This window comes from Perca flavescens, chromosome 1 (genome assembly GCF_004354835.1).
Source record: "Perca flavescens isolate YP-PL-M2 chromosome 1, PFLA_1.0, whole genome shotgun sequence".
Lineage (NCBI taxonomy): Eukaryota > Metazoa > Chordata > Actinopteri > Perciformes > Percidae > Perca > Perca flavescens.
The window spans coordinates 8,327,530-8,471,708 of record NC_041331.1 but is presented as its reverse complement, the minus strand read 5'-3'; the positions used below and the strand labels follow the sequence as shown (position 1 = coordinate 8,471,708).

Genomic DNA, 144,179 nt, shown 5'->3' with positions numbered 1-144,179 from the left:
TGGGGTTACGTTACCTTATGGGAGGTGATCCACAAAAGCTTATATGGTCGGAAAACAATGGGATATCGAACCAGAGGGTTTATTTTTTTAAACAAAGGGACGTCGGACTAGGGGGCTGTAGGATCAGGGAATTTTTCGGATTATTGAGAGGTCTGAACAATGGAGCGTCAGAGAAATGACATGGCACCTGAATGTAAACGAGCCTTTGAATTTACAGTCACATCAAATGTATCAGCAGTGTGAATGGTAAAGGGAGAGCTCAGTGTTTTTGGAGAGGATTGTAGCATGAAATGTCATGTGTGACATGTGTTATGTTGTTATAACGTGTACAACATTTGTATAGATGTTTATACATTTCTATAGATTTTTCTTTAATTAAAAAAAAAATAGTTTGGGATTTATGAACTCTTGTCCTATTTTCACTACATGGGAGAGATTTTTTTTATGTAACTAAGTAACTTTTACTTATAGTACATTTTAAATGAACTACTTATTACTTGAGTAATTTTCCAGATAGGTAATTTGTAACGTAAAAAATACTAATGCAATCAAATTAATTTAGTTGCTAATCTTTGACATATCCAAGACTCTAATCCCCACCTCCATATTATTCATTATGGGGAAAAAAAATATTTTTTTGTGTTTTTTGTAATAAATAATGAAATACTTCCAATAAATAAACTGGCATTTAAAGGGTTAAAATTCAGAAAATGATTGAACGTTTGGTAGTTTTGAGCAAGTTACAAGTTGTTTAAGAGATTTATGAAAAAAAAACAGAAAAAGATATTGATATATGATGATTTAATAGCAGTGTTTGTGTGCTGTGTACATTTTTGCCACCAATGTGTCCAATGTTTGTAAATTTGAGGAAGGCATGAGGGTTAAGATAATTTTTTTGACACTTTAGGAACCCACTTGAGATGGGAGCTGAAAAAAGGAAAAAGGAGAGAGAGGGTGAATGACCCCCGAGGGGCAGGAAGGACTAAGCCTACATCGGGCGCACACTCAACCAGGTGCGCCACCAGGGTGCCCCCAATGCCTTAAGTTATAAGCATAGTAGTAATACAACATATTCTTTCAGATTTTTAATAGTTGCAAATCTTTACAGTGATTTCGTTTGGGCAACAATATGAACATTTTCTTGAAGAGTGAATTCTGAAAGGGAGGTTCTTAGATGTTTTGCTGCAGAAATACAATGAGTAGTTTGTGCCTATAAAACCCAGAAATGATCCATCTTAGTTTGAAACCATATCTGCACTAATACTGCTGCATCATGATGACTATAAATCTTTTAGCGGAACATTTTGTCATCATCCTCAATGCCTCATCTTCATCAGGTCAGTTTACAGTAAAAAAGTCTCTTACTTTGTGTCTGAGGGTCCAGGTTCATTACTGAAGGATGGAGGTTCGTATTTGACATCATTGACAGACAGTCAGATACTACAGACTCTGCTCCATCCTCCTCTTCCTCCAAATCACTCATCTTCTGATCTAAAGTCAGTCTGACAGGTAAAACAGGGACACTCACTGTGAGCTCACAACATTTAAAGGAAACAAGTTTGTACAAGAGTCACATGCAAGATTAAGAAAAAAGGAAGTAACACACACACACACACACACACACACACACACACACACACACACACACACACACACACACACCAGCCAGCACTCCAGCTGGTCAGTTGTCATTACATAAACCTGTGTTTTCTTAGGTTACAGTACATTTAATGTGTATTATTCAGCAAATAACCACTTTGTGTCCAGATGAACCAAAATGTTGAGATGACTTTTCTCTGAAGTGCACAGGAAGAAAACTGATTTAGGCCAGTTACACACTGGATGCGTCGTGCGAGCGTGTCAGCTGCATGGCGTGTCCGTTTATATTTCGGCTTCCATGTTAACAGGTCAGAGCTTACACACTGCCTGCGTGACACGTGTCTCAGGCGCACGCCTAAAACGTGTGGATGCAAGAAATAGAACCGATGCCTATTTTTCACATGACACAAGGTGTTGGAAGCGTTTCCAGGCAAAATAGAATACGATGTTTATATGTCGTTTAGACACGAATACATTTAATAAATGACATGTTGATGTTTGAAAGTCTCTAGGTTTTGATATAAATGCAGATATAAATGTAATTAAAAATAAATAAATACTGCCGTCAATACTGCAGACGTCAAAACGAAACTGTATATATTTATGTTTAACATGGTATTTCATTTTATCAATGGGAAACATACATGTGTACAGACAAGGCTAGCAGCAGGAGCGCCGTGTCAGTGTGTAACCGAGACAATAAAATAAAATGTTGGATTAAAACTCACCCTGCTTCAGCCTTCAGTTTTCATCCTCCTGGTCTGGTTCTGTCGGCTTAAAATGGAGTCTGAACTGACTGAACTCCTATGTCATGTACCTGGATTACCTTTGTTGCTCCTCCCCTCCCCATTTACAGGAAACCAGATGAGTAAAAAAAACAAAACATCTGCAGCAATAACACTGTTAACCACCTTTGCTCTTTTTCATCTCTTCAATCCCACACTTTATCCCCTTTTTTCCATACAGCATATAGAAAACTGGACTTTAAAATGTAGTCATTCTTTTTTTTAACGGTGCATTTCATATTCAATCTAATGTTCAAATGGTTCAATAAAAAATTGTTGGAAATTATTTCCTTTCATTTGTTTTTAAATTCAACAAGCAGTTTTTTATATTTTAGCAGAATACTGAAAGCAGCAGAAATGCAGAACTGAGTACACTTCAATATATGTTCATTTATGTTAAGTAATATCGTCAACATCAACAATATCAACATTATCACATATTTTCCTCATATTGTGCAGTCCTAGTGTGTGTGTGTGTTACTTCCTTTTTTCTTAACCTTGCCTGTGACTCTTGTACAAACTTGTTTCCTTTAAATGTTGTGAGCTCACAGCAGAGGCATTGTTAGGATTTTGAAACATTGGGGGCTCAGCCCAGGCCAGGAAAGTCATCCAGAGGGGGTCCAGGGTTTGCCCCCACGGGGAGAACATTTTTTATTTCTGGTGCAGAACAAAAGTTATAGTACGTATTTCAGTCCTCAAAACGCCTGCTGATTTGATGCAGACCGTTTGGTGTGTGTGTTTATTTTGTATTGTTGAATTATATGAAATATTAGAGGCTATTTGGAATGTATACATTAATAAAAGTGATAATAATAAAAAATTGGAAAACTAACCATCAATTCCTAATATATCAACAACTTTTGTAAATGACCCCGTTACACAGTATTTTTCTATGTAAAGTTTGTATTGTAATTTTTATAGTGCGTTTCCTGTTCTGCCGGAAGTTAGCAGAGACGCTAAGCCCATCATTAGTAAATTGACCGCGAAAAGGAAGCTACAAAGACGTAAAAGGAAAGTAGGGTTAGTAAGACCATTAGTCCTGGCTTTTCTTTTCGACTGGACTGCTACAACTTACCTGGCTGGGGTTGATGGCATCAATGTATATGACCGATTTTGCTTTGATTTCTCCGAAAACTACACCCTTCACAGCTTTCTTAGATACGGTTGCTAGAACTGCTCGGGGTACTGCGCCAGTCGGTGACACAGTATGGCAACACCACTCATTCCAACTACATTGCGTCTGATTACAGATGTAGGTATCAGGGGCCTGTACCATGATGGTAGTTGAACAAACTCAGGGTTGCAGGATTGGTTTAGAGTTGACAAAACCAAACCGATGCAATCAGGCTTTATTGGTACCATGACGCAGCTCATCAACTTTCTCTGTAAACCCAGGATTTGATCCTTAAACTCTGATTACTCCGCGCGCGCGTGCACATAAAAGAGTGACGTCGGCACTGAACAACCAATCACGTTCGATATGGATAGAGCGAGAGCAATATATTTTGCAAGAAATTATTCTTTAGAAATATGAAGAATATAAAAATGTCTTTAAAGCACGCAGTAATACTGTCTCTGCTGCCAAAGCAAGAGAACAATCTTGGAGGAAGATTGCTGATTGCGTTAATGCGTAAGTTAAAGAAATACGTTCTATAGGCCATTAATGTAAAATTATGAATATAGGCTAAAAAATGTATTAAATAAATTGAAAATGTGTGTATTCATATATATGTGTATGTATATATATATATATGCATATATATTAAAAACCATTCTTAACATGTAGCTACTGTAGACTATTGTATAATACTTAAGTGCTCTAAGTGCAAGCTGCTTTTTGAAGGAGAAAAAATTTGTTCATGTCACCCTATCAATATATCTTACCGGCAATTTTATAAAATCCGTCTTTTATGGACATGGTCGATAAATGTCCAGGGAACACAATGAAGCTATTTATGTACCCCTGCAGTGCGAGGACCACCTTGCGAATGGTTCTCCGCATCACCGACCGCATACAAGTAAAACGCAATACATACCATTTACGGTACAGTAAGTGCATGGCTTTGACGAATCACATTTGTTATGTGTGGCTCAAGAAGATCGCAAAGATAAGTTATTCCTTCCGCGGAAAATCTGTATCTTTCATACAAGTAAGTATCAGGAAAGTCAAGGGGATTTTGTCTGTCCCTAAAAACTCTTTCTCTACGAAGTGCTCGTCAAACAATTTGCGCTGAGATGTCCACAGATGATTGCAACAGAGAACAGAAGCTGGGAATTAATTACGTCACCTATATGTTTCTTTGCTCACCGCTGATTGGTTAAACTTCAGACTGAGATCTCGAATCCAGAACATAACCTGCCCCGGAGCAGGTTAGCCGTGCAGCGTAAGATACCATGGCAACGAACACCGATTAAAGCCTAGCTACTTTCATAGTACCTAAAACCCAGGGTTGGTGGAAACTAAACTGAAACATAGCTGGCTAGCCACCTAAACCAACTTCATGGTATAGGCCCCTGATGTGCTCAGGGTCTCTATTTACATTTGCTTTGGCCATATAAACTTCTCTATCCCATGCTAATAAAGCCCTTATCTTTATTTATGTTGTGCATAAATATCTTGCTGCAGTCTGGGACTATTATTTATTAGAACAAATATCAATCTAAAATTACATCTTCCTTAAAAGACATGGATGCAACATAGTGGTGGGCAACACACACACACACACACACACACACACACACACACACGTTAGCTTGATTTGATCGGCAGCTGACATTAGCATTGTAACGTTAATTCACACTGTGACTTACTTTTAATCGTGTAGTTCTTTGGCGCTTTTCTAATCGTGGCCTTTCGGTTTGTTGTCAGGCTGTGGTAAGTACCATTTTAATACATAGTGCTCTAATTATTTGTAAAAGTTCTCCATAGTTCTTCTTCTTGGTTATATTTGACCCAATCCGAAGATCTGCGAAGACTACGCCCGCCTTAAACTTGACGTACAGTCATTCACAAACACGACATACAGCCTTTTACAATCTGCTACGACATCACTCCAACGTACAGCCAATCATGTAGTGTGCCGTCACCAACAGGTGTAAGACCGCAAGCAACGATCGCGTGAGGCAGAAAGCTGCGGTAGTGCCGAATATTGTCGTACTCAAATCTCTATTTCTTTTACTATTAAAATATTCAAATTTAAAATATTCACTGACAGCGCTAATGTCGTTATCATGTTGTAGTTAATATAAAATACAATACTATTGTATAACATAGCAAATTACATGTCTTTATCTGTCAAATTCATGTGATGCTTCAGAGAAAAGGACGTCCCATCCCTCTAAAAAAACATTTGCCCATTGCCTCAGGAGGGAGGCAAGCGGAGGCAAGTGGAGGCTTGGAGGAGGCAATTTAAGGGCTTTGGAACGTACCCCTAGTCTCCTTGGGTCAGCTGGCCTTTGGGTTCTTCTTCTTGGGAGTCCCGTCGATGACCTTGACCGCTTCCAGACAATACGTTTCTGCAGTTCAGGGATGTACTAGCTGTAGTCTTTGGTGGTCTTCACTGTGTAGACACTCCATGTTTTAATTATTGAATTGTCTTTTGTTCCTGTGACAATAGGGAATATGGCATTTCATTTTTATATAAATAAATGATAAATAAGTAATAATTCAATATTAGTAGCTGTTTCACAAAATCATACCTGGAATGTGTCCTCTGTTGTAGCCTTTTTACAGCAGTACCAGAAATGGTTTACAATATGTCTCATCCACTGAAGGATTTCAGACTGTTGTTTGATGAATCCAGGGTTGAGACAGTGAATGCAAAAGTATAAATACAGCCATTATTTAAAAAGATTTGAAGTAGCTAGATATACTTTATTGTATCTTATTATCTGACTGTGTAATAAGAATGCAATGTTTTATAAACAGCAATAAAGCATGCAATTTGTTGGCCAGTGTTTTTGCTGTGTGCCTTACTTGTTGTGTGCTTACTGCCTAACTTCATGATTTGTAAAGTGTAATTCTACTAAACTCTGGGTCAGGCATCTTTGTTTTCATTCATCCTGGGTAACAGTAGAAGACAGTAGAATTTATGTGACAGAATCTTATTTATGTGTATTATTTATTTATCAATCATATTTATTAAATGACATACCCCTTTGGGCACTACATAAGTGTATACATACCGAATAGCAGGCAGCAGTTTTGGGACCTTTAGTCAAAATAGACATGACCCTCCCCTCATTAGTAATAATTTTTCTAAGACCTTCTAAATCAATTTTGAAAAAAAGGCATGACTCTCCCCCAACAATTTATCGATACCTTCTGCACTGGTTTGTGATTAACAAAAATATACAGATTACCATTGTTTTTTTTACAGCAATGACATATGTGATTTAACCTCTGCATTCTCATCTGACGCATCACACTCCTCTGTTATGGTGTGGTGGCCATTTCAGTAGATTTACTTACTAACGTTGTTGTGGAAATACAATAAGCATGGAAACTAAATGCACACTTCCTGCATTACTGCATTCATTCAAATACTAAGTTACTTCTCTAGTAAACTAGTATTCACATAAAATAAAACATTGAGACAATTCAGCAAAGTACTCTGGGTAACATTCAACACACAAACTGGTTGCTATGGACTCGTCACTAGGCTTCCTCCACTTCGCCGTTTAAACAAAGTGGAATAAACGTAAGTCCAAATCTACACAAAACCCGCAATCAATTAGTAAGCTGACATCAAATGTGGCATTAGGAAACCTTTATTGCAACCTTGGCACGGTAAGATGTCCAGACTAGCAACATTCATTTTCGTTTTTTATGTCCTGCTGCTCGCATTGTCAGCCAGGAAATATTTTTTTTACTAAAGCAGTAAATGAAATCAGATGTATTACCTACCACCATTTAGTTGTTTTGTGTTACAGTATTTAGCCGAGATATTTATAAAATATATCATGCCAGACGTAATTATTCCACTCATTTTTTAAACAATGGAATTATCCGTTTCAGCCACCAGAGGGACAGTGCTCCCCGTGCCCCACAGCCAAACTCATAGGTCAGACCCATCTGGTAGCGAAAGAGAGCCGAGACTAAGCACTACATGGGAAAATATGCACCAAACAAGCCACTTTGAAATTTTGCTGTTTCTATGAATACAAAAGTTGGGTAAACCCCCCCCTCCTCCCCTCCCTCTAGACAAAAACATTTTGGATGACCCTCCCCTCAACAAAGAATACAAGACTTGACTCTATGACTATTTTCCTCCGGTGGTCCATTCCATAAATACCGAACGGTCCCTAACTGAAAATCATCCTGGTAATCGGTGGGGTTCTCTGCTTCTTCAGTAGCCTATATACTTAGCCCCCCCGTTTGCGCAGGCTCTAAGCTAATGGCTGCTGTTAGCTGCTTTTGTTCCTCTTCCAAGAGGAGCCTTTTCCTCACTGGTTTTTAGAAGCCGCTAGCTTTGGCAAAAGATGCGTAGGCTTTCGGCCCAGCCTGATGTCAATGGGGAGCTCATTCCACCATTTAGGAGCCAGGACAGCAAACAGTCGGAACTACCTTACATTATTGTACTTGTCCATATTGGCATTTTTTAATGCTTCCCAGCATTGCATGTTAGTGGGCTTGCAACTAGCAGTTATCAGTGTCTCTTCAAAGACTATGTTGACATGCACACCAATATTCCACTATTATCAGAATATGACAATTTTCCGAATTTAATAAGGGCCATGTAAACAGCTTATTCCGTTTGGATTTTCTGCAAAAGGCTTTTTTCCAAATTTAACATTTTCCAATTAAGACATGATATGCCGGTATTCAGGTTTTACAGTGCATACAGCGCATTCAGAACATGCGTCATTTGCATTTTACACAAACAAATGTATGCTCAAAAGAAAAGCCCCAGTGTTCCCTCCTTATCAAGAATACCACCCAGTTCCTCAGAACCTCCACATGCACGCTCCTGTTGTGAACAATTCCACTTATAATCAAGTGCCATGGCAAAAAAGAGAATACTACGGAGGCCCGGAAGGATCACTGATAGAAAAAAATATATAAAAAATTATATTGAAGCCGCAAAATGCTATTGTGTATAAACTTAAAACAAAAAGTAAGGAAATTTGTGTTTGGTAGATTATTTCTCTGTGTTAACAATGCTTTTTGGCAATAAATCTTATACCATTGGAAAGCCTGTTTAGTTCCCTTTCAAATGGTGCCCCATTTGTAAGGAACATACATTTGTGGGATGACAAACAGAGCTGAGTATGTGGGTTGCGCCCATGAAAAATTTGCCAAATCTTCTTTGCCATTGCCAAATTATTGCCATATTCTGTCATTGACTCATTTGGTGTTTGGTGGATTGGATGATTGAAGTTTGAAGAAACAAGACATATTGGCAATTTAACAATTTATTAATTTAACAAACAGGAGCCTCAGTAGCGTGTGGAAGAACCACACACAGCCACAACAGTCTGGCATCTCCTCCTCATGCTGGTCACCAGCCACACTGCTGTGGGATGGCATCTCATTGTTCAACCAGCATTTGTTGCAAGTCAGCCAACGTGGTTGTGGCTGACTTGCAACAAATGGTGGTTGGTCACTCTGGCACGAACAGCACGCCCAAGCTGTTCCCACAAGTGTTCAATGGGGTTGAGGTCAGTACTGCTGGCAGGCCATTCCATCCTCTCCACTTCCACATTTTGGAAGTAGTCTCTGATAAACCCCGCTCTGTGGGGACGAGCATTGTCATCTTGGAGGATAGAGTTTGGTTCCAGACTGTGGAGATGTGGGTTGGCCACTGGTTGCAGAATCAGGCACATGATTGTTAGCACCTGGGGGTACCAGAAGCTCAAAACAAGAGTCAATAGCAACAGCAAAGAAAAGCTGTTTGGCATTGTCAGAAACGATTTGGCATATTCTTCATGGGCGCAACCCACATACTGAGCTCTGCTGCTCATCCCACAAATGCATGTTCCTTTGTGGGAACAGCTTGGGCGTGCTGTTCGTGCCAGAGTGACCAACCACCATTTGTTGCAAGTCAGCCACAACCACGTTGGCTGTCCCACAGCAGTGTGTAACCAGGCTGGTGACCAGCATGAGGAGGAGATGCCAGACTGTTGTGGCTGTGTGTGGTTCTTCCACACGCTACTGAGGCTCCTGTTTGTTAAATGAATAAATTGTTAAATTGCCAATATGTCTTGTTTCTTCAAACTTCAATCATCCAATCCACCACACACCAAACGAGTCAATGGCAGAATAAGCTCTTTGGCAATGGCAGAGAAGATTCGGCAAATTTTTCATGGGCGCAACCCACATACTCAGTTCTGTTTGTCATCCCACAAATGTATGTTCCTTGCAAATGGGGCACCATTTGAAAGGGAACTAAACAGGCTTTCCAACGGTATAAGATTTATTGCCAAAAAGCATTGTTACCACAGAAAAATAATCCACCAAACACAAATGTCCTTACTTTTTGTTTTAAGTTTATATATGTAGATATATATGTAGATATGCACTGTACAGGCCAAAAGTTTGGACACACCTTCTCATTCAATGTGTTTCTTTATTTTCATGACTATGTACATTGTAGATTTTCACTGAAGGCATCAAAACTATGAATGAACACATGGAATTATGTACTTAACAAAAAAGTGTGAAATAACTGAACACATGTCTTATATTTTAGATTCTTCAAAGTAGCCACCCTTGACCTAGTTGAATTTCAAAAAGCTGTAATCCTGTTCAAAGCGAGAAACAATGTATTGCCTGGCAACATACAGAAAATATTTTCTGAAAGAGAGGGGGGCTACAACTTAAGGGAAAATTCAAATTTTAAGACTCCCAGTTTTCGCACTACAAGGAAAAGTTTCTGTCTATCTGTCAGCGGCACTAAATTGTGGAATACACTAAGTAATGAATTAAAGCAATGTCCAAACATATTCCAATTTAAAAAGATGTTCAAAGAAACTATATTCCAGAGGTACAGATAAATACAGCGCAATTAATTAATAAATTAATTAAAAACTTACATTGAACATGTTTAGTATGTGTATAATTATTGTTTATAGGTAAATATATGAATTTCCATTGATTACACATTTTTTTATCTCTGTTGACTTATTATTTTGTAGCAAACACATTTAATAGGAAATAAAGGGTATAAAGGGGTAGGAGTACATAAGTTTTACTTCTTCCTACTCCTTTTTGAATGTGTAAATAGAGGTCTTTAAGTTGGAAATTATGGAGTTTTATTTTTTTTAACTGTTTCTTTTTACATTACTATTTTCTTTGGATGTTGTATTGTATTTACATGTTCAAAATAAAATATTAATTGACTGATGAACGGAGACCTGTGATCGGTTCCTGGCCCTGTCTGTTTGAATGTTCTAGCCTATGTGTAATCCTGACAAACAATGTTACATGTTTAACTTATTTATAGAGCAAATATCATTATTTTAAGTTAATTGTAGGTTATTGTAGATTTTAAGTAGCATGAGTACAAGTGTAACTCGTGCATATGTTATTATGCCTAAGGTGGTTAATAATGTATCCAGCGGTGTACTCTTTCTCCTTAGGAAGCATTAACAAACAATTAATCATATAGCTTGCACCCGTGGCTGTAATGTATTATGGTTAACACTCAGTCTTTACTGATGCTAAATAACCGTTAATGATAGACGTTACGTTTTTATTTATTTGTTTATGCGAACGTTAATGGCTAATGATTCCAGCACATAGTTACCCTCTTACTATCTTATCTCCAGGGAGCTTATTCCACGGAGTCATTGTGTTTTCTCCCCTTGCAGTTTTCCTTGGATTAGGGTGGCACCTAAATCATGGTTGCTTGCTATGCTTGCTAAACCTTGCTATGCCCCGCCCTGAACTGCTACAACTATTATTTCTAGTCGTAGTTCAAATATCTTTATTTTCATTATGCCACTGTTCATCATTCCAACCACTATAATTATTAATCATATTTCTCCATAAAAGGAAATGTTTCCTTGCCACTGTTGCACTAAATGCTTGCTCGTGGGAAAATTGTTGGGTCTCTGTAAATTATAGAGACCTACTATATCTGTAAAGTGTCTTGAGATAACTCTTATGATTTGATACTATAAATAAAATGTAATTTAATTGAACTAGTTAGCATGGATACAATCTTCTCTTACATTCAAAACTGCCAATTGTGTTTCATTTTCCCTTTTTTTTCGAAAGACATCAAGACTTAATAAACTATGTCTTCACACTCCGCTACGCTAATGTAAAGTTAATGTTTTATGACAAAAGCACTGTGCAATTAGACGGTTTCCCATACATTACGTAAACATTACATGTTACTGGTAACTCATACTGTATGTGGGCCCAGTGCCAATGCTCTTTCCAAGAAGAGTTACATTTAGATTATTTACCAATTTGTGTATCATGTAGGCCTATTTAATTAAGTAGTATCTTGTGGCCACACAATAGCATTTTGTGGCCTCGATATAATTTTTTTTTCTATTAGTGATCCTTCTGGTGCTCCATAGAATACACTCGACTGTAGTTGGTAGTTTTTATTTTTGTATAAAGTTAATTTATTGAATGCTTTATGCAGGGCTTGACATTAACTTTTTGAGGCACTTGTCCTTCGGACAAGTACATTTACGTTTCACTTGTCCATGAACAAAAGTCACTTGTCCGGGTAAAGATTCATCATTTTATAATTTTTTTTGTGTTTTGCTAATGCAGAATTTGAAGAAACCATTGAAAGCATCCAAACACTATCAACATTAATACAATTCAGTTTAAACAGTAGAAACAAATGTGTCCCAAGAATAGATTTCCCCTTCAACAAGAAAAAAGGATCTCCAGACTCATATACAAAGTTATACTTTGCCCGCCGTTGTGCAGAAGTTAATATATTGAGATTCTAAGTGAATATTTTAAAGTTTCTCATTACTTTCAGATTCCTAGTCAATATTCTAAGTTACTATGTCAATATATTGAGATATTCTGAGTTACTAAGTCAATATATTGAGATACTGAACAAATATGTTGAGTTACTAAGTCAATATATTACGATACTAAGCCAATATATTGAGATTAAGTCAATATTTTATAGTTTCTCATTACTTTGATATTCTTTGTTTATATTCTGAGATACTGAGTCAATATATTGAGATACTAATTCAATATTTTGACCAGAGGTAGTGGTGACTTGAACTTATACTATATCTAAAATAATTTTGTAGACATAACAATGGATTTTGCCACTAAATGTTGGTGTCAGCGCGTTCTTTCTACAATTTCACTTACCAAGGGGTCCTTTAAAAAGGTGTAGCTACTTTACAGTTGATTATTACTTGATATTTAATCCGCTACAAACAAGTAGCGGAGCAGCTAGTAACGTTACGAGGCAGAGAGCCAAACGTCAAGAGTCAAATTAACTTCATGCTTCATCCGCACAAAGCACACTTCTATCACCACGAGTGACCGCTTTATTCGGCTCGTTTTCTGTGAACGATGTGGGGACGGGGTAACGTTAAAGCGTAGTTAGCATGCTAACGTTAGCTAACTAACACCGGCTGCCTGGCTTGCTGGTTCCGCGGTGCTTTCATGATGTATCGCTTACAGAGAAGGAGCTGAACAGTGGGCTGGGTCTAACGTCAGCGGTCCGCTCTCCCGCTGCTGCTGGGTCTAACGTTAGTTAATGTATTTGTTTCAAATCGGTAAAGTAAAATCTGTAACATAAACGGAATGAGTGGCACATAATAACGTATGTAATGCTTCATCCACACAAAGCACATTGCTATCGCCACAAGTGACTTCTGTTTTCCCGCTGCCCGGGATTGTGGGGTAAAATATGTATGTTTTTCAATTCTGTAACATTGACGAAATGAGTGGCATTTTGATTTGTTTGAGTTTTAACTTGTCCAGTGGGGCAAGTAAATTTCTCTTCCACTTGTCCTACAAAAAATCCACTTGTCCCGGATAAGCGGACAAGCCTTAATGTCGAGCCCTGCTTTATGCATAACAGCCTGTTTAAAGATGCATGTTCTAACTAGGTTTAGTTTGATTCTGTTGATTCAGAATTTATTTTGTGGCATTTTAGGACTTTATTAGATAGGACAGCTTAGATATATTAGAGGAGAGAGAAGGGTAACAACATGCAGCAAAGGGTCGGACCCGTACCCGCAACCAGTGGCGCAAAAAGTGAGTATGCGCTAAATGCGGGGCATAGGGGCGCAGCACCGTGGGGGCGCCAAAGCGATGGTAGAAAAAAAAAAAAAAAAAGTTAAAAATATTTGTTTTGGTGTTTTCTATATGTAGCTGCTTTTGTGCGTTTCTAAATCATTTCTGCATTTCCTCAATGCATTTCCCCTTATTATATAACATTGCAGAGGACAAACAGGCTTGAGTAGGCGCCCTGTCTCCATCATAGATGAGAAAAGGGAGCGGTGGGCGCTCCCGTTTATATAGCTAGGTCAATGGGCGCTCCCTACTATGGCCACGTCAAGACCCGGGCTGTTGAAGGGCGGGTCCGGTCTTGGAGTGGCCATAGTAGGATTCGTAATATCGCGAGTGGGGGCGCCGTGAGCGCTGAGCGAACAGGTACAGTAGTGAATTGTTGTCTGTGGAAAAAGATGGATAAAGCAAAAAAGCTGTTGGGGGCTAAAAATAAAAAAGAAAGAGGGAAAAGGAGATAGCATGTCAAGGGATGCAACAGCAGTTAAATACGTGGATGGTGAAAGGCAACAGGTAGGATTTAAAGTGTGACGTCTGTGCTTGGAGGCTTGCAAATATTCATGTCAACAGACTAGCTAGAGTTTGCTAACAGTGGGAATGTAGAAGCCAAATATTCATGTTAACAGACTAGCTAGCATTAGCTAACACTGGGAATGTAGCAGCCAAATGGGAGTTTACAGCTAGCTTAGAATATGCAGAACTGAGGTTGCTGAGCTGAAAACTGGAAAATATAAGGTAGCATGTACAATAAATGACAAGAATCTGGAAAACAACTAATGCTATAACTTTGGTACCATGGAATCATTAATAGATTTTGTGTTACCATTAGCTGTCAGACATACAGGCTATGCCTATAGTTACATCTGTTGGGTGACATGGAAGCTGTAATTACAGGGTCACATAGCTCTCTCTCTCTCTCTCTCTCTCTCTCTCTCTCTCTCTCTCTCTTATTTAAAGGTCTCTGTGCTAAGTGGCTCTCCATATTTGTACTTTTTAAAATCCCAAAAAACAGCAGTACAACCTTACTGCAAAATATTTGTCTTATCTGATGCCATCACTAAGCTGATTTAAGAATTGAATTGAGGCTGCTACATTTAACAGTGAGTTCATTTCATTCAGGTGTGAGGACGGTGAGCCACTTGATACCAACACATTAATTTCTTAATATTATGGAAAAACTAATATGGAAAATCTATTACATAATATTTGTTTGACAATATGTCTTAGTGGAGAAGAACACAGGCAAGGAGTGAATGAGACAGACATGAGGTCGGCGATGGCATCACGTAGAGATGAGACCAGTGGAGTTCTATTAGTTAGACCACACAAAACTAAAGGTCCAGTATGGTTTGAAGTTCTGTTGACCAACCTATTCACTGTGTCCTTTTTGGGGAAAAAATAGTGCAGACAGAGATGGAAAATATAACAATTAGCCTATGTCTGACAGCGGGGACATAGTAAACATATCAGAATGGGTGCACACTTATTTATTTATTTATATGTTTTTTGTGGGGGGTGGGCGCCAAAATTGTTGCTGCATACCCCTCTGACACTGGGTAGTTGCGCCCCTGCCCGCAACCAATGCGTCACAACCAAGCCCCTACACACGGGCCACCCGGGCACCCCTGTTCATTTTCAACATAAGCTATTTTGATTTTACAGTTGGCTTAACAGCCGTCACTTGTGTTTACAGAAGCCTACAGCCTAACCTTGATATTTTTGTATGGTAGGCTAAAATGTTTACATTTATTGTGTATCTGATGTTTAAGCTTGTAATTATTTCTTCTGAACATAATAACAAGCTTCCAAATTAGCTACACAATAACTGTAAACATTTTACCCAACTAAAATAAGGTAAGCTACTACTGAGGATAGCGTAGTTTTATTTAAAAACAGTTGCCATAATCTTTTTTTGTGCAGTTCAGTACAATAGTGGAATAATTCAGTACACTGTGTACAACAGAATACAGTGCATTATATAGAATAAAAAAAAGAATTTTATGACTATATATAACTTCTGTTTCCCTGAAGGAGAATAACAAGGTTCAACACATACAGTATGGGATATCACGCCCCTGCGTGACCTGACTGAAGACACCTCTATTCACGCCTCTAAGGCAGATGACCTGTCCCCGCCTGCACATATAAACACCGTCACCACAGTCATCGTTCATTTCGATGGCTGATCTTCACCGAGCCCATTTGTGCAGCGTGGCAACTTAAAGGGAAATTTCACCACTGGAAAGCTGAATATATCTTTAAATTGGGTCACTTATGTAGTAGAAATGTGAAAAGAAAATTTAAATTGGTGCCTTCTAGGCCGAGATAAGCCAGAAAATGTGTTTTTGGCTCATATGGATGAAAGACACCAAATCCCAGAATGCACTTGCTTTGCTGCTGTATGAGGCCACTCCCAAGCCACGCCTACCCTTTACAGACAGACAGTGAGACGATCAACTCAACAAGTGTGTTTTATTGTCATTTCAACCATATACACGAAAAAATGTTTCACCGTGGCTCAAGTGGTGTTACACATTTAAAACATGCTTTTTTTTTGCCACAGCTGATACATTATCCGCACTTCTTTCAGCGGATTGATTGATAGCTCCAGAGTAAACAGAACTGTGTCCATGGCAACTTTCTGCTATGCATGGCAACGGTGTGTTATCCTTAGCAGCGGTCTGTTATCAAGAAATAACAGACTGCATTCTACTTTAGAATTCAACCAAGCCATGTAATAAAAGAAGGCTAACACATAGCTACTAGCATTAGCTCTTGGTGGGCTGTGGTATAAACATTGAGTTTAAACACAGCCGTACATTTGCGTGTGATGTAGCTAGAATTGTCGGCATTTTACAGTCACAGACTCCACCAGCAGTTAGCAGTTAGTTGGATACAAATCACCCCATTTCTGCAACAGGCAGTCCAGGGTGACACAGCCCACCTCCACTAGTAGTCTTACCCGGTGACAGCAGGCTGGATTGTCCACAGCAATATTTCCACAGCAACAAAAACACAGCACAGCAGTCTCTGAACTCACGTTGGGAGTTTCATTGAAGTTGGATGTAGTCCAGTTTGTTTAATGAGCGGACACTTGCAAGCAGGATTGGTGAACAGGTGGCCGGCTAGCGTTAGCTTTCCACCGGCACACTCGTTCAACGCTCCCTGCTGATGAGGTCACTTTACCGGCCAGAGGCATCGAGGCACCACCGCTGGTCTCCGTGCAGGCGAAGCTCGCGTAGTGTGTTGAGTATTGCGTCCGTAATAAAGTGTCCTGCATACTCTCCGATGTGTACCAATGTATCCCGGTGGTACACGTGTGTGGTAGTTTGAATGCACATAATTGTTCTAAAATTTCCGTCGGGATGTTTCTGCTCCTGCTGAGAAGCTAAGCGAGGATTCAAGATGGCTGACACTCGTTTTTTCCTCGGCAATCTCCGGAAAAAGACGACAGTCCAACCCCCTTTGGGCTATGCGGAAGTGGCTCCTAATACAGGCTGTAGTCTTTTGCCTCTGGGCAAAAAAGTCTCAGATGACGCAAAAATCGTCATTTTGCTTCATCTGAGGTTTTTTTCCAGACCCACAATACAGAGATCTCCCCTCTCAGGGGGACATGAGGGAGGGAAGCATGGTCATTCAAAAATACTACCAGGTTTCTACTGAAACAAAGCTTAATGCTAATCGGTGAAGTTTCCCTTTAATTTTGTTCTTCGTTCCTCTGCTTCAGGGAACAGAAGTTATAGTCATAACATTTTGTTAACTTTCAGTCAATTCACTTGTGCAACACATATAGTATGGGACATGTATTCACGCCATGCAGAGCAGCCATCAAACCGGAGTCAAACCTCCAGCAATTTAGTGCATCGTAGACCCAGCAGAAAGAACAGAGTGAGCCACCAAAGGGGCTGTCACATCCAAAAGATAAAACCGAACAAAAGTGTGCAGTGATGACCAACTAGCTGCAGCACAGATGTCACTCAAAGATACCCCTTTAAACAAAGCCCATGACGTTGCTATACTGCTGGTCGAATGTGCCCTCACACTGTGAGGCAACTAAAGATCACTGCTGTTGTGAGTTAGAAAGCTGCTGTTTTAGACAGGGCTCTCCCCCTGGCCAGATTAGCAAAACAGACAAACAATTAGGGATAACTTTATGCAAATATGCCACATTCGGTCCTAATGTAACTTTGTAACCATCCAAAGTGAACTGGGTACAAGAGGGATGCACAGATAAAGCATGAAGGTCGCCTAGCGCTTTGCAGAGGTCAAAGCGAGAAGCAAGGCAGTTTTGTACGAAAGAAATTTCATATCTGTAGACTCAGTAGGCTCAAATGGAGGTCTTCAAAGAGCCTCAAGCACCAAAGCCAAATCCCATGAGGGGAAGCTGGACTTAAAAGACCTCAGCTGGCGCTTTCCCTTTAAGAAAGAGAGGGTAGGCGCCCGGCATCACTCCCTCACACACTTTCCGGTCTTTTTGCTGTACTTTCCGTTTCCGTTCATCACCAAATGTAAGTAGAATTGATGTATACCCATCTAACAATCTAGAGAAAGGGAATATTGTGTTGAAAGCCAGTATAGTGGCTCTTGCTATTGATAAATAAACTTAACTTAAAACCCCTGAAAAACCAGCAGCGCCCCGTGTTTACAGCGAGGAGATAGGGGTATCCAGTTATGGCTAAGGATAGCACATGGCTAATACACGTTTGCGTACTTTAGCCAGCTCTTTTAAGTAAAAGCTAAAGTAAATAGTTAAAACGATATACCGTTAGAAAGGTAAGAAGTTACACTTTAGTATTACACCATTAAATGAACTAACAACATAACAAGATCATTTATATTCGTATTAGAACAGATACTTTGATAGAACGTTAGAGTGTGGACACAGTTCCACTTCGGACTCACAAAAGTCCCTTAGCATACGTAAGCTAACGTTCATGTCGGAGAGACATGGCTATGAAAACTTGTTGCTCAAATTTCAGTTTGTTAGTTACTGTTTTCTTACTTTCTTTAGGAAGAAGAAAACACTTTTGCCTTAACGTTTCATGGTTTGTGTCTGATCACTACCATGATCTTTCACTCTGAACTTGCGCCTTACGAGGGAAGTGGAGCTGGACCTTCTCGGAAAAAGTCCCTACTCTCTGCTGCATTGCAGAATAGTCTTGTTCTGGCTGACCCTGGACACTTCACCTCAATCATGCAGTCGCCAGTCGCCAGTCCCCTCTCTTGCATAAAACGACGCCGGTGCGCTCCGAGTACTGCTGCTTTGCCCTTGGCTCATGTAGGATTCTCCAATCACATGCCTTAGAGAAAAAGAAAACAAACAAACATACCAATTAGTCTTTAGTGTATTCTTATAAACACAGCCTTCAGTCAGGGATTAAAGTGAAAAAAAATCTTTTGACTGAACCAAGTCATAAGCTGTTCACATCTACCTATACAGATAGCCCCCCTTTGGCAATCGCGCCCTACTGGTTTTTTAATGTACGACAAGATGCAAACGGCAAAGCAAAGGGAGTATTGTTGGGGAGTTTTCTCTTTTCCTGATGAACAAAACAATATTTCAGTACCATCCCACGAGTAACCATTGCTGTTCTTTTCTACTGCAGCAATCATATTGTAGAAAGGCTTTACCTTACACTCTATTTAATTACTTCAGGCCAAAAGTGTTTAAAGGGAGATTTTTTTTAGTGTTAATATGCAATTCAACACCAAGTCAAATCTATAAAATCAAGTTTGCAAGACTTCACTGTTTTTATTCAAGGGCTACTAATAATGAAACATATATAACTTTTCAGTGAAAGCTTTTTTTTTATTATTATTAACAATAATAAATAAACACTGTTTTATCTATCTCAGACACGTCTGTGCCTTCCGTTAGCAACAACGCATCCATGATGGCTAGTGGCCTTGCCAAATAGTGGTTACCATTATAGACGTACACAAATCATGACACTAATATGCAAGGAAACTGGTTCCGGGTTTTTTGCTATAAACTAATAATATTTTATAGCAAAGTTATAAGTTGACTATTTTAATTGCATGATTACTTTTTTGTCAACATACAGTCATAACCTACTGTCGTTAAAAGTAAAACCAAAAAATAGGCTATAAGGAGCACAAACACGATTGACCCTAATGACAATAGTCTATTGCATGATTGTATTATTATTATTATTATTATTATTATTTTATGTTAACATAAAAAAACACTGATGTAAATAGTACCTGTACTGTCGTATTACATCCCAGTCACACAGAGTAAATTGTAAAGTAACACACAAACACAAACAAAAACATTTAGGACATTACGGTAATTATTTCATCCTACTATAGGACAAAGAAAATACATAATTTAAGACCTTTGTAAACAAAATGTACAACTTTGTGAACATTATTCAAGACTTTTAAGGCCTTATTTTTAGAATATTGAATTCAAGACTTTTTTTAAGACTTAAGACCCCGCAGGATCCCTGTTATAGTGCATCTTTACACATAACGTTAGTTGCATTGATTAAAGGCGCACATTTTCAACGGAATCCAACATTAGGCTGCATGCTAGCAGCAAACTACATACAACTAACAGCACAACTGTACAGACCAACACTTTGGTCTCATCGTTCTTTAAGCGGGAGGATGACTCCATGTATAATCTACTGTTATCTCAATTTACTTGCATTATGTTACCTAATACAATCAAACATCGTTAGTTTAGCAAGTACAGTCAATTAAAGTACTCAAACACCCCTTCGCTACATGAAACATGGCATTAAAATGGGGCTCAATACGCCGGGGACTCATTTAGCCTGAACACTCTCGAGAGGAGACACAACAGAGGTGAGTTACTTGAACACAAACTTTACTATTGTACAAACTGCAACTGTTAACCTGCATTCAATTAATCAGGCAAAGACTATACCATACTGCACGTTTAGGTAACCAAACTAGCAAACTGAGTACATGTGTTTCTCTTGACAGGGCTGGCCTCCAATCAACACCAGCTGCAACCTTCACAAAACAGATTGTTAATATTTTCCAATAAAGATTCAAAACTTGTGCCTCATTTTATTTACCCGTAACATAATGAGCTACAGTGTACTAATGCGGAAAAATATTAGTGATGAAGAGGACCTTATATAACACTGTAAACAGCTAAACACATCTGCTGCGGTCGCACAAAAGCAAAAGCACTTGTCACAAACATAATGGGACCTCTCGCGTCTGACTTCTCCCAGAGCCTTGAGTCAAAAGACATGTATTTTTCCATTGCAACTGATGCCTCTAACAAAAGCAATGTGAAAACATTCCCCATCTCTGTAAGATTCTGGACCCCAGAGCAAGGCATCCAAAACAGGGTTCTGGATTTCTTTGAACAGGCAGCCGACTCCACATTCATAGTGTTTTAACAAGAAAACAAACTATAAACAAAAAGAAGCACAAAGCAAAAAAAATTAATAACAAAGAAAAAAAGAATTAACATAAATCAATCCTCTAATTCAAGTAAACAAACATTCCATTTCTTTTCATGCTCAGTTATTATGTTGTTATTTGTTGCTATAATTGTTTCTATAATTGTTTCCAGCATATGCTGATGATAAACTCTATTCTTAAAGTGTTTTATACATAAATTTGATATAGTTTTAGCTTTAAAAATAAACATTTTACCTATCAAAATAATCATATTCAAAAAGTGTTTGCATTTACCCTCAAATACACATAACAAAATACACTCTTTTCTTCTTGCAAAATATTATAAAGATTTTCTCTGGTGCTGTGCTGAGTCTTGAGAGTGACAGTTTCACCTCAGTTGAAGTGCATGTGCTGATGAACGGCCTCCGAACCCAACTCGCAGGGCAAAAAAGATGCTTTCTTCGGAGCAAAAGTTGACCGTGTCTTCGCCTCCTCTGTTACTCTGAGGGTTGACAGGCTCTGTGGAGAATTCATCAGCTTCTATGATACCGCGGAGCAATACCTTGAGAAATGGTTCAGCTTCTCCGAAACTGGGCACCTGTTCAACATCCAGTGTTTCAACCTCAAGGAAAAACACAAGACATCAGCTACCGGCAATTGACCACAGCTGTATCTGCCCTTCAGATGGATGAGGATCTCAATATGGATTACAACAAGAATTGGGCTCTGAAAGATGTCTTGCCAAATCTGGTGACAGACAGTCACCCTGTAGGTGAGCTTTGGGCCCAAGCGATGAAGAGCAGGTCTGCGTTCCCTCAGTATGCCAAACTGCTGTCATTCGTCCTGAGTATCCCCGTGAGCAGCCCTTACTGCGAGAAGTTTTGCTGTCTCAGGAACATTGCATTGGCTTTGCTGACAGTCTTCAGATCAACATATCTCTGTGAGCAGATATTCTCACATATGAAGAGCGTGCTCAGCAATTTAAAGTGACTAAATACGAACCCCAGATTATGGAGCTCAGCCAAAGAAAAGCAGGGCCAGGGATCACATTGACTGGTAGGCATCTGTTTAATGTAGCACATATGACTTTACACAAGGGCTCTGTCCCAGTCTCTTTTTTCATCTCAGATATGGATGTTTTCATGGCAGCATTCTTGTATAGTGTTTGTTACACTTAATTCTCCCTTTGTGACATTTGCTGCCATTGCAACCTTTTTTTAAATGAGGGTAAAGCATTGAAAGCAGTATGTGAAATGGGAACTGTACAAATACAAGTATTAAGTGTATTGCTGACAAGATCAATGATTTCAACTCAGATGTGGATGTTTCATAAGCATGGCAGCATTATTGTATAGTTGTCATATTTCTGATTGTTACTCTTGATTCTCCTGTTTTGACATTTACTGCCATTATAATTGAGTGAAGTTTAAGATGATCAACAAGATTGGTGTAATGTTGGTAAGGTTAATGATTTCAACTCAGATGTCACATTGTCTCAAACCATAGCTTAAAACACACCGACAAGTCTGATCTCCGCTTACATGATTTGTTCACCGCAGCGTGACGTGGGGTAGCGTTCCTCCAAAAGTTTAGTGTTGAGTCGTTTTTTTTAGTGTCCCCCCTGCGGCAACCTCCGCTTGGCCCCCATTCAATATGAATGAAAGGACCTAGGTTTATGCCAGACCGTGGGTCAGCCGACACAGGCTATCTTCAACGTGGCGTTAGGGGGCTAACTGTGATCGCTCTCAGTTGTCTGTAATACTATAATCTACTGTGCTGTTGCCAAGAGGAGAGCTGTGTGTGTAGTTACCTAGTCTCGCTTTGCCAGACCCTCCTCCAAAGCGCGCTGGAGGAGAGGCTGGCCAAGGGGGTAATTGTGCGTTCTTTGTGTCCACCGAAGTCGATTTACGAGTCGTTTTTCGGAGTTCCGAACCGGAAGTTGCAAAAAGGAACGCCCCCGAGGTCGTATATACGACTAGTCAAGTCGTCTGAACTCAGAGGACCCCGAGATCACTTTCAAAGATGGCTACGTCGTGCATCACACGTAGTAAACATTGTGGTTTTCTACAATTTTAAGCACTTTTGTCTTTGTTGTAACCAAATGAAGAAGTCGTACACATAGCGCTGTATACTGCTACCTATAGGCATGTCGCTAAAGTCTTATTAGGAGTTAAATACCGCCTGATTAGTTATTTTGTAGCTTGTGCAGCTGAAATTGGCTAGAGATGCTCGGTTGCTATATGACAACAACGGCTTTAAGCCGAGTCTTGAGCAGAAAGCAGAGCAGTAGCCTAACGTTAACGTTAATCAAAACGTAATTTTCATGTATCAAACTGTGAAATATATTTGTTTAATATGTCAATAACTGGGTGAATAGAATCCTAAATGTTACTAAAAATGTAAAAAAAATCCATTGTTTCTCCGACTCGTAGTATTGTGTGACAAAAAGAGCGCAACAACCCGCGGTTATTCGTTTTCCGACATGGATGTGACGTCACACTCGAGTTACTAGTCGCGATTACAAGACAAAAAGAACGCACCATAAGCTTCGCTTCAGAACTCGAACCTCCTATGGCGCCATTTTGACGCTACAAAGAGATCACCTCCCGTTAGCATTTCACTGACTAGCATACATTTTGGCACCACTTTGACAGCGAATAACTTTACATCTTAAGTGTTTAAAGACTCTATTTGTCCATTGTTTATTTCTAAAGAAACATGACAATGTGTAAAAGGCTCCATTACCTCACGTTACAGCTCTGTAGCAGACGTTTTTGTAAAAATAGGCTAAAGATTGTCTCATAACCAAGTGACTTACTGTCGCACAGTAGAGGAATTACCGTATAGTACAGGAGAAGCTCGCAGGCAGTTTCGACTTACATTAGCAGTTTAGGTTTAATTACTAATGTTAACTAGCATGTTAGTTAGCAATAATTAGCCTGTGCTTATGTTATCTCCCTACATATACCTACACTCTCCGTCTCTGTAAGATTGGGAATGATTGAGATTTCTCTTGGCACAGCTACCAGAAGACTTACAACTTTCAGACACGTTGCTCACATCACATTTACGTTGTCTCTCTCAGTTGGAGGCTGCGCAGTAAAGCAATAGATCACCGGAAAAGTGCTTCTAATAGCCTTCCCTGGTCTCCGTCCAGAGCAACGGGGTCTATTGGTCCATTATATATATGTCAATGAGTCTGACTAGTATTCGGGATGGGAGGAAAATGTGCACTGGTTTATTGCTATTTCTTTAAACCAATCAGAATCGTCTTGGCGGTGCTAAGCACCGGAGAAAAGCTGCGGTGCTGCTGCAAAATAGGCTCAGAAGGAACTTGTTTTGGTGGAACATGTGTACGTTTAAAAGTTGTTTTAGTCTTGCAACAGAAAACTCAGATTGGGCAGATAGTCTAGCTAGCTGTCTGGATTAACCTTGCAGAAAAAAGGTTAACCATAGTCCTCAGAGTTTTATTTCAGTTAGCCTAATAGCTGGTTTGATTTGCATCGAGAGATGATTTTATAGAAAGTACCCCATGCCAATCTCTAGGTATGGTGAACGGTATGTGATGATGTGGGGCTATTTTAATTCCAAAGGCCAAGGGAACTTTATCAGGATGCATAGTATCCTGGCTCCATGAAATAACTGGCCTTTAAAAATAAAAATCTGCCTGCTTCTATGGGAATTTAACATAGGGGTGGAGAGGATTTTTTTATTCCTCTTTTTAGTCAACTTTAGCATGGGTGTCCTAATTTTTTCACATGATTCAGTTAAAATGAGACAAACTCCTGAATCTCTGTTTGGTAATAAAGATGTTTTAGTGTCCGGGTGAAAATGGGCACTACGTTTTTAAACAGATGGATATGGTCGTATAGACAGTTGATATCGGGTGGGGTGGTGGGCCAGATGGACATTGGGCCTCAGGATACAGTCTCTGGACATGCTGCTGTTGATCCTGTGGATGGTGTCAGGATGGATGTCTTTCCTTGGTAGCAGGGTTGACATGAACACTTTGCAGTTGGGGAAGGCAATTTATTTCAGTGAAACAAATTATAAATCCTTTTTCAGGTTACAATGTCTCTCTGATGTCACTCACTTGAGTATTTGGCTCTATTCCTCCTCTTAGCTTGGTGTCAACTGGACAGTTAAGCTAACTGCCAGTTTGGGGAGGTAATTCCTCTTAACAATTGTTTCTTCTTCTAATAATTTCTTCTTCAAAGGCAGAGGCCATTTTTGAAACTGCATACTTTATTTGCAGAATTTAAGCATCCCCTCATTGAATATCTTGTTTGTCTTGTGTCACCATGAGCTGTTAGAATAGTTTAAGGGGGAGCTAAACCATGCAGCATCTTATAAAGGAAAAAATTCAATAAGTTATATTTTTTCTTTTTATTGTCAATATAAAATCAAAGCAGTAAAAACGTAACAACAAACCTACAAAGTACAATATATACAATAAAAGAATAGCATTCTTATATACTCTGGTCCTGCACTGAATGTTTAAACAGGCAGTTTTCCATCTCGTTCATATATATGGCAGCTGATATGGTAACAACTTCCGCGTGCGGGTTTCTATGTTTTTACAGTAATTGGTTATTACATCGTCTGTGGGTTGTGAGGCTATACTCTCCAGGGTCTTTGTGAGGGTGCACATGAGGTTGGTTAAATCCTCACTCGCAGACATATCCACCATCCTCCTGCTTCTTTTCACCAAAGGCCCTGCAGTGCTCACTTGGCTGGAGTTGTTTTGGGAGTCCTCACCACAGATTGTGGACTCTGCCAGGGGTTTGCATCCAGTTGCCGTAGCCTCCAAGAAACTGGGTTCCTCCAGAGGGGTGGTCCCGGTATAACTGTCGCTGCCATCAGAGAATGAATCATAAATCAGTCGTTGAAGGTTCCTTTGTTTAAAAAAAGAAAAAGCACAATGAGGGGAATTAAGTACCATGGAATCGTAAAACTGCACCAATCATTCATAACAAGAACAGGGGAATGTTATTGTTAGTTTAAAGAACACCCCGACAGTTTTGGCCAGGGTGTGGACAGGTGTGAAATGCCCAATCTTCCATCACCATGTAGACACATTTTGATTATAAGGCTATGGCTGTATTCAAATGTAAAAAGGCAGATTGTGGAACACAGGGAGAGAGGCAGAGGCAAGCTTCTTGCAAATCCAGATTTAAATTTGTGTCATGTAGTAGATGCTTTTACCCAAAACAACTTTCAAAAAGGGATTGAAAGAAGCAAGGAACAATGTTTTATTTTTACCCAATGATAAATAAATTTAATTTACTTTGTTGATATAATTCGAGGTCGTCTCTTTCTTTTTGGTATGGGGCTCCAAAAACTGCAGCCGTTTCAGGATCCAGCGCTGCCTGCCAGTCTTTCGGGCTCATGCACACCCTGATGGAGCAAGGCGCTTGTAGCGGGTGTACTGGGTTCTCAGAGAATCCCACCTCTTCTTCAGCTCCTTCTCTGAATGACAAAGCCACATACAATTTTTTTTTTTTTAAACAGCATACAAAACTTACAATTTACAACATGAACATTCCCCTCCCCACTGAACGAAAATTGAAAAGAGATGCATATTAACCACACTATTCAAGACAATACAATAAAATAACAACAAAATAGACAAACTGTAAACCACATGAACATATATATATATATATATATATATATATATGAAATGAAATCCCTCATTGGATCCTTGGATGGGGGTTGTGGGGGCATAGAACATCTGCATCCTCTTGGTGGCCAAGGAAAAAGACTAGGAATGTCATCGAGGGGGTAGCGGTGGTCCGACGGAACAATATCTTCCAGAAAGAGGGTGGTTGGGTTGATCTCCTTGTAACGAAGGAGTAAAAGTGACCGAAGACCAAATTCTGGTCTGGCCCAAATTGCCAGAAAAACTATCTGACTCAAAATTTTAGGTCACAATAACCCACGCCTTAAAGTGTTTGTTATCTGGTAGATCAATAAAACTCAGGATTTGTTCAGTTATAAGTATAATAAGTTTTAGTGAATGATAATAGCAAAATACAATAACTTGTGCACAAGGATCAGATTACTTCAAGACAAAACAGCCTATCGCTAAAACCTAGCAAACAGACAGAGTGTCTCCCAGCATCTAATTCCAGCTAACCCAGAACCCCCACTTTTTATCCACTTTCTCTGCTTCATCCGTGGTGCTATTATCAGTTGGATGGAATCCAGATCTGCTACTCTCCTGTCCAGTCCTCTTCGACCTTTTGCAACAAGTGTCAGAAAACCCCTTGGCTTCTTCAATCCACGGTCATTTGCACAGCTTGTTAACATTAAGGTACTTTGTGATGCATTCCATTTTTCAAATGTATACATTGGTTACAGATTTTACGATGTTCTCACCCAACTGGGAGCCTGTGTATTTTTCTCTGCCGGGAGTAAAAAAGCCAAGGACATTTACGACTTCACCACATTTTCTCAGCGCTTGTGAACACAGTCCCATTGTTCTTTCACCCTGTTCATCTGGGAAAGGAATCCTCCTTTTGGTTCAAGTTTTAATTATCTTTTTCGAGCAACTGCTGCATCTTCAATTTTAATAATGTCTTATCACTTCCCAAGACCAGATGGCTTCCTCATGGCCCAGAAGAACAGAGAGAGAGAGAGAATGTCAGGTCATGAAATCTGAGGCCTTACACTATACTCTTAACAAAATAATCCTACAGTAACAACGCCTGTCCTCCTCATCGTAATCCGCCCAGGCCTTGGGCCGAGCCACTTTGTCCTCCTTCGCTAGCTCGGGGGGGACGGACGGTCCTGGCAAAATTGCTCCATCGCAAGAGGGACAGGCATCTGCCTCCAGTTGATGCCGCTGCCCGAGGCATAAAAAACAATCCTTGTGGAGGTCGAGCGAAATCAGAGCAGAAGAGCAAGAAACACAATTCTTAGACGAAGCCATAACTATGCGACACCCAACGGTGACATAAAATAATCGCAGATATAACTCAATGTGGCTGAGTAAAAAAGTGAGACGAGCTATGCATGTACTGAAGTGCCGGGTGCCTAAGGGTGCTACCCCCTGATTGGGCGGTGAGTGCAGAAATCTTTTTCAGGGTGCCGAGGCAGAGCCTCGAGAGGGTAAACCAATAGCGAAGCCCGTTATAGGGCGGAGCACATACAAAATAGAACCACTCTAGCAGAGTTGGAGCATGCACATACGCTAAACCCGATTACACTCCGGTTAATGTGTATACATGCAGGAATACCCCGGTTACTGAAGTAGTTCTCTAGGTCTGTTAAGCAGGTTATGAGAACTCCGGGGTAAGGTCGGGGGATGGCCTTAACCTGAATATAATCCGTTTTTTAAACTGCATGTAAACGCACTGAGTGTGTCCTATACCCCACCTCCTGTTGTTCATAGAATACCCACAAGGTTCCATTCTCTTCCTGCTTTACCAATCTTTTGAGCTAATCTCGTCCTCCCTTCCCTATACTTTCCACAGTGCGTGGGCATATGTTCCGCATTCTCTGTAATTTTACATTCAGAGCATTCATCTGATAAACTTTTCCCTGACCAAAACAACGTTTTATTTAATCCCGTATGGTTGAACTGTAGTCTAGTTAAAACTGTCTCCTCCCTTCTGTTTCCTCTAAACACACCCTGTGTATTACTGGTTTTCTGCATGCTTTAATATTTTCTTCTACTGTTATCCCTGTCCCATCTGTCCTGCCATTTCTTCATTATTTCTTACTTGAGCATCGCCTTAGCTTCTCCTTTACCAATGAACTATGAAATCAGGAGGGAACTATAGCTTTGTCTTCTTCTTCTTCCTCTTTGTGGTTTATTGGTGGTTGGCAAACCAACTTATAGATGCATTATCGCCACCAACTGGACTGGAGTATAAACGTGAAACAAATGCAGAAAAGATATTCCTTGCAATGTATAGTATGTGTTCTGGCTGATGATATATATATATATATATATATATATATCCAAGTCATCAAGTCTCAAGTCCACATCTTACAGTGTGTACATTTTCCAGTATTTTATGTAATAAATAAGTGAGACCTGTATGACAAATTCTGAGACGAGTGATGGTATTTTCTTCCCTACATTTGAAGCCCACCTTCCTCCCATCACCAACATGTCTTTGTGTATTATGATGCCTTCACGTTTTACTAATGCCACAATACGCCATGTCGTTTGTACATGTGTCCTGATGGATGTTTTGACTTCAGCTTTGCTTAGTGAAATCTGTGTAATCTTGAGTGCTTGTTTGGCCAGAATATCCACCTGCTCATTTCCCTCCACACCAACATGAGCAGGAACCCAGATGCAACTTGTGAATATGCCCTTAATTTGCAATCTGTACATTATGTTTTGTTGATAATATCTGTTCTTAATGATCTACCTGCTATCTACCTATCTATCTATCTATGATCTACTTGCTATCTACTGCTGGATAGTGCTGAAAAACTGTCATATCTTGGCTTCTTCTTAGAAGAAAATTTGTCCTTCAAGCATCATTTAGAGTGTCTAACAAAAAAACTAAGAGTGAAGTTGGGTTTCTATTATAGAAACAAAGGTTGTTTCTCTTTTAGTGTGAGAAAAACACTTATACAAGCAACATTTCTGTCAATGCTGGATTATGGTGATATTTTATACATGCATGCAAATCAATCTTCTCTGAAAATGCTGGACTCTGTATACCATGCAGCACTAAGATTTGTAACTAATTCTAGTTTTCGTACTCATCACTGTAGCTTGTATGAGAGTGTTAGTTGGCCTTCTTTGCACAATCGCAGGTTGGAGCATTGGTACATTTTTCTTTTTAAGGCCATATTGTGTAAACTGCCTCCTTACCTATGTTCTCTCCTGACTTCTAGTCACCACTGGGAAATGTAATCTTCGATCATATGGGCAAATCATGTATGACATTCCCCGAACACGAACTGTTTTCGGTGAAAGTGCTTTTACATTTTTTGCACCCTCATCCTGGTATAAACTGCAGAAGCATCTTAAATTAGTCTGCCTACCAACATTGATACAGTTTAAAATTAGGATAAAGGACTTTTTGACTACTAAATGCACATGTGCTGTTACTGAGCGCTGCTGGTGATTATGTGGAGATGATGTTAATTTGCCGACTGTTTTCTTTTTCTGTTCTCTGTTGTATGTTTTTGTTGTATATTTTAAATATGGAACTTATGTACTGCTGTCTTGGCCAGGACTGCCTTGAAAAAGAGATTCTGAATCTCAATGGGATTTCTCCTGGTTAAATAAAGGTTAAATAAAAAAGTATTGTGTATTTCCTTCTCCTCTATCTACTGTAATGCCAATAACACTGCCAACAACTCTGTGGTGTATACTGATAAATGGTCTGATACCCTTTTTTTTAATTGATGAATCACTCAACGGGATATATACTGCTGCACCTGCACACCCTTTGTCTGGATCTTTGGAGCCATCTGTAAAAACAAAAACTGGGTCTGAGCAATGATTCTTAAAATAATTCTGGACTATGCGCCATACTGGAAGTTTTGATTCTTTCCTTAATTCCTGATGTATATTGAGGTCTACACTTGGCGTCGGGAGTAACCAGGGAGGAATGGAGAAGATTGAAACTGAATGGTATAGTTGACCTAAACCAATGCTTGCTGCTTTAGCATCATCAATCCATCCAAAATTCATGAAATGTGACTCGTTGTGTTCCCAGCAGGCTGTTAAAATGCTCTTAGCAGGATGAATATCACAATGCCCCTGAAGATTAACCCAGTATGCCAGCATTAACTTGACCCTAACAGCTAGTTGTGAGTTACTGTTCATATTAGGGTTTTACATTCAAAACACACGATCCACACAGTTATGGATTAAACCGCCGAAAATTAAAAAATTAGCCGACAGCAGTGAAATAAAAAACAAGGGCCATTCTGCATAATGATTCATTTGCCCTATCAATATCTTTGTTGACATTTTCAATGTACAACAATTGTGTCACCCAGCAGGAAAACTATCAAAAGATATGTAGATTATTGTCCAGCACTGAAATAAGTAATGTTATGATGAAAAAATATACTTAAAGCACCAAAAGTAAAAGTACTCATTATGTAAAATGGCCCATTTCAGAAAAAAATATATTATATTACTGGATTATAATCATTGATATATTTAATATGTATTGCTTTAATGTTGCAGCTGTTAAAAATGAATGTTGAAGCTCATTTTATTATTATATAATTTATAATAATATAATGAATTTGTTGATAATAACTTTTACTAATAATCTGACTGGTAACTGAATCTATTGAATAAATATATTGTAATAAAAAGTACATTAAGTCCCTCTGAATTGTAGTGGAGTAAAGTAAAGTAAATTGGCCATACTTTAGTTTAAACCATGGCTTTGAAGAACATTATACCAAAAGGCTGGGGTATTCTCAAATGAACTCATGTTTGTGACTTTTGCTGGGCTGGTTTACACCATAGACTGTGGTTTACACCGATCATGATGTTGAGTAATGAGCCAATCCGACCTGCGCAGCCGCGCTAGCATCGTACTACTCGTGGTAAAGACAACTGCAGCTTTTGACATTTGGGAGAGCTCCGTGTAGTGGACAATAGAGGCTACACAGAGTGAAAATATCTTAACACACAAACAACTGTGTAACAACTGTGTGTAACACAATGTAGCATTACATTCAACACACCATGATACGTCTTTACCATGGTATTTGGATTGCAATCATCACTGCAGCAGTCACAGTGTATAACATTAATTTATTCAAGCAACCCTAAAATCTCGCGGTGCTACCATTCAGACATTTTGCATTTCACTAAATCTGGTCTTGGGGAACATTTCCATTAAAAATACACTATATATATACCGCACAGAAACAGGCTGTTTTAGTCGTTTGAACGAGGATTAGTTTTTCTCCGGATGTGAGGCGGTTGGACCGAGCCTCGCGTGCTAATCCCGCGGAGTTTAGACGGTCTCTCACGGGGGCTCTCTAGCCGTATTGTGCGTCATCTCCATCGCTCGCTGCCGTTTTGTTATTTTTCTCCATTGAGGAAACATGGCAACTCCCGCCGCTGTCAACCCGTCCGGTAAGTCAGTATCCCAGTTTGTTGGTGGAGACGAAACGGAATGTTTACTTATGTTATCTGGACATAGAAAAAGAAGCTGGCTTTTCGGAACACTGTGGCTGAAGAGGGCTGAAGCGCCTACAGGCCGCCGAAGCCTGGCTTCAGCATCCATCCCCCTTCCCCCACTGAACCGCCGTTCACAACACTGCTATTCTTCACAGCTTTGCCACCAATTTAGGTGTCAAAACGACTTGGTTGTTATGTATTTATATGCATTTATTCCCATACAGTATCGCATCTTTGCTCCTGTTTTTCTCCGTAAAGCTAGCCAAATGCATTCATTTTGCTTTCCTCATTCTGTGATACAAAAGGTTACTTTGCATATCGTTGCTCTACATCACTGCCCTTCCTATGTTATGTTAGCCTACATCGGAGACATTTTAACATTTGTTGTCGTAAATAGGAGACAGGCTGACACTTTCTCTGTTGCTCGCCTGTTGATTCATTATTGCATTGAAAGGGTTTAGATATTCCCTGGTAGGCTATGTAATGTTACCGCTTTCATAGACAGAGCGAAATGGTAAACCCAATATAAAAATCTGCTAATGCAATAACGTTATGGCATTTGGCCTGAGGTACGTAGGCTACGAGAGACAGCATTAACATTTCACAATTCCTTTAAAATGATTCTGCAATCCGGCATCTAGCCACCAGACACCATGTACCGCGTATTTGAAAATGTTAACTTTCAGAATCCGTGCCCCTGTTTCCGTGTCCCTGCTTTCTCTCGGTCGGCAGCAGGGAATTGTGTGAACCAGTAACTTTGCCTAATAAAAGTTACAATTTTATTGAAATACGTGATCCTTGGTTGTTCACACGTTTGCCGATTTATTGGAATTCGATGTTAATATATAACACATCTTAATGTGAATGTCTGAGTGCTATGTTTGTTTCCGGATAAACAAAGAAGGTGTAAATTGATAAATGTTTAAATAGAGTCTGGCGTGATGTTCTCCCAGTGCCGAGTTGCTGTTATTAGTACAGGTACAGCGAAAAGCTCAGTCTCAGTTAAATTTGAATATATGTATCTTAATAGATTTTTTTTTATATGTCTCACCCCATATTAGACAGTAGTAGTAGTAGTACAATTAAAAAATATATACTGTAACATCTTGCTCTCATTACTTTGTTTCTAGTGAGCTTGATAATTACAAAGTGTTCAAATAAGGCAGATAATCACTTTAATATGGTCTGAGACAACTGCCATGGCAATACATTAACATAATTACAATTGAATGAAGTAGGCTAATTGTACAAATTGTACTGTAGCAATTACATGTTATTGTCTGTGTGGATTTGCCTTGAAGTTATTATTATTCAGCATAATTAGAAAAGAAATGTGGTATAATGATTCCACATAGCATCTTTTGCTTTTAGCCTCCTCAAATAGGATATAAATAAGTATTCAAGTATAAGAAAATAACACGAAAGGATCTGTCCAAATCATGAAAGAGTGACAATAAGTAATTAATCTTGTGTAAAGGACAGACTCTCTGAGCTTCTGAGACCTCCATATGAAAACATGTCAACCATACTCTACCTCACGCTCTATCCCACTTCATTGGCAATGCAAATGAAAAGGGAATATAAATAAAGAATTGTCTGGTTATTAGCACCTTGGATGCATACAGAGTGTTGGGAGGTGCTGTTAGAATGAACAATGAACAGATGAGAAAATAACCCTGTCAGATAAAAGAAGGGCACTGTGAAAAGACAAAGCAAAATTCCTCTTCTTTCTCTTGTTTAAAAAGATGGGTCTGTCACGACAAATAAGAGAAATTTATCTTTTATGAAAGCAGTACAAACCCTCTAGGCCAGGGACAAACCTATTGCTTTAATTATTGTCCCCTGCATGTTGTGTTTGTTGTAATGTTATGATCCACTCAAATGTTCGAGGGAAGCATTTAGTGAGAGCTACGTGCAGCTTCTCTATCCGCTGATGAGCCCCTAGCAAGAATAAGTCATGCTTAACTCTGCAGCTGTTGCTGCTGTAGCCAGAGGAGGGCAAAGTTAGCCTGCTGATCTGTGATCAGCCTTCTTGTGTCCCCTGGCGTGGCAGCACGGTCCGGTGTGTTGACCTCAGACCAGATGCCCAGGGATGTGGGAATGCTGTGTCACTGCAGGATTACCTCCAGCTGGCCGTCCGCCAGATCCAATTGGTGTAAGAGCATGTGAGACATAACAAGTGAATTTACCTAATGAGGGCTGTGTGTTTGGAGAGGACAACGGTGATTTCAGGACCATAAAATATACAGATCAAACTGCAGAATGTATAGAAAACAGTTGAGTACTGCATGTACTATATTTTCCATGAAAGGTCAATTTTCCGTGTTTTCTGTCATATCTACAATGTCATAATGTTGGATCTTTTCAGATGTCTTTTCAAATAATGAGGTAGATGTATTTTAGACAAATCCCTGTGAGCTAAAACGTTAAGATTTCCAACTATTCTGAACACTCCGGTTTCAACAGTTTGTTCTAGTCTCGGCTAAGTCTTGCGCAACTCTAAATCGGCTTTCTATGATTGGTCATCTGCTCCAAGTAGGCAGGACTGGAGTGGTTTTTTTACGCCACTGCGCTGTTAACATTGTCCCATGTAACTACATGCTAACGGCAGTAAACAATGTCACCTTGGCTGCCAGTGTCGTTAAATACTCCCGAAACATTTTCTGTTAGTAGTATTGGGTTTAAAATCCTTTATTTGCAACTTTTGACTGTAGAAATTGCTGCTATATTCTATAAGTGTCTACTGCTAACTAAAGTTGCTCCATGACTAACGGCAGTAAACAATGTCATCTGGGCTGCCAATGTCTCTCCCAAAAAATTCTCCCAAATTCCGGGTCGCATTACTGCTGAAACATGTCCGATTGGGTAGTGTTTGGTCCAGAAGCCTTTATCTGCGATTTCTGATGGTAGCAAATTGCAAACACAAAATGCAAGTATAATCCTGAAAATGCTATATAGTTGCCCTTTAATTGATTTGTCAATCAACAAAAAATGTATCCACAACTATTTGGATAATCATTCAGTTTTTCAAGTCATTTATCAGACAAAATGCCTGACACTCAATGCTTTACTGAATATCTTTGAGTTGAGGACTGTTGATTGGGCAAAGCAAGACATATAAACACGTGGGCATTTTTCCCTATTTTCTGACATTTTACCGACTTAACAATTGATCAGTTGGAGAAATAATCAACAGATTTATCCCTAAATTCATTGTGGCTTGAAGCACCAATTTTGTCAATTTCGTATTGTATTTCTTTTAGGCAAAGCTCTGGTACGTGCATTTTAGGAGTTTGGCTTATTTATCTAAATTACAAAAAGGATTTTGTATAACAAAGGCATTTACACTGAGGAATGTTTGGAATAAAAAAAAAGATTTGATAAAGTACAGAAAGACAGGTATCCAGCAATTTCAAAAGAATTTTCAATTTCTTGTTACTTTATCTGCCAACATCTCTCTGTTTCTGTTTTGCCTCATATTGTGGTTGGATTTGCTTTCTACACTAACTATAGAAAGCACTGTGTTTTGTTGAAGTGGTTTTTATGAAGCAGGTCCCTCTCGCCGGAGTGCTTTACCTTTCTGCCCATTTTACGTTAATGAGAAACACAGCGGTGTCTGGTGAGTGCTCTTTGCTGGATTATGTGTTTGCTGAATAACAGGACATGCTTGAACAAACTCAGAAAAGTTTGGTACGTAATTAGAGCCGGGTTGGTATTTTCCTTTTTGTCTTTAACAAAGTTCTGCTGATAGGGGGACTGTGCTGCCGGTAGTCTACATCGACGACGTTCCCTTTCTGGGATTGTTCAGATGCCGCTGGATATTCCGCTGGATGTCCGTTACCTTCCGCTTTCTTTGTGTTGGCGTTCTAAAGTCCAGTGGATTTATGAGGACTGTGGTTAACTGCTCCTCAGATCTCTGCAGGGTAAATCCAGACAGCTAGCTAGACTATCTGTTAGAGGTGTGACGAAACATGACGAGATATCTCCCCAAGGTAAAAAGTGTTTCACGATATCAGTACACAAGTGCAGAGCAGCAGCCTTGAAAATGGCATAGAAAATCCCCCGCCCGTTCTCCAAAGTTGACTCTGAGTTAAAGGAATACGCCACCATTTGTTGAAATAGGGCTTATCACCCTCTACCCTGGCTGTAGATATGTAGGCCAACGCATTTTTTGTTGGCTCACGTTACTCACAACATGCTAACCGGCAACATAGGATTCCATTCACTACGCTAAGCTAACTAGCGGCAGCACTGTCGGTGTTGCTCAATGCATGCACAAAAAATGCATAGGCCCACCTATCTACAGCTAGGGGAGACCGTGATAAGCCCTATTTCAACAAACGGTGGCGTATCCCTTTAACTTTTGCAGAGCAATAGCGGAAGAAAAAAGCTGCCTGTAAAACCCAGCGTTATAACGTTAGAGAGTACCACCTTTTCTCTCTCTCTCTCTCTCTCTCTCTCTCTCTCTCTCTCTCTCTCTCTCTCTCTCTCTCTTGGCTGAGACACACATGCGTCCACAGCGTGCAGTTCACTGTGGCGCTGTCTCATGCAAATCACTCTCTTTCTCTGTTAAAATGAGTCGGGAAGCGGACAGCAAAACCTAACTTTACTTTTAATGATATTAAACAAAGAGAAATGTTCTCCCTTCATCCTATAAGGTCATACATTGATACTAGAGTAGCCTAGTTTCTTGTTTACTGCTGCAATGAATAAAATGCAGAGGAGAAAAGAGCATCTGTATTCACAAAAAACATCCGTTAAGTGTTTGATGGTAATTTATTTGTGCTTTAGAATAAGGCTTATTTTACTATTGTTTCACATTGATTACGTTCTCATTTTTCTCTGTCCACTGTACAATGACAAATTCAAGTACAAAACATCAACGGTCTCAACTACCGCCAGAAAACGCTTGGTTACGTTGTAACCTGTTCTCTAGGTGAAGAGACTATCTCTCCAACATACATATGGAATAAGTAACAGTGTAATTGTCAGTTATACAGGAGAGAAGCCAGTCATTTGAGTTTGTTGTTAAACCTTTCAGTGCTCGTTTTTCATTTTGTGACTTTCGATTGAATAAAAAAGGACTATTTTCCAGTCGTATTTCCCACAGGTGTTGAAATTAATCAAATAATTGATGCATTGAATTGTGGACGTGGATGATGCTGCATCGATATTCGGCAGGCTCAAAATCGATTATTTCTGTTTACAATTTAATGTAGGCCTAACAACATTTCTGTTTACATATTCTGTTATGTTTTGCGCATTCAGGAAGTGCCATGTGCTCCGTGCTGTAGTTTTATGTATCCAATTTATTTAGTATTAGAGCACTGCAGAATGTTTTGTTTTTGAAGCTTGAAAAGCTATGAATTAAATATCCTACATGGCTTTAGTAGAGGGGCGATCAGTGAAGATTCACACCTCTAGTATTTCCACAGCACTGTTGAGAAAGGGTGGCAATGCGAGACTATGCAGCTGGTAAATTGAATCTTCTTTTCAACTTTAGTTGTTGACCTCATGCTTTATGGTTACTGCTATCTAAATCCTCGGACCTGCAGTTTATTTATTGACCTCAGCAAATTTAAACCTGCCTGCTCCCCAAATCTAGTCCTTTAAAGCAGAGCGCTGCTCACAAACACTGTCCTGCTGTCACACATCAATGCAACTCATGGCTCTCATTAAAACTACAGATGTTCCTATAAAAAAATTTTCTTCCCGATACCAATACCGATGTCTGAACTTGTGTATCGGCCGATACCAGTGCATTAAAAAATATATTTGTTTAACAGCTGTATAGAGACAGAGCGCTTCATGCATACCCTAAAAGCCACACCCACTGGAGGGGAAAACAAAAAGTGCCTGTAGGTAGCTAAAGACATCAGATTAAAGCATGTTAAAGGATTACCAAAGAGTAGGCTACACGTTAGCTGTAAGTAAGCTAATGTTAGCTATGTGTTAGCAAGCTAAGGCACTTCCAAACATAATGCTGCATAGCTTTCTGATTTATCCACATTCCACTAACAACACAAGCTGCATACTCTCATTGTTTGACTATATTACAAATATATAGGGGTGGGAATCACCAGAGGTACCACGATACGATATTATCACGATACTTAGGTCACGATACGATATTATTGCGATTTTAAACATATTGCGATATTCTGCAATATATTGCAATTTATTACCTTTTTTCCCAACTTCATTATTATGTCCCCAAAGGAAAACTTTGTCAACATCTGTTTGTTCATCTCACATGAATTTTATTGCTGTAAAATGTGACTGTCAAGCTAACTAACTAACCAGCACTTTAATGAATATGTTATAAATGTTGTATACACCTGGCAAACTGACCTGTTTGCATTTTTAATTAAGGTGGACTAGACTGTAATACCAACAGGTATGCACTGCTGTGCTACTACAGGTATTTTTTACAATTAAAATGAGTACAAAAGGGCGCGACGGAGTCACGTACCTTGGTTCCGGTGTTTTTAGCAAGTGACAAAATCCTTCATTTTCCACAACGTTGTATGGACGCAAGTCTTTGCACATGAAGTAGGCGATGGCTTGAGTTATTTTCTTAGCTCGCTCTGAATTGGGAGGTAGCTTTGTCAAGCTAAGTGTGTCCAGTGTTGGTTGGTTTTTTCGGCGGAGCTGGTTTAGCATTAGCTTTACCGTCCTCGGCTAACGCTAACTCTGGAGGGTGGCGTGTGAGATGAGCCCTCATGTTTGTGGTATTCCCTGAGTATTTTATTTGCATACGACACTCCTTGCAAATCCCATGTCTCATGTCCATCTCAGTTGTCCCCTCCTTGTTAAAAAATCCGAAAAAAGTCCAAACACTTGATTTAAACGCAGATGGTGCATTTCTGATTTCTTTCTCTGACGCTGCCATGTTTATTTTATCTACATCCTCCTGCACGCTGACAGTCACCCCGCTGACCTCACCAGAAAACAAACAGCGCCATCTGGTGGACTGAATAAGCAATTGATTTTATTATTATTATACTACCAAAAAGTTAAATTCTGATGTGCAATTTAAATAATAAAAGATCGATACTTGGCGCCTGTGTATCGATACAGTATTGCCACGAGAAATATCGCGATACTATGCTGTATCGATTTTTTCCCCCACCCCTACAAATATAGTTAGCCTAATACTGACATTTGACTTGGTAACACAATGTTAGTGTCAGGATCACACAGTCTTCCCATTCCCCCTGCTGATTCCTCATGTCTCTATCCACTTTTGTCTTCATAAAAGCTAAATTTTTTTGTTTGGCAGCTTATAAAAACTGAGTTACAGGTTCTTTACATTTGTGGTAGTTCATGCATCCCACCACACACCAGTTTTAGGCATTTTTTTGTTTGCTATCAGATGGAATTCAAACTGAGGCTCCTTCACGTAAACAAGTCAATGGAGAGCAAAGAGTTGTTTTCCCCTCCGGTGAGGGACTTAGATGTCCTCTTTCTCTATGGATGTGATATAATTGCTATCATTGTATGGTCTGGCTCATCGAACAGATCCTGAGTCTGTGTGTGTGTGTGTATTCCCTTTTGGAGTATTAATTGTCCAGAATGGTAATTGCCCTGAGGCTGTTTGATAGACTCGGTGGTTTGGGAAAAGACCTCTGTAGAAAGAAAGAAAAGATGACATTGAAGAGAGAGAATAGAAACAACCTTGTCTGAGGGAGAGCAGTGATTGAAAAGGAGAAAGTATGCAAGATTTTCCCTGGTCTCCCCACAGGCTCATTAATGCGTTTGACCTCGGGGCTTTTTACATAAAACCAGGCTTCTGATCGACTGTTGCTATGTGCCGTTAAGACACTGCACCAAAGAAACCTGGAAAACCTGGCATGCATTTAAAGGAATGCAGAGATTGTCAGCTTAACCAGTAATAGACAACTAGGTAGGGCTGGGCACCGAACGTTGATACTTTTATTGCACCGACCGAAATACTCCGATCCTATGTGTATCGAAAAATTATTTATCTTTCGGTGCCAAATTTTGGTTCCAAAAGTAGAAGTCGACGGATAGTGGATTTTACAGATAGCGATAGTTAGGTTGGGCCGTATTTGCAGACAGAACACCAATTGGCCCCAGATACTGAAGGAGAAGCCTTGCTAGTGCGGGACGATTTAAAGTTTTGGTAAGTTGTGTTTGGTTTATTTTATGTATTTCATGCTAACTTTTATCACTATGTCGGCTCTGCTGTTTTGTTGAAGTCACAGTGAGTCACGGCAATGCTGATAAAGTGGTTTCATGTGTGGTTACAGTTTTTCAAAACTTCTCGCAGTTTGCTGCGATATGATATTAATGGAGAGGCGAAAGCAGTCAGTTGAAGTTACACTTCCTCTGAGACAAGCAGGCACAACAATGGTTTCTCTGCCCTGGTGACTGACTGACAGGCTGAGGTTGTAAGGCAAGGCAACTTTATTTCTACAGCACCTTTCAGCAACAAGGCAATTCAACTACATTCCTTTGCACTTAAGTTAGTTCTCCATTAGTTCAATGTTGACAACAGGGCAGTCACCAAGTTTATTGTTAAAGGTTTGTGTCATTATCCAGTTTGCACTAAAACGTATTTGCTTGTTTACATTCCTTTGCATTTGTTTGAACGATACCCAGCCCTACAGCTGGGAGACTGTTGGTTTTAGTGCTCCTTGCTATCACTTTAGCTACATTGACAGTGACACTAGGAAGTGTTTCCCCCGGGTTGACTGATTTAGCCTCGCGGGCCAGTGCGTTTTGTTCTCAGTATAACTCTAGGGTAACTATTGTTATTTTTTCAACCTGATGCCTTTTTTTTTTTTTTTTTTGTGTCTAAGTGGCTGACGGGAACAACAATCTTTGACATTGGTCCAGTATTACGCAAGATCACTGCAGTCGGTAGCGGCAAAACAAGCTACAATGTAAGTTAATAGGGCAATTGTCCAGCTTGTATTTACCTTCACAAAAGTGCTTGTTTAGCCACTGACAGGCTCAGATTAATATTGTGTCTGACAACATGATGGAAAGGATCAGAGATAGGTAACGTTGTCAGACACAATAATAATCTAAGCCTGTAAGTGGCAAAACGAGCATTTTTGTGAAGGTAAATACAAGCTGGACAATTGCCCTATTAACTTACATTGTAGCTTGTTTCCCTGCTGCCAACTGCAGCGATCTTGCCTAATACTGGACCAATGTCAAAGATTGTTGTTCCCATCAGTCACTTGGACACAAAAACATAGGAAAATAGGGTTGAAAAAACGGTAGTTAGCCTTTAAGTTAACCTTTCCAAGTGTAAAGTGGGACACTTAACACTACATTGTGTAATTATTACCTAGTAATGTTCCATTCAGGATAATGGCCCATCTGTTGTTGCTTGATGGGCTTGAGTTTACCATATTATGCTTTCAGCAGGTTTTGGAGTATGCAGTACCTTTGAGGTTATTCTGGAGAATATTCTAGACAGTATTTGTCATTGTTATTTATGGTTGCAATAATAAGAAACATATGAATAAAGCAGGCATATTTGTCTCCATTCCCATTTTGATAAGAGCATTAAAAACTTGAAAAATATCCTTTTTGCAACATCTAGAACAGATTTAAATAAGTGTGATTAATTTGCGATTAATCGCCAGTTAACATAGACAATAGACAATCGTGCGATTAAAAATTGTAATCGCTAAACTACCGAGCCTGTCTGTAACCGGTAGGCTACCGACAACGTTTCAACTGATTTCATTATTAAAAAAAAGATTCTTGTGGCCTGGTGGGGGTTCCCATTGGCCTGGTGGCCCACCAGCTTGTATATTATAGGGGGAACTTTTTTGGTACTGACTGTAAGCACCAAGTGTCGGAAAGTCAAGAAAGGGTGTATCCTATTTCATCATTCATAATACCCAACGGTACCTTTTACCGGTACTTTTTCTCTGTAATAACAGAACATTTAATAAGTTGTAAAAATAATTCCAAACCTATTTATTTAGAACATTTCGTTATTTATGTTAAACAATTTACACACCACTCAAACCACTGTAGTGGCTTTTCCATGATTCACTGTGACTTGAACAAGCTGCAGAGACGACGTAGTTTCGCCTCGTCGGCACCGCACTGTCAGAGCTGAGATCCGCTCTCTGTCCACGTGCATAGGGGACAGAGTAGCTCGCAGTTACGCGCTCTCAGGTACTGAACTACATTGTGGAAACTGGGCAGGCCTAGACTTAAGTTAATTAACTGGAAACACTGGATTAGTCATGGAAAATGAGAACCGGGCTAGTTTTCCTTTTTGTATGAAGCAGCATGACTTGTTTGAGTTCATTTACCTGACTTGCCATCGCAACGTCCTGCAATGTGACTATTGCGCTATGTCAAAGCTGAAAGGATATATCGTGCAGCCCTAATGTATGTGTATTGTGGCACAGGTGTAACACGTTGAATGGTAAAGTGCATGCAAAAGAGTCCCTATTCAGACTGGTAGCAGAAAGGCAGCGGTGTTTGCTGTATTCCTGCCAGGCTGAATGACCATCAGATGAAGTTGTTTTTTCATCAGATGATTCTAGTTTAGAGCTGTGTGTTAATCTCCCACTTCATGAATGAATGATGGAAGACTGCTCCTCGGAAGGCCCTGCACTGCAGTATCAGTGTATTTCTCTGGAAAAGACCTGGGGGGCAGGGAATACACACTGTATCAAATATTAACTATGTTACTTGGTGCACTGGGGCATGCTGAAGGGTTTGTTTGGCATATCTATTGCATCTGTCTAAATGAATGAGTGAGGGAATGGAGTGGAGAGACGGAGGGGGAAAAGCAAGGACAAAAGAATGGATTAGTGTATGAGCAAGGAGGGAAATAATGCATTAAGAGAGAAAGAGAGGCAAATATGAGAGGAAGATGGAGGCTACAGTATAATTGCCCTCAGTATGACACACAGCACTGTGGCTTCACATAGAATGGAACAGCTACTGTTGCACGGTATACCGATACTACAAAGGTATCGCTGTATCCTGCGGTTCCTGCCGTCCGGCGGTTACCTCCAGCACGGTAATCTCTGAGCCACAAACAGGGTCTGTGGCAATCATTCACATGGACGACAACCGCTTCAAACCCTTACCACTGTGATCAAAACCGCTTACCCTCTGCTGCCTACTAGGGAGGCAATAATTATAGATTTTGTTGGTATGATTATAGTCTGAAAAATAATATTTTTCACGATTATCAGGATTATTATGCATTAATTAATTTCACTGCTAATGTTGGCAACAACGAAGAAGTTGGTTTGCTAGCTGGTGTGCCTAAAAGTTGGAGGAGCTGCAAGATAAGATGCACCTGTCACAGGGAGATGCACAACATGTTGCCAATGCGATGGAGAGATCTCTTTGCAGCCTTATGTCCCACAGGAGATGAAGAGGAGCAAGTAAGTAATATTAAGTGGTAACGTCAGTGACATGATCCAGCTGTTGCGGAGTTTTGACTCATACGAACGTACCGCTATTGTCAGCTCGCTCACTGTAAATGCAAACATCGGATTCTGACTTGTTAACGTTAGCTGTTAATTGTAACGTTACCGTTAACTTTAAACAGGCTAACTGGTAACGTTAACAAGCTAAAAAACGCTTAACAATGTTAAACAATAAAGTCGCTAGCAAGCTTACCAACTTTGGTTGAATTCCTGAGGTCGGAGGCTGCCTCTGCTGTCTTTTCCTGGTGTTTGTCAGCTATAATGCGTAGTTTCTGCCGCCCCCATGAGGAATTCTAAGTAATGACAACAACACTGTCGGCGCGTCCACATACAGCCTTCCGTGAGTTGGAGTGTGGAGCTGATGGTCTTAATTAGCTTTGTAGCAACTCATTTGGCATTGGCTTGAATGTAACGGACGTTCATTAATATCAAAAAGTTACGCACTAAAGCTTTAAAAAATTGCAGCAGTAAGAGCCACCACGGAGAGCCATTCTACCTCTGACAGTCACTACTCACGGTGACCGGACCGGCGTCTGATGTGCTGTGTGTTCGCAAATGCGAACATTTAAGTTGTCAAGGAGGTTTAATAAGAACTGCACACACTGCTACACATAACTTGCAGTCAGTTAACACTCGGTGTAGCGGAGCCTTTACGATTAATTAACCGTGACGTTTTAAAGCACATTGGTTAACGCTGCATCCCTAGTGCCTACCCCTCATCGAAATGATTAGAGCCAGCAAGTTACCGCATGGCGGTGTGAAAGACCCTTAACCTATTCTACCACCGCACCAAATTCTTACCAGATACTTTGAAATCCACACTCTTCACAGTGGCATAACTTAACCGCGCAGAAAATAAGTCACTTTAAAAACTGATTCACCTGTTACTGCTGGTATTTCTTTTTCCCATAACAGTGGTGAAGAACAGCAGGAGCAATTGCCAGGAGTTGAGGTTTCATGAAAACTAAATTTTGTGTGTTAACTGCCAAACTAATCAGACCACACAGTATATTAATGTTAGCAATATTTTTGTGTTGGTCTATATCCATTTTAGGGGCAAAACATAGTTATAAACATTAACGCAAAGCTTTCATTGTATGTTTTTTTTTATATTGCATTGCAATAGTCTGTTTAAAGTGTTCATATACCAAACAACTAATACACACTTATCTATGCTAATAGATAAAGGAGTGATGATACAGTGCTTTAAGGACCAGATGACCTGCAGCAATATAATAATGATAATGATAGAACGTTCATTAAAACCATAAGAAACTTGGACTTGGACTTGTGACCAAAGACTTGAGTTTGACTTGGTCAAACGGTGTGGGCGTGGCGTGGCGGAGTGTTTAGCGATGAACGAGAAAGTGGCTGTAACTACAGTGTACATTGTCATATCTGCTTGAAATTTCAAGAGTCCAGGCCTGAGGACATCTACAGGCCAATACTGACTTTTGGTCATATCGCCCCCCGCTGGCAACAGGAAATCAGTCTTATTATGACAAACATCATCCGATTTACATGAAACTTATAATGTGTGGTCTACTTGTGATACTGAGCCGATCCCTATACTTTAACCACGCCCATGTAATCAGGCCACGTCCCCGTATGGCTTTTGAACCGTTTAAGGTAGAGTCTTGTATGAGGTATCATTGAACTCAGCAGAGAGTTGCTTTTTGATTTGTGATGGTTTGACCCGCCCCCTATGCGTTAGCCACACCCCTTTTCATAACTAATGACCCATTTGATGTAGAGTCTTGTGTGTAGTAAATGACCAAAGTATCCAGTGTTTCCAATTACAACACAATGTATTTATTTCAAATTTGTATTACAACAAAATACAGCCACTTTGTTCCTACTGTAGTCTACTTCTTTCTTCTCATAAACAAAAAACATAACAATCATCTACCACACGGTCAAAAAAACTTTGCTTCTCCATTCATGCAACACCTGAGTGCAGTTACCTCTTGATTACAATACGTTACCTCTAATTAATAATGAACTACTGCCCCAAGTGGCAGGAGGTTGAAATCAAATAAACACAAACACCAAAATGGCTCTTACACTAATAATTGGACAAATGGGAAGGCATGTAAGTTAAATGGTAGTCCCATCTATGTGACGGATACTTGTGCTAACCTTGTGCTGTTTTTCTGTTACTATTTTTATCTTCCAGAGATGGGCAGTGAGTTGCCAGGGACAGTAGCCATGCCTGGGGCCGTTGGAGCCAGTCAGGTGAGGATGGGCGGGACTGTGCCAGGCCGCGGGGGCAAGAGGAGATCAGGAGGGTGAGTATCTTCACAGCTAAACTGCTGTGGAAATGAACCACTACAAATACTTCTGCAAGAGTTTAAAACGTTTTTATAGCAGGGTCTGAAATGAACAGCCAACAGTTCCCAGAAGCTGATGCATTTCTGTTTTGGTAAGGGGCGGCTGTGGCTCAGGTGGTAGAGCAGTCGCCTACCAATAGGAAGGTTTGTGGTTCAATCCATGGCCCTGCAGTGTTCAGTGTTCAGTGTCTTGCACAAGGATCCCCAAATTGCTCCTGATGCTAGCGAGGGGGGGGGGATAGGGCTAGGTGATATGGAGAAAATCAAACATCACTGTATTTTTGACCAAATACCTCAATATCGATACCGCAACGATATTGTAGTGTTGACTATTGGTTGCTTTCACAAAATATTTACACAATGAGATTTTTTTTTTTCTTTTTAAAGCTACATTGTGTAAGAATTACTCCCATCTAGCGTTGAGATCATATATCGCAATCAACTCTCTCTCTCGCCAGGCAGTATTGCAGCTACGGTAGCCTTCAGGCTTCAAAAAGCGAAGGTGTACGAAAGGCCGTCTATCAGCCGTCATTGTTGGAGTTCATGCGTTCTCTTAATACATCCATGGGTTCATGTCGGAGAGTAGCGCGGACACCACGAGTGGGCATGCGCGCCACCCGACGGAAAGGAGAGGGAAAGAAAAGGAGACTGCAGCGGTCCGGAGGATAATTAACTTGTTGGGATTTGGTGTGTGCCTCCAAAGCAGCGCCAGTGTTCACTCTTTTTCCGGTCTCTTGCTCTTTTCAATATCCATTTTCTGGGCGAAGAAGAAGACTCCTGTTCCTGAAATTTGGATTTTCACTTTCAACAATATTCATGAAAAAGGACAAGTTTGTGAAGGGCAATACAGATTTTGATAATGAACAACTACAAACGTTACACACTGGGGCTTTAAGATGATGTTTTTTTGATAGGACAGCAGAAGACATGAAAGGGGAGAGAGAGGGGGAATGACATGCAGCAAAGGGCCGCAGGTTGGAGTCGAACCCAGGCCTGCTGCGTCGAGGAGTAAAACTCTATATATGGGCACCCTCTCTACCAACTGAGCTATCCAGGCGCCCACACAATACGATTTTTTTTTATAAATAATCATCAGTAATGTGGATATAATGACTAAGTGGTTAAAGGCAAATAATAGAACAGTTACAACAGTCTGGTAAGTTCAGAAAATGACATAACTTTACTGTATTGCAGCCTTTAAAACCAGGAAAAGACAAAACTTATGCCATATTACGATATCCAAAATCTAAGTCGATATCTAGTCTCATATTACGATATCGATATAATATCGATATATTGCCCAGCTCTAGGGGGGAAGCAATGCGACCACTTATGTCTTTCGGGTGTTTCAAGTAGGATCTCAAAACTCTGTTATGAGTGGAACCCCATTTGACACGAGAATGGCATTTACAAGTTCGGAAAGAGCAGGCTATGTACACAAGCTCAGTACCTTGAATATTCTAATCCTCAGGGGCCAAAGCAATGCATTTAACCCATGCACAGACATGGCTACATACACATGCATAAATAATACAAACTTGATCTAGGCAACATGCCAAGTAAACATGGCACAGGGAGACAACAGGGACTTGTTCTTCTATATCATTGTTGCTTTATTTATTAAGGTGTGTGTGTGTGTGTGTGTGTGTGTGTGTGTGTGTGTGTGGGTGGATGGGTGTGAGTAATAGTATCCCAAGACAACAGCAGACACAATAATTCCTATCCTGTTGCTGTCATGGTGCATAAAGTCGTCAGTTAGATCATGCATACAAACTGAGCCATGACAGGCCGCCGCGAAGGCGGCAGAGTGGAGCGGCTCCTTTTATTCCCTATGAGAAGATACGATATGCGGTATGAGCCAAGTCCACTGAAGGCGGCGAAAGTGCCAGGATGTTGACCGCTCTGCCCGCTCTCCAAAAGTTAGAAACAAGCGCCTGACATGGTTGTTACATATAACAAAATCCTGTTCTCCAAATTTTGAGAACATTTGACTGGGGAGCTCACCTGGTGGAGCCCAATGTACAGAGGCTCAGTCCCTGTTGCAGCGGCCGCAGGTTCGGTTCCAACCTTTGCTGCATGTTCCTGACTTAATCTGTCCTATAAATAAAGGCAATAAAAGCCAAAAAAATAATCTGTAAAAAAAAAAAGAAATAAGGAAACCAGTTTTGAGGGTATTTGAGTCGATCACTAGCTCACCCAGTAGACGCCGTGCCCCCATGTAGGCTGAGTCCTTGGCAGCGGCCGTGAGTTCGAATCCGAAACACGGACATTTGTTGCATGTCGTTCCCCCTCTCTCTCCTCTATCCTCTTTAAAGAATAAAGGCCATCAAAGCCCAAAACATTTGAGAATATGGGTTTCTATACAAAACGAAGCATGACTAACAAGCTATGGTTCTAAATACTATGTATAGTAAATATACGTAGATAGTAACAAAAAAGTGTATTGAGACAGGAATAGTCAAATAAAGTGAGGATAGGCTAAAAATTTTCAGTTTGTGAAAATCACAGGAATATTAGTACAAGGTGCACGACCACTGATATCCTCATCTCTTTTTCTTTATGCTGTGTTATGGTATCGGTATCAGCTTTATTGACCAAGTATGTATGTGTACACATACGAGGAATTTTGACTTGAATGTTTTTTTCATGGCTCTCAACACAAAAATATTTCATATTTATAAAGGACAACGCACATTAATCAACATTTCTGTAAATGTGCCAAATGTAATTTTCAACTGTAGTCCCTTGGCCAGATGAAGAGAAAACAGCAAGACAAGAGCTTGAATAAATGTACAGTCAGAAGTCAATAAGACACCATAAGGCCAGCTAGAACAACAAAATAAGCTTCTCGCAAGACATTAGTAAAGTTACACATCAACGGTATCCACATTCAGTACATGAAGCCATGCAAGCAACAAAACATGTTGTAATAATATGTAATATAATAGACATAACAGCTAAGAACAATGACCACATTCTGAACAGATTAAGGTAAATAATAGACAGGAATATTAGGTACACAAGTATATTAAAAAGTGTATATAAATAAATATAGTGTATACATCTGTATATTGCATATGTATGAATATCAATATTGGTAGATGGGCTAGACTAGAGACTAAATGCAACTCACCACACCCATATAATAATAGAGTCAGTAGTCATTTAAATAGTTCAAATAACCACACAAGGATCTTTGATGTTTGGAAGTGATGGCCCGCTTGTTTGGTCTGCCAGTGTCCATGCATTCAATGCTGTCACTGTTTAGTTGTTTTAGCTGGAGCAGTGGTGATATTACTGCTGTAACATGGCTGATTATCAGTCTGTTTTTTTGGTAGTTTGCAGATTATATGTATCAGCGTCTTATTTGGCTGATAACCGATAAAGTTAATTATTAAAAAGTCTGCTACTTTGGCTCGGCAACAGCTCTGTGTCTGTGCCTCTGCTTCGGTTTCACTCACCACTGAGTCTGACTTAATGTCCCGCCCACACAACACAACACTATCTGACTATCTTTTACTGGGTATTATGTTGAAAGTTTCTAATTGATTAAATAATTGCTTAAAGCATCTAAACAAAGTTTTGTGTCGGAGTTTGTAACATTCCAAAATCTTAATTTTGACTTAAAGATTTTCATTTTCACTGTAAATGCATATCGGTAATCGGTTTCATTAACTGCTAATAATCGGTATCGGTACTGGCCTCGAAAAACTAGTATCAGCCGATCCCTAATCCCGTCAGTGAATTTCTCCATAAACCCCTAAACCTCTGCACAACAAGTGGCTTCATGATAATAATCCAGCCTGATCGTTTCTCTGAGCAACTTTTTTCCATATTGATAGTGTCAGTTTGTTTAACAATGGGGACAATCTATGCAGAGGCACAAATACACCAATTCATGTTAAAGGGGCAGAAAGCGTGGATGGCTTGATGACACCTCAAACTGCATTCAAAGTTTTCTCTCAGTTCGACTCTGATTGCAGTAGTTGATGAAATACTTGTTTTGGTCCAGGAGGAGTTTAGCATTTTGCACTGAAACTAAAACAACGGTGAAGAAGCAGGGCGTACGTCACAGCACTCCATGTCACGCTGCTCTGCCTTTCATTCCCATCACCCTTTTCTGTTTCTTTTTTTCTGTCCATTATTTTGCAGTTAGGGTTTAGTACAAGACTACGTCGGTAATAGAGATGCACCCATTTAAATTTTCTAGTGCCGATTCCGATTTCCAATTTTTCATTGAGTTTGACCTGCCGATACAGATTTTAGCCGATTCCGATTTCCACTTTACAGCACACACAAATATTAATTTTCTATCTTTTCTTTAATAGAACATTTTACATTTTGCTTAGAACATGTTTTGAACAGATAATCGATCGCTATAAAATGAAAAGAACTATATGAATTACTCCTGGTGTGGGAAATTCACACACATCTAAAGTGCAACGTTATGGAAGAACCATTTCCTTCTTTTCACATTCAATATCCAACAAAAAAAAAATTGGATCTATTTAGCAAACACAACTTCTGTGATTGTTAGAGCGCATGTCGGAGAATAGCGCGGACACACGCTTCACACCGCGAGCGGGCACGCACGCCACCCGGCGGAAAAGGGAGAAGGGAAAAAAAAAAGAGACTTGAGTCGCTGTCTGGAGGATAACTAGCCAGTTGAGACCAGTGATTTCGTTGCTTGTGTTCTTCACCTGCTGGCTAGGTTGCACGTGGCTGTTGATTCAATATAATGGCGATTGTTGAACGCCCTTGCTCACGTTTGTATTTTATGTGCATTATTTACATGCTACAGTAGTTACACTGCATTAAGATAATGTAATTAATAGTGGGTTTATTGTTATTATTTGCTAGCCAATATATAATTCCTATGCATGTGTGTATGGTAGCCTTTACAATGTTATTTATTTTCAGCATTTGACCGGCATAAAATCGGCATATGTCAGACTGACTGGCTGCTTCGACGGTCATAGCTGATCACGTGAAAATCGGCTAATTCCGGTCACCAGCCGGTCAATCGGTGCATCTCTAGTGGGTAAGGGTTTGCAGTCTAGTTATACTGAGAAGCTCTTTATACAGGGTGGATAAGCTACCATCTGACACCCACAGCAAACGTTCGTCGCGTATGGCTGCTTTGAAACTTTGTGTCAAAGTGATTTAATCCCAGTGTTTGGGCAATGACATGATCAGAAGAGGAAAGCATCAGCTGCTCTGGTTAATTTGTCGGCAGATATAACTGTATCACTTTGCAGCAGCAGAATCAAATGAGGAAGAACTTCAAACTCGCACACAGATACAGATACACAGATCACAAACATGTAAGTGTGTCTGTGTGGCACGGAAAGGTGTGTCAGATGTTTGTTGGGTGACCATACAGATGTTTTTTTAATGTTATCTGTTGATCGCTGGAGCAGACGATGCAAGAAAATGTTCTGTGTGAACAGACAACGTTTTTTTTCTTATCTTATTTTCAGCTTATGTCTGCTGTATGCAGCTGTTTAAAGTGATTGCCGTGGATATACATATTAAATACCAGAAAACACAGGGAATTTAGTCATGACAGAGCGCGGGCTGCTCTACGTCTAACAGAAGTAGTAACTGTGTTTCCTGTGGTTGTTTCCCAGAATGGACTTTGACGACGAAGACGGAGAGGGACCTAGCAAATTTTCAAGGTGAGAACACCGAAGGGAGATGGCGCCGGTCCTGAAATGTTGTAGAACTATAGTTCACAACGACAACACAGGTCCTGTTTCAGGGTATCTGCGGGTATGATACGTTAAAGTTGGTGGATGTCATTTTTTTTTACTGCACTCAGTTCAAAAATGGGGTTGTAGCACAGTATGTATCAATTTTCTTAGGTTTTTAAATTGATCTTAGCATGATTAATAAAAAAAGGTGTCTATAAGAACCCTGCAGATACCCTGTGTTTGTAACATTGACTGCATGGACTCATCATTACTCCCCCCCCCCCTTTCCATCAAATATACAGTCTATGTTTTCCTTTTTTTTAAAGAGGGACTAAAGTCTTTTTCTGTCCCTGCATCTCATGCGTCCTATCCCATTTAATTGACCTCAACTTGTTTTCCTTTTCTTCCTCATATTGTGTAGTGTGTACGTCTGTAGGATGGACAAGAAGTGCTTTATTTCAGTGGATCTGTTTCTGCTAAATTGAGTGGGGAGGAGGAGCTGCTCTCTGCTGAACACAGGCGTAACTGCACTCTTGATAAGGGACAGTAGCATCACGTGTAGGATTTATTTGGCTACCCGAAGGCTCTGTAGTCACACTATGAAAGGGTTTGCCACTGTACATACACTTTGTACATACATGTACAGTGTTTTCCCAATCCACAGTGTGTTTGAGGGAACGGGTTGTGTTGAATGTTTTAGGCTGTAACATCAGCAAAGTATGAAGACAGCTGAGAGGGACAAGTTCAGTTGCACACAACAGGACAGGACAGTCCAAACACTGACAATGTGACTGAGCGGAAATTCCAGTCTGAAATCAACAGGAGGATATCAGAGATTAGTTTCTCTAGATTCTAACTTTGGTTCCTTAAAGTTCATTCTACAATAAGGGCTATTTGCCTTTACTTAATCTACTCTTTTTAAGTAAGGAGTTCTAGTGTTTCTGTATTTTAATGGCCATTTTAAAGGAAATAAGAGCCTGGGTCTAATTTCTATACTTTAGTAATGATTACTTTTACTATAAATTCCCCATCTCATAGCCTTCATCAGAAGATGTTGTTTGCTGATTTGTCATGTATATTAACAGTTGTACATGTATGAAACAAGTACTTTTTAAAAGTTAACTAATTCAACTTAAAGTGGCTATATGTAACTTTCAGTTTGTATTGATTCATCTACAATAAGAGAGTACATTGCATTTCAAGTGTCGCATACGGTTACTTGTATCGTGAGCTAAAACAGGTATCACTGTCACTGTGTCACGAGCCAAAGCATTAAGAGTTTGTTGTTTTATGAATTAAATAGACTTATTAAATACCTGAAGCCCAATTTGGCGATGTTTTTGAATCATTTACTATCCCGGTTATTGATTATTGCAATGGCACTGATACAAACTGTGTAAAAATAGCATTCTTTTCACTGTTAGTCTCGTTTGCTGTTACAGCTCATTTAAGGTCATTGTATGAAAAAAATTTGAAATGAAAAAAAGTTACATATAGTCACTTTAAGTACAATATTTAAAAAAATATAACTATATAAGTTGCTCAAATTTAATTTGTCAAATTTGGATCTCATTCTGATTAAATCCTGGCACTTAGGTAGTCAGTTGCTTATGAGCATTGCCACATGGAATCTGGGTACGCAGAATTTTCGGCAGAATCTTTCACAGAATTTCCGCAGATTTTAACTGAATTAAAAAATATTTGATTGGTCAGATTATCAGACCTGAGTTTACCTTGAGTGTCTTGATTGCCTGACCCCCCTTATGGTACCGTCAGCGTTTTGGGAGTTAATATAAGGCCACAACTCTGAAAATAAAACCCAGAATGTAAGAAAGACCTAGTTTTGTAATTGGCCTTTTCTCAGCGTAAGCAAAGTATTTGTATCACTGCACCAGTTACATCAGCCTGTTTTGTTCAGTTTTGCCCATGTTCTATCCATCCCTCTTTGAACCATCTACTCTGCATTGATATGTGACAATCATTGGATGTGAGGAATACGGATAATGAATCTGCTGCCTGATGCTTTCTACCTCTATATGTACAGTGTGTTACATGCTGCATCCTCTCTCCTCTGTAGGTATGATGATGATGATCAGATTCCTGGTGGGGGAAAGGAGAGATACGCCAGGTAGGCCTAGCCAGCTGAGGCCACAGAGGATTTTCCATTCAGGGCTCAGCACTGTTTAACCTGCACACACCCGTTCTGACTTGAAGAAGCCAAATACTTACAACTGGGCCCATATTTATCAAGCCTCTGGGAATTACTCACAAAGAACACTGCTAAGAATTGACATAAGAGTACAAAAAATCTTGCGCTTAAAAGTTAGTTACCAGGCATCTCAGTTGTAATTTCAGTGAAGTGTAGGACTGTATCTTAAAGTGTCAGTCTTAGAAATGATTCACAACACTTTGTTGGATGACAACGTAGGCATGGACCAATCACTGAATAGATTTCCTTATTTAAGAATATTCTCAGATACATTCACATTGAATGGTGTTCTAATTCCTAAGAGAAGTTTGCATTCAACACATATATTTGACAGTAAAGAATTTTCAAGAGAATACATTATGATATACACATTAAAAATAAAAGATAAACACATTTTACACCATGTCTCTAATTTATTTTAAACCGGTGTGCTGTTAACTGACCTGCGTATTTATAGCTTAGATTTCATATGTTGTGCCTGCTCTGTCCAAACGATAATGTTTGCTCGTAGTCAAACATTTCAAAAACATTCTTCCTCTCCTGAAAGATTGGCGCATGTCTCTGTCATCATAAGCCCCTACTGGCTACTCCTAACCACTAGAGAGACCTCTGGAACTGTCTGAAATAACTGGGAGAGTAAGATTGATGCTTACCTTTTAGAAATTTGATAACTTGCTTTTATACTTAAGTTTAATAGTAGGAGTACATTTCATGAATTCTCAGCACTTCAGACTAAAATGGCATTTTGAGAAGCTTGATAAATATGGGCCCTAGTGCCGAAAGAGTCAGGATAGGGTAAAAATTCAAGTAGTAATAAAAAAAAGAAGTAAAAAAATATACAGTATATATATATATATATATATATATATATACAGTACAGGCCAAAAGTTTGGACACACCTTCTCATTCAAAGCGTTTCCTTTTTATTTTCATGACTATTTACATTGTAGATTCTCACTGAAGGCATCAAAACTATGAATGAACACATTTGGAATTATGTACTTAACAAAAAAATTTAAAATAACTGAAAACATGTCTTAGATTAGATTAGATTAGATCAAAACTATGAATGAACACATATGGAATTATGTACTTAACAAAAAAGTGTGAAATAACTGAAAACATGTCTTAGATTTTAGATTCTTCAAAGTAGACACCCTTTGCTTTTTTTATTAATAAGGGAACAAATTCCACTAATTAACCCTGACAAAGCACACCTGTGAAGGTAAAACCATTTCAGGTGACTACCTCATGAAGCTCATTGAGAGAACACCAAGGGTTTGCAGAGTTATCAAAAAAAGCAAAGGGTGGCTACTTTGAAGAATCTAAAATATAAGACATGTTTTCAGTTATTTCACACTTTTTTGAAAAGTACATAATTCCATATGTGTTCATTCATAGTTTTGATGCCTTCAGTGAGAATCTACAATGTAAATAGTCATGAAAATAAAGAAACTCATTGAATGAGAAGGTGTGTCCAAACTTTTGGCCTGTACTGTATATATATATATATATATATACACACCCACACAATACATAATGGCCCTCATTTATCAACCTAACGTAGAAACCAGCGCAGATATGACCACAGAAATACTCTTATGACAGGCTTCATGTGTGATTCATGAAACGTTCGTATCACACCAATCAGAGCGTAAGAATGGTCGGACATTGATAGATGCAGCGGCTGGAAACGATTGTAATTTAAATATCACGGCTAATATATTCTGGGTTTTGAGGCCTCGCCCCTACAATTTACGACATGGCGAGACGTAATCCGTCTGAGAAGCGGAACTTTTCAGAGGTGGAGACTGAAACCCTGATATCTCTGGTTCATTTGCACTAACGTGTGTACTTTTGGCAGCCTGAAAAGTGGTATTAAAGGCTGTAGAAAGAATGTGGAATAGAAAGAGATCACTGATGCGGTCAACAGTGTTGCCGTAGTAAATTGGACTCCAGCTGAAGTTTATTTAATTTATACATGCTTGACATATGTATTCTATGGTCCTAATAGTAATATACAGGCTTATATTGCAATCTCTTAGGCCTACATGTAGGTGTACCTATATTTAAATAAACACACGGTAGCGGTCCGGAGTTTATGCAGTGTCTTTTATTTTACTTGTGTTTTTTTTTCATGAGTCAGAACGAGGCAACAGCTGAGGGAGAGCGCGTGTCCTCCGCCCCCCCCGTGCTGGACCACCACCTCGACCCAGCCAAAATAACTCGGTCAATGGCAGAAATAAATCATTCACTTGAAAGAGAAACAAAAACCTGAAGAATAATTAAAAATGTTGTGCATCGTCATGTTTCCTGTATTGAATATCATTGCCAAACATAACACTATAGGCTACCTTTTAAAAGCGAGGAATAATATCCTGTCTCCTTCGTATAGCCCCGGTTGGGGCTGTTCTGGACACTGCTCTCCGGGCATCGGGTCATCTGGCTCCATCGCTACATTTATGGCACCGTGTCTTCCTGCACGATGTTGTGCAGAACCCCCCAGGCTAAAACAATGTTGCAGACCGGCGCATAGAGGTCTTCTAAAAGAGCCAGATCTGCCATTTCTGATAAGTGATCAACTCATGACTTCTCCTTCTCCTGTTAAACTGAGTATATGCTGCATCGCAAGTCCACACTGACTCGAAAACTTGCGTACACGAGTTCAGACCAGACGTGAGATTTTTTCGCAGCCTGCACTCACGTTCAAATTGATAAATGCCGAGCTTTGCGTAGGAATCAGCGCACGCTCGTCCTACGCCTGTTTTAGGTATGCACGTTTCATAAATGAGGGCCAGTATGTTTGCATACATCCCAAATGTGCTGTTATTTACAGTAGATGCACAAACAGGAGCCAACACATTAAGGAGGACAAAAGTAAGAAACCATGAGAGAAAAAAGTATTGTGTCATGTTAAGTTAGAAGCAAGAGCAGGTTGATTGTAGATAATTAAAGACAGATGCCTTAAAAAAAAAATAAAAAATAAAGGTGTAATCGATCTAAGTGAGGTGGGCAAGGTGTTCCAATCAGATGGCGCTTTAAATTTAAAGGCACGCCGTCCAATTTCTTTGGACATTCTGGGAACAAAGAAAAAGGCGAACTCAGTATGTCTCGGACTGTATGTTGATCTATATGGGACAAGATGTTGTTTTAAATAAGTAGGATAGTTAAAGAAAATTGATTTAAAAATAAACTGCAGCCAGTGAAAATGCCTTCTGGATTTAGCGACAATTAAGCGACTCAACTATCCATATGAAAGTCCTTATCAGACCAGAATGAGTTGTTTTTGGTCATTTTGTTTTATATCAGATGTCTGGCCAAAGAAGCCATTCCACTGTGGTGGGGGGAGGAGTTTACTCAGCAGGTGTGCAGTCAGTTGGGCTGGGTGATAGAAACACTGAGCGGCACATTGGTTGAAAATGTACTAACAACAAATGACATCACAGAAATGAATCCATCCAAGAAAACATTTAGACTAAAAACACCCACAGTGTCAAACACCAGAAAGTAGACAAATCCCTTTGGAACAAACAATGAAGCACTGAGCAACAGACTGGAACATTACTATCTGCTTTCTTAGCTTTGTTCCATATATCCTGGACATGCTTTTTCTCTATTTAAATAGTAAAATACATGGTGAAACGGACGTTCAGAAATGAGGGATTCAAACTTAAAGCCTCTGTGCGTAACTTTTTGATATTAATGAATGTCCGTTACAATCAAGCCATTGGCAAATTTTGGCGCGGTTATGGAAGGCTGTATCATGTGGACGCGCCGACAGTGTTGTTGTCATTACTTAGAATTCCTCATGGGGGAGACAGAAACTACGCACTATAGCTTTATTGAGCCATAATTGACCATCCCTGGCTGTGAGCAGTGATGTACAGATTTTTGTTTGCCACACACTTCTTGATACTGTGTTGAATACCAGAGAAAGATAAGCTCAAGGAAATCTTAAAGCTCAAGGGAAATATTGACGTTATATCATCATTATATCATGATACCGTGTATATAGATATAAACTGATATAAAAACACTAAACCTGTTACATGCTGCATGATGGAGATGCTCACACAACTACTAGAGTGTCCAGACTTTGGATTGTTCTACAAGAAGAGTAGAGAATAACATTTAAGAAGAAAAACATACTTTTTAGGCTTTTAATTTATTTAGTTTTGGCAAGAGAATTGTCCAAAATATTTGATATTGGGAATCAAACCCGCGGCCGCTACGTTGAGGACTGAGCCTCTGTATATAGGCAAGCACTCTACCATGTGAGCGCCTTCCCGAGGCTATTTTGCAGAGGCACCGTGGCTTTTCCCGGTGCGTAGCGCCACCCATGACGATTGTGATTGGTTTAACTCTCTGAGGTCTAAGGCCATTTTCACACATCTTCTTAAATTGACCATTTTAAGGTATTTGCATATAACGGATCCCCATGTTTTCATATCAAAATGTTCAGAACAAACTCGGCTTTCTGTAGAATGACGTCCACTTTCTTTTTATAGATTTTTGGAGCTAAAACTGAAACTTTGATGTTGGCTTTTTGAAATTCCTCAAATCTCTTTTGAAAACAAACAGTTATCCATACCGTGCCCTGGCCCGCCAAGGTGGGACCGGCCAGGTGAGACTCTGGCGTGGTAGGCATCACTGTGATCGCTAAACGTGCTCGGGTCAGGTTCTTAATTTACAGATGAACGGGAACTGTAGTCTGTGAGTCCCGCAATGTAAGGATATAATTGTATAATCTGTCCCTGAATGTTGTATTGCAGTGTGAGTGCAGGCCAGCGGGGGAGTGGGGAGGGGGGCCAATCGTGGTCAGGCACGGTTCAAGGGCCTGAGTGTGGTTAGGGCTGCACGTTTCAGGGGGGAAAAATGTAATTGCGATTCTTCTGCCAGTTATTGCGATTCGATTTGCGATTATTTTTTAAAAGTTTCGATTTGCGATTATTTTTTTTAAAGTTTAGCTAAAGTGGTTCTCAGTGTGTGCTCGCCAGGCTTCTGATTGCTCTCTCCTCTGTTTCAGAGAGAACCACAGTGAGATTGAGCGACGCCGGCGCAACAAAATGACCCAGTACATCACCGAGCTGTCGGACATGGTCCCTACCTGCAGCGCGCTGGCCCGGAAACCGGATAAACTGACCATCCTGCGTATGGCTGTCTCCCATATGAAATCCATGAGGGGCACCGGCAACACGTCTACCGATGGCGCCTACAAGCCCTCCTTTCTCACTGAACAGGTACTGTTCTGTCAGAGCCCCACAGATCTGTCATACGGGACGGATTCAGATCAAACATATTCACCTTCCTCACACTGTTTCTTGTTATATTTTTTAACCACATTTAATTTCATTTAATTGAAGTGGTTTGGGCAGTGAACATGCTTTAATATCAAAGTAAGAATCAGAATCAGAAGACTTTATTGATCCCTTCAGGGAAATTGGAAAGTTGCAGTTGCTTAGTCAGATTTAAGGTTAAAAAAAAAAAGGCGTGAGAGTAAGAAAAATACTATAAGTGTATAAAGTAACATAGCTTAAGTGCAAGAAATGAAAAATTAAGTAAAAGTAATACTTTATCAAGTAAGATTAGTTTAAAATGATTATGTTGTATGTTGTACAATGGATTGTACAAATGCTATTGGAGTCCAGTGTGAACATAGGTAGCTGCAGTGAACAAGTGGCTGGAACATGTCAGACTACAATGGTATCAAGTATTGCACTATTGTAACTAATACATTATTGCACATAATTGTCCAAAACAACATTATAGAGATGTGATATGGAAATAGTCCAGTTTTGACACTACACAAGTAAAAAATTGGTTCTATAAATTCCTCTTCACAAACTAATTGTGGAAATTCTCAGTTTGGACAGCCATCTGGTGAGCAAGATGAACATTTTCAGACAAGTACAAAAACAACTGGGACTCCATGAATGCTTATCTAGGTTTTTGAAACCAAGATATAAAGTTAATAATCTTCTAACCTGATCATAACGGGAATAACAGTGTGCATAACAGTGTGCATGTAGAAATATTCTGTGCATCAGAATAAGAGCTCGCTCAACGTAGAAATTGTAATTGTTTATAATTGTTACAAACCTCATTCAAAACTAGTGGATTAAACCTTTTCCCATCTTGCTCAATGTATGATGCAAATATTCTCCGCGGTTACTTTCGTTTTTTCAAAATACGTTTTCTCTTTTTGCACATTAGGTCCAAAATGTTCCTCTGTGAAGAGGCATTGTTTGTCATGTACAAGAGTATGTAACACTCAGGGGAACCAATGGGAAATGTCCTCCGCCTCCAGGGAGACAAAGGAAGACTTACCTTCTGTTCAGTTATTGCAGGATTGGTATATTCTGATAAAGTCATTGTTTCACAACAAAAGCACCATAGCAACAGGGCCACAAGCTCATATAACAGGTCCATTCTTTTCCAAAGGGTGACCTGGATTCAGTGTCTTGGACTTTGCTTACCATGGCCAAACATGCTCACTGTCACTTTTTAACTGTGCATCCTGGAAATGTTCCAAGAAACTGGAAAAAAATGTTAGGAAACATTGAAAATGACTCCCTGGGCAGATCGATACCTACTAATCTGGACAGTGGTTTGAGACACACCCTGAGACTGATGATTGTCATGATTATATACACTGACAATGGAAGGCTAAAGCCAGTGTGTAACTCCAACTCTGCTGTAACTCGCGCGTAACGCATGCAGAGCGGATGAACACTACACACACAACACTACGTTTCCACTATAATCAATGAAACTGGCTACACCAGGCACGAGAGCAGCGCGTAAGTGGTGCGTATGCACCGCAGAGATCCTTACAAGCCTAGAAATAGTTCTATTTATATTTTTTACGCGAGGTTTGTGTGGCCCTTTTACACCGAAATGGATCATAAAGTGTTTATATTTCTTTTAAATGAAACTACCGATATACAGGAAAAACAACTTAATGACGGTCAGTGAGCGTATTGGCAGTTTGATTTTTAGAGTTTCTGTTTCTTTCTGCTCCCTGTAGGAACTGAAGCATCTGATCCTGGAGGCGGCGGACGGCTTCCTGTTTGTGGTTGCTGCGGAGACGGGACGGGTGATCTACGTGTCGGACTCGGTGACGCCGGTGCTGAACCATCCCCAGTCGGAGTGGTTTGGCAGCACTCTGTATGAACAGGTCCACCCCGACGACGTGGACAAGCTTAGGGAACAGCTCAGTACTTCAGAAAACTCCATGACAGGTAGAGGCAGTACCGCCACTAAAAACTCTCTTCCAGCTCAAAGTTTTCCTTTTTTTTTCCTGCTTTTGCTAATAAATAGTCGGCTTGTTAGCTAACGTAAGTTTAGCGAATTGTGTTGTTAGTAGGGATGCACCGATCCAACTTTTTTAGTCCCGATACCAATACCGATGCTAGGGCTTTGTGTATCTGTCGATACCCGATACCGATCCGATACCGTTGCTGAATTAATAATAAACTGTATACCTTCCACCTTATAACTTCCTTCCACCATATGGAAGAGACTAAAGGCACCAGACCTTCCTAAGTAAACATTACTTTCCTAACTAAGACAAAATAACATAGATGTAATGTATTGAATTCTTATTTATTTGTTATTTAAAAAACAACTCTGCATTCAAATCGAAAATATATTGTAATCAAACTTCTTAAAATAAATTTAAATAAATAATAATGGGCCATCAGTAATGGGCCACCTTTATATAAGTTTATAATGGCTTATTCTACTGTCCGGAGTACATAGAATATCTCAAAAACATGTTAATGTCATCATGTTTACTAAAAGCTTTTATTACTAAAGGGTTTGGACCCACGACATTATACAATAACTTTATATGAAGGAGAATCCATGACACAGTTACAGAAGCTAAACTATTTGTATTGTACAAACTGCAAAGTAGTAAAATAAACTCAAATCGAATGAATACACATACAAACAACTACCGAGTAACGTTAGAGCGACGGGCAACAACAGTGGCTAAATTATGTCCGATTTGTTAGAAACAAAAAACTTGGTAACAACAGACGGCTCCTCTCTCGAGCACACGTTGTTCTGGTGCATCTCCGGTCTTTCTTCATCCTCTAGCTAACTTTCTTCTCGGGTCTTGAATGTGCAGTAGCGACCGGAGCCTCTCCCAGCTTAACAGACTGTTATGCTATCTGGCTAGCTAGTCTGGCAGCTGTAATGTTACCCAGCATGCAATTCGGCGGTGTAGCTACATTTGTAAATGTAAAATTATTAGTGTTAGAAACTGTTTAAGTCTCAAATTGTTATATGCTTTGGTGTTTTATCCTTTGTAAAGAGAGTTAGTTGTGGGTTAATTGTTGTGTTATGAAGTTACTACCATGAGTGAGAATGGTACGCAGTTAACAGGGGTCCCGGTGCTGGATCAGCCCGTGGATCTGTTAATTTTTCCGATCCACCGATCCAGCTATTTTGTCAATATCGGGGCCGATACCCAATCCGGATCGGTGCAACCCTACTTGTTAGCCTACAACACTGAGAAAAATGTGGAGTGAAATTTACTTAGAAAAAGCTAGCCAACAATTTCCACACAGAATTTCTTAGTAAATTTGACACAGTAAATTCTAAACAGTACTTACAATGTAAGAACGGTTTCTATCAAAGGCACTAAAGTAAACTTAACTAGCAAGTAGTAAAATGTACTAAGCAATCATGAATACAATTTAGTGAAAAACTAGTAAAACTTACTAAGGAATAGTGTGTAACATTTAGTGAAAAACTAGTAAAACTTACTAAGGAATAGTGTGTAAAATTTAGTGAAAAACTAGTAAAACTTACTAAGGAATAGTAATTAAAATGTCACATATACAGAAAATTGCAAGTAAATTTTCCTTAAGTGCTTTAGATAGAAACTATTCTTAAATTGTAAATACAATTTACTGACAATATATGTGTGGAAATTGTTGCCTAGCTTTTTCTAAGTAAATTTTACTCCACATTTGCATCTAATAGCAAAACTAATGTAACAGTTATTAGCTTTTCAGTTTTTTATACTTTAGGGATATTTATATAAAATCAACTTAAAAGGTCCTAAGATAAGGCTACAAAACATGAAACAGATACTTTTAAATAACAGCACCTTTATTGTGTTTACTACACTGGTGCAGAGATTAAAGCAACAGCTTACAATCACTCCAACACAGTAGTTCAATGTGAAGGATTTTGGCAAGGCTATCTGGATATCAAATGCCTGCACTTCTCTCTGATGCTCCGAAACTGTGCCACCTTTTTCAGCCCTTCCGAGTTTGCAGGTATGCAGTTAGATTGTGTGTTTGAATCAATGAGGTAATGATTAACTGCCGACTGGGAGGAGTGAAGTGTGGCCTAACATGGCTTTCCAGACCCCGGTCCGTCTGCCGCTGCTCCCTGGCTAGGTGCGCTGCTTCCGCGGCTTGGGCTCCACTCTGGTGCTGCCGGCCAGAAAGGCTCCTTCCCTTGTCACTCGATGGAAACTTCAGCGTTGTCACTCGGTTGACAGTTAATCTAGTATACGTTGAAAAACATCGAGAAAACTTAATATACTAACTCAGGAAACGCTGGATTAACTCTACACGTGTCCTCACTCTTCTGCTTTAAGCCTTATGACACATGCAGGCCACACCCACCCCAATCAGCCGTCAATGAACAATCAGAATCCTTTTTTCATCGTCATTCGTCAGAATGACCGACCATAGTTTGGCAGACATTTCAACTTGTCATAGCAGGAAAGGCAAAACAAATTTCAATGTGATGGCTCAGTTCCATGAAGTGTCCCATTAAGCCATGCCAGTGAGCCAGCAAGCACAATACCAGGTGTTGATTGTATGGAAAATGGTATTACTCTGACTTTGCTGTAAATCTACGGCAACACAAGTTCACCTGGAACTCCCAAACCACAAATATGTCAGTTTCTCACTGCCATTGTTTTCACATAGAGCTTAGTGTTAGCTACGATTGCTGACATCAGCTAATGGTAGCGCTTGTTGCAGCGGACCTCTACATAACTTCAGTCAAGTTAAATTTAAAGCTATAGTGCATAGTTTTCTGTCTCCCCCATGAGGAATTCTAAGTAATGACAACATCCACGCAGTTGCTTGTAGCCAAGGAGGACATGGAAGATAAAAAAAAAAACATGATGGACTTAGGGCTGGGCGATATGGCTAAAAACTGTATCACGATATAAGTGTGAGCGATAATTATTGATATTTTTTATGACCTATTTCAAATAAGGACCAGGACTACATAGTCAGACCAATTTTACATAGTTATAAAATCCTAAAAACTGCCATACTGACTTTTCCTGTTTTATCAACCATTTCCTCGCTCGCTGCGGCACTCACTTTCCACTTATCACTCCACACCGCCGGTTCTGTTATTGAAGAATCCAACACGAGACAGCAATATGGTGCAACCAAACTTGATACTGTTACAGGATTGGCTGTTAGAGTGTCACTGCCTACGTTGCTAGGGTACCAGAGAGAGTGCCTTTGTTCATGCAACCAAACTTGCTTCGCAACCTCTGGTTTCTTCCGTTTCTTATTGATGTATCGCGAGACATATCGTTATCGTTTTATCGCCCAGCCCTAGATGGACTTTTCAGAAGAGGAAATTATCTTTACTCGAGCATCTATGCGCGAAAGTCGCCGGGCGACACCATTTAGTAAACATAGCCATACTGAGAAATACAGAGAGAGTTGTGTGGAGCCGATAGGCTCAATTAGCTTTGTGTCAACTCATCTGGCAATGGCTTGAATCTAACGGACGCCAAATAATATAAAATAGTGGCACACTAAAGCTTTAACCAGCCAGTTCTATTTATTTTTTTTTATCAAAAAATGGCAAAAAGAAACAGACATGCTTGCTGTCTGGTAGTTCCAGGTGAACTCATGGAAGACATTAGCGTATGCTAGCTGTGTGGAGAGGTGTGTGGCCAGGCTTCAGAGCGGGCTGTGGGTCCAGAAGACGTTGTTTCCTTCAGATTACATGTACATCATGCTCTCCTTGTCCCTTCTCCTCAAGCCCCCCAGAAATTAAATTAAAAAATGAAAAGAAAAGTTTGAAAAACACAGAATGCACTGAAAAAAGTGCGAGATGAAGAAAAAAAAAACAGAAGGCAAAAGAAAGAATTAAAACAATCATAAATAAAGCTACCAGGACAGCGCTCCAATTTGATAGTTCATTGCAACACAACGGAGGTTTCGGGCAGCGGCGGAGAGTGTACTCGGGCAATTAGAACCAATTCTCCACACACAGGTGGGTTTAATTACACAGCCAGTAGTGCACAGGTGGAGTAAATCATCCATGACTAGCACATCAATCCCAACGAAAAATGCCACAACCAATCCAGATCAGGGTTAGTAAACCCAAACCAAAACGTATTTTTATGAACTAAGGATGTTACAATAAAATATAATATCCCTGCTCATCAACCCACAATGGCCTGAATCGGATTGACGGTAAATCCAGATCAGGTGAGCAGGAAAGGGATAGTATTTTAACATTCCTACTTTTAATATTCCTCTGTTCTGCCACATTATGCACAAAGGGTGTGTGTGTGTGTGTTATACAGTAAGACACTGAGGGTGAGAGTGACATTTAAAATGTAAAGCTGTCCAGCATGCTCATAGTGCTCACTAGAGGGCAACATTGTCTTAAACATTGTGTTAAATCTCTTCCTGTGCGTGATACTCTGGAGGCTTCACAGTCAACTCTCTGAGTTTGTATTTGTGTCTGTCAGTCGGTGCATCTGACCCCGGAGGCCTTCTGAACCGTGTAATCCACATAACACAATCATCTTCATGTAGAGCTGTGACAGATGAAAACACACACACACACACACACACACACGAGCATGCACGCATACATGAGCTCATACACATCCTCTGAAGTCCAAACATTTCTCCGGGTTACGAAGTCTTCTGCTGCTCAGTGTTTGAAATGTTGCATGTTTTTCCAGTTTACTGACGTGGAGCCAGAACACCAGTTGTTGCTGTCTGTAGTTCATTGTGGGAATAATGATAATCCATTAACTGTTTTGGAATCTTTTCTTCCGGGGGTGGGGAGGGTAACAACATGTTACTCAGTAGGCTTTAGGCATGTTGGTGAACATTGGACAGAGTCCCATCGCAGGTTAGCTGCTCCCAGTTCTTAGGCTAAGCTGGCAATATCCTGAGTCCAGCTCTGGACTTACTAAACAGACTCAAGATTGAAATCAATCTTGTCATCATACTCTCGGAAAGCAAGAAAATAACGTTGAACTATTTATTTAATGCTGTTGGTGGAGTCTCTTTCAGCCTCTGATCTGCAATGACAGATGGAGGAATTTTAATAGACAGTACAGCTGGGCGATGGAGAAAATCAAGTATCACGATATTTTTTACCAAATACATCAATGTCGATATTGTAGGGTTGACTATTGGTGCTTTCACAAAATATTAACACAATGAGAGCTTTGATAAATAATCACCAATAATGCTGATTCAGTGATCAAGTGGGTAAAGGCAAATAATAAAACAGCTAGTAAGTCTGGTAAGTTCAGACAATTACATCACTTTACTGTAATGCAGCCTTTTAAACCAGGAAAAGACATTTGTGTCATATCATGATGTTACAATATCCAACATTTCAGACAATATATAGCCTATATAGATGTTGATATAATATCAATATATTGCCCAGCCCTAATATACAAGTACAATAAACTTAGCTATTTGTCCTCTTAAGTGTTTCCTCTTGCTCCTGAAAGCAGGTAATATCAGCGGGGATTTCGCTTTCTCTTCAGCTCTCTCCCTAAGCCTAAGACCCTAAGATAGTGGAGATAGCGAGAGGGGAGGAACATCCAGCGCATCTCCCATGCGCCAGATGTCAGTCTTTATCCCAGCAGTGTACATCCATTGAGCCAGACTAGCTCTCCCATGTACACTGATAAAAACGTCATCCTGGCAGCAAAACATGTCATTGTTGCTGAGGAATGTTGAAGAAGATAGACACTTTATTATTCGTCACATACAGTCGTACAGTACAATGTAGTGAAATTCACTCTCTGCATTTAACCGCAACAGTATTTTCCCTGGGTTTGTGGAAGACTTATGTGCGCATATTTGGCGCAGGGGTTTAGGGGTTGTCCCTCAAGAACATGTGATGTTTTTGAATAAAAAATAATGCAATTTCAGATAATTTTGGATCATTATGATAACCATATCTCTGTCTAAAACGTTAGAAAAGCTGGAGCAGATAATACATAAATAACTCGAATTGACAGGTGGCCAGAGGAGTCTGGGACCGACCTAGCCTCGTGAGACCTTCCTGATCTCGCGAGCTCCAGTTTTCCACTCGCAGATCAGTCTGGCATATTGAGATAGAGAAAATATGGAGCCGTTCGCCAAACGACCAGGCCAATCAGCGTTGGTTTTGAGGTGGGTTGGTGGTGATAAACAGATGGTTTATCCAATCAGCTAACCAGTATTTTCAGACAGCGGTAGCCCTAATTCTGTTAGCCGCTCGCTAATTTTTTTTTCTTCTCTTGGATCCTTCTTTTGGAATATGGTCCGGGAACCTGAAATAGTGCCTTTTATTCCTAAATTCTCATTACACAAACGGCAAATATCCTTTACCGACATGTTTGCATGCTGAGCTAACGAGCTATGCTTTGCCTGCAGCAGCAGCTTCGTGGTTCAGATTGGTTGATTTGGCCCGTCTATCACCAACATAGGTGATAGACAAATGGTTCATCCAATCAGCTAACCAGTATTTTCGCCCCTTCCCAAAAGTTCTCCAACGGAAAGTTCCCAGATGGATATGCCGAGCAAATGCGAAGCAATCCATCTGGCGGAGTCAGGTTAGGACCGACCCACTCTACCGCTGAATCCACAGCCACTCACAACATGTGTTATTGTTGTAGTTAGTCTGTCTAAATAATTGTCCAAATGGTTGTGCTGCGTGACATGCTTCAGTGGAAACAATCAGCATTCATGCTAACGTAGTTCCCCAGCGATTTAAGCAGTTCTTTTTATTTATATTATAATCCTCCAACTAATGTGACCCTAAATAGTAAAATAGTCGATTGCTTGAACGAAGATGTCTTAGGTCATGTGACAATATGCCATTTTAGGCCCTTAACAGGTGTGGAACATTTTTAAACTCCTAGAGCACTCAACCGATCCTTCTCAAACTGGGTCAGCATCATGTCAAGACTTTCAGGATGCCAAATTGCAAAGCTTTTGTATTTTCATGGAACGGTGTTGCCGTGGCGATGTGCCCATTGCCCATATTGAGTCAACTCATTTCCTGGTTCTCCTCCATAAACATCATGAAATCAAAGAGAGGGTTAACTTTTCCTGTTAAAGATTTCCCACCGTGGTCAGAAAGCACAGGGGAGACACTTTGTTTCTCTCACTATGACTCTAGAGTCGGTACTTGCTCCGAAGCTAATCGCCGTCACTCTCTCACTTATCCCTCTGTCACTCACTCTGGGGAACACACACACACACATGCTGGCTCGACGCACACACCAGCGCACAAGTATAAACATCAGGCCACTTACGTAGGCTACGGCGAAAGCTCTGCATGGAGCCTCCACAGAACCATAAAACAGGCTTTAGTCTGTCCCACAGAGGAAGTACAGGAGAGACGCGAGGAAAGAGGAAATGAGAAAATGTGTTGTAGAGGAATGAGACGTCCTTTCCTCTGAGCGTCGCATGAATTCGTCAGCTTTATGGGCGGAGTTAGCAACGGCTTTCAACTGCACAGCTTACAGGAAGGCTGCTCAAATGTATCCTCACTTAAATCTCTTCCTCTATCCTCGCTCCTTGCTCCTTGCTCCTTGCTCCTCGGGGCAGGAATAAAAGCTATGAGATTGCCTTCATGAAGGAGGACCAGAACAACCTCCGGTTCAAGCGGGAGCAAAGAGATATCAAATAAGGGACTTGGGAAGCAGCCCTTATCTTATTAAATCTTATCTTATCTTATCTTATCTTATCTTATCTTATACAGCTTCAGTTGTGTTTCCTGCTGGGCTACAGTGTTTTCTCATCATTGCATTCCCTTGTTCTCCCATGTCTGGAGGTAAAAAAAGAAACACAACTATTGAGCTTCGATCAAAGACTAAATTGGTGTGTCTTCTTGAGTTTTTTCTGTTAGCCCAGTAAACGTCTGTCCTGGGACAGGGATCCCTCCCTGAGGTTTCTACCATTCCTTCCCCCTTAAAGGTTTTATTTGGGGGGAGTCTTTTCTTTATCTGATGCAAGGGTCAAAAGACAGGGTTTGCTGCGCTGTATGGATTGTAAAGCCTTCTGAGGCAAATTTGTGATTTGTGGTATTGGGCTATAATAAAATTGAATTAAACACATACAACACCATTTGCTCCTCCTTCAGGTTTGCTACTAAGACCACAGGTTATAAGGAGTAACCAGTTTGTTGTAAATAAGTCTGTACTGGTCTGCATGTTAATGGTATGTGTGGTTTGTGTGTTAACAGGACGGATTCTGGACCTGAAGACAGGAACAGTGAAGAAGGAGGGACAGCAGTCCTCCATGAGGATGTGCATGGGGTCCCGGCGCTCCTTCATCTGCCGCATGAGGTGTGTGTGCGACTGTGTGTGTGTGTGTGTGTGTGTGTGTGTGTGTGTGTGTGTGTGTGTGTGTGTGTGTGTGTGTGTGTTTCTGTCCGTTGACTTGGTGAAAAGTGTTGTTGTTATTATTTTAAAAATCAGTGAGCAGTCAATCCAGAGCTAGTCTGTCTGCAGTCATGCACAAGTGTTACATTATCTTGTTTTATTTAAACATAATTCAATTTCAATTAAATGTTATTCATAGTGTCACTTACAGATAGAGTAGGTCTAGACCACACTCTTTAATTTACAAAGACCCAACAATTTCCCACGAGCAAGCATTTGGTGTGACAATGGTGAGGAAAACTTCCTTTTTACAGGCAGAAACCTCGGACAGACCCAGGCTCTTGGTGGGTGGCCATCTGCCACTTCCGGTTGGGACACAGAGACACTGATTCAGAGACACAGAGATACAGATATAAAGAGACACTGATACACAGAGACACTGATACAGATATACAGAGACACAGAGACACTGATACAGATATACAGAGACACTGATACAGATATAGAGAGACAATGATACACATATACAGAAATACAGAGACACAGAGACACTGAGACAAATATACAGAGATACTGATACAGATATACAGAGACACAGAGACACTGATACAGAGACACAGAGACACTGATACAGATACACAGAAATACAGAGACACTGATACATATATAACGATATGCAAAATTGGGATATCGAATATTTCATAATTTGTATAATCCGACCCCCCAAACATTAAATGAGCTGAAGGAAGTTAAAGAGAAAACAAATAACGCACACCATAACCTTCTAAACAATTATATGTAGCGATTTTAATACTGTAGGGGTTTGTTTGACTGTATTTTCTTGTACAAAATCACGATCGTCCCGCACGAGAGTAAGCTGCTACTAGTTCTTACCTTGCGCGTTATGACGTTCACTCATGTCAACAAAGATGGCGGCGCGCGATTGTGCAGCGGCTCTCCTGTCGGTGTATATTTATACAAGTACGTACAGCCACACTGAACTAATCAATACAGGACCACGATATAACACAGCCGTTACGAGAGCCTTCCAGGCGGCTCATAGCATCCCGGAGCCCTCCAGGTTGTTGTCGGCGCTAGCATGCCGAGCTAGCTATCTACCGGCAGAATGAGAAAATAACTCTGGCACGACCAGAGGCGGAGGACTGCCTTTTTGTGCACAATGAATGGAGTACCAACTGCAGGATCGTTGCCAAGCACGGCTCACCTGACCAGGAGCCCTGTCGGTAATATACTGACCATTTTATTTACTACGAAAACAGCACACTGCCGTCTACATAGCCCCCGATGCTAACTTTAGCAAAAGTTTGGTTCACTGCTAACCATAGTGAACAAACTGCAGCGCGATCACCTGAATACGGGATACAGGGGACTTTTACAAGGCGTCCTTAAAGTCTGTTCCCCTCCAGCTTTCTCCCAGCATGTAGATTGTGTTACTAGAGGGAAGAACACACTAGACCATGTATACAGAACTGCACCTCTCCCTCACCTGGGCCAGTCAGATCACATCCAACTCCTGATCCCAGCATAAGTCCCGGTCAGAAGGACTATACAGCCAAGTAGGACTATCAGAACCTAGTCTGACCCAGCCCTGTCCCAGCTCCAGGACTGCTTCCAATAAGGACATGGTTGTGTGCAATATGTTACAGAACAGAGCCCTTTGTTTATTGTTATGATTTCATCTTGCTTGTACATTTTCCCAAGAGAACCACTGAAATAGCCTCCGAACAGGGATTCTTTTAACTTCTAGAAGCATTTGAGATACAATGATACACATACAGAAATACAGAGACACTGATACAGATATACAGAGACACAGAGACAATGATACAGATATACAGAGTCACAGAGGCGCTGATACAGATATAGAGAGACAATGATACACATACAGAAATACAGAGACACTGATACAGATATACAGAGTCACAGAGGCGCTGATACAGATATAGAGAGACAATGATACACATACAGAAATACAGAGACACTGATACAGATATACAGAGACACAGAGACAATGATACAGATATACAGAGACACTGATACAGATATACAAATCTCAAGGCACTACATTTCCAAAACTTCAAAATGTTATAGTATTTTGTTATGTCACCCTTAATATTGTGATTTTTTCAAAAGAGATTGTGAAATATTTAGGTTAGGAATTAGCCCATTCACATATTTAAATTCTTATATTTTACTGTAAAACTGCAATTAGATGAACTGAACGATCGAATTGTTGAGACTATAACTGATCTAACGATGTGTAGCATGCCCATGTTGCCATAAAAAAATAGAAAGCAAAATAGCACATTTTACACTGCTGAGTTCACTAGAGTTTTGTGTGGGTTCAGGCTGTTAGGTAAGCTGCCTGGCTGTGTGTAGTATGTGGGGGCTGTGTGTATCCTTGCTGCTATGTCATAAATAAGGGGGTTCTCACTCCTTGAGGCTCTGCAGTCCATTTTTTGACTCAGAGACCAGAGTTTGAGGACTTGAGTTGAATTTAGGAATTGTGTCACGAATAGATTTAGATAAAAGACTCATTAAAATGAATAAGGTGTGGCTAAAACGAAGCCTATTGAAAACAAATGGAGCCTCTGATATAAGGTCACATCTGCTTTGTAACAGTGATTGGGAATCAAATGACAGGAAGGCAAGCTGAAATGGTACTCGTGATAAATAGTGGAGGGCTATTGTAATGCTGCAGGCAGTCAGCAGTATGTAACTCACAAAGTGACAGCCATTAAACATTTGCAACGTTTGCATTAGACATATGAATGGCAATTTTCTTTCTTTCAGCTGCTGCCTACACAGGATATTCAAGAGTCGTGCTGAGCAGTTTCTAATTAGTCCCTCAAAAAGCTTTTACAATAATGTTTGATTTGTGATTGTGGTGATCAGGCTATCATTCCCACAATTATTTATAAAAATAGAAAAAGGAGTACCAAGGTGAGCTGAAAGCAGAGAAGGAAACTAGATGTAAGTTAACAGTTAAAAAGTAGAGTGGAGCAATAATCAGGATTACAATAGTAATAGTAGTTGAACATTAGTTTATGGAATAAATTCAAGGTATGAATGGGATTAAAACTCCTAATGTATGAACGATTCTCATTTTCTCTCTCAATTTCACTCATTTGTTTCTCATTTTCACTCTCATTTTCTATGGAATGCTTTGGAGCCCGGCTGTCTTACACTGGCAACATCATCATTATTACTATCGCAGTTGTTACGGCCACAGCAAACAAACACAACTTAAATGTGACCATCAACATATCGAAAAAGAACACCAAACCCGAATATTAGTTAAAGTAAATTAAAGTTTATTCACAACTTAACTATTATTGATTAAACCAAAACTATCGGAGTCTGGAAGTCTGGCCAAAAAGAACAAAAGAAGGGAAGAAGCCTGAGCCAACCAATTAAGGGCTGTCGGACCCAGAACTAAAGAGTAGTGACTAACTAACAGAAACACAGCTGCGGAAACTAGACAACCAGACCTCCATCCTCAAAGCAATAAAACACAAAAGAAGACAAAAGAAGACAACGGAAGACAACAGTGATTAGAGCTGCTTCAGTCTCAGAGACCCTATCCCTGTCTCCCAGCCTTCCAGAGAGGAAGAAGAGAGCAGGGCAGGGAGCGCATAACAGCAGTTATTATGCATTATTATTCACATTATTTTCCTCGATAATCAAGCCAGTAGACTGATGATACCATTATATCTCAGTGGCAGCAATGTAAATCGCAATCGTAAAATGACTTTTTTCTCCAAATCCAAATCTTCCTAGTTCCCAGATACTTATACTTTCCTACAAACTCAATGCCAGAGATGGTGGGAGAGAGATTTTTTTCCTCAAATCAATGACCATGTCCTTGGTCTTTGTGGCATTTAATTGGAAAAAGGCCTCATCGCACCCCCGAGGTTGTTGATTAAATAACTGATGATTCCATACGGCATAGATAATTAGACTTAGCAGGCTCCTTATCTATATGCTAATAATTATTGCCATGTGGCAGACACCACTCTATCTCCGCTCCAGAGCTGCTGACCCTGTACAAACCCAGTTTCTTGCTAAATATTTCTCTTTCCTTGTGTCACGATATCACATTATCATAGCCCTCCTGACTCATTGGCTACAAACTGCATCAACGCAGCTTTTACTGCTTCAAGGGTTTGAAGGGGCTCTTGTTTAGTTTAACAAAACAGCAGACCTTTTCCATTTTCCTTCTTTCTGTCCAGCGCGTGCTGGCTGTAGCCTTGTTTTGTCTGGATCCATCACAAAGGCCTGCGAGTCGCACGAGATCGGAAGTGTGTCATGTTGTTTGGAATTTGTTGGACTGGCATGTTCTCCTGTTCTGTTGCTATTCCAGGCTCTGCTTAATTCAAACAACATGCAGTCGGAAAGACATTGCAAGCAAACAGTGAAACTCAACCACTTCTGTGACACGTACGTTAACATGGTTTAGAGGAATAGCACATTTCAGGGAAGCCATTACAGGCTCCAGGCAGGCTTATGTAATGTTCAGCCACAAAACTGGCCTTTATTCAGAAAACGACTGTTTACCACTGGCCTGAAGGAAATTCCACTGAAAGCAATGGCTGCCTCCAGGGTTCAAGCTCCAGTTTGTAACCCCTTTGACTTGGGGTTCATTCTATACACTGAGCAGGGATAACATGTAGTCAGGCCTCATTTTGGCAATGTTACAAAAACAACCTACTGCCATGGCCAGACAAGTGTAGTCACTCAGTCATGCTTCCGGCAAGCTTTGGAGCTTTAAGTCAGCCTAAATGTTGCTGATTCAGACGAAGAATGCTTCATCTTTGTTCTGTTTGTGTAATTGTTATCTAACTGTGTATTTTTCTTTTCATTTCTTCTTTTGAGCGAAGCTGCTCATGAACGCAAAATGAATTTCAGTGTAAATTGACGATAAAGTTGAACTGTATGTACGAAAACTGATGTGAAATAGTATTTACATGATCAAAATGAATCCAAACACAAATCATATAACCCATCCAATAGGGATGTTAATGTTTAACCATTTAACCGTAACCCGACAAATAAGAATTTTGACCAATTAATACTATTAGTTAAACTGTTAAAATAATATTTATAAAAAAGTTATTAAAAACGAAAAACAAATAGGATATACTTATTTACCAACCATAAAAATTACAAATAGAATTGATTGGTTGATCATGATTGATTGAATAAAGAGATCATGTCAACTGTGTCTGTACATGACATTGTTTGTTAAGCAGTGCTGCCTCCTACTGTGATTAGCAACCATGATTGCTGGTATCATGTACCACTGGAATGTAATTTGTGCTTTTTTTGTTTTTCTTTTGTGTTTGTGTGCAGGTGCGGTAGTGCTCCTCTGGATCACATCTCCCTAAACCGTCTGTCTTCCATGAGGAAGAGATACAGGTACATGGTTGTGACTCCTCTCTGCCTCACCCTCGTTCCCCGGTTTGACATGTTCTTGTCAGGCTTCAAAGTCCTGTTCCAGTCTCTGACTGGCTGTTGACAGTCAGCAGATAAAATCACATAGTGTGCGATATGTATAGATTCTAGTCCCGTCTTTGTAGATTTCAGCTAGTCTTTGGGTTTGTCACAAACTGTCCAGCTGCTAAAATCCAGATGAGAGATGAGAGGAGATAAAACAAATGTTGATATGCTCATCTGGGTTGCTTTCAATTATTACCTACACTCACAGGCTTTGCAATCAACAGGAAGTGCTTTAAAGCTACATTGTGTAAGAATTTCTTACACTTTCTCCCCCTTGCATTCGTCACGGTGCCAATAGGTGTAAGAGGGCGAAATTCGGAGGTATATCCCTCTTTGGCTGATGTATTTTAAAGATGGAGGCGCTACACGCCTGCCATCATTCGAGCAAGTCGCTCATATGTATTCTGAATGATTCTGAATGTCAGATTCTACGCTTAGGAGTATACTTTGATTAGTTGGTGGAAGTAATTACACATGAATGAGTACATATTTGTGAAAGAACAAAGGTTTTTTTGCTAAGAATCAACTCATTACACAATGTAGGTTTAAGGACTTTCTTTCCCAGGGTTTTGTCTCTCAGGCGACAGCACAATGCCCTAATTGTTCGATTGCTGCAGATTTTAAGGGATGTTTGTATTGTTATACTTACTGCATTGTTGTTGGGTACCTAACATGTTGGTGTGTGTGTGTGTGTGTGTGTGTGTGTGTGTGTGTGTGTGTGTGTGTGTGTGTGTGTGTGTGTGTGTGTGTGTGTGTGTGTGTGTGTGTGTGTGTGTGTGTGTGTGTGATGGACAGGAATGGCCTTGGACCCTCAAAAGAAGGAGAGGCTCAGTACTCTGTGGTGCATTGCACTGGCTACATCAAAGCATGGCCTCCTGCAGGTAAACACACACACACACTTTAACCTCCTGAGTTATGTGATCACAAGTGGAGTAGACAATAACCTTATTTTTAGTTTCATAAAACGTACCTGGATTCATTAATATGTAGGATATTAAGCTAAAGACATTTCAATTCAATTCAATTCAATTTTATTTATAGTATCAAATCATAACAAAAGTTATCTCGAGACACTTTACAGATAGAGTAGGTCTAGACCACACTCTATAAATTCCAAAACCCCAACAATTACAGTAATTCCCTCAAGAGCAAGCATTAGTAGTGGCTATTGCGACAGTGGCAAGAAAAAACTCCCTTTTAGGAAGAAACCTCGGCAGACCCAGACTCTTGGTAGGCGGTGTCTGACGGGCCGGTTGGGGGCGTGATGAACAGTGGTGATAACAGTCACATTAGAAGTCACAGTGACTTTGAAGGTCATCGTGGAAGTTCATGTCATAGCAGGGCACATCGTGTCATACTGAGTAGTGCAGTCTCCTATACCGGATCCTGACTACTCTGTGCATAGGAACATCACAGCGTTGCGGGATGTGAACCTCCTCGAACCCCGACTGGGAGCTGGTTTCACAATACTGGAGCCTGATAGCTGAAGGCCCTGGCCCCCAGTTACTATTTAGACAATGCAACTTCTGCTGTTGCTATTTAGAAGTCGGCAAGCCTGATTGGTCATGAAAATGTGTGTGTACTTCGGGCATGTGTGTATTATATAATAACAACAGAGTGTAAATTTGAATTTCCCCATTGGGGATCAATAAAGAGTATAAATTATAAATTATAATTATTTCACTATGTTAAACATTTCTCAAAGATGTGCGTTAGCTCTCCTGTCCAACTATTTTACTGACCTGCAGACGGAAATAAAAAAGAAAAAAAAACTCCCTAACCCATCCGAATATGTTTTTTCTGTTTACCACTCTCATCAAATTGAAGCCAAGTCACTTTCTTTGGAACCTCCTTGAAGACCCCCCATTTAAAGCATTGTCTGCTGCAAGTCTGCTGATATTCCATATTTGATTGCCTGCGTGCTGGCGACAGCCGTGGCTAGAGGCACTATGTTTTTGTACCATTCTCATGAACGCAGGAGAAAATTTCCTCAAATTTAGCACAGACGTCCACTTAGACTTAAGGATGAACTGATTAGATCTTGCATACCTCATAAGGCCTGCTCATAAGTATTCACAAACAAATGTCAAGTCACATAGATTTTGGATGAGTCCTGCAGGATGGTTTCGGTTGATTTGGAAAAGTACAGTAGGTAATTCTACCATTTTCTATGTTATTCTAGTTTTTCATATTGTCAACAAATACTTATGAACTGTCATTTGGTAATTAATTTAATTTAGTTTAATGTTTAATTTACTTTATTTTAATAATTAATTTACACTTTTATGAAGTGTCATTTGAAAAGTTCTGACACTTTAAATGCAAAGTTAGCATTGTTTGAGATGTTTGTGTTATGACAACTTGACATTAACCTAGACAACATAACTATAAACATGTCATAGCAGGCCTAATTATCAAACCCCAAGAAACTATTTAGCTTTATCTATTTACATTACATTAAACGTGGTAAAAGTTCAAAGTTAAAGTGGTTGGTTATTAGACCTGGCATTAGAGGCTGGCATTAGACCAATATAATTGTGTCATGAATATTGTCAAGTGAAACAATTTGGACTTGTCATAAAGATGTCATGAAATGGTAAACGGCCAGTTTGATGACAGTGAATACAGTACCGAGGTGATTTATGGAGTTTTGGACAGATAGTTTTAGGCCACTTGTTGCTAAAGTAAACGCTAACTGCTGCTTACTGTAGTTAGCTGCCTTTAGCTTGGTTAGCGCGGTTAGCTATACAGCTGTCAGAGCTATGTTCTGTCCTCCACCGGACACGTTCACCTTGTTCACTGGGAGCTCAGGCCAGGCAGAGGCAGCTAATCCTACCAAGCATGGCGGGGGGGAACATAACACACATACAGTGCTATTGGCTACTGTTAACGCCAATCAATTAGTTTCATAATTAGGCCTGCTATGACATATTTATTAAAGCTTATAATGTCTTGCTTAATGTCAAGTTCTCAAACAGTGTCTTCTTTGCATTCATTTTATAATTTAGTAAATTACACTTAATGACATTCATAAAGACTCCTTCATGTTCATTACAGCTGTCATGTCGTGCTATGACGGTGTCATGACAGTCTTATGCACACCCCTTCAAATAAAGTGTTACCCAAATCACTCTGCAGTTATTTGTGCATTGTGTTTTCTGTTTTAACACCATAGAAGGAAAGTAGGAAAGTAGTTTTGACAGTAAGAAGAACTAAAATAACACAGGAAAAGGTAGACTTACTTACTCTACTGTCAACTGAAACCATTTGTCCAAAATCTGTTCTTAAGGTTAAGAAGATCAGATTTATAAAAGAACAGGAGAATCTATTTATAAGAAGTCTTAGATTTAACTTTCAGATATATTTTTACCTGTCACGTGTGTGTGTGTGTGTGTGTGTGTGTGTGTGTGTGTGTGTGTGTGTGTGTGTGTGTGTGTGAATGGTTCTTGTACTATGTAAAAGTGCTTTGAGGAGTTGTTAAGGCAAGAAAAGCGCAATATAAATACAGTGCAATATATATGCTAATATAAGGCAATCTTAGCCTCATACTGTATAACTAGTGCAACACACACATACAAACACATTGTTTACACTTGTATTGGGTGCACCCCATTGGTCTTAAATGGCCTCTTAGAACTTCTAAGACTTCACACTGGAATATTTCTCTTTAACACAAATACACACACACTCAACATATGTGTTTTGAAATCACTGACACATGGTTTACTTACTTGCACTAAAAATACTCCTTGGAATGTTCTGGGCATAATACTGCTTGCAAACAGTCATCACACGACACACACACACACACACACACACACACACACACACACACACACACACACACACACTCATAAGTGTCAGATGTATAACAGAGAGACATGCGCTGCAGACACAGATGCATTGCACATTGAGCAGCCGTACAGATGCTGCTGATTGAACTGTTTGAGGAGAGGAATTTATTTATCACGAATGAAGACAGAGTCATGGTTCTGTTTTTTGTTATGTGGAGAGTAGCTAATAGTAAACTGCCATAGTTTAACTGGAAGGAACTAAAATGTCTGCTCTGTGATTACTGCATATTCTCCAGCACCCAGGTCAATCTGGATGTGATTACACACCTTTGATTTGTTTTTTATAGACTTATTTATCTTCTTTGTGGCCTTTGGATCGGCTGTGGATGGTCCTTGGTAAACCTGGGATTATCCAGACAAGGATTAGAATATGGCTTTCGAAGGTCATTGTAAAATCAGTATGATCTGGATCTGATCAAATATTTTTCAGCCTGGAACCCGATGAGAGTTCTTTAAAGGTCCCTTTGGAGGCTTTTATATAGACCTTAGTGGTCCCTTAATACTGTATCTGAAGTCTCTTTCCCGAAATTCAGTCTTGGTGCAGAATTACAGCCATTAGAGCCAGTCCCACAATGATTAGTATGTGCCATTTCTGTGTCTGTAGCTATTGAGAAGGAAAGAGGGGAGGGCAAGGTGGAGGGTGGGGACTGTGGCCTTGTCCAACTGCCACGTTGCTCGTTTGAAAGCCATGATGTCTCTCTCTCATGGGTTGGCCACATTCTCTGGGCGGGCAAAGCAGAGAAAGGGGAGGTAACTTTGCTCCTTATGACCTCATAAGGAGCAAGATTCCAGATCGGCCCATCTGAGCTTTCATTTTCTCAAAGGCAGAGCAGGATACCCAGGGCTCGGTTTACACCTATCGCCATTTCTAGCCACTTGTGGACCATAGGCAAGCTGGGGGAACGCATATTAATGTTAAAAAATCTCATAAAGTGAAATTTTCATGCCATGGGACCCTTAATATTGGATATCTGCTGATACCAAGTCTGAGCCAAGACTTAGATTGTCCTTAATGTTGACTAAATAGAGAGATGGCGTGCCACTCTGTTGAAGTTGTTAGAACTACAGAAACACTCTGATGTACAGTGGTGTTACTCAGTTGAGCCTCTTCTCTAACAAACCAAATTTGGCTAGTGAGTTAGTTAGTTAGTTAGTTAGTTAGTTGTAGGGATGTCCCACCAATGTGGCCACCGATCCCGATCCGAATTCATCTAATATTGAGTCGGCCCTTATCAAGTCCTGATCCTATACTTAGCACAGTGCACACTTCAAGTACATTGAAGTTACTAAAATCAATCCAATGTATATGCTTGACAATTGAATATCTCTGCAATGCCTTAAGACAAAAATGCCTGCATCCAAAATCCAAATCCATACAAAATACCACATAAACAAACTAAAAATAATTTTATAAAGCCCTTATTACAATTCTGCTTTATTTATACATCTTGCGATACGCCTGGACACATCTCAACACATCACGTGACAAGTTTTTACAGATGTGCTTGAAGATGTATTCTGCAGAACGGATCTGTAGCAAAAGAAGATTGCTGCAGCTATGTGTTGTGAGCAGTTTGTTTAGGCAGCTATCTGCATTCTCAATATCACATCAATATTTTAAGTTTGATTTGTGGGGCCAGGCAGAGGAACATCTTGGATTTCGAAAACACTGTTTTTAATCAAAATGGAATTGATATGTCTGTTTGTGTCTTTATCTGCTTCCCCCTTCTCTTTTACTGAATGATTTGTATTAGACAGAGAGGGACACGTTTGAATATTTGTTTCAATGAAATGTGAAATGCGAGAGGAGTTTGGTATTGTGGCTGAAATTTATATTTCAGTTTGGTAGGCTTAATGGTGAAAACATGACTTATAAATCATTGTAGAGGAGCAGTGGCTGTGTCGGCCCTGTAGATTACCTCTCACTGCTTGCAAAGTTCAAGTAGCAAATGAAAAATTAAGTGGTAAGACTTAATGAGAAATGTCTGTTTGCCTCTCTGTTTCCCACCTCTCTATCTCTCTCAATTCAATTCAATTCAAAGGGGATTTGCTGGCATTAAAGTTTCCATAACAATGTTCCCAAAGCTTCAACATACAATATGTCCAAATATTCGGACAAAACACAATCAATCTCACTATCTCTTTCTCTCTTACCCCCCCCCCCCAGGTATGACTATACCAGAAGAAGACACAGAGGCGGGTCAGACTGGAAAATACTGCCTGGTGGCCATTGGAAGACTGCAGGTGTGGTGCCACATTCAATTGAACCACTTTGATTCCCCTGAAGGAAATATCATAAATATCATATCATACGTGTGTGTGTGTGTGTGTGTGTGTGTGTGTGTGTGTGTGTCCGACGGTCCGGCAAAAACACAGGTCTTTCCATTCATTTTCAATTGGGTTAGTGCGTTCGGGCTGAAACGGTGGGGGGCGCAGGGGGAGCGAAGAAAGCAGCAGAGAGACCGATTCAACTTTTGGAGAAACGCAACCCAACGTCACGCTGCAGTGGCCAATCATGTAACTGGAGATCAGACTTGTGTTGAGCTATGGTTTTTAGGCGATGTGAGAGTCCCGTACAGGAAACAGGAACATCGCTGCCCTCTATCGCTGCCACAACAAAGTTTTAAAACACCAAACACAAGAACTGAACTTCCCAGGAGTTTGTGGAACAGCTCTTTTCTTTCTCTCTTTCTCCGGGAAATGAAGCTGCCTTCAAGTGCGGTCGATAATGTCGTGATCTTAAAATGATCTGACGGAAAACAGTATTTGTGAAATATAAAGTCTACTTGTGCTACATTGGGGGGTTAAAGAACACAACAGGACATCACACAAGTGGGCCATTTAAGTGACACTCCACCGGTTCACTTTTATTGCTCTTAATGGGCCCTTAGGCTACCTCCTGGGACACATTCCAGACAAAAGCTGTGTCCCCAATTGGGAAAAGCTGATTTTTGGGTTGGCGGTTAAGGCTAGGGTTAGGTCAAGTCTCCAAGAACTGAATCAAAGTCTATGTAATGTTGGGACTTATGAAACTGTATGCAGTTTCCAGCTGGAGTATTTGTTCCTCAGACAAAAGAACAGCCAGCGAACTCAGCTCCACAGAATTCCACAGTTTTGACACCCTTTCAGGTCTCTATAAAAGGCAACAGCTGCCATTTAGTGATGGGCGATATCCACAACAGCAAAAATGTATCATGGATGCTCCAGTTCCCACTATTAATGAATCATGGATGTTGTTAATCTCAAGTCTGTCACAGTCTACTAAAACTCCGCAACTTGCAGCTTCAGTGAGTTGGCACTGCGCCACTATTAACAGTCACTGCCCAAATAGAGGGACTCATTTTAGACTGTTTTGTAATAGAGTCTTGAGTGTACACAATGACAGTGGTCAACAGTAAACTATTGTGTAACAATACCGGTTAGGGCTGTACAATATATTGTTTTTTTTATCGTCATTGCAATATCAACGGCTGCAATAAACACACTGCAAAAGAGATTTTTTTTTGTGTTAGTTCAAAGAAAGTATCAGTAGAAAACTGCACTTTAAAATGTAACTGTCAATCTTTTGTTAGTGCTGCCTTTTTATATTCATTTCAATGTTCAATTTGTTCAATAAAAGAATGTTCGAAATTATTTCCTTTCATTTGTTTTAAATCCAACAAGAAATTTATGTAATTTAGCAGAATACTGAAAGTATCAGAACGGAGTTCACTCGGTAATATTGTTCAGCAATTCAACAACGCATATTGCATATTTTCCTTATATCGTTCAGCCCTTATACTGGTGTAGTTGTATTTGTGATCCAATTCTCCATTTCCATTACTAAATATCTTTGTCCCTATGACTAAATGATGTATGTTAAATATGTCTGCATCCTCCCTCAGGTGACCAGCTCTCCAGTCTCTATGGACATGAACGGCCTGTCAGTGCCTACAGAGTTCCTGTCACGTCACAACTCGGATGGTGTCATCACTTTCGTCGACCCGCGCTGCATCAACGTCATTGGTTACCAGCCTCAGGTTAGTTCCGAGGAGCAAAGGGACTCTGTACTGATAATGTTATAAACATTCATTTTAGAGATAGGAACGTTATCTGTTTAAGTTGCATGCAAAGGGAAAATTTGCCTTTCAACATATTCAATTTGTAAGTTGCCAACATTGACCTTTCATGAGCATGGAATAAATTTTCGTCATTATGGTGAATCATTGATTTACTTCAGCTGCAGAGAACCAGTCCTTCATTGGAAACAGGCTTGCATTAAGATTAGATTTACGATCCAGAGGTCCGATTATGAAACAAACAGTTGAAAACAATTTAGTCATTTTTCATAAAGTCAATTTATGGCAGCTTCTGGCAGACGACAACACTGACATATGTGGGTCATTGACAGGCGACAAAATGTAACTGACTTTGCGCGCCTAGGTAGCTCAGTTGGTGGAGCGCGCGCCCATATATAGAGGTTTACTCCTCGACGCAGCTGCAGCAGGTTCGACTCCGACCTGCGGCCCTTTGCTGCATGTCGTTCCCCTCTCTCTCCCCTTTCATGTCTTCAGATGTCAGGCTTCAGGCCTAAAATGCCCAAAAAATAATCTTTAAAAAAAACAAAAATTTAACAGCTCTGGGTTTGAACGTTGCTGGAAACATTGGGGATAATGTTAGCACACAACTCAAAATGTAGGTCTAGTTGTTCTTAGAAATTTGAATGCAGAAAAGTTACATATTATACAGTACATATAAAAAACTCCTCTGCCATGTGTTAGAATACATGAAGTAAAGACAAAACATAACTAATAAGTGGGCCAACCCGTTGGGATTAAAGTGCTAAGATATTAACAATTCATGTAAAAGTAATTTGTTTAGTGAGACAACAGAGGATGGAATATAAGATCTTTGAAATATGTTTCTCGCTGCTGTGGGTAACCTATATCATCTTCCTAAAGGGAGTTTTACAAATTAATAAAACAAAGCATATGATGGGTCCTGAAATATAAATGTTGCTGTCCTCTTGGTTTGTGTGGTGTACAACTCCACCAGCTGTCTCTGGGGGTTCCATATAATCTTGCTGGCAGTGTTTGCTATTTCTGTGAGCTTGCTTTATTTCCTAGTAGCTAAAGTTGTAGCCTTGATCCAAAAGTTTTTCAGCATATACTTTAAATCCGAGATTTAGGGGGTCCTCGTTGTTACTGTAGGGGAGGCTGCCAAATTATGGTTTGATCATTTTTGAACGTTTGCTTTTCTTCCAAAAATTAAAACATGTCTGAAAAAATGCACATATTTGAATCCAACATATTATTAGCAAAGGTAAAGCGGCCTATTCGTGATAATAATAATAAAAAAAAAAACACGACTGAACTGTTGTTGAATATCAGTTTATGTAATGGAAGAAAACAAATACGTGGGCATCGCATTCCTGCTGTACAATACAATATGTAGTAGGAAATAGCTGTTGTTTGTTGTATTTGGTTAAAGAAACCCTTTGTGTAATGAGGACATATACCTGTTAACTGACTGTAATCCTGTCCTGTAGGACTTGCTGGGGAAAGATATCCTGGAGTTCTGCCATCCCGAGGACCAGAGTCACCTGAGGGAAAGTTTCCAACAGGTAGGTAGCTGTAGCTGTTAATTGGACCGAAAGGTTTCTTTTTTGAGTCAAGGTAAAATAACAGCAGAGATCATTGGCTTAAAACTTGAGAAATGGGAAGAATAGAATGTTAAAGAAAGGGGTGTTTCTAATGCCAGGGGGCCACATGGAGAAAAAAGTATATAATCTTGGGCCAGAACTCAGACAGTGGGAGCTGCTGGTGGCGACTTGAGAAAGTATCGTCACGTTGCATTTCTGTACACATTTCTGTATGCTCCAACTGCACGTCCTCCTGCACACCTTCGACATCAACAGAGAAAGGCTGTGAGAACTGCATTTTTTTAATGGCAGTGAAATGTTAAAAGGGCTGGTTAAACCCTGTGACCAGTGTCACTCGCATATTTCACCATTTTCACAGAAATGTTGTTAATGGCTATGGTGCAAACAGAGCATTAGTTAGCTTCATGGTTAGCTCACACTCACCGGGGTGACCTGGCCTCTTCAGAAGAGCCTTGCTCAAAGGCAAAGGTCTGATGCGTATTAATTAATCTATTGCGAAATTGTTTGCAAAAAACAATACAAAATGTGACGCTGCTATCGCTCTGCCCCTCTCTCCTTCTCCCTCACTTCATCCCTCGCTTCTCTTCGCTGGCAGTAACGTTACCTCTCTGCCTGTCCTCTCTGCCTGCGTCTTCTTGCGTTTGGCACCGCGGCCTCCTGAAGGAGTTGCGCTGTCCTTTTTCTGTCTGCGTTCTCATATTCCCCTCTTCCATTCTCCTCATCATCACCCTACTGTGACATGAGACTATCTTGAGTTATGAAATGATACGTTGCACTCTGCAAGCATCTTTCTGTGCTGCGTTTCTGGATAGGCTCATACCCTCTCTTTGTCAAAACACATCAAAATGTTTGCTACGGATGCGGAAAAACGCAGAAAATTGAACCCGTTCCAAATTTTTTTATGACGGAGGCAGTGTGTAAACATGATTGACACAACGTGAGGTCATTTTCAGTAGGTTATCTCTGTATTAGTCTATATCCTTGACGTTCCACTTCCGGGATTGCTCCGTTGCCGCTGGAAAATCCGCCGGATTTTACTCATTTAGGCCGGATATGCGCTGCCTTGGGCTTCCTTTATGTTGGCATTTTAAACTCCGGTGGATTTATGAGGACTATGGTTAACTGCTCCTCAGATCTCTGCAGGGTAAATCCAGACAGCTAGCTAGACTATCTGTCCAATCTGTTTTCTGTTGCACAACCTAAATAACTTTTAAACGTACACGTTCCACCAAAACAAGTTCCTTCCCGAGGCTATTTTGCAGAGGCACCGAGGCTTTTCTCTGGTGCTTAGCACCGCCCAAGACAATTGTGATTGGTTTAAAGAAATGCTAATAAACCAGAGCACGTTTTCCTCCCATCCTGGAATTCTATGTGGAGTAGCCTCCAGTAGGAGGGTCTGGCAAAGCGAGACTACCTCCGTATGAGCACCAATCTCCAGCAGAAGCCCGGTCTGGACAGCAGGGTTCTTCCTGCCTGTCTTCTGCCATGGTTGTATGCTCTTAAGTCACGTTTATTCGCACAACATTTCGGTTTTGAGATTCGGGACTCTGTGTATGGTGTGCTGTTCTGGCAAAAGTATTGCTCTTCACACACTGTAGAAACAAATTTGTTACATGTATCATTACATGTTGTTATGTGTGGGGTCTTTCACCTTTATAACCTAATCTGTTAAGATTTGAAAAATCTTTAAGTGTGTGCCAGCCATAAATCGAGAGATCAAACCCTCAGATATGTTTAAGGTCTTAGTACAAATTGATGTAACAATTTTCTCAGGGTGCCAGTAAATAGTGACAGAGAGACTGAACCATTTATAAACTAGAATCGCACTCCGAGAGAGCGCAGACCTCTGAGGCCAATGGTGCATTCACGAGCTCCTCAGATGGTCGCATTTGCCGAGTTGGGAAGCCATTCTTCCAACTTCGGTGTGTTTATGAGCTTTAAGTCATAATGTTATAGTTAATGGGTTCTTCCTTGACCCATGCTACACCCTTCCATCAAGTCTGAATGGAAAAACTGGCTTGGTTTGTAGTTTGTCTGTAAACCTGCTTACAGGCAGAAAAAAAAAGCACATCCCTTATTGAATCTAATTAGGTTAAGCTTTCAACAAAAGTAGTGAAAGTTAAATATATATAAACTATATATAAAGATTCAGTTCAGATCTGTTGACACTTTTTGTTGGCTGAGAAGGCAGAAACACTACAGTTTTTAGTGTCAGCCTAATTAATGTTCACAACCTGTACATACAACTTAAAAATGTTAATCAATTTACAAATTTAATATGTATCATACTGGATGTCAGAGCTAGGTTGATAAGCTTAAAGTATTTGAATGGTGAGCTCAGGACAGGAAGTTAGGGACTACAGTATTGGTAGCAGCAGCTTGCCACAGAGAGTAAATTATACAGCAGAAAACTCGCATATTTCACCATTTTCACAGAAATGTTGTTAATGGCTATGGTGCAAACAGAGCATTAGTTAGCTTCATGGTTAGCTCACACTCACCGGGGTGACCTGGCCTCTTCAGAAGAGCCTTGCTCAAAGGCAAAGGTCTGATGCGTATTAATTAATCTATTGCGAAATTGTTTGCAAAAAACAATACAAAATGTGACGCTGCTATCGCTCTGCCCCTCTCTCCTTCTCCCTCACTTCATCCCTCGCTTCTCTTCGCTGGCAGTAACGTTACCTCTCTGCCTGTCCTCTCTGCCTGCGTCTTCTTGCGTTTTGGCACATGCCTCCTGAAGGAGTTGCGCTGTCCTTTTTCTGTCTGCGTTCTCATATTCCCCTCTTCCATTCTCCTCATCATCACCCTACTGTGACATGAGACTATCTTGAGTTATGAAATGATACGTTGCACTCTGCAAGCATCTTTCTGTGCTGCGTTTCTGGATAGGCTCATACCCTCTCTTTGTCAAAACACATCAAAATGTTTGCTACGGATGCGGAAAAACGCAGAAAATTGAACCCGTTCCAAATTTTTTTTATGACGGAGGCAGTGTGTAAACATGATTGACACAACGTGAGGTCATTTTCAGTAGGTTATCTCTGTATTAGTCTATATCCTTGACGTTCCACTTCCGGGATTGCTCCGTTGCCGCTGGAAAATCCGCCGGATTTTACTCATTTAGGCCGGATATGCGCTGCCTTGGGCTTCCTTTATGTTGGCATTTTAAACTCCGGTGGATTTATGAGGACTATGGTTAACTGCTCCTCAGATCTCTGCAGGGTAAATCCAGACAGCTAGCTAGACTATCTGTCCAATCTGTTTTCTGTTGCACAACCTAAATAACTTTTAAACGTACACGTTCCACCAAAACAAGTTCCTTCCCGAGGCTATTTTGCAGAGGCACCGCGGCTTTTCTCTGGTGCTTAGCACCGCCCAAGACAATTGTGATTGGTTTAAAGAAATGCTAATAAACCAGAGCACGTTTTCCTCCCATCCTGGAATTCTATGTGGAGTAGCCTCCAGTAGGAGGGTCTGGCAAAGCGAGACTACCTCCGTATGAGCACCAATCTCCAGCAGAAGCCCGGTCTGGACAGCAGGGTTCTTCCTGCCTGTCTTCTGCCATGGTTGTATGCTCTTAAGTCACGTTTATTCGCACAACATTTCCGGTTTTGAGATTCGGGACTCTGTGTATGGTGTGCTGTTCTGGCAAAAGTATTGCTCTTCACACACTGTAGAAACAAATTTGTTACATGTATCATTACATGTTGTTATGTGTGGGGTCTTTCACCTTTATAACCTAATCTGTTAAGATTTGAAAAATCTTTAAGTGTGTGCCAGCCATAAATCGTAGAGATCAAACCCTCAGATATGTTTAAGGTCTTAGTACAAATTGATGTAACAATTTTCTCAGGGTGCCAGTAAATAGTGACAGAGAGACTGAACCATTTATAAACTAGAATCGCACTCCGAGAGAGCGCAGACCTCTGAGGCCAATGGTGCATTCACAAGCTCCTCAGATGGTCGCATTTGCCGAGTTGGGAAGCCATTCTTCCAACTTCGGTGTGTTTATGAGCTTTAAGTCATAATGTTATAGTTAATGGGTTCTTCCTTGACCCATGCTACACCCTTCCATCAAGTCTGAATGGAAAAACTGGCTTGGTTTGTAGTTTGTCTGTAAACCTGCTTACAGGCAGAAAAAAAGCACATCCCTTATTGAATCTAATTAGGTTAAGCTTTCAACAAAAGTAGTGAAAGTTAAATATATATAAACTATATATAAAGATTCAGTTCAGATCTGTTGACACTTTTTGTTGGCTGAGAAGGCAGAAACACTACAGTTTTTAGTGTCAGCCTAATTAATGTTCACAACCTGTACATACAACTTAAAAATGTTAATCAATTTACAAATTTAATATGTATCATACTGGATGTCAGAGCTAGGTTGATAAGCTTAAAGTATTTGAATGGTGAGCTCAGGACAGGAAGTTAGGGACTACAGTATTGGTAGCAGCAGCTTGCCACAGAGAGTAAATTATACAGCAGAAAACACTTCAAATAGCTGCTAATTGCATTCTTTAAGAGTCTCTCTTCTCAGATTAAAGTGGTTTTGTTGACAAGTTGTAAAACGGAAATGGAAAACATAGGTTCGCCCTCTGTTCTTGTCTCAGGGAAGCCTGCTCTGCTCAAAGGGTTTCATGTAGACAACTCTTCGCTCTCAAGCAGCCACATTGGAAATTGTTAACTTACGATTGAAGAACATTGTAATGGTAATGAGATTGTAATAAGAAGTACAGAAGGCTGTTTCTCACCGTAGTTTTAATTGTTGCTACTATTCACCACCAGACAGCTGGATAATTAGGACGTATTAAAAACAGTGATATTGATCAGTGGTTCCCTCCCTCTGTAGGTGTTGAAGTTGAAGGGTCAGGTTCTGTCTGTGATGTACCGTTTCCGCATGAAGAACAGGGAGTGGATGCTGATCCGAACCAGCAGCTTCACCTTCCAGAACCCATACTCTGATGAGATAGAGTACATCATCTGCACCAACACCAACGTCAAGTAGGTTCCCTTACACACACACACACACACACACACACACACACACACACACACACACACACACACACACACACAAAATCGGCTTTTTGGCGGGGAACTACGCACAACAGTAAGCATTATCGGTCCATGTACAGTAAAGGCAATGAGTCTGTGTTACCTTATTTGAAGGAAATCTATGCATTTGCCTGTTTTCTTCTGACATTTTTTTATAAACAAAAATGCCTATTATGCTTGAGTAAATGAAACCCCCAAAAACTGCTTAAAAAATAATATTAATATTTAAATACTACCGTTAAAATCATCGAGAGTCCGGTACAGGCTGACAATGGACGGGAAAGGTGAGTTTAGCTCTCATGTTTATGTTTAGGTTTAAGTTTATGTTCTGCTTCTTCAACAATTGTTAGGTAAATTGATGATAAACCCATTTAGAGAAGATTTCAGTTCCCATTTTTTCTCAATTCTTATCATTTTAGCACTGATGGTTCCTTTGGTGCTTGCTAAAACCTCATTGGGGGGCGCCAAAGATTCCTCTATGCAGGAAAAACCCTAACAGACACACACACACACACAGCTCGTCGAGGGCTACGCCTGTACTCATAGAATCTGGTGTTACAGCATGTAACTATCGTTCTTCTCTAGCTGGTCTGTTTCTATTGGTGTCACACTTTCATCATTTACGCGCATTATATGTTTTAATCAATGTTTATTTATCATGTTAGGTATCTTATTATGTAAAATTTTCAATTGAACAACGTGCTGTATGTGTCAGGCCGAGGTGCTGATGGTGTATGCGGTGTGTTGTGTTTGGCAGGCAGCTACAGCAGCAGCAGCAGGCAGAGCTGGAGGTTCACCAGAGGGATGGACTGACTGCCTACGATCTTTCCCAGGTAACCCTCTGCTTTAGAGACACTTCATGATCACCCTCACCCCTATTTTCCACTGGGGGCAATCGCTGCCATTCATTCATTCGCTAAAGATACGCGGCAGGTCTTTTTTCACGTGAGCCACGGGGCATTCGGAAAGCCAAAGTCAAAGTCAATTTACCAAAATACACCCCACAATATCCTACATGTCTCCTCTACAACACCACGGGCGACCAGAGATCATCTTGGAGGTGGAAAAACATAATACACATCACAGATCCTTTTTATAAAGCCAACGCCCGAAAAGAAAAGGCATGGAGTTTAACTGCAGGAGTGCTTGGACTGCACGACCACGCGCCGCGACAGCTTGCAGAGCCTTTGTGCTGGAAACGACAGCCGCGGTGACATCATTTTATGGCGTGGTGACGGTAAATTAAGCTTTGCACTGCGCGATGCATTTCATGGACAAACATAGCGACACACGTATGATACTCAGACAAACAAACAGGCCAGGGTAGCAAACTAGCAGCAGCGTGGCGCCATGTTGGAGAAAGGGGGTTAATCTGCTCAGTGCTGCCTCCTCTGACATCCGTTGTACTATGTGTCTCCTCCCCCCCACCCTCAGGTGCCTGTGGCCAGCGTCAGCAGCGGAGTCCATGAGGCTGGGAAGAACATCGACAAGACAGAAATCCTGTTCTCCCAGGAGAGAGACCCACGCTTTGCTGAGATGTACACTGGCATCTCTGGCTGTACGACACACACCCACCCCCACACACACACACACACACACACACACACACACACACACACACACTGTCCTGATAGTGTTTAGCTTTACTGAATTTTTTTATCACCTGCTGTCTCTCCTCTGTTATTTCTAAAATGCTGACCCTGGTATGTGTTTGTGTGTGTAGCGGGAGATAAGAAGATGATGGTTCCCTCCTCTACAGCTGGAGGCCAGCAGCTCTACTCACAGAGCTCTCCCTTCCAGCAGGGACATGCTGGCAAAAGCTTCAGGTACATGTCAGCGATGTGTCTTAGGGCCCATTCAGACCAGAAAAAGCCATCCGGCGATTCGCTGCAGAGTTGTGCGGCGGTGGGAGTGTCACTTACAGTTTTTTTGCCGACTGCTTACACAGAATGCGGAATGTGGCTCATTGTGTCAAAACTCTTCACACAAGCCAAATAAGACACACCACTTCCATGTCAATATGAAACTCTGCAATCAAAATGTAACAATCCTTTCTCAAAAAGGCATTTTTGCAACAAAATGATAGTCGCATGCACCATTTGAATTACTCTTTCAAAGCAGAAACAACACACTGATGTACTTTATACAAAACACTGCTCTCTTTAGTACTTTGCATACCTATTTCCTCTCACAGGCTTCTGTAAAAGATTGTTGCAGTACAGAACATCTACCGACATTTCAGTGAATTGCAGATTTTTACAAAAACACAACAAAAAGGAGAATTACAATACAGTAATCAATACATGTTACTGTAAACTAGGGTTGTGCCGATGGACGATACCACACTTTCCTTTCTCCCCTCATTGGACTAAGTTTGTCGACACTACTCTGTGCGCGCATCAATAAGTAATTCTGAGGTCCTGTAGGTACGGGACGATGTTATGCAGGATTTATGAATGTACGTTAGCAACAGTAGGCTAATTCACGAGGGTGCTATTTTATGTGTGAGCTAATATTGCGCATCTGTTCATGTGCGCCGCAAGAGTTATGTTTCTGTTTATTGAATGCGTTATTCAGTGCAAACATAACCGAGAATGTAGTTTAAACTCAGTAATGATGGTATGTTAGGTTATTACTGTCGCTCTGTTGAAGGCAAACGTCCCACTGTACTGTTCGTTACGCAGATCACGGACATCTGATTGATTTTACTCCACCGTACTTAAGTGAAAGTAGGTCAAGTTGTAAAACTTACCAGCAGGGCACCATTTACAGAGGGCATTTAAATGTATGTCTAATCGTTTCTATGTTAACTGTTGGCCCATAGTAGTAGAAAAAAATATTTATGTAAAGAGATATGAGCTACACCCCCCCCCCCCTCCCCCTGCAAATAATTGAAATTAAATTCGTTTTTAGTGGTTTTGTGGTTTGTAAAGGATGGGGTGGATGGTTAATGGATCCCGCCTCATGTTAGGGTCTGGCCACATCACCTCATTCACATCACAAGCAATTCCATCTTCCATTGCTTGCAGAAGAGGCATGCGGGTATGTGGTTGGCGGTTGTAAACTTTCCAACGCCAAGCTGAAAAGAATTTCTCAAACGGATTGAGAAATGGTTAGTAAGAGGCCAAGCATACTGTGAAGTTACATCAGTGGTTGGTGAACCAGTCCCGGGCCAGAGCAGCTAGGGGAAACTAACATTATCCCAGATGACAACAAACCTGGGCTGCTGTGGTCCGTCCTGTACAACTAAATGATGTAGTGCATCCAGAAATGTGATTATGTGTGCAGTATTGTAGGGACCTAGAGTGGCATGGTGATGGAGAACTCCTTGCAGACTAATAGCGGCACAGAAGGTGATCATGTGTCTGAATGTGTTGCCAATAGTGTTTTGCATTTTGAAGAGAAGTGTTTTCCCAGTGATTGCAAGAGTTTTCATTCTTGAACAAAGTTTCTAATGTAAGAAACAGTGTCTAGTGTTTTGCAAGAAGTGTTGTTGCAGAATTGCAAACATGCAGTGCAAAGCAGAAAACGTGTTGGTACTTTTGGTGCCTTTGTTTAAAGGTCCCATGGCATAAAAAGGTCCCCCAGTGGCTTGAAATGGCGATAGGTGTAAACCGAGCCCTGGGTATCCTGCTCTGCCTTCGAGAAAATGAAAGCTCAGATGGGCCGATCTGGAATCTTCTCCTTATGAGGTCATAAGGAGCAAGGTTACCGCCCCTTTCTCTGCTTTGCCCGCCCTGAGAATTTGGCCCACCCATGAGAGAGAGACATCGTGGCTTTCAAACGAGCAAAGTGGCAGTTGGTCAAGGCCACACCCCCACCCTCCACCTTCCCCCCCTTCCAACCCGAAAAGAAAAGAGACGGAGGAAGTGAGGAATTGGTTTAAAGAAATGCCAATAAACCAGAGCACGTTTTCCTCCCATTCCCGAATGCTACGTAGAGTAGCCAGACCTTCCTTCAGTGCGCTTTGGAGGAGGGTCTGGCAAAGCGAGACTAGGCCTGTGGTGCGATAGTAGTGTGTCTATAGAGAAAAGTGAAGACTGACTGTGTGTGTGTGTGTGTGTGTGTGTGTGTGTGTGTCTCTCTCACAGTTCCTCTGTGATCCATGTCCCCGGTGTGAACGACATCCAGCCATCAGGCTCATCCAATCAGAATCTAGCTCAGATCTCCAGACAGCTCAATCCCGGCCAGGTGGCATGGTCAGGCAACCGACCCCCCTTCTCTGGACAGGTAACACACACACAAATGAAAGCAAACACACACAATTATCACTGTATGTGAAACCATTGCTCTCTGAATCAATAATAAAGTCAGCCATGACTGCCAAACTAATTTTCTCTCCCCAGACTCCTATCTCTGGTCTCTGTTAACAGATGGACTTATCTTATTAGTCATGTTTGTTGTGTGTGTGTGTGTGTGTGTGTGTGTGTGTGTGTGTGTGTGTGTGTGTGTGTGTGTGTGTGTGTGTGTGTGTGTGTGTGTGTGTGTGTGTGCGTGTGTGTGTGTGTGTGTGTGTGTGTGTGTGTGTGTGTGTGTTTCATAATCTTGCTAATGGAATGTGTTGAGCATATGTTTCTTAACAGGCTCATCTGTCTTCCACACACACTGTTGCACTTGTCAGGTCATTCTATTGGACTGAATTCTGTGTTTTTCAGTAACCACTAAATGCATCACAATAACTAGAGCCAGATGATATGAGGGAAAAAGAGGGTTGTATGTTTTCACCATCTCTAAACACAGCAGACATTAAGACATCATAGGGTGATAGATGTGTTCTGCAGTACGTAGGTAAACATGGAATTATTTAATGCAGTTGCCCAATGTAGGAAAAGTCCATTTGCCTAAAACAATGACTTGTGTCTAAGGAATGAAAGAAGATTGTGCCACAAAGTCATCAAGTTGTTTTGGAACCACAACAAGCCCCCAACATGTATTTTGTGCTGACGTCCTTGCAACAGCTGGGTGTTTGAATTACAGGAGCAAAGTAAAGAAACATCGGTCTGTAGGGTTTTGGAATATTATGTCATAAATAGCAGCAGTCCTGTCAGTATATAATAGTATTGAAATCCTCAAAATTCAGTTAATTTCTATGGTCATTGTAAGCGGCTGTTGGTGTAAAATTTCTCAACACAGTTACGACCTGAACAATAACCCAAACTGAACATAAACAGTTTCTTGAAGCACACAGAAATGCATTGGAGATACATTGTATCTCTGTTTGTGTTTATTGTGAATAATCAAAGTTACAGCAACAAATTTTCTTACACAAGCTTGTACCTTCTACTTTTTATCAAAGTTATTATTGTTAATGTTGCTGACTGATGGTTAAACCAGGAGAGTCACATACTGTGAGTCACAAAATATTGTCTATGGAAACATTTAATAAGGACCTAACAACAGTTAAACAGTAAATAATAGTAAGTAAGTTTTGCAATACAATAATTGTTTTTTGTTCGTTCTGTTTATGCGTTGCTTGTTTTGCCTTCATGTAGAGCATCCTTAGGCCCTTATTTGACAGGACAGCTGAAGACATGAAAGGGGAGAGAGAGAGAGAGGGAGGGGAATGACATGCAAAGGGCTGCAGGTCAGAGTCGAACCCGGGCCTGCTGCGTCGAGGAGTAAACCTCTATATATGGGCGCCCGCTCCACCCTGAGCTATCTGAGCGCCCGGTTATTATTATTATTATTATTATTATTAGTATCATTATTAATAAAAAATATGTGTAAATCATTTCAAATACTCTAACCAACAATAAACCCCATAATGACTCACCTGAGTTAGTTGTAGCTGCATTGGGATTGATTGACTTTTCTAACATGAAGCTTCTTTGACCTTTTTTTGCAAACATTTGCTGGTGCTTACTACCTTTTAGAAAATAATGTTACACAAATACAGCAGCTGGATCAGGTTCATTGTTCAGAGCACATTTCTCAAATAGCAGATTTTCATCTTGTAGTTTGGCTAACTCATGGAAATAATGTTTACGTGACAGTGTCAGAAATTTTTCATGCGTGTAAAAAATGGTTATTAACTCATTTAAATTAATTACAAAGCATGTTCAAATTCGAAAATAAAGCTTTTGCATATTTAATGCCTATGGTAGGCATTCATAGGTAATCATACCTATGCAGTGTGAACCCTGCTGTACATGCTGTATAGCTAACCAGTATCTGTGCTCCCCAGCCCAGTAAAGCCCAGTCCAGTCCCTTTGGTATTGGTTCTGGCCACAGCTACCAGACGGACCCGGCCTCTTACAGTCCCCTGTCATCCCCGGCCACTTCCTCCCCCAGCGGCAACGCCTACTCAGGACTGACAAACCGCAGCACAGCTTTTGGTGAGCCTTCTTCTTCTTTATTTTGTCCTCATTTATTACTGGGTGATGTGTTGTAATGTCCCACCTGTGTGGTGAGGACTGTAGGACATTCATTTGCTGTGGAAGTCTTTGTGTGTCTGTATCTGTCTGTGTGCAAACATAATCTCATGAACACAGAAAGTGAGGAACAACATGTGAATGAAACATATCTACAGCACAGGTTCTGTCCCATAAAAATCTTATTAGGTAGGGCTTATATACCACAATATAGCAAATATGAATAGCAATACAAAATTGCATTTAAAGTAATCAAATAAAGACCATTGTTCTACATTACATCAGACAAACATTTGGACATCAAACATTTTTTAACAGCTATATTTAGGTTGGGCATCGTTTTGATTTTATACCATGGTCTGGGTGAATACTCCATTCTGATTGGCTGCAGGGTGTTCATAAAAAGGTTTCATAGGACACCTTCTAAAGGAGTTCCAGTGAAACTGACTGTTCTAAATGAATGTGCTACATTACAGTTTTTTTCAATTGCTTAAGCACAATTTTGAAAACAGGGACCGTCTTTTTCAAAACACTACACACAATTAGCACAACCACACACCCAATTAGCAGAACACCTCAGACCCTTTGCAAAATGAAACACTCTTGCAAAAACTATACACTAATTTATAAAAAACATATTTCGTTACCATATGAAACACACGTTTCATTTAACTTAATTATGTTTGAACCAGATACACACTGCTGTTGCTAACCTAAATCACTTTTAGCAATTCTACTTCTCAGCGATTAGAGTACTGTTGATGAAGTACACTGAGAAAGTGCAAATTTACAATAAGTTCACCAAACACTACACAAGAGCAATGCTGCAGACTGAGGAAAATATAATTTATTTCTCTCCATATACCCAAATCAGTCAACATGGAGAATCACAAGTTTTCCTGCTACTACAGTAGTGTGCATAACACTGTTAGCTCCGCAAACAACAGACAAACATAAAATACGGTATCCAGTACAGGTTACAATCACAAAAAAAACAACAAACAAAAAAATGATCTGAAAAAGTACAGAAAATGCTAGAAATTATCTCTTCACCTAGCTGGATCTGGCCAGAGAATTTCATCAACATCACAGGCAATATCCTCATAGGCAAGACAACCGTCTTGAATGTCGAATCCATCCTTGCACAGCTGCGGCATCGACTTGGTCACAGGTGTCCTCCATGGCCTCAATGATGGATACCTGAGCCTAGGGCCGGAGATCGTAAACCCTCGCGAGAACGACAAGGAGGAAGGGGCCTCCTTGTCGTTCTCGACCCTCAATCCTCAAATGTCCCAGGGAGGGGTATCAAAAGTGCTGATATGGTGCATACAATGAGCAGCTGATTACTGTAACTGTAGACATTTTCTTTTACCTGTTTCCTTGTCAAAATGTCCTTATGACAGATGCCACTGTATATCTGCTAAGATTTGGCTGACTCTTAGTCCAGCCTCCCTCAGCGTCAATACGTGGTCCACTAGTGTTGCGCGACTTTCATTTGATAAATTTGGTCCTCTTCTTCTTTGAGCATATTCTCCGGCTTCAGGTCTTCCTCTCCCTCTCCCTCTTCCTCTACCTCCACCTCGGCCACTACCTCTGGCTGGGCCTCTTTCTCTACCTCCTTCTCCTCCTCTGTGGATTCCCCCTCTCACTCTCAGTCTTCTTCTTCTGACTCCTTCCATTTTGGTTGAAGGCAGGTGAACTTACCTGCTGCATTTTATATAGTGCTTAAACCTGTGTTTGCATACCTGGTGGCTGTGTTTAACAAATTGGTTCATGGGTGTGTTCATTTGAAAGCCTTTGCTTTTAAATTGCAAGGAAATGACATCATGATAAATGTCTGTGTCAAATGCATACATGTGTGTTTAGTGTTTTGCAAATCACTGTGTGTGATGTTTTGCAAAAAGTGTGAAGCTGACAATGTGCTTACAGTTGTGCATATCTAGCCCAGTGTTTTGCTCCTTGAGTGTAAGGTTTTGCTAATTGTGGGAAGGTTTTAATTTTAGTGTGTAAGCAATTGTAAAAAACTGTAAAACAAAAGGGAAATGGGAATTTGTTATTTCCAACACTGTGTTGTGCTTCAGTGCTTCGTCCTCTGAACACCACAAGATGGTGTTAACACACAAGCTGCAAGAAGTAAGTTACACTGCCCCTCTGGAATGACTTTGTTTCACAGCGAATAACGTTTCCTCACATCCCGTTCACTGTTCAGGTCGCTACTTCAGGCTGCGGCCAACAGTAACGTTACACATCGCGGATAAAATTTGTTCGTAAAAGTCGTTATATTGTTTTGGGGACAGTGACATGGCTGGATAACTAGCTTGTCTTTTTGTTAAACATACTGTTCAATTATTTTTACTGATTGCCAACTGTACACAATGTTATTGACTTTGACTCTTGCTAGCATAGTGTTAGCTCTCTGGCTCATAGCTGAGCTGAAGGGTTCTACGGCGTACTGAATGGACTATAAATATCTCACGTTGCTAAGGGTGGCAAGTCGTATCTAAGGTCCGTTCTATTCCCTGAAGCAGTGAACAACATTTGCTTTGAGGTGTGTTGTTGGAGGGTACTTTTTACATCAAAAAGTTTAGATTCCAAATATATGCCACAAGTAATTACATCCCCTGTATCAACCCCTTGCTGAGCTCTGGAAGATCCTCTAACATTAGAGAAAAGAGAGAAAAAGAAGAGATTGTTGCCGTCTTCAGACCGTAACTGAAACCAGGTTACATGTATTCAATTCAAATTCTTTTAAGCCTTACTGGCTTGTTTTTTTCCCCCTTGTACAGACGTAATTACACGGATGGGGAAGCAAAGCAGACAGCAGCCACACTGCGTTAACAGCTCATACACACCAGCCTTTTAACACAGCACGTTGCCTCTGATAAGAGCTTCTGAACGCTACTTAAGAAAACGTCTTTTTCCACTGACAGACTGGCATAAATGAAGTTCAGTCAGAGAACTCACATTTGAAATATTTATAATAACAGCAGAACATTGTGTTTAGCAGCTAGACTCCGACCTCATCACTCCCCGCAGTTTGGGTTTCCATGAGATATTGGGGAGTGATGATAAAGTAGCTTCCCTCTGGCCGGAGCCTGCAGGTGGATGCTGGGGTGGTGGTGGGACTGAAAGCAGGCAGCGATACTGGTGCAGGGCAGCAGCAGCATTGGCAAGGCAGAGATGGGGAAATGTACAGCTTAAATAGACCACCAATTTGAGGAGGTGTGTTTGGTAAATGATACGGAGAGTGAGGCATGTCACGTGTGTGTACAGTGGTGCAGCTCGAGTTGACTGCCTAAACTAGCTTGCAGGCGTCGTCCCATTTGTGTCAGATTGCTTACATTGAGTTGTCGGCATCCTGGGATATTCTCACAAAATAGCAAAATACTGAACATCATTAAATTCCAATTCATACCCTGCATGTTTAGAAATCCAATAGCAGTGTTTGACAGTGGAGTGAACAAATATTTGTTGTGGTCGACCCTAAGCTGTGGGCATGTTAAAGGGGGGTTCATGTGCTGTCATGCTACAAGTAAACGTTCACAAACGCATCACATACAATCTGATAATCTTTTATCAGACTCATGAATGTGCAGATTTCATGGAGACAGATGTCAGGGAAATCGATTGAATCAATCAATCAATCAAAATTTTGATTTGTCACATGAAATCGTCCGAGGTACAATTCCAGTGAAATGTAATCCCATCAGTTTAGCTCAGTATTCTACCTGATTGTATGAGCTCCTGAGCCTCCCAGTGAACTTCAATTCACACATTGATGTGACGTAATGATAAATGAAAGCTCCACAAAAGCCAGTAAGTTAGTCTAGTTAGACGATTAATCTAATGCTAATTTAGCCAGCTAGACACCCCGGTCAGTTTGCCTCACTCCCCCGGCGAAGAGAGACCTTAATCGGGATGACAGCTGACAACAGCCTCTCGACATATAGCTATCTAGTTACCGTTAGCCCCCAATCAGCTAGCAGCCAGCCACTATCATTACAGCAATAACGACGCTAACGACAGTTTAATGAAGCGTCGGGAAACAGACCATATCAGACCCAGTGGCCATCCATAACGTTAGCTACGTCTCCGTTAGCGCTACCAGTGTTCGTGCCGAAAATCTCCTCCCTGCCGGTATTTCTTCCACCTTCGAGTTTATCTGTCTTTACAGTTAACAGTTACAGCTAAATTAACCCAAAAAAGGTGGATTAAGCACCAACACGACTATTTAAGATTACAGCCAAGTGAAGGTGGAGATAATTCTGGGTAGCTGGGAGATCTTCTGCTGCCAACAACGGCCATCGAACGTCCTTGTCGTCCCGGAATTCCCCCCCGGGAATCCCTGCCAACACCTGTCTCTCAGCCTCCTTGAGTAACGTTACAACAAACCCTGTCCGCCCCAGTGTTGAAAACATCCAAAAGGTGTCATTGATATGTGAAATATATTGTGATAAAGTTGGTTTTAGCGGCTGGCTAATGTTAGCTTACTGGCTCAATAGCTAACTGGTCAGCTACCAATACAAATTGAATCAAGAAAAACTTAATTATTACTAATATTCATTTAGAAGAACTGCAACTATTTTATTAGAATGACATGAATGAACGTTACTAAACGTAACGTGAATAAACTTGAATGGTTAACTCGTCCATGAATAGATGCATTCTAATCGGGGATGGTGTTTAACAATAAAAACTACAACTCCCATAATTCCACGCAACTTCCCAGCGTCATCAAAAGTCTGTGTTTACCATCCATTGTTTTGATTGAGAGACCCCTAGCAGCATAAAGTTACATATTTTACGTTTAACTGCTCCTCAGATCTCTGCAGGGTAAATCCAGACAGCTAGCTAGACTATCTGTCCAGTTCTCTGTTGCACAACTAAAACAACTTTTAAATCTACACGTTCCACCAAAATAAGTTCCTTCCTGAGGCTATTTTGCATTGTGATTGGTTTAAAGAATAAACCAGAGCACGTTTTTCTCCCATCCAGGAATGCTATGTGGACTAGCCAGACCTTCCTCCGCAGCGCTGTGGAGGAAGGCAAAGCGAGACTAGGAGGAGAGAGATAGGCCACGTCAACGAGTTATTCTGTGCGATCATACGGCTTCCAGAAGCTTTGTAATCCAGCCAGAAACTGCAGTGTGGTTTTGGGGACCAAAAGTTGGTCGGACAAAACAAACAAGATGAACTCTGGACTCTGGGAATTATTAACAGCATTTTTCTACTTTTTTAGACCAAATTAATCTAGTAATTGAGGAAATAATCTGCAGAATAGTCTATTCTGAAAATAATTTCTACAAAAGTTTTAGCCCTTGTCAAGACATTTCACTCTAGTGGTTAACTGAGTGGGATCTTGTTTCCTGGAGCCACACACCATAGAACACAAAGAGAATGTTTGACTGTGTGTTCAGTCAGCGATGGCTCATCAGCCAGCTGCTCAGGCCTGCTGCTGTTTGTCGTCCACACTGCTGTAGGAATAAAGCCTGTCCAGCATGCAATGGCTACTTGATAGTCTTTTAATGGCCACACACATTAGCCAAATGGATTATCTCTTTCTCTGCTGCCTCATTCGTCTATTCTTTATTTCCTCTCTTTTGTTCTTTCTCTCGGGCTAATTTTGCAAGTTTGATTTTTACACTCCATCCATTTCACGCACTCTGTCGTTCTCTCCGTCATTTGTTCTCTCTTTGCTGCCAGCCCATTACAAGGATGAAGTCAGTTACAGCCAGTGCCGTTCATTTCCTCTGTTGTTGCCTGTGTTCATCAGTATTGAGTTATGATAAGCTCTGTTTTTTTTTTTTTATTATCATGAATGCTTTCCACTTCATGTATACACAACCAGCCTTCTATGTGTTTGGTTAATTATTTTTCCACTGTATTTTTATTTTTTTACATGGTGCTCTCTCCATCAGCGGCTCAGCCTCTCTCTTGTTTCTGCATGAAGATGAGATGAGCATTTTGTTTATTATTGTGAAACCGCAACAATGTTGCTCTGCAAAGGTCGATATTATCGGCAGGCCAATATTATCGGCTGATATTAGGCATTTTTCAAACTATCGGTATCTGCATTTATAATGGCCGATAAATGAATATTTAAAAAATAAAATAAAAATGGACGAAACACCTTTCAACCATGTTATGAGTGTTGGCGTTGCATAGTTTGTCCACCAGAGGGCGCTCTACAGCGTCCCTGTTGGCAGGGGAGTGAGGACTCATAAATTACTACAAATAACTAATGTTAGGGAAATCTTTGGACTCTGATCTTATCATATTATATGTATGTTTGGATGTATAAATGTGATAGCTATTTTTGCTGTCCTTATGTTACATATTTATATAGATTAGAAAAAATGTAATTGTGTACTGCTTTGCGTAGATGGTTTGCACATGCAAGGACTGCTATTAAAAAGGGTTCATTAAAACGCATTCCACACACTCCATACACAGTAAAAGCTGCTGTACATTAAAAGCAGCAGCAGGTGCTCCATGGTGAGGACTGGATCCATGGTAAATAAATAGATATGATGCACAGTGAGCTGAGGTAACAAGCTGGTTTCAAACTGTGGCTGTGCTTACTGATTAAGATATTTTTATGGCAAAGATGGTCTAAAGATGGACTCTGTGCCTTTTGCCTGATCTGGATTCGTGATTCTGGGTATCTGCCAATCTGATACTTATATTTACATTTACCATTACTTATACCATTACTATACTTACATTGACCACATTACCTTTAGCAACAGAAGGTATGCAGTGTTGGTGAATGTATTTATTTATTTCATGTGTTTCTTGATCCAAATGCTGAAGTTCCTGGTTCAAAACTATTAAGTTGGACGACTTAAATTGCTGATATGATATGGATTCAATTTCATTTTTAATTTGGAAGACTGAGTCTTTAAATTGACTTGACACGATCACTCAATTGGAGTTGTTGGAACTACAGGTGCACTCAGGTCACTCTGACTGTACAGTGTCACATTTAAGTGGAGTGTCTTCCCTCACACATGATCTTTAGCTAGTACAGACACCAGCTGGCAGAGAGCACACAATCCTGGCAACCACCAAGATTAATTTTGCTCTGTCATCGAGTTACTCACAGAATTAACATGAATTAGCAACAGATGATCTGACCTGCTGCCAGAGAGCTGTTCACTAAGGCTACATTTACATTGCTACTGTAAATATTGGTTTAAAAAATATATATATATTTTGCTACGTTTCCCCCTCTCATTCCCCCTGCTCTGGTGTTTCCGAGCCCCTAAACCAGAGACATTTGGAAACACTTCTGACCCGTTTTGGTTTGGAATCTTGTGTTGCAAACAGAGATCTTTGGCAACACCGACACTGACTGACGTTTCTCCACCTGACTGGGTCTTATCGGTCATGACGTCTCATTCTCTGAGACTAAGCTAATAATGTTACCATGGCAACTAACAGCAACGGGTGGAGTATACATGCTGCCTCATGTTTATGCCCAGTATACGAGAATGTTGATGAGATATTTTGGTTTGAGCGTGTTAGTTTAAATAGGGATTAGTTCTTCTACTGAAGTTAAAAACAATCACACACTTGGCTCAAAACTCTGCTTAAAATCCAAAACATGTAAACATGTAAATCTAGCCTAACACACTATCACTTATCACTATAAGTGGGTTGGCATTCCATATCTGTGTCCCATGGAGTTATGATGGAGGGTAAAGATGGGCAACCTGTTTATCAGTCTCAATTTAAGACTTAAGAGTGAAGAAGTGGCATTTACTAAATGATGAAGTGAATACATACTAAAGCAAGACAAAATGTAATTTGAAACACAGGATAATAGTAGCATTGTTGGTGTGAGCAGCACATAACAGTGCTAACGGCAGCCAGACAAAACAGTGTCACAGTACATACTCATCAGATCCACCTGTATTGAATAAATTGTGGTTAAATCAAACGCCTGTATGAATTGTAACCCTGCGTGTGATTCCAGATGTGTCGGGGGAGAGCAGTCAGAGTGGAGCCCAGTTCCAGGGGCGTCCCAGTGAGGTCTGGTCCCAGTGGCAGAACCAGCATCACTCACAGCAGGCCGGGGAACAGCACACACACCCCAACCCCAGCCAGACAGAAGTCTTCCAGGTAACACACACACACACACACACACACACACACACACACACACACTTAGACATTACAAACGCTTGAGATAGAAAATAAATGGCAAAGCAATTTTAAAACAGCCTAGGGCAAAATCTACTTTATATTTCACTCGTTTGACTTCAGACATCACTGCGTCTTTTTGATGTGGGATTTGTTTTGAAAATCTAATTATTGATTTTTTTTATTCAATTTTTGTTGTTTAAGATAATATACAATTTTACTGTCACTTTTGGTAAGAGGACAAATATGTTGTTCTGCACAGTTTATACAAAAAAAGTTCTTCCAGCTGCTGGCTGCTGACCACTGTACACAGATATGTGATATGTCTGCCACCCCCTCCCATCCCTGTGTCTCTGCAGGACATGTTACCGATGGCCGGCGATCCTACCCAGGGAACAGCCAACTACAACATTGAGGACTTTGCTGACCTCGGCATGTTCCCACCCTTCTCTGAGTAAAGAAAAAAAAACCTTTTCTCCATCACTCTCCCTCTCAGAACTGGACTGATGTTTGCATTCATCTGTCATGTTGTTTCATTTTTCTAATATTGCTGGATCGCCAACACACGACTGATGTGATGTCTGTCTACACGTGTCATACACAACACACAGTTCACTCACCGTTTGGGCTCCGCGGCCTGCAGTATTTATCTGTGAACTTACACATACCTCATCTTTGTAAAGAGGAACCCTGCTGACAGATGGAAGGCACACCAATCAACCTGGATCAGCTCTCTGACTGTGATCACAACGATACACACATCGTCTCGAGCTCTTAGAACAAACGGGGCGGTCTGGGACATTCAGGTTGCTGAAATTGTTCCCTGCATTCAGCGCCAGCATGACCAGAGGAGGGCAGTCACGTGATTGTAGCTCTTTTGATTCTGATGAAACACTAGTCATCTAATAAAGTTTGTTGCCTCATGGCCGTGTGCTCCAGAATACTTTGGACCAAATCTCTGAAGTCTTTCCTGACCAGATTGCCGTTCTCTGAGCGCACCGGACAGGTTTTTGCAATTCTCTGTGAGGCGGTTGAAGTGTGTTAAACCTCTTCTTTCATGTGATTATAGCTGTATTTGTCAGAGACTAGTATCAGTATTATTATCCAAGATTTTACACTTCCTCTCCCTAAAAATGTCCACATGGTAGAGCTATGGCAATATGGAACAAATCCGATATCAAGAAAAAAAAAAAAAATCCATTTTAACCTGACGAGCAAAGGAAACAAATATAAAGATCCAGGTTCAGTGACAGTTGTTTTTTTTTTGTACAGTCTGATGGGTTAGCTCATATTGACAAAGTCTCTCTCACTAACCCTTTTAACAAATAGGTTGATATTGCGGCGATATTGTAGGGTTGACTATCGATCACTATTGCAGCCTTTAAAACCAGGAAAAGACAACACTTGCGTCACGATATCCGAAATCTAAGACGATATCTAGTCTCATATATCGATGTCAAATTGGCACCATTTTTTGTCAGCGGTTCATGTCTGTAAGTAAATTTAGGACTATGCCAATTGCACATACACTACACCCGATGTTCCGTACACTTACTGTCTTTCAGCGCACCTCAGCACTGCTCTGTTGTTGAATGCAAGTTCTCCGGGGGAATATCCATTGATTGGTTTACACTTTGACTGATGTCTTTTGGACCAATGGTTTTGGAGAAAAGTGGGGGAAAGTAACGCCTCCGCCTTCAACGCGAAGTCCAAAGGCACAATGGTGTTCCATACAGAGCGTATCAACGGCGCAAATTGTTTGATCTGTTAAATAATGAAAATTCAAAGGGTTGAAATAGTCCATCCATCCATCTACGTCCGCATCTTCGAGCAGAGGAGATGCTGCCGCGTCTTTAATAATTAAGCCCCGGCACCGTTTAATAATGGTTTACGGTAGGCCCACACAGAAATGTGCACAAAAAATATTAGGCTGATGGGTCTAGTAGTAGGCTATGCAAGATCAGCTGTGGACAGGCAATCAAGTTACTTAATTAAAAGAAAATAATGCGTTAGACAACTAGTTACTGCCTAGTTGCTTTAACACGTTTGTCTCTACACTTATCAGTCATTCTGCTGTCAACGACAAAGGGACATGCTCTGTCAAGCTGGGTTAAAGCTAGGTTTATGGTCGCTGCGGTGTTCACAGCGTGAGGTGCGCAAGCCACAAAATGACGTCTCCGCAAGTTGTCGTGGCGCGTGGTCGTGCACCTCTGAACGTTTCAGGCGGTGAGCTACAGGGCGACTGCTCCTCAACTGCTGCAGAGCATTAACAGTTAGTACAGTCCATGTCATCTTAAGGTACTAGCCCAGAGAGTCTCTGCTGCAGCCGGTCTGCTCCGGATCAAGTTGTTTCATGCAGGCCTTTTTGATAGGATTAGTTAAGCTAATGTTGTTGGACGACTGAAACACGCTGCAGTGAATTTGACCTAAATTGTAATATCTTGATTTTACAGTAATACGTTATTATATCATTTAACATGTCACTCTTAGTGATGGTGTTGGTGGGAGAGCTGACACTGAGTTCAGCTGCACGATATCTTCACATTTGATTTAACAGTAAAAAGTTTCACCATGGTAATAAATCATGACTTATCGGTTGAGGAATTCAGACTTGTTCTACTCCAGAAAGGTTGGCCAAAGGTTTCAGAGTTCTGATTGTGACTGGGTGGAGGAAAAAAAAACATTACAAAACATTGGCTTACTCTGTGCACATTAAAAACTGAAATAGCTTCTTTTTTTTGTTTTTAAGATGTTGAGGAGAGGTTCGACACCATGCCTATAGAGCGTGTGAGAGTGAGCAGCTGTGATCTCATCACAGTCTCAACATCCCATACAGCAAACGGTTTCTGTAAATATGTGGCATCGCCAGTTCCCTTTACTTCCCAGCATGATTATGTTGTAGTGTGAGCACACAGGGTAATACACAGTTGCCTGGTTCACAGCCAACGATGTGGCAATACAATCCAGTCTCACGGCAGTTCGTGAAATGGTCACGTAATCTAATCTGTTGATTTGTGTACACAGACACGAAAGGGGTGGTGGATGGGTCAAACGACACAGGACTTTCACCCCGGAGACCGGGGATCGGGTCTTTTTCCTTTCCCCATTCTTCTTTTCCTAAACCCAACCGTCCCGTTGTTGTCCTGCGTCCCCCAGAGACCGGGGATTGTGTCCCGCGTGTCACGTTTCCTTTCCCCGTTCTTCTTTAACTAAACCCAACCGTCCCGTCGTTGTCCCGCATCCCGTTATTGTTTTCCTAAACCCAACCCGGAATCGTGCTGTGATCACGAAAGAAGCTTCCCATCGAAAAACACTGAAATGATATTAGAAAAAAACTAGATCAACGTGTCCGTTTACATGAATCAATAGACTGAAAAAATGACGTGACCATTTCACGAACTGCCGTGAGACTGTGTTGGACAATAACACGCACCGGCTCATACATTTCACCTGCTGTCGGTAGCCGTGTCACCAGCGCAGCTACGCTGACTACGTTGTTACCACAGCAACCCGTGCAGATAGGTTGGTGATGTCTGGACACACAAATCCTGATCTGATCGCTTGTAAATGACAGAGCAGACAGTCTGTCTTAAAGATCAGATTATGGAAACAAAACGGATTTGCCTGCGATCTGAACGTAGCCATGGTGACATCCATTCAGGAATAAGTGTATCAGTTGACTTCAGCTGTCAGTCCAGACAGGATGCCACTCACTCACTCACAGCACAGCAAGACCAATAAAGTTTAAAAAAAAAAATAATAATAGTAGGACCAATACTCGACCAATCGCCTCCTCTGGTTGTACCTGCAGTGACTGTAGACACACACACACGCGCACACACACACACATATTTCTGTGAGTGTTGAAGAAGTTCACCTCCATCTGCCTCTTGCACAACACCGCTGCCAAACCGCCGCAGGAGAGAAGCTGTCCGTCTGCCGTTCCTCTCTCTCTTTCTCTCTCTCTGTCTGTCTGTCTGTCTCTCTCTCTCTCTCATCACCCTTACTGTGTAAACTTTGTGTAGTGATGTCCACACCTCTAGAGACAAAACCTGATGCGAGTGTAGAAGGATTCTATGTATAAATTCAAGATAAAAAATAATTAAAAAAAAAAAAAAAAAAACTCATTGCAGACAGTTGCTAAGCTAAGGCTTAAAGTGCACTTCATGAGGCTAACTGCTAATCTCACAAGCCTGCTTTAAAAAGGGAAAAACCGCCATACCGTCCAAGCAAAGCGCAGTATTTACTAGTGTATTGGTGTTCTTCAGCTCTGGCTACTTGACTTTATTACTTTATAACCTTTTGAACTATTAAGAGACTGAATAATACTTTCTAGCGGGGGAGCTTTTACATGATAGATTGTATAACGTCTCTGACAGACGGATGGGAGAACAGACATCAGAGTCCTTTTGCTAAAGATCTCAAATGGATGTTTTTTTTGTAAATAATGTGATTTTTATGTCGACGCGTGTTACTTTCACACAGTACATGTTTTTTGTGTAGGTTTTAATGATATTGTGTGCAATGTGAGTACATATTTAACTATTGGTATTTAGTTAGTCTATTAATTGTACATTGAGTTCTAGACCTGTATAAATTGTGTAAATGTGACCCATTATTTTTGTGTAACAAATTGTGCTTGTGACAATAAATTCTTATTGGTTACGTGGCTTCTAGTCACAGTGTTAGTCTTTTGTTATTCAAACATGTTTCACCTTCAGATTAGGGTCAAAATCATTTTTGTGTTGAACTGTAACTGTACATAAAAAGACAGTATTCTCTGCCATAACCCATATAACCAATTAGGCCCGACAGGTTTGACCCGGGCCAGGCTGACATTTCTCAAACTTACCCCAGGCTTGATCCCGGGCCGGGTAAGCATTTCCTGCTGTGTTTTTTATTATGCTAATGAAGACCTTATAGTCTGTGTAATGTCATGAATAATGTCATATGTATGTGGGCTTTGTGTGACCACATCTTCTGGATATTTGTTCAACTTCATTTCATTTCATTTATTATATAGGAAAGTTAAAAGTAACATTAAGTTACAATATAAACGCGCCTGACTCAGTTTAAAAACTGGTTTCCAGCAGGTTCCTGTTCTGCAGAAACATAAAACATTGAACACAGTTACGGCACATGAGGACAGAAACATTTGTACAGGACATTAGCATGGGCTAGACAGATACAGACAACTAAAAACAACAATACAGACAGTGCAAACAAGACTTGGACAGTACATAAATAAATCAATGTGTGCGAGTGTAACTGTTGTGAAGGAACAGTTTGTATGTCTTTTTGAAATATGTGATGGATGGTAGTGTTCTGATGTGATGGGGAATATCATTCTAAACAGTTGTACAAACTGCTCTCCCCCAAAACCGGTTTTTGCCATTTACATTCACACTGGCCAAGTGGCCATAGGAACTGACCTTTTGTTATTATAACACAGTCATCTAACCACCACTATGCGGAAAAGGGAAAAGACCCTGCCCTGAAGTAGGAGCTGAAAGAGATACGGTAGGGTTCCACACAACGAAATTTCACTTCGCTCTCATTGAGGTTGAATGGAGACGAAATTCGCCCTGATTGGGCGAGAGATGAGAGCGAATCGCCGAGCGGTGCGAAATAAAGTTGACGAAAGTTCAAATGAGGACCACTCGAGAGCGAATCAGGTCTGCGTGTTTGTGTTTGGAGGCGGGAGTTACAAAAAAATGTCTGACCAAGATGGCGGAGGTTATCAGCGCTGTATCATGAACATTTTTATGTGATTAAAATGTTTCTACATGAACATTGGTACTTGTATCAACACGAATTGTGATTTATATGACACACGAACTTAGTCAGGGCACATACACCACTAAATAGTCCACTGTATATGTTAGTTTAAACACTCAAACTTTTCAGCTAGCCAACAGACTAATCGCTAGAATGTACGGACATTGGATTTCATTGTAGCCTAGCCAGGCAGCTAGCTAGCTAGGCTACTTGTGCATTTGTTTGATTACATGTTTTGTTGGCGAACATTGATGCTTGTAGCAACACGGATTGTTGTTCATGTGTCACACGAACTTAGTCAGGGCAAACACACCACCAAATAGACCACTGTAGATAGTTTAAACACTCAAAATTATTCAGCTAGCCGACAGGTCAACCGCTAGCATGTTCGGACATTGCATTTCATTGTAAGCATAGCAAGGCAGCTAGGCTACATAGCCAGGTTACCAGAGCATTTATGAGCTAACATTTTACCGATGGTTTGCTGCTGTGCATTTTTACCGCCCTCTGTCTTCTGACAGCCCGGGACATTTAAAAATGTTTTGCAGTCTTGCGTGTTGTTTTCGCGACCACGCCCCCAAGGCAAACTTTCGCTGGCCGAAATTTGCGTGGTGTTTCGCTGTGTGGAACCCTACCGTTGCAGGAACTGTGGCCAGAGGAACTTAATAATCCCCAAATTGGGGTTCTAGGAACTGCAAAAATCCCTCCGGTCAGAAAGCGGCTTTAGACATTGCTGGAAATATAGCTATAGGTCTGTAGTTTGAGACAAGAGTATGATCATCAGATTTAAAAATTTGAGTGATTTGTGCTGTTTTCCATTCAGTAGGAAAGACAGAAAGCCTAATACAATGATCGATTAAATGCTGAAAGAGAGGTATGAGGCTATCAGCATGAGTCTTTAAAAAGGAAGTGTTTAGACCATAAGTATCGCGGGCATGAGAATGTTTTAGTGAATGCAGTATTTTTATCACCTCGTTCTGTGAGATCTCAGAAAATGAGAACTGATCAGGTGTTGAAGAGAGAACAGGTGAGAAAGAGGAGGCAGTGGTAAAATCTGTTGCCAATTCTTTAACAGATAATATAAAATAGTCATTGAAAGCACATGCAATCTTTTCTGAATCTGAGATAAGAGTAGACTACCCTGCAGGGAAATTTGAATATTAACATTTTTTCTTTTTCTTCTCAGTTTCGCCAGTGATGACCTTAAGGGTCTGCTACAATGTCTTTGGGTTAGTAGCAGATTGTGTAATCTGCTGTTGAAAGTAGACCGTCTTAGCCTTGCACAGTTCAACAGCATTTATTTCTAATTTTAATGAAATTATTATTATTATAAAACTTAACCTATACATTTTACACGCATGTATAAAAAAGCAGTGGAAATTCAGGTTTTTAATCAGACTTGGGCCCAAAACTGCTGTCGTGGCTCAGGACTGGAAAGAGGGTCGGGCCTGAATTTTTGGGCTGGATCATAGCTCTAGTGCAGGGGTGTCAATCTCTAGTTCACTAAGGGCCACACTGGAAAATAAGAATCACATCAAGAGCCAGACATAGTTTATTAACATGCTTTTAGAGTTTTTTCCAACTGCTTACACACAAAATCTTTTCATGTCACAAGATTTTTGAAACCTCTCACTCAAAGTGCAAAACTACACAGCAAATCTCCAAAACCATAAGCTATTTCTCAGCCTTTCACTCAGTTTTCAATTGCATAAAACACTTTTTTCAAAACATTACACACAATTCTCTACTTAAGACACAAAAATCTAACAGGAAGTGACTTGCTTTCCTTTTTCTAAACACAACCAATCAAAATGCTACACATATTTACCAGGGCAAACACACACTCCTCACATTTGCACATACATTATGTCATAACTGAACACTAACCAATCACTGCTTTAGTATAGGCCTATACATAGGTCAAAAGCCAGATTACCGGTTTTGAACAATGGATGCCAACAATAGACAGAGAGCAAGGGGAGTAGGAAAGAGAGACAGGGGACAACGAGGAGGAGGAGGAGGAGGGAAGAAAGGGAAGGAGAGCCATCTCTGATGAGATCAGAGCCACATTTATTCATCATGTGATCAACCACGGATTGACCATGAGAGAAGCCCATCTTGAGTAGCTTTACAGTGGTGTCCATACTGCATGCAACTATCTAATGACTATTTCAGCATTACAAATCAATCAGACTTTGTTTAGCACAAAGTGCATACAATTCCACCCCACCCCCCCCCACAATACTGTGCTACTCTATTATTATATTATATTTTCTGTTTTACTGTAACATTACATTGTTTTTTACAGTGCACTTTTCAACCACTTTCAGCAGATCACAATCTCTCTAGAACATTGTAAATGTAGATATAAGCCTATGAAACACAAAAGAGCTTTACATTTAGAACTACAGCATGTATACTCCCGGCTTTGGCTGAGTCTCTATCTAATCCGTCAGAGGGAGAACAGGAGTGCACTTGTGAAGTTTAACGTTGGTAGTTCCCAGAGAATAAATTGGTAATTTCATGGCGCAGATTAGAACCCAAATTGATATGTAAACAACTAAAATTGCTGAATGTTAGAACATTCAATTCAATTGGTCGTTATTACTGTGACTTATAAAGTGTCAGGTTTAGTTCCATCATAGCGTTAATAGTGTCAAAAAACGGTAACTGACGTTGTTGTTCAGTAGCTAGTTCACAGATTATCAGATAATGAAATTATTATTTCATATATATATATATTGGATTTAGTGGGTGGGGGGTGTTAACACTTGTGCAAAGCACTGTATCCATGTTGCTGCTCCTTTGCGTTGAAAGGAGCCAGTTGAGGTGGTTCGGGCATCTGGTAAGGATGCCCCCTGGGCGCCTCCCTAGGGAGGTGTTCCAGGCAGGTCCAGCTGGGAGGAGGCCTCAGGGTAGGCTCAGGACTAACTTGAGGGATTATATCTTCAACCTGGCCTGGGAATGCCTTGGGATCCCCCAGTCAGAGCTGGTTAATGTGGCAGTTTGGGGTCCCCTGCTAGAGCTGCTGCCCCCGCGACCCAACTCCGGATAAGCGGGCGAAGATGGATGGATGGACGGATGGATGTATCCGTGTCACATTCTCATTAGGGGCTGAGCCCCCCTAAAGGTCTCATCCTAGAATCGCCCCTGTGCATGCCCAAAGCCTTTGGCAAGTGGCTGTTAGCCAAGTACGGTTTCTTTGAAATAAGAGAACTATGGTCACCATGAACGATGTGGCTCATCTTCAAGCACACATTTGAAGAAATACTTGAGATAACCCAATGTGGTGGCATAGACGTAGAAAAAATGGCTTTGCCAGTTGTCTAAGGTCCGGGTATCGTAAGTAATCCGTAATTCATTTGTAATTAGAAAATCAAAAAACTGTATATTTTATATTTGTTTCAAAATTAAAAAAGGAAAAAACATATCTGGTGTCAGAATCAAAAAACAATCAAAAATTGACCCATTTTGTTTTTTCGTGTACACTTTGATCGTTTGAAACTAAAAACGAAAGTCACATGGGTAACGAAACAATGTGGTCTGTTCATTTTTTTGTTTCCGAGCAAAAAATTACAGTTACATTTTGCACATTCATTTATTCATTGTTCATTTGGACGAGAGGTCAAGTTTTAGACGTTGCTGCAATTGGAACCTATGGTGAAAGAGGCTCATGTTGGCCCTCATTTATCAACCTAACGTAGAAACCAGCGCAGATATGAGCGCAGAAATCATCTTATGACAGGCTTCACGTGGGATTCGTGAAAAGTTCGTATCACACCAATCCGAGCGTAAGAATGGTCGTACATTGATAAATGCGGCGGCTGGAAACGATCGTCATTTAAATATCACGCCCCAATATATTCTGGGTTTTGAGGCCTCGCCCCAACAATTTACGACATGGCGAGACGTAATCCGGCTGAGAAAAGGAACTTTTCAGAGGTGGAGATTGAAACCCTGATATCTCAGGTTCATTTGCACTAACGTGTGTACTATTTGGCAGCCTGAAAACTGGTATTAAAGGCTGTAGAAAGAATGCGGGATGAAAAGAGATCACTGATGCGGTCAACAGTGTTGCCGTGGTAAATCTGACTCCAGCTGAAGTTTAGCCTATTTAATTCACATCCTTGACACATTTTCTATAGTCCTAATAGTAATATACAGGCTTCGACTGCAATCTCTTAGGCCTACATGTAGGTGTACCTATAATTAAATAAACACACGGTAGCGGAGTTTATGCAGTGTCTTTTATTTTACTCGTGTTCGTCGGAACGAGGCAACAGCTGAGGGAGAGCGCGTGTCCTCCGCCCCCCCGTGCTGGACCCTGTCTCCTGACACCAGAGGGGCTGGAAAAACAAGCCAAAATAACTTGGTCAATGGCAGAAATAAATCATTCACTTGAAAGAGAAACAAAAACCTGAAGAATAAATAAAAAGGTTGTGCATCGTCATGTTTCCTGTATTGAATATCATTGCCAAACATAACACTATAGGCTACCTTTTAAAAGCGAGGAATAATATCCTGTCTCCTTCATATAGCCCTCAGTTGGGACTGTTCTGGACACTGCTCTCTGGGCATCGGGTCATCTGGCTCCATCGCTACATTTATGGCACCGTGTCTTCCTGTGCGATGTTGTGCAGAACCCCCCAGGCTAAAACAATGTTGCAGACCGGCGCATAGAGGTCTTCTAAAAGAGCCAGATCTGCCATTGCTGATAAGTGATCAACTGATGACTTCTCCTTCTCCTGTTAAACTGATTATATGCTGCACCGCAAGTCCACACTGACTCGAAAACTTGCGTACACGAGTTCAGACCAGACGTGAGATGGAATCGTCGTACGCACGTTTCATAAATGAGGGCCGTTGTCTTTATAATCCTTGTATTTCTCTAGGAGCATAGGACAACTAAGATTTTGGTAGAAAGGTTGTTTCAGCCTATCGGTCGACGCTTGATTTTTGGCTCGACTTGGTCAAAGACTCTAATCTTACAGCTAAACTCTAATATATAGAATATATATTTTCTGAAAACATTTGAGGAGAGAAATAGGCAATGCAGTAACAGAATCTTGATTCATATTTGACCAGTGCTGCCTAGTTTTACTGCAGTTCGCAAGCAGTGACACTGCGTTAGAGACTCCCCGGCTGTGATTGGTTGTTTTCCTTAGGGCGTATGCAAATGGCATTAGGAGCACTTAACTAGGGCAAGGCAAAGGAACATGATTTTTACTTTATTTTTTTCTAATGTGCCAATATCAGGATATAGTGACAGTTAGAGCAGTACCAGACAAAAGTTTGGACACGTCCAAACTTTTAACTGGTACTGTATAGAAGTTACCTACTGAACCTTTAATCTTTCTAACACAGAGAAACACAAGTCAGACAGACACTTCCATGCATCCTTTATTCCGTTATAATCATTAAAACATCCACTGTGCTGCCTTCTTGCAACTACCACATGTATGACAATCTGTTTCACGGCATGTTTAAGGCTTATTAAATCTGCTTTACACAATATTACCAAAATCTGATTCTACTAGCTTCATCTGCCTTTCATTTGCATATTGTGATTCCAGTGTTAAAAGCAATGAGACTAGACTGCCCTGTGTAAGAGCTCATATTTATAGAGAAGATATTGGAGTATACCATTACAGAGGATTATCGTACAAACCAGCCTCAGAGACTGTAAATCGATCATATTTAGACTGGAAAACCTCGTAAAAAATGTCAGTATCAAAACAATAATCAAGACTAAAGCAGGGTCTTCATTCCCTTTAAAAAGCGGAGCTAGAGGAAAAAATACTAAAGATGATCGAGGGATCTTTATCCAAAAACATCGGCCCGGCATTAGCTATAATCAGAAAACACCAATACTCAACTGACAAACCACTTTACAGCAATACACGGATTAATCATATGATCATCACAAATTGCTATGCAAATAACCCTCAAACACAACCCTTCTCTGAAAACAGCATTTACTTCATTTTTTAGTGTTTTATCCAAATGTGATTAACTTTTTTTTTAGTGTTTTACTACAGTTTTTAGTATTTGACTTTGCAAGGAAGGGAAAGAAGAAATGATTCAAATACAGTTGATACAAGTTCAAATGTCCACAACTATGAGAGGTGATTTGCATGCGTTGCTTAATTCCCACAGCATTCCGTTTCCCCATCGTGGTTCTGTCAGATTGTCTTTGGAGTTCGAGCTGGGATAAGAGCAAAACTATCACAGGGCTCAGCAGATAAGTGTTGGTAGTAGCCCATGACTGACAAAAGGGCATGAGTGTTGTCAGGCTGAATTTGGTTTTAGTACCGTGCTGTCATTTCAGTATTCCCCAAACTGTCTGGCTTTCACAGTGATTGACTAGGGGTGTCACGATTTCGATTCAAGATCGAAAAATCGATAAAATTTAGACTTTTGAAATCAAAAGCAGGATCGGCGATTGCCCCAGGATTTTTTTCCTCTCTCCACCCCTACATACTAGCGCAAATCCAAAAAAACAACAGCAGACACTGTAGCTTACCAGCTGGTAGCATACAGCTAAATACACAGTAGCTTACCGGCTGGTAGCATGCAGCTAAAGACACAGGGTAACGTTAGCTTACCGGCTAGTAGCATGCAGCTATAGACACGGGGTAACGTTAGCTTAGCGGTTGGTAGCATGCAGCTGAAGACACGGGGTAAGGTTAGCTTAGCGGAGTTATGGAAACAAACAATGAAGGTAAGGCATGTGGGCTACGACCATGGATGTATTATATTAACTGGATACTGGATTGCCTATTCAGTTTAATAGAGTTGCTCGCCTGGCTCATACGCCAAAAAAGTTTCTAAGCTTCTGGGTTTACTTCCGTGATCTGCGGCCCACTGAATATGCGCAGTAGTGTTTCTCCCGCTAGCCCCGCCTGGCCCATAGACTTTGCATTGTAATAGGGAAGTTTTTCAAATATAAAAAGTCATGGATTAAAAAATTCAGAAAAGAAAGAGTCATAATAAACCTTTTGTATTTCCAGTTCCTCTTTTACAATGGTGGCGTATCGGGGAAAATCCATTTGGGGCTGCAAGGCTGAGCACTGTTCCTCGGGGCCTGGCTCAGACGGGAGTCAATGAGTCATTTATGTGCACCCTGTAACGCTAATGGTGCATTCAATTACACCTCATAAACTCTGAGAAACTCCAACTGTTGTTACAAAGTACCCTTCTGTGGCTCTTATTGTGGCACTGCTGCCGTCTCTGTTGGGGAAAAAAATAAAAAATAAATAAAAAAAACGGGGATAGAAAATGGAATCGAATCTTGGATTTGGAGAATCGTGACACCCCTATGATTGACTGAATGATTTCTCTGATGAATAGCAGCAGTTATCAGTCCCCGTGAAGACCACCAAAGCTCTGCTGTAGTCAACTGGACTGGGTGAAATGTTTACATAAGGCTTTATTTGTAGTGTGAAGTGACTGATAACACCCAGCGACAGCAAAGTTCTGCGTTTTCGGTCTACAGGTAGATCCAGCACTGTGCTCCATGGCTTCACTTTACAGTACTGAGTCAAATGTGTTTCTCTTTGAATCAGTTGTCAAGTCTTATTACCACATGATCTCCAGTTAACCCGCGGCTCTATCTTCTACTGAGGTAAGCTTCTGTATTACCAAACATTTGGGATATTCATTGCTGTGTTGCTTAGTGACAAGGTACACACCTGGTGTGATACAATATTTACAGAAACGATAAGTAAGAATTTTGATGCATACACAATGTGCACAAAATGACCACGCTAATTAGACTGTGGGTTATGGGGACATTTTTTTCTTCAACATTGGCTTCACCAGATGTCTAGAGGGGTTTTTATGCAACATAGGTTGATAAAATCTGTTTACTCAATGACCTGTTAAAGTGTTTTACAAATCGTTGGGGTCCTCTGGTAAATTCAGCATTAGATTTTGCATATAGATGTTCCACCAATCACAATGTATTTTAATTAACACTTCAGGTTCACATTGGTCTTACCGCAGCCTTTCAAAGTGTATCATCTGTACAATTATTGTGAACAGGCAAAATCTGTAAGTAATGAAAATGTTGTCTGTATGGTGAATTTACCACTGGCTCCAAAGTATTCAAGGACTTGAGTCATTTTCTTACAGAAGTGCACCAGTGTGCCAAGCATTTTGTAAATTGAGATATCTCAACAAAGTTTGGCATTATTGTCTTCCTGTATGAGAGAGTAGCATGCACGAGGACTAGAAAGATCACAGCTACAAAAGGCCAGATGTGCAGGGGTGCACTCTGGGTTAACAGCTTCTAAACACACACAAACACACATTGAAAAAAGTTCTACCTGCAATTAAGAAAAACATGGAATGCAGATAAACTAAATCAACATATACATATCCAAACAGAAAAAAATCATTACCTGAAAATATCTGCACATTAAAAGTGCAATCGGTATGTAACCCCTGAATGTTAACTTAAAAATACAGAAAAAGTAAAAAACTTCAAGTGTATCTCAAGGTGCAAAATTGATAATTCTTCACCTGGTATAAAAGAATACAAAAATCAAGCTTCAACATTGCAGACTTGGTCAAAAGAAAAGCAAGGATTGTGGGCGAAACAGAGGAAAAGAACGAGGAAATGTGACAGAAGTTGACAGTGAGAGACACTGGCACAAAAAAGCTCAGGGAGACGGAGTGAGTAGAGGAAGGGAAGGAGAGCTGGAGTTGAGAAATTAATCCAGACTGAGCTGCGAGTGCAAACGCTGCCTAGGCCTTGGCTCATTGGCAAACTGTGTCCACGTGTAGAAGCACCAGCCAGGTTTTTGGGGACTGTACGTTAAGCCAAAGCTTCACTCCTGGCCGGTGATGGCCACTGACTCTCGGCTGCACCTCAACAATCTAAACCCCCCCTCCTCTTCCGGTCCACTACACATTTCCACCCTGAAATGGCTCCGAGGACAGGGCAGAACAGTGATCAGCCGACTCCAGGCCTGCCCCTATGCTAAGGGAGGAAGTTAGGAGATGATAAGGAGGCGGCTTCTGTGTTGAGTGTGTTGAGATGAACCCTGGCCTCTGAGTGCTGAGCTCCCCTCAGGAGGTGGGAAGCTCAAAGGAGATGAACTGCTTGAGTCTCTCCAGGTACTGGGCGTACAGTTCAATGTCGTTGTGGCCGGCTCCCTCCACCCACAGGGGCTCGACGGCACGGGGGCAGCGCTCGTACATGGCCAGGCCGTGGGAGAAGTCAATCACCTCGTCTTCCGTGCCGTGGATCACGAGCACCGGGGACGCCACTTTGGACACCTTGTCAATACTGTGGAGAGCGAAGAGACAGAAAGAGATTATGGGTATGAATGGGTTAGAAATTATTCCAAGGAACACAACATACAGGTTTTAACATGCACCATTCACGTGAACAGGAAATTGTGTTGCCCATAATATACGTGCAGCAGAGCACACGTCACAAAGTGTGTATGAAATATTGTTATATTGACGCTGGAGGAGAGGAGGACATCTCTGAAGCCTTCAACAGTGGATAAATATAAATATATCGTGAATAAACTGAATGATGACCACTGTATGTAGCAGCCTACCCTACACACACAGTTCAACGGATTTTAATTTATTAATTTTATTTAACATTAGCCAGTTGGCGAAGAGTTATTTTTGGACATTGTTTTACTTACTTATTTTTGCGGTTTGATCCCGTAGCACTATATTCTCCCTTCACGTTTATGCTTCTGTGTAATGGACAATTTGTCCAATATTTTTGGGCATGATGTTTCAGGCCTATAATAAAAGTTTACCTCTTAGTAGCGTGTGATGTGTGTGTGTGTGTGTTTGCGTGTGTAACAGAGACAGCGCGCATCAGAGAGCGCGCGTCAGAGAGAGAGAGCGCATCAAAGAGCACGCGCGTCAGAGAGAGCTTAAGTGATTGATGTTGGTCTCGGGTCGGATTCGGGCTGAAAAAATTGCAGGCGTTGTCGTGCTGGGTTCGGGTAGGGCTTGAACACCACAGTCCAGGGCCGGGTTAGGGCTGGAGTTTTTGGCATGTGCAGGGCTCTAGCCTGTACCTTTTCATGACAACCCTCCATAGAGATTTATCAGCCTACTTTAAAAAGGTCCCATGGCATGAAAATGTCACTTTGAGGTTTTTTAACATTAATATGCGTTCCCCCAGCCTGCCTATGGTCCCCCAGTGGCTAGAAATGGCGATAGGTGTAAACCGAGCCCTGGGTATCCTGCTCTGCCTTTGAGAAAATGAAAGCTCAGATGGGCCGATCTGGAATCTTCTCCTTATGAGGTCATAAGGAGCGAGGTTACCTCCCCTTTCTCTGCTTTGCCCACCCAGAGAATTTGGCCCACCCATGAGAGAGAGACATCATGGCTTTCAAATGAGCAAAGTGGCAGTTGGTCAAGGCCACACCCCCACCTCAGACCAATCACATAGTGTATAGAGTCGGTGGGCGCTATTGCGTGCAGAGGGAATTTGAAAGACAACCGTTTATCCTGCCCCTCGGATTGAGCTCCGTCAATGGTGAGTTCCATCTTCGTCCGCTTATCTGGTATCGGGTCGCGGGGGGAGCAGCTCCAGCAGGGGACCCCAATCTTCCCTTTCCCGAGCAACATTAACCAGCTCCCACTGGGGGATCCCGAGGCGTTCCCAGGCCAGGTTGGAGATATAATCCCTCCACCTAGTCCTGGGTCTTCCCCGAGGCCTCCTCCCAGCTGGACGTGCCTGGAACACCTCCCTAGGGAGGCGCCCAGGGGGCATCCTTACCAGATGCCGAACCACCTCAACTGGCTCTTTTCGACGCAAAGGAGCAGCGGCTCTACTCCGAGCTCCTCACGGATGACTGAGCTTCTCAACCTATCTCTAAGGGAGACGCCAGCCACCCTCCTGAGGAAACCCATTTCATCCGCTTGTACCCTGGAGCTCGTTCTTTCGGTCATGACCCAGCCTTCATGACCGTAGGTGAGGGTAGGAACAAAAACTGACCGGTAGATCGAGAGCTTTGCCTTCTGGCTCAGCTCTCTTTTCGTCACAACGGTGCGATAGATTGAATGTAATACCGCACCCGCTGCACCGATTCTCCGACCAATCTCCCGCTCCCTTGTCCCCTCACTCGCGAACAAAACCCCAAGGTACTCCTTCACTTGGTGTAAGGACACATTCCCTACCTGGAGAAGGCATTCCATCGGTTTCCTGCTGAGAACCATGGCCTCAGATTTAGAGGTGCTGATCCTCATCCCAACTGCTTCACTCTCGGCTGCGAACCGATCCGGTGAGTGCGGAAGGTCGCAGGACAATGATGCCATCAGGACCACATCATCAGCAAAGAGCAGCGATGAGATCCCCAGCCCACCAAACCGCAACCCCTCCCCACCCCGACTACGCCTCGATATCCTGTCCATAAATGTTACAAACAGGATTGGTGACAAAGCGCAGCCCTTGCGGAGGCCAACCCTCACCTGAAACGAGTCCGACTTACTGCAGAGAACCCGGACACAGCTCTCACTTTGGTCGTACAGAGATTGGATGGCCCTGAGTAGAGACCCCCTCACCCCATACTCCCGCAGCACCTCCCACAGTATCTCCCGGGGGACCCGGTCATACACCTTTTCCAGATCCACAAAACACATGTAGACCAGTTGGGCATACTCCCAGGCTCCCTCCAGGATCCTTGCGAGAGTGAAGAGCTGGTCCGTTGTTCCACGACCAGGACGGAATCCGCATTGTTCCTCCTCAACCCGAGGTTCGATTATCGGCCGAACCCTCCTTTCCAGCACCTTGGAGTAGACTTTACCAGGGAGGATGAGAAGTGTGATACCCCTGTAATTGGCACACACCCTCTGGTCCCCCTTTTTAAAAGGAGTGGCAGACCCCGGTCTGCCACTCCTTTGGCACTGTCCCAGACTTCCATGCAATGTTGAAGAGGCGTGTCAACCAGCACAGCCCCTCCACACCCAGAGCCTTGAGCATTTCTGGACGGATCTCATCAATCCCTGGGGCTTTGCCACTGTGGAGTTGTTTGACTACATCAGTGACTTCCACCTGGGAAATTGACAATGATCCCCCATCATCCTCCAGCTCTGCCTCTAACATAGAGGGCGTATTAGTCGGATTCAGGAGTTCCTCAAAGTGCCTCAGATCAGATGAAACGATTATAAAATCGATCATTGACCTTTGGCCTAGGGTGCTCTGGTACCACGTACACTTATGAGCATCCCTATGTTCGAACATGGTGTTTGTTATAGACAATCCATGACTAGCACAGAAGTCCAACAACAAACAACCACTCTGGTTTAGATCAGGGAGGCCGTTCCTCCCAATCACGCCTCTCCAGTGTCTCCATCATTGCCCACGTGCGCGTTGAAGTCCCCCAGCAGAACAATGGAGTCCCATGCAGGACTCCAGTCAAGGTCTCCAAGAAGGCCGAATACTCCAAACTCTTGTTTGGTGCATATGCGCAAACAACAGTCAGAGTTTTCCCCCCCACAACCCGCAGGCGTAGGGAGGCGACCCTCTCGTCCACTGGGGTAAACTGCAATGTAGCGGCACTCAGCTGGGTACTTGTGAGTATCCCCACACCCGCCCGGCACCTCACACCCTGGGCAACTCCGGAGAAGAAAAGAGTCCAACCCCTATCCAGGAGTATGGTTCCAGAACAGAGACTGTGCGTAGAGGTAAGCCCCGCCAGATCTAACCGGTAGCGCTCCACCTCCCGCACCAGTTCCGGCTCCTTCCCCCACAGAGAAGTGACGTTCCACGTCCCCAGAGCCAGCGTGTGCTGCACGGGTCTGGTCCGTCGAGGCCCCTGACCTTCACTGCCACTTGTCCTCTCCCATTGTTTGTTCTATCCATTATCAGACTTCCTCCTTCCCACCTTCAACAACATGTTTGCTCTCTGAACTGGCTTATATTGGTTGTGTCACATCATTTGAAACAAGTGAAATCAATTTTGAGTGGTTGTGTTCAATCAATGACATGTGTTCTCTATTTGTAGGACGCTAAATGACGCACGTTTGTCACGGAAGTAAAGGCTGGACTACAATAGAGCTGTAAAAAAATTAGCACTGGAGCACATCTCACAGACTACAGCCAATTTGCTCTAGCTGGCAGCGGCAGAACCGAACAGAGCCTAAGGTCCCTCTGCTTTACTCCCCGCCTGGAAGACAGCAGTACCGGGAGATGGCTAAAGTTGGATTGTGCCTCTCCCGGGCTGTCATCCGTTCTCTTGGCAAAGAAGTATCCCTACAGTTGGAGTGGAGCAGAGCGACCGAATGGCCCGCTACTGGCTCGTTAGCTTGCTAATTTCCTCCACCCAACATGCCTTCATCATACACTGGTTACCTTAAAATAAACAAAAACATGTCACTCATTTGGCGATAGCAACGTGTTTTCCTTAGATTTGACAAGAGCGTGTGAATTACATTTTACTAATTTAGAGGCTGGCTGGTAAGCTAGCTTGCTTGCTAATGGGCTAATTGTTTAGCGGTGCAGAAAATAAGAAAAAAAGAAAAAGGGATATATATATATATACACAAAAGACAGGTTTCCTTTTTTTTAGTAAACATCAATAATAAATATTTACTATTGCTGTTTACTAAGTATTTCTTACTTAGTATTTCTTATCCGATTAATCAATGGAATAATCGGTAGAATACTCGATTACTAAAATCGATAGCTGCAACCCTAGATATTAGTTTATTAACGTTATTTTATTTTGGAACTTGAAGGTATGCAGAGATCTTTTAAAAGACGTTATGTTGGAATACATATGCCTTAACAAGTAGTTATGTATATCTCGTATGCTACTTTGCCTTTTATGGACGTGTACAAAATTGTTATTCCAATAGTTCGAACCTGTGTGTTTTTAGAAGGGATATTCAAACGTAATCTTTGACCCGTTTTGACAGCTCTATGTGTATTGGACTGATCAGATGAGATGAAAAATGTAAGGAGCCTTGGGTGTGCCCGTCAGTCGTTTGTTTGTTTTTCTCACACTCGTTTCCAAGCTGAACAGCCAATCAGATGAATTGGCCGTCGACGGCACAGACTAGGCCGACAGTTGGTCGTCATCGGCTTGGTGTGTCAGGGCCTTAAGTGCTGACATATTACACCGAAAATACAGTCTTGTATTGTGTGGCACTGGACCAATAACTGAACTTTATGAGGATCATAAAATAATTATTATACCCTCGCTCTCCTCTCACAGCCCTGACAACAGTGGACTGCTTTAACACCACTCAGCGCGCACACACACACACACACACACACACACACACACACACACACACACACACACACACACACACACACACACACACACACACACACACACACACACACACACACACACACACACACACACACACACACACACGTAGATCATACACACAGATAGCACCCAATGTGCCGTCCAATCTTACCACACTTCGCGGAAACCTACACTTAATATTCCTCACCATACTACACTGCAGACTACAAATCTGTGGAGACCGCATACTCATTAAATTTTAACATCGTCTGACTGTTGTAATTTGTTCACACAAGGAGTGATCCCTTGTGTGACCAAATGATGAACCCAGTGAGGTGGCATGATTCTTCCCCAGCAACACTGTCATAATGGCACTCCTTGGCTCTAAAGTAGCCACCAGTTTTTGGTCAAAACAGGACAGTGGCTCATACTGACGACGCAAGTGTAGCATAAAACATATACGACAGAATACAGGTTTTGGTTTTTTGGTTCACTTTGTGCTTGGTTCATTCGATGCTTAGTTTAAACCAAACAAACACAAGAGGAGATAGTCCGATAAGAGTTCAGGGTTTGATGACTTCTTAGTTCAGTGTTAGCAAATTGTCGGCATCTTTGCAGTTGGCTTCCTACAGACCAGGTTCAACTGTGTGCAAGATTTCTCAACACGTAGATACAAGAAAATCTCATTACTTGACTTATCAGTTAGATTACATAAACTGCACTGACATATGACTATAATTAAATAAAGTACGCAAGATATGGGCGGAATATTTCCACATTAAGTTGCAGATAAGGAATGCAGCTTTTGTTGAGCCGTTACATGCTGTGTTCCAGTTTGATGCTTGCTTGTTTCACCTACCTAATAACACTATTTTGTTAAAGACGGTGTTACTCGACAAGAAGACAACTTTTTAGGTTATTCAACAGCTCCTTCGTTGGGACTCAAGGCTTCACTGCCATGTCAACAACAAAAAGACTTCCTGATTTTACAATAAGAGCCCCCACTTCCTCACAATATGTAAACGATCATACTGGTAGTTATATTTAGACGGAGCATATAATGCACATAGTAAAAACATAGGTTGAGAATGTAATTGTGGTGGGTGGCGCGGGATGTGACGGCACGCCGTGTGATGGCTGCGTTCAGTATTAAACTAGTAAAACAAATGTTTATTAGCCTAACTATATTGAAAACAATGACTACAACATCAACATAATTTAGAAAGAAGAAATAAAAAAACTAGAAGATACAGATGAAGTATCGCTTATGATGTGCTTTGTCACAATCAGGTTGGTATTTCATAAATGTTATGGTTCATAACCGATTACCCAGAACCAAAATATTATGTGCATTTTCTTAACCTTAAAACCATAGCATCCTATGATCTATACAGAAAGTTGCCTACATGTTTTAGTAAATTTCAACACGGCATGTCTCTCAACTCCTGTTTAACCATATTACACTAAGGCTTACAAACTTAGTTCTTATTCATTTTGTTTGTTATAGATCATATAACACGCCGTTTTGTGTCAAACTCTGGATTGTAGTTTAAACTTTTACAACCAACTTAATAAAATGCAAGGTTTTATTTGAGCTTGAGTCTAAAATTAAAGTTAATGGGTACGGGCACAGAGACCAAGAATGTAAACATGCTCAGTTAGCAACAATTAGCTCTGGGTTTAGCTCTGATTTAGCGGTTACCTCTGGTTAACTTCATTAGAAACATCAGCTGGAGCGGAGGAGACCGTGGGGAGGGTGAACAACCAGACGCTGATTAATGACATTCAGGGAGCTTTCACAGTGTTGTGGCCGCTCTGTTTTTACCGTTTATCAGTACAGTCAACGGCCAGCAGTCGCAGCCCCAACATTTTGACATCTCTTCATTAGTGCATGTATAAGACCTGAACATGTGTGTGTATTTCAGCCTTGGGCATTCTAACAACAGAGTGTAAATTGTAATTTCCCCACTGAGGATCAATAAAAATTCAAATTACATTTTTAGCCAGGATATGAGTGATTGAATGAAATGATAATACTTGCACTCCTGGTCCTAAAAGCAGGACCAAAAATGTGTCACTCTGAGAATCTGGCTAGGGGCTGCAATAGCTATATGAGCGAAGGCTGATCCAGGCATTTTGTATGGATCGTAGGGCTGGGCGATATGGTTGAAAACTGTATCACGATATAAGTTTTTCATATCGGTTGATATCGATAATTATTGATATTTTTTATGACCTATTTAAAATAAGGACCAGGAGAAAAATATATTAAATTTAAACATTTTTATTTTAAACTTAACCCTGCTCTGATTATAATCCCCTCAGTTATAAAAGCAGAAATGTCAACACAACCATGGAAAACACTCAAATAGTTAAAATGTAAACAGGTCTAAAATCACAATGAACACTTAACAATTATCTCTTAACATTAAGGTGCAAAATTAAAGAATAAGTAAGAAATGCTTAATAAAGTGTCATAAAATAGTGCAAAGTGTTAGCTAAATATAAGAAACCTGAGAAGGAACTATTTTCTGCAGGTTTAGTGCTAGGTTGGTAACCTGGCTTCTGGACAGTGTTCAGCACGTCTGCCTTCGTTATTTCTTTGTAGCGTTTAGTAAGGCGCTGATGCAGAGTACCTCTCCGTGGTGGTCTGCTGCTTGTGCCGTGTTGCAGCTGCAGATGTTGTTGGACGTTGATGGCGAATACGGCTGTGCGATAAGTGTGAGCGCGGCTGTAAAACAAGTTTATGGTATTACCAGTGTTGGTCTGACTACGGTCAGACTTATAAAATCCCCAAAACTGCCATACTGACTTTTCCTGTTTTATCAACGATTTACCTCGCTCGCTGCGGCACTCACTTTCCACTCCACGCCGGTTCTGTTATTGAAGAACACGAGACAGCGATGTGGCGCAACCAAACATGATACGGTTACATGATTGGCTGTTAGAGTGTCACTCCCCACGTTGCCAGTGAGTGAGGGCCTTTGTTCATGCAACCAAACTTGATTCACAACCTCTGGTTTCTTCTGATGAAGAAAAACAAGTTATCAAACGTTTTATCGACCGCATTTTCTATTGATATTGATTATGTGTCTATCGCGATACATATCGTTATCGTTTTATCGCCCAGCCCTAATGGATCGTATTAGCTACATTCATTCATTCATGATCCTTTGTTTACTGTAATCTGTTGTGCTCCGGGTTCACCAGTCCCCCCCCAAAAAAATAGTACCCCAATTCATTCTGTTAAAACACTTCCTAACACACAGCACTGTGAGCGACTGGACTGTGCAGATGGGTAGTATTGCTGCTTTCCTCCTAAAAAAAAAAAAAAAGGGTGTGACATTGTTAAAAAAAATTGCTACATTTGGTGGTCGAACACCCATTGTTTTATTATCACTAATTTTACAGATGGTTTAACTGATGTAACTGATTAAAATGATCGATCCATGGCAATATTCTACTTTGAAACACTTAATATAAAGAAACAGCATGCTCCCTTTGCTGACTTCTAAGCAGGAGCGATAAGACGGGCCATCTGCAGCGAGATGGATTTAATTAAACAGAAGCTCTGTATAAACTCTGTATATTAAAAGTCATTACTTTGAAGCATGTGGGCTGGGAATTCCATGACTGCAAGTTGGTGCCTTTTTCCATCAACCCCCCAAAAAATGAATCACAAGCCTGCAGTTTGAATAATGTACAGAGTTATTCAACCTAACACTATGACAAAAGTCAGTTTTTCTGTAATCACAATTGTCACAAACTTGCATCAGGTAAGGGGTGCATATCAAAGTTCTGACAAAAGGATAAAGCAGTGCTCTTTGAACAAAAGCATGGTGGGTTAGGAAGAATATCAATAAATGAAAGGATAAAAAAAATTGTTCAAAATCGTTAACCCCACCTACTGTTGCCTGCAAAAATCTATACAGGTTTGTTTTCTCCCTATCCGACTACAGTATAGTGGTACTAATTGAAATAAATGACATTTGTATGGTTCAGGGGTTCGCTGTCTCAATCACAACTGCTGCAGCTTCCTCACCGCAATTTTCACAAGTTAATACATACTATATCTCCGTGGTCAAACCAGCCTGCCGCTAAAATTGGAGTGCACCTAAACTCAACTAAAAACTCAACAATGCACAATTATATCACAAATATCAGGTGGTACTTATGAACTCTCTATTTTAGTCACCTACGTATATGAATATAGTTTTAATGGGGAGTATTGAATGGATATCAAGTCGTATTGACATCGATATCGAATTGTATCGAATCATGACTCAAAGTATTGATAATGAATTGCATCGTCACTGTGCGATTACATAACCGCAAAAAGTGTGCGATTTCAGTAAACATAAAGGTGTGCTTTGCACGTGACACTGTGTGCACTGCAGTTTCCACGTTGTAACCATAGACAGTATATAAGAATGGACCAACAGATTCCATTGCTCTGGACGGAGACCAGTGAAGTACTTTTCCGGTGAGCGCTGAGCGTTACTGTGCAGCCTCCAACTGAGCTTGACGACGTAAATGTGACGTGAGCAAGAAAAAGTTAGTAAGTTAGTCTGAAAGTTGTAAGTCTTCTGGTAGCTGTGCCAAGAGAAATCTCAATCATTCCCAATCTTGCAGAGAAGGAGAGCGTAGGTATATGTAAGGAGATAACATGGGCACAGGCTAATTATTGCTAACTAAAATGCTAGTTAACATTAGTAATTAAACCTAAACAGCTCACGTAAGTCAAAACTGCCTGCAAGCTTCTCCTGTACTATACGGCAATTCCTCTACTATGCAACAGTAAGTCGCTTGGTTATGGCACAATCGTTAGCCTATTTTTACAAAAACGTCTGCTACGGAGCCATAATGTGAGATACAAGGTAATGGAGCCTTTTATACATTGTTGTGTTTCTTAAGAAATAAACAATGGACAAATAGAGTTTTTAAACGCTTCAGATGTAAAGTTATTCGCTGTCAAAATGACGTCAAATTGAATGGCAGTCAATGGGATGCTAACTAGAGGGGATATTGTAGCATCAAAATGGCGCCATAGGAGGTTTCGAGTTCTGAAGTGAATACAAAATTTCAGTTCGTGCTGTGCTCCTAGTGAAAAAAGTTAGTCTGAAGCCCTACCTAGGGCTGGGTAACATGGCAAACAAATTATCACGATCATTTTTTCCATATTGCTCATTATCGATATTACGATATATAATTTGATAATGCTGCCAGTTTGAAGAGTATACTGATGAAGGAAGCCTTAAGTAACCAGAGGGTTCATTAGTTAAACTTTACAATATAGTTTATTAACATAAAAAATAGAATAACATAATGTAACATTTAACTGTGCAAACATGGCTTGGTTTTTAGAATATATTGTATGATAATAGAATATATTAAATGACATCTAAATGTAAAAATTTTACTTTGCAAACGTGCTTTATCTGCCTTAACCAAAGAGTACAAGTTAGTAATGTAAATAAAAACTAAAAGCTGTGACTACTACCACATTCACTTTTCATATGTGGCAATGGTCACAAAAGACGACACGATTGTTGTTTTTCAGACCCGCTAGCGCTGCTGACAGCAGAAGAACCACTAGGACGTTGGACAAAACTTGTGGGCAGACGAACGTTAACATGGGCCCGCATTTTCAAACTCTCGCTGTGTTCGCTGGGATGGTACCTTTCCAAGTGACGGAAAAGATTGGTTGCGTTTCCCGTCTTGGTAGACGCCGACCGACGGCATATTTTGCAGACCGTGTTAATCTGCGCTTCGTCACTTTTGAGATATCCAAACCACTTTACTTACTTTTGTCGTCAATAATTTCCTCAGCTTTGGAGGATGATGCAAGTTCACTTTCTCCATGCCCCTCTGTTCAACTGATTTCTTCATTTTCTTCACTGCCGTTAACTCAAACAAAGCTCTGCGTAGGAAATGGGCGTGTACTTTTGACATGCAAGCCAAAAACCTCTTCTTCTATTGACGTTTTTTTGGCGGTTGGCAAACAACTTTTGGTGTGCATTACCGCCACCTTCTGAAATGGAATGGCATTTATTTCTGCTGTGTGATAGGCTGTTAGATCCAAATCGGGTAAAATACGTCCAAAGTTAATCATCGTTATCGTCCTGAATTTTATTGTGATCCAATATCGAGATAGTTTTATCGCCCAGCCCTAATCTGCCCTCTGATTTTACGCTACCCCATAGATGTATTAAGCGCGCACCTCAAAACAACGTCCAGAATAGATATGACCAGTTAGTCTGTGTCGCGTAGTGCATGTGTCGCGTATGGTCACACCAGTATTAGAAGTGTAGACCAGGGGTCTTCAATGTTTTTTAAGCCAAGGACCCTTTATCAGAGAGAGACAGAGCAGGGACCCCGTATTACATATATTTTATAAAATTAAGTTGAATATTTAACTGGGCCTACAATAAAAGCCTAAAACTTCCATACCTTTTGAGTGCATAGAAAACTAAGCTATAAAAATTGTGTGATTTTATGAATCATGTTTTAATGGTTAACATTTAGGATGAACTGTATCTGTGGATGGCCTACATTAATGACTACCTTACCTTGCCCGTAAACCTATCATTAATGTGTTTTTTTCACAAGACATTTGAATTTTTGAAAACACTTTCAAAAAGGTTGAATAGAAACTCCATTCATTTTGCCAGTTGCCACAGTGCGTGGGAGTTTCTCTGCATCCTTTGACCTACTTATCCCCCTCCGACGTTATAGGTGTGCAAAGTATTTTTCTGTAATGAAAAAACTTAAGAAATTAACAATAATTTGGTTCAACTCTGAGGACCCCCTAGGGGCCCCGGACCCCCTGATCTCTGGTGTAAAGGGTTTCAGAGCATGCAGACGTCAAAGGTTGTTGTCTTGTGGACGGTTGCTAGTTGCCCAGGTAACGTGTGTGTGTGTGTGTGTGTGTGTGTGTGTGTGTGTGTGAGACTTACCTGGGGAAGGCATCAAAGCAGTAGGTCTTGCGTGTATCAGGGAAGGCCACCCGTAGCCCTGACATGAGAGGGGAGTGGAGGATGACAGCAGCACATTCATAGCGAGCAGCCAGGTCGATAGTGGGCACAGTGCCGATACTCTGACCGTACAGGATGATGTTCTCAGGTGGTACACCATACCTGTACAAAAACATAACATGGACATGAATATTGCGGTTATGCGGCCTATCCCGTTTTTGATCATATTAGGGATATGATGTTTACATGGCACCCAGAGAAATAAGGTTATTCATATCTCCGTACAGCTGTCTGCTGGGAGCGCATCCACCTCTCTCTCTCTTACAAAACGCTTCAGAAAAATATTCTCATGATCTGGTCATCAGGTTATGATAAAAGTACACTAGGAGCACACTCTAATACACATTAAATATTATAAGAACAGCTGATTTCTGTCGCAGTTTTTGTGCGTGCTATCAAATAGTATATCCTACCGGCGCTACTCTGCCTGAATACACATCAATGTAAATTTAGATTCGGATCACATCATACATTGCGTTTTACAGTAACTTTCTCCAAACGTAGTGCAGCTGCGAATAAAACAGCTTTGGTCACGCTGGGTCCTCATTTTGAAGCTCCAAAATCGAAACAAGGTTGGAGTAGACAAAGCAGACACGCGTCAAAACTCTTTTGGTGCATGGTCGGCCTTTTGAAATAATGGGTGTACTTCAAAACGCGCGCGTCAGACGCTTTCAGTGGGTTTAGGCCTCTATAGTTGGTCTGCTCTGGTCTGAATCCTTTGATGAGTTTGTAAACTTTGGGAGTGTTTTCCCCTTTGTTCGGTTTTTTTCCACACAGAGAAAAATCCAAGTAAACCAAAATGCTTCAACAAGCGATTGCGGCTGCTTTAGAAAGTTAACTAGTCGCAAGTTTGCGTTAAAATGCAGTTGGGTTGTCGAGGTCAAAACACTATATGCAGCAGCTGTGAATCAAATAAAATGTATTATAAATAATGTTGTCATTTTTTTTTTTAGTCTTACACTGAATGTTTGCTGCTTCAATCCAGATGAGTATTGAAAAGTATTTTCCGCGACTGAAAAAGGCACGTGTTGAGGATGAGGAGCAGCCTCAACCGGAGGTATCAGTCTGAAACAGAGCTCAACAGTCCGACCAGTGTAATTAGTTATGTTATTAATTTGGTCACAATATTTTCAGGCTTCAACCAGTGCTGCTCAAGCAGAAAGACAGGGTCAGGGAGAGAAAGAGATAGATTTGTTAGGCATTGAAGAAAGAGTAGGAGAGGAGGACAGCACCTAACAGCGTGTCCTACTCAGTTTTTGACACACACACACACACACACACACACTAGTTTACCACTAGGTTTCGCACTTGTCTTAGCCACTCCTGAGTGAAAGTGATCAAAGAGCCGATAATGAGAGGAGAAGTTCCCTATGTCTGAGCTATTTTGGATACATCCATGTACACAACATACACGCCCACGTTTGGCGTGACATCAGTGATGCGCAGCAGTTTTAAGAGCTGCACTAAAAATGAAATAACGTGGAACGGGGAAATGCAGCTTGTGTTGAGCTACTGCACTACTTGACCGATGAAAGAGCTAAGCTACTAAAAAGCTATTTGATTCAGAAAAACAGCAGAGCTATTGAGAAGTAGTAACGCTACTGTCCAACACTGCTTGCAATACAAGTTGGATTTAGTGCCGTGACGGCGTCGGCACGTTGCTTATGTAGGCCACTTTTTAATTTGCCAGGAGGTGTCATCTGGTTAGCATAAAATCAAACCCAAATAAAACCGGTTTAGCCTTGTACACAGGATCAGACCGGTGAAACCGGAAAACTAACTCTAGCAAACACTATTAATGTACACTATGGAATCTGATCTAAAGGTTACATCATAATTCAGGTTGAGAGTTCACCGTACACAAGCAATGTCATAAAATTCAAAACTTCATGATCACACAGTGCATTGTCATTTATAGACAGTCCTCATTGGTAGATATCCTATTTTTAATAAAAGGCCAATATCTGTCTAACCATAGAGGCTGCACATGCAATTGTACAGCCGACAGATGAGAGCTCTATGGCAACACCGTGGCAGTCTGCAGGTCGGTATCATAACTAGCAGTAGAAATGTGGAACTAAGGGAAAGACTGGTGTGAGAAATATAAGACATACAAGACGGAGATGACTGTTGTATCACAGTGTTGAGACCATTCCGGTGTTAGGATGAAGATGATAGTCCCTGATAATCTGTTCACAGACAGACACTTTGGTTTAAAAAAATATAGTAAAAACATTGCTAATGACAGAAAAATAGTATAAATTGTAAGACGCAGGCCACACACATGGTTAGACAATACGACAGGTACTTCTTTTGAAGCAAGCAAAGGCCTGAAGGCACATTTAAAAAGGATTTGGATAACTTTGTCATGCATTTAGATTAATAACTGCATGCGTTTTGATCATACAAGCATGACAAAAACATTGACAGAAACCTTTAAATGTACACATACCAATGTGTAAATTACAAGTGTGGAACAATGTGAACATTTTTAAATTACGTATATTAAAACAAAACTTTTCACATTACTCAGTGACAGCCCAGTTGGAGTTTACTAATAAAATCATTAAAATGTTTTGTGCAAATGTATTAATAATACTTATCCATTGCTCAGTGAAACCACTGCATGTTGTAGTTGAGAAGGGAAGGTCAGTAGATTCGAACTGACACCAACTGGGTGCAGCGTGCGTTAAAGCTAATCCATGCTCTATTAGAAGACATGACACTGACCATACTCCATTCAGCACCTAAACTTGCAAAGGAGAATGACTATCTGAATTTTTTAGAGCGCACTTGGAAAAACACTGTGTAGAGACCAAGGGGATACCCGGTGTCAGGTATGCACTGGGTGGTCCACTGTAGGGACCCGTTACCAGACAGTGGCTGGGTGGCGGGCGGACACACACACACACACACACACACACACACATCTGTATTACTATCTTTGTGGGGACTTGTCATTGACATAATGCATTCCCTAGCCCCTTACCCTAACCTTAACCATCACAACTAAATGCGTAACATTAACCCTTACCCTCACCCTAACCTAATTCTAACCCTAAAACCAAGTCTTAACCCTCAAACAGCCCTTTAAACTCGTGGGGACCAGCATTTTGGTCCCCACGAGGCTGTGCAGACCCCACAAGTATACTGTAGTCCCTGGTTTTTGGACCCCACGGATATAGTAAAACGGGTACACACACACACACACACACACACACACACACACACACACACACACACACACACACACACACACACACACACACACACACACACACACACACACACACACACACACACACACACACACACACACACACACACACACACACACACACACACACACACACACACACACACACACACACACACACACACACACACACACACACACACACACACGTTTGGGCAGGAGGCGCTGGGCAGGGATGTGAGTCTTGTGAAGTGATGCCATCATAAGAGCTCGTCAGATAACAGCTTGGGTGTGACCAATCTGTTGGCCTGGACAAATCCTGCCTCTGATAAGCAGCAACTAGGCAGAAGTGAGCGGACGTCCTGATAGAAGATTATGACCCAACACATGGATGGACAGAGTACCCACTGGCTGCAAGCTGTTTCACAGAACACTGGACTTTGATGCATCACACTGTTTTGTGTCTTACTCATGCGACTTTTGATCGCTCAGGGTGAAATATTTCAACTCGCGTGGATACGAAAATCTGAAACAGTCCGTGTCAGTTGTTCTGGTAGCAAGAAGCGTTAGGACTTGAAAGGGCTGTAGCAAATAGTTTGAAGCTTCATTCGTAACGCTGACATTCAAAATCTCAATTAACATTCAAATGATTTTTTTTTCCATGTCTACTAATTCGGTTTAAACCTGGTAATTCTGCACAGCTGCAGATAAAGATTAGGCTACACTAATATTATTGTACTATTTGTAGAATTCGATTGGCTGTTTAGCATTGTTTCCGACTCCTGTGATCCAAACATTTACAATAACTCCAAAGTGTTGTTTCGGTCGTAGCATAATGTTGTTATGAACCTATGGGTGCAATTACTGCATCAGTATTTTATGCCCTTATTGGATTAGCAAGTTATATTCATGAAATAAAGTTAATTTGATATTAATAAAAAAAAAAAAAAAAAAAGACCAGTCAAATTAATGACTATTCAAATTGAGATTTTTTTTGGGGTTGGTGATGTCATAAAATACCAAAGCTTCTTTCAAAAACCTCAATAGAAGCTTTGAATTAAAAAAATGTATTCGGTAGAGCCCCCAATCAATCATTAAAAATTTTTTACATATGAGAATGAAGTTAAGCCTCAGCTTTATCCCAATGGACCTTTTTCACAGCAGACTTTTTGACTTGTCATAGTAGGAAAAGCACAGCTGAAATTGATAACCTTAACGATGGTTCAATTCTATCAAGTGTCCCTGTAAGCTATTTCAGTGAGTCAGCATGCACAATACCAGGACCTCTCCTAAGTGGAATGCAGCCATCATTAATGGTTTTGAATACACCTGTGCTTTTTCTACTATGACATGTATGACATAACAGTTCCACATAATTCTAGCCCTTAACGCAGCATGATTCATTGTATTTAAATGACAATCTAAATTCAGGCCTCTGTTCCTATTTCATTCTCACGACATCAATTCTGCCACATTTGCTTGCCTTTAACAGGGATCAAACCAAGAATTACCAATTTCACCCTAAGCTCTGTCCACAAATGTTAAGTGTGCATTAGGCTATGCAACTAACTGTGCATAGAAAGAAGAAGCTTTACAGGAACAACAAACATTTATCAGAATTAAAGTATTGCAGTGATGGTGATACAGAACAATGCCATTATGCAAAAAGTGTCATGTTTCTAAAGGTTTTGTACAACCTGCAGTTTGGAACCCTTTTTTGGGTATGGATCAGCTGAGGTGGCACTAGGGCTACACAATATATAGTTTTTTTTATCGTTATCGCCATATCAACTTGCACAATAAACACATTGCGAAAGGCTGCAACATATCGTGAAAGACACTGAGATCGTTTTGAATTAGTTGAAAGAGAGAATCAGTAGAAAACTACACTTTAAAATGTAATGTGTGCTTTTTATGTCCAATTCAATTTGTTAAAATAAAGTATTGTTGGATTTTTTCTTTTCAATTCAACAAGCAATTTGCTGTATCTTAGCACAATACTAAAGCAGCAGAAATAAGTATACTTTAAAGTGCCTATATTATGAAAATATGGGATATGGGGTGTTATTTTGTGTCTCTGGTGCTTCCACACGCATACAAACTTGGGAAAAAAAAACATCCATGCTGTTTTGAGTGAGATACGGGTTTCTGAATGTATCCTGCCTTCAGTCTCCGGGTGAGCTGGTCAACATTGGCAGGGCCGTCTACGTCATTGGCTGAAATATTTGGTGTGTGTTAACCACTTTAGCTAATACCACATCAGCTAGCTGTTTCTCCAACTTTGGTCAGTACAAGGCAGGATTAGCCGGGAGACTTCTTCTAAACGAGGGCGCACTTCCAACTTTGCGTGGAATACCTGCAGTGTACGGTTTTGCCATTGAGAACGAGGTGCCTAACCACTAGCGCTGCTGCTGCTAGCGCCGCTAGCGGTTAGCCACCTCGTTCTCAAAGGCAAACTGCTACAACACACACGAGTTCACCCTAATCTACAAAATAAATTATTATTATTATAGAACTACTTACATGTCCCTCGTCTGCTAGCGCCGCTAGCTAGCAGGGGTGGCACGGTTCACAAAACCCACGGTTCGGTTCGTATCGCGGTTTTAGGGTCACGGTTTTTGGTTCTGGTTATTTTTTTCCTTTATTCTTTAACACTTCAACATGGCTTATAGGTCAAAATTTGAATGAACGAGTACTTATGTCCTTTTGATTTCTTACAGGGTGATTTGTTGTTGCCCATAACACGCTAGCATTCTGCTAATGAATGCCGATTGGTCAGTGAAGGACTGATTATGATCGGAGATCCAGCTTGACGGCATCCGAAGCAGAGCCTGAATGTCAGAGTGAATATTTCGGCGTGGTCTTTAAAACATTAGCAAACCTCTTTCTAGCACCTGTATTGAGAGTGAGAGTCTAACCTGTCAGCTGTGTTGTTGATGCCTCGAGAGAACAAAGGAAGCGACTCAGAGCTTGCCGTAAAGCGGCATCTCTGGCCGTATATGTGTATGACGTCATTAACATTTTAAAAGGCTTCTTAGAATCTAAATCTAACACCCAGCAGTGTGTATTTTCTTTGCCCCCCCCTTTCAAATGCAACATTCAAATTACTAGACAAAAAATTATATCCTGAGAAAAGTGGATTTTTAGGGGTATAGCTCCATAGAGTCCCATTCATTCTGCACTGGCCTGTGAGCGCCCCCTATATGGAACTCTGGTGGAACTGCAACCAGTCCAGAAGCCGGAAGTAACGAGAGAGTGGAACTACTTCCTAGATTAGAAATTCTTTGTATATAGCTTAATTATCCACAATGTAGGATACATTATTAAATAATTATATAATTATATCATGTAATCATGCACAAACTGAATTTGTCTTGACTTTAAGCACATTAATGGGACCATCTCTGAGGAAAGCTAGGTGAGATTAGGTGAGAATGCTAGGGAAGACATGGATGATTTTGCCTTTTTAGCACATGAAGATTGAAATATTACAGAATATCAATTGAAATAACTTGCATTTATCAAACTGCCAACTTCATGACAACCCTGAGGCTCTACAGCTCATGGCGAGTGGCCTGTTCAGTACAGAGAGAAACCAGGAAGGCAAAGAATACCTGTTGTTGCTCTTACACAAATTGTATCCTTTAAAAGAAAAAGAGGAACTCTTAAAGCTCTGTTTTTTTTAATAAGTCAGAATACGTTAAACATAAAAAAAGTTTACATTATTAGTTAATTTCCTATCCTGGGCTGGGACACACATTCATACGGTTTGATAAAGTACTTGGACTTTAATTTATCATTGCACTTACAATAACGAGCTTAGTTGCCCTCAATTTAGGTACCCTCCTGTACGTCTCATCTCCGGTTTTTCCTGCATCCGCTGTGTGTGTGTGTGTGTGTGTGTGTGTGTGTGTGTGTGTGTGTGTGTGTGCGCGCGCGCGCCAGTCGTGGGGGGTACTGAGCAGCCCCGCCTGCTGCCAAGAGGACTGAAACTGCAGCCGCTTCAGCGACTTTAGAGTGAAAAAAACGTTACAGCGTACATGGATGTTAAAATGTATACAGGTTGGCAGGACAGTCTGAAATGTTTTGCACGGTCTATCGCTGCACGTTTTGTTGGTAACTTGTCCAAACCTCTTCTTTCGTGAAAAAGGAAAACACAAGGTCACATACGGGCCTGAGGCTACATTGCGCATGCGTCGAACCGTGCGGCACACACACACGCTCCGAACCGAGACAAGCGGACCCAACAGTTCGAATGGTTTTTCATGAACCGTACCACCCGTACTAGCTAGTAGTCCTTACCTAGCTACTGCGCATGTGCGACTCCCAACAAAGACGGGATAGAAGTGAGATGCCTCGCTCCGTAGCTAAAACAGAGAGTTCAACACACATGGTGACAAGAGTAAGTGCAGCAATGTGCAGTACAACAAAAATATGGTGTTTTTTGAAAATTAAACCATTTAAACCTATTCTGGTACAACCTCAAAATACAATTATGAACCTGAAAATGAGCATAATAGGGGCACTTTATTATCCATTTATGTAACACAAGTAATATCGCATATTTTCCTCTTATCATGCAGACCTAGGTGGCAAATCATTTTATGGTTCAGCCTGTTTCGGATTACAAACGTGATTTTATATTCACTAAACTGTTTGTGCAAAAACAAGGGTTTACTATACTTGCGGAAAGGGTCAACTTCTTTGAGTGGTTTTTGAAGTTCTTATCACCTATTCAAGTTTTTTGTTTAGCTTTTTTCCACATTACAATTACCTTCGTGTATGTATTGGGGCTTCCAGCAACGTATTTTTATACGCATTTTCCCATGTAGATTTTTTTTTAAAACTCTGCCACACAACTGGTTAAACATGAGAAACCTTTAGCTTATAACTTTCCAAATATGAGCATGTATTGGGGCTAGTGTACTACATGAACACCAAACTGACGACATGTTCTGAACCATAATACTCATGGCTCATACTCACTTGTTTCTCAGGACCTGCCAGGCCGCCTCGATGTCCGCATACAGGTTCTTCTCAGAGGGCTTGCCGGTGCTGACTCCGTAGCCTGAGTAATCGTAGGAGAACACGTTGCAGTTGATCCTGGAGCCGAGGCCGATGTAAAAACTGCACATCTGCCCAAGGTCCACGGCGTTACCGTGGGAAAACAGCAGCGTGTACCGACTGTTCGGGGCGCAACGCACAAACATACACCCAACCCGGTTACCCCGACTGCTTCTGGTGGTAAACACTTCCACTGCATCGAGCTCTCGCTGAGAGTACTGCCAGTCCGCCCGTTCGGTTAAATGTAAGCTAGTTACCCCGTTAGCATCGGCGTGCACCGAGTACGTGGGCTCCGGTGGGAGGAAAGCTAGCTTGGCCGCGATGCGACTCGGACAAGGCGGACAACAGAACAGCCAGCATAGTTCGCCGAGAGAAAACCCATTCATCCTAGGGCCTTGTTCGGGCATTTAGGAGCGGGTCAATTAACCCGGCCAATTATCTTCTAATGAAACAAAAAGACAGTTCTCTTTTGGTATGGTGTCCTATTTATTTCTCATGAACAGACTCTAACGAACAGCAGCTAGATGACCGATGGCTCGGTCTCTCAGCTTGGCAGCTAACGCGCTAGCGAGCTGGCAGCTAACGTTAGGTAGCTGGCTAACAGCAAAACTAAGACTAACGTTACATATAAATTAGAGACCAACTAAAACGCAACCTTTAAGTTCATGTTATTGTATAGCACAAAACAGTGCAGCGACGAGTCTCGATAGAACAAATCCGCCCTTGGAACACATTAGTTGCTATACATCAAGATTTCTTGCTAATGTTGTAAGAATGAGAATAGCCATTTCTCTAGAATGTAGACAAGCCGGACTTCCGGTACAACCGGATATCCGGTTTTTCTTTTATTTAGTTGGTTTCTATTTTTTGGTTTCTAATTGTTTTTCTAATTTTCTAATACATAAAGATAAATTGACTGTTTAGGGGTAAAGTGACATGCGATGAGCTCAGAGCGTAAGAGTTCAGCAGTCTTATGTCCTGTGGGATGACCATAGACTTTTTTTTTATTTTATATATTTTTTATAATTCATTTATTGAGAGCATTTGCAGTTACAAACAACACATAAAGGTACACATACATACAACTACAAAATAAATACATAAGCAACTCATATCCCAGGGAGTCTGCAAAGTCCAGCAAGGCCAATCAACAAGCAGTCCAATTCATAGCATCATTACAGTTAGAAGAGTTCCAATATCATTCAGTCACGTGACGTCACAAGTGTTGAATATATCTGTCTTCAGAGCTTTACAGTTCTTTGAATATCTTATAGAGTCCAAATATTCATTGACTTCATTTTCAAACACAGGAAAGAAAGGTTTAGAGCCCCTGAACTTACATTTATGGATGTGATATTTAGCGAGTAGAAATAAAAGATTAATAATGAAATATTTTCCTTCCTTGTCCGTCTTAAGCGTCACCACACCACAGAAAACATCCTTAAAACAAAAAAAGAAATCCGTAATGAGATAGGTTTGGATAAATTCAAGGACGTCTGACAAGAATTTTACTGTGTAGGAACATTTCCAAAATACAGTAAATGGGAAAAATCGTCATCTGATCTTTTACAGAAGGAGCATTCAGGTTCAATATTTGGTTTATACCACTTAAGCACACACTTTGCTGGGTAGAATCTGTGAATTAATTTAAACGTAACTTCTCTCACTTTATTAGTAAGCATATATTTGAAAGGTAAAGACCAAACATTTTTCCAAGGGACATTCTCTATTAAACTGTTCCAATATGATATTATATGAGGAACAGTAACAATATCTTTTTGGTATAAAGTCCTAATTGTTTTATTTTTAACTACGGAAAAGCATAACTTCCCCACAGCAGTATCAGAAAAATCCATATTGTGAGTCAGTGGCCATGGGAAGTTAATGCCTCCCAGCAGCATTCTGATTCCATCAAAGACAATTTGCATACTCCTTAACCGAAATAGGAATTTGAAATTTCCGCAAAAATTCTGAATAACTGTACAGTCTGCCATTCGTGTCATAGAGTTGGCCAACAAGTAAAATATTCCTGTACCAGTTTTCAAAAAATAAAGATTTGTTTTTGAAGAGAATGTAATATCGATGAGATGAGAAGTTATGTTTAAATAAGAGAGACCAAGCCAAAAGCATGTGTTTATGAAAATTGGACAGTTTGATTGGGAGTTTACTAATACTATAATTGCATAATAACAGAAAATTCAGGCCACCAATTTTAGAGAAAATATAGTTTGGAATAAAATTCCATAGTGATGTTGGGTTATTGATGAATTGTCTGAGACAGTTGATTTTGAAGGTGTTGCTTAAAGTTGTGAAGTCCAAAAAATGTAAGCCCCCCACACTGATTTGTGTTCATTATTACAGACTTTTTGACAAAGTGAGTTTTGTTTTTCCATATGAAGTTAAGCAACATATTGTTGATTATTTTCGATACCCAACAATCAACATCCAAAGAGGCCGCCAAATAAGCAAGTCTGGAAATTCCCTCCGCTTTTGTCAGTAACACTCTTCCTCTTAAGGATAAGTCTCTTTGTAGCGAAGAATTTAATTTCTTTTTAGTTTTTTTTCAGTGATAGGGCTACAATTTGTTAGACGTCTTGTATTGTGGTCTTTGGTTATTATTGTTCCCAGGTATGTAACCTGATCCTTCACAGGGATATCACATATAGTTGTAACATCACATTCTTTAACTGCCATTAGTTCACATTTTCTTAAGTTTAATTTGAGACCTTAAGCTTGTGAAAATCCTCTGATCAGCTCTATTGCGGGGGGAATCTGGGAGGCATTTCTCAAGAAGATGGTTGTGTCATCAGCCAGTTGACTAAGGATAATACTTCTTTCAGCCAATGTTATCCCTTCCAAGGCACTGTTAGAGACATGTAGAGCTAAGAGTTGAGAGGCGATCAAAAATAAGTATTGGGAGATTGGGCACCCTCGTTTGATTCCACGTGACACTCTGAATCTAGAAGTACCAAATTTCAATTTTACTGCACTAATGCCATTTTTATACAGGGTCATGACAGTTCTGCAGAAGCCATCTCCAAATCCAAAGTTTTTATACAGACTTTTGTATACATTATATATTCTAGTGTATTATCATAATTTGTTTAACATGTGCAAATATTCTTTTTTTTTTTTTACCTCAACCTTAAACCAGATTAATACTTGCGCTCCCCCTGTGATCTTTGCTGCCCCCCTTAAGGGGTGCCCAGACCCCAGGTTGGGAACCACTGATCTATAATAGAGTCTAACACTTCTTTAAGTCTATTAGCGAAAACTAGTGCAAAAATGTTGTAATCGTTATTTATTCTATAGATAGTTTCCTTGTCAAGTTTCGGAATCAATGTGATGACACCCTGCGTCATAGTTGTTGGAAGAGCTTCTTTCTCTAAGCTCTCTGAGAAAACTTTTACTAGAAAGGGAGTTAGTAATTCATCAAACATTTTGTATAATTCAGCAGTTATACCATCACACCCTGGGCTCTTGTTGTTTTGGAGATTTTGAATCACCTTCAAAACCTCTTCTTGGGCAATGCTGTCATCACAATAGTCTCTGGGCCTAATTTACTAACACTAGCGCAGTTTGCGCTGCGTCTGTTTATGAGAGTTCGGTAATAGCGCACGCTATGCTTCCACATTTTGCGTAGTAGGCAATCAGCGTCTTTCTCCGCCCACTATACCGTAAATTGCGCTGTAGTAAAGCGGTACTTGTGCTATGATATGGCTGAGTGCAGACTGTGATATTCCCACTGCTGATGCTATGACTGTTTGAAATGATCCTGATGCCAATATTTGTAATGTAGAGAGGAGTTTAACAACTGCTGGAATGGGATGTGAACGCTGAGTGGGAGATTCAATTTCTTCCAGTAACTCTAATATTGCATGGCTGCTTGATCTGTAACGCTAAATGATGTTGTGTTCACTGACAAAGTGTGATTCTTGTGTTAAAAATATTTTCAGCCTCGCCTATGTCTTCGTCTTGCTCAAATTAATGTTGCTATTAAAGGTCTAAGAGGAAACTCGATTGCGGCTGGTTTAGACCTGCTTTTAAGAGGCGGAGAATTTCCCCCGCAGAATAGAGGTGCGCTCTTACTGACAGTCTTTGTAAATACCACGGAATATGTAATTAGGTGCACTTTGCGCTTATCCTCCCACCTTTTTGGGTGGAACTCCCACTTTCCCCACGACCCTCCCACGAACGCATATTGAAAGCGCAACTTGTCTCTTCTCGCTCATGTGGCAGACAATCTGCGATTTTATCCGAGTGCGCCCTGTTTGTAAATAGCCTGCATTGGTTATGTCCGTCTTTGCGACCAATTAGCACCTGGAAACAGGTGCAAACGGCTTGATAAATCTAGACCTCTGTCTCCTGGGGATATAGTTCTACAATGGCTGATGTAGTCCATTAATGATTTAGTTGTTGCCTCGCAGTAATTAGATGTGTACAGATTGTTATAAAAATTATAGCAATGGATGGCTAACTCTCTTGGATCTTCAATAATTTCCGCCTCCACTTTAATTTGATCTACATTTTTACTCTTTTCAGGTCTAAAGAAGTAGGCTGAGTTTTGTTCACCCTGTCATGATGTCATCATGGCAGTCTGTGCTGATTGCTGTGGGCGTGGCTCAGCTGGCAGGTGGCTCCAGGTGAAGCTCATTCCCTCATCAACCTCCTGCAGTACTTAAGGCTGGCTCTGTGATCCACTCGTCGCCAGATCGTGCAGTCTACAAGCGTGGTATAGTGGCAATCCTAGTTCCCTGTATTTCCTGCGTTCTTGCTTGTGTGGCTAACTTAGTTTTCTGTTTGTCTCAGGTTGCAGCCTGCCTTGC

The 144,179-nt window shown here is 40.8% G+C and overlaps 2 protein-coding genes across 3 annotated transcripts; one reads left to right on the top strand and one right to left on the bottom strand.

The window, feature by feature from the left end:
* The first annotated feature begins 31,602 nt into the window (after positions 1–31,602).
* On the top strand, positions 31,603–107,079 carry arnt2 (aryl-hydrocarbon receptor nuclear translocator 2). 2 transcript variants are annotated; one of them, XM_028575250.1, is made up of 20 exons: positions 31,603–32,101; positions 45,767–45,878; positions 51,551–51,598; positions 53,691–53,741; positions 58,849–59,062; positions 60,850–61,063; positions 69,318–69,420; positions 74,830–74,895; positions 75,772–75,857; positions 80,998–81,074; positions 82,715–82,849; positions 84,358–84,432; positions 89,321–89,472; positions 90,284–90,359; positions 90,961–91,084; positions 91,250–91,352; positions 93,618–93,756; positions 95,711–95,861; positions 103,875–104,020; positions 104,401–107,079. In XM_028575250.1, exons 1-20 carry the CDS (start codon positions 32,071–32,073, stop codon positions 104,497–104,499), a joined length of 2,202 nt encoding a protein of 733 aa, XP_028431051.1. In that variant the 5' UTR covers positions 31,603–32,070; the 3' UTR covers positions 104,500–107,079. The 2 variants fall into 2 exon arrangements, with proteins under 2 accessions (XP_028431051.1, XP_028431061.1); XM_028575260.1 differs by lacking the exon at positions 53,691–53,741 and having other exon boundaries at positions 104,401–104,499.
* An 8,122-nt stretch (positions 107,080–115,201) lies between these two features.
* abhd17c (abhydrolase domain containing 17C, depalmitoylase) lies at positions 115,202–140,167 on the bottom strand. The gene is made up of 3 exons (XM_028584540.1): positions 139,276–140,167; positions 131,016–131,195; positions 115,202–119,111 (listed from the first exon to the last, which is right to left on the bottom strand). Exons 1-3 carry the CDS (start codon positions 139,758–139,760, stop codon positions 118,892–118,894), a joined length of 885 nt encoding a protein of 294 aa, XP_028440341.1. The 5' UTR covers positions 139,761–140,167; the 3' UTR covers positions 115,202–118,891.
* Positions 140,168–144,179: the final 4,012 nt, after the last annotated feature.

Excerpts from the sequence above, each read along its gene's own strand:
- arnt2 (XM_028575250.1), top strand. The coding sequence starts at position 32,071 with ATGGCAACTCCCGCCGCTGTCAACCCGTCCG. Across the intron at positions 74,896-75,771 it reads TCCATGAGGAAGAGATACAG|GAATGGCCTTGGACCCTCAA; the intron begins GTACATGGTTGT and ends TGTGATGGACAG. Across the intron at positions 89,473-90,283 it reads TGCACCAACACCAACGTCAA|GCAGCTACAGCAGCAGCAGC; the intron begins GTAGGTTCCCTT and ends TGTGTTTGGCAG.
- abhd17c (XM_028584540.1), bottom strand. The coding sequence starts at position 139,760 with ATGCCCGAACAAGGCCCTAGGATGAATGGGTTTTCTCTCGGCGAACTA. Across the intron at positions 131,196-139,275 it reads TGGCAGGTCCTGAGAAACAA|GTATGGTGTACCACCTGAGA; the intron begins GTGAGTATGAGC and ends GTTTTTGTACAG. Across the intron at positions 119,112-131,015 it reads TGCTTTGATGCCTTCCCCAG|TATTGACAAGGTGTCCAAAG; the intron begins GTAAGTCTCACA and ends CGCTCTCCACAG.